At 38.0% G+C, this 144,179-nt stretch overlaps 1 protein-coding gene across 1 annotated transcript; it reads right to left on the bottom strand.

The window, feature by feature from the left end:
• Positions 1 to 42,476: 42,476 nt before the first annotated feature.
• Positions 42,477 to 140,366, bottom strand: EMCN (endomucin). Its single transcript, XM_012738392.3, has 12 exons — positions 140,104 to 140,366; positions 110,432 to 110,548; positions 104,695 to 104,769; positions 97,334 to 97,444; positions 79,541 to 79,579; positions 61,234 to 61,326; positions 60,946 to 60,999; positions 59,233 to 59,328; positions 55,873 to 55,897; positions 54,682 to 54,743; positions 49,040 to 49,113; positions 42,477 to 43,027 (listed from the first exon to the last, which is right to left on the bottom strand). The coding sequence occupies exons 1-11, from the start codon at positions 140,171 to 140,173 to the stop codon at positions 49,079 to 49,081; spliced, it is 777 nt and encodes a 258-aa protein (XP_012593846.1). The 5' UTR covers positions 140,174 to 140,366; the 3' UTR covers positions 42,477 to 43,027; positions 49,040 to 49,078.
• Positions 140,367 to 144,179: the final 3,813 nt, after the last annotated feature.

The following is a 144,179-nucleotide window of genomic DNA, read 5'->3' as shown; positions in this document are numbered from 1 at the left end:
GGCCCAGACGAGGGAATTAACAGTTTTCTAGGGGAAAGTAAGACAAAGAGGCAAAGGAATGGCTTTCTGCTGCAAGGAGAATAATATGTGCTAAGAAATAGCAGACAGAGTTCATCTGCCTCTTAAACTCTAGTTGGCGTACCTGGAGCCAGGAATCAGAGTCTTCTCAGAACATAGAACATTCTGTGGCTGGAGCTTTTGGCGTGTTCTACTCAACAGATGTGTGCTAACTTCTTTATTTATTACTGTGTATTTAGTACCTACTATGAAAAGTAGTGTCATAAAATGGAAAAATACAGGTTTTGGTGTCAGGCAAGACATTTGAATACGTATTCTGTCACTTACCAGTTCTGTGCTTTTGGCCAAATAACTGAACGTCAAGTATAAAATGTAGAACACAGTTCCTGTCTCACAGAGTTGCTGTACATATTATATTAAATAACGTCTACAAAGTGGCCGGCCCAGTAATTACTCAACAAACAGCTGCGGATATTATTAGCAATTTCTTCATCAGAATGTATTTGTCAAAACCAAGATGATGTCACCTCATGATCAGTTAATGTATATGTCGATATTTATTCTGTCTTTTCCCCATGTCACTTTAAATTGTTTGAAAAGCTAAGCATGTTAAAGCTTGCCACTTTTTACTTTTTAGACAAGTTGGGAAAAGGGGTTGTGACTTTTCTCTGGTTTTATTCACCATGTTTGGGGTCAAAATGTGGCATATACTTTGTCAGCCTGGCTCATGGACTGTATCAGAGGGGTCATAGGTCAGCTCAGCAGAGACTCAACAGTTTCTAGCTGCAGTTTGAATCTCTGGTCTCCGCGTGGGCAGGCCCCTATGTGTTTCAACAACTCAATGTTTCTATTGTGTTTTTAATGTCACTGTAGCTTGATCTCTAGACTTTCCCTCATTTTGCCACCAGTTAAAGTTACTGATGCAGAACTAGTTATTATTATTGTTGTTGTTGTTGTTGTTTTTACATTAGCAGATGAGAGAGGCACATTTAAGTGGTGTATTTGTTTCTCTGCTTTAGTGGGGTAACTATGAGCTATGGTATTCAGTTACACACGAGTACTAGTGGGTGGACATATGTGAATTATGGGAAAGTGTTTGTTCTCTAACTTTTATGAATGCTAATTTAAAAAATGATTACAGCAAATTATGTGTTCCTCTTGCTATCAGATGCCTCTGGATTGTTCCTTAGTTTGAAATTTGACCTATTGAAATGAGTCAATATTAGAACTTACAATTCAATATAAGGAAGTATTTCTTTTGACTTTTTTTAAACCAGAGAAAGTACGTGATGGCTGGTATTTGTGATTGTATTCATGTTGGAAATTTTCTATTTGCTTTTTGCTATTTTTAATCTAGAGCCAGGTATCTTGTTTGTATTTTCTTCTAGGTTACCTATTGTGTTAACTCCTTTGTGATTTTCCTAGTTGCCTTAACATGTGTATAAAAGGAAACCAAAAATAAAAAAAAAGGAACATAGCTCTGCAATGCAGAAGTATCTTACTAAAGTTATATATATATATTTTAAAAAAATTAAGAATGGCATCATAAAACCCAAATATTTTTTGGTTTTAATTAGTAACTGTATATCTTTGTTTAAAATCTCTGTGATAGACATTTTCATGTTGCAAAGAACAGAGGCATCCTCAGGGTACCAAGGTCATGGTGTTTACGGGGAGGGTATGTTGGAGAATGGTCACATCTGATGGGCAAACCGGTGTCTCCAACATAGGGCACTATGAGGAGAAACGGAGCAGCCTGTTTACCTCGTTACTGGTCAGACCTCCAGAGCTGGGACCTGCAAATGTCCTGCCACTCCAGGGTCTTCGATGCTCTATCTCTGTTTCTATTGCTTCTATGTCTCCCACCATTAGAGACTGAGCAAACGTGAGAATCAAACTGTCCATTGAAATCTCCAGAGGGAGATAGCTGAGGACAGAGACCAAGGCACAGAATCTGAGAGAAGAAATTTGGGCAGATGGTCTTTGGGAACATCCTTGTTTTTCTGTTTGTTTTGTTTTGTCTTGCACCAGAGCCCTTCATTGCTGGTCAACCTGTGGTGCAGGTGCTATTCTTTGGTCTAAAAAGCTGGGTCCCCAGAATAAAGCGTAAGGCCACATGCCTAGGGGCCATCTAGTACAAATTATGTGTCTTTATGCCTGTGACCCTTTTCTTAGCAGGGACACGGTCACTGCAAACTCAAAGTGAGATAAGCTCTGTGGTATATGTCATAATTCAGAATACAGAATCTCGAAACTTACGAGAACTTGTAGCACACACCACCCACTCGACAGCCATCAGATGACGCTACCATGAAATAAAAAATAACAGGTTTAGGGTGGACGTGGAACAGTTGGAATCCTTGTGCTTGGTGGATGGGAACATAAAATGTTGTAGTTAGTATGGAAACAGAATGATGGTTCCTCAAAAAATTAAAAATACAATTATCATATGAGCCAGCAAGTCTACACCTGGGTCTATACCCAGAAGAACTGAAGGCAAGATCTCAAAGAGCTATTTGTACGCCCATGTTCATAGCAGCATTATTCATAATAGTCAAAAGGTGGAAGCAACACAAGCTTCCACAGATGGCTGAATGGACAAACTATGGTTTATATATACCATGTAGTATTTCTCAGCCTTAAAAAAGAAGGACATCCTATCACATGATGCAATATGGATGAATCTTGAGGTCATATGATAAGTGAAATAAGCCAGTTACAAAAAGACAAGTACTGCATGGTTTCAGTTATATGATGTGTCTAAAGTAGTCAAGTTCATTGAGAGAGAAAGAGTAAAATGATTGTTGCCACAGGCTGGGGGAAGGGGGTGAAGGACATTATTGTTTAATGGGTATAGAGTTTTAGTTTTGCAAGACGAAAAGCATTCTGGAGATAAAGAATGGTGATGGTTGCGTGACAATGTGAATGTAATTAATGCCACTGAACTGTACACTTAAGAATGGTGAAGATGGTAAATTTTAAGAAAAGTTATTTAAAAAAAACTTTTTAAACTCACATATCCAAACACACCATGTGCACATAATGCACGCATGCAGTATCACTTACATGGTGGAGTTGGCGTGGAATAGTGGCGGGGTGTGCGGCTTCTGGCACCGGACTTCTGAGGCTCAAACTCTGCCTCTATTCATAGGATCTCACAGCTGTGTGACCTTGGACAGCTTAATCCCTCTGGACTTCAGTGTCCTCCTGTGTAAATAAAGACACTAATACCATGCACCTCATAGGCTGCTGTGAGGATTAAATGAGTTCATACAACACTTAAAACAAAGCCTGCAGAATTCTAAATGCTCATGGAATAGTAGCTGTTCTTAATGTTTGAAAATGCATAAAGTATGATATTATTGATGAATTGAGTACATCAGAGATCAATGACTTTGGCAAGTGTATCCTCTTTTAGAATCTGAAATATGGAATTTCTAATAGAAAGTCCTAATATTTGAAATGTCAAAAAAAAGTTTGCTTTGGAGACATAATGGGTTGATTTCTTTAATTCAGAGACATCCACATATAAACCCATGCATGATATTTTCTATTCCATTAAGTTAGCAGTGTCTGGTGCTTGTAATTATTTTCAATTTCGTCATTCATTTAAATAAAATGTATTTCTACATTTGGATGTGATGCTTTCCCAGGCTCAGCCATTAGCTTTTGCTAACTTTCCTCTATCAGTTATTCTTAGTGTGTATTCATTGTGGAATGATTTAATGAGCTTCTAAAACCTGGCTGGGCATATCCAATTTTGCAACCCAGACTAAGCTAGACAAAGAAGGATCATATTTGCATAATGGCCACAGAGCAGCTAAACTTAAAGCATTTTCCTGGCCATAACAATGACCTTTAAATTATTATGCTGCTCTGAATATAACAGTAAACTAACCCAGTTTGGTGTCCCAGTTTAATATAACACAGTGTGGTCCTTTTCTCCCTGAACCTACCTAATGAAGCTCCTAGTTATCTAATTTCTTCATGTTCCAATCCATGTAGGGCATCTTAAATGATCATGTGTGTGTGAGCTTATTTGTGTGGGTGAAATTCTTAAAACAAAAGAGTCTATTTTCTTCATTGGCTTTTACTCCTATTGAGATTTTTTCCTCAATCTGTATTCTTATTGATGTAATTTAAGTTATTTTGAAAAGCTTAGTAAATATGCATGAACAGAAACCAACAGCAATTTCTATACTATGATTTTAGAATAAATGTCACGATTTCAAAACTGTCTTTTTAATTAGACATATTGAAAATACAGGAGTTGTCCCGACTACGGCGATGTCATGCTTTACAATGGAAGTTGAAAAACTAAAGGTGTAGGTTTTTGTCCTGTTCTCTTTTTTCCTCGGATAATAGTTACGAACATGACATTTAGCGTCACAGAGGCCGAGGTGCCTGCTTTGCATTTACTAGTTGTGTAAATGGGAAAACTACTTAGCCTCTCTAATCCTAAGTTTTCAGATCAGTAGAGTATTAATACTGTCTCATAGGATGATAAATGGCAAAACGTCTTTCCTATCATTGGCACCATATTTGCTGTTTCTAATGCCTTTAATTTCTTTGTGTCAATCCAATTTTCCATCAGGCATCATTTTCCTTGTGCCCCAAGAACTTTAATTTTATCAGATTGTGTAGTGAATTTCTTATGGAGCATAATTCTCAGTTTTTGTCTGTAAAAATCTTTATTTCACTTTCATTATTGAAGTACACTTTTGCTGGATATATGCTATGGTTGGAATACTGGTGTTCACCCCAAATTTCTATGTTGAAACTCAATCCCCAATGTGATAGTATTAAGAAGTGAGGCTTTAGGAGGTGACATGGTCACGAGGGCAGAGCCCTCACTAATGGGATTAGTGTCCCTATAAAAGAGGCTTGAATGAGCCTGCCTGCCCCACAAGCTCTCCCAGACGCCAAATTTGCTGGTGACTTGATCCCGGACTGCTTACCTTCCAGAACTGTGATCAATTACATTTCTGTCGTTTATCAGTTACCCAGTCTGAGCTATTCTGTTATGGCAGCATGAACTACAAAAAACATATTATTCCAGTTTGACAGAATTTTTTGTTTTCAGTAGTCCACTCTCTTTTGGTATACCTCATTTTGATGATAAATTTGCTACCATTCTTATGTTTGTGTCTGTATATGTAACATGTCTTTTTTTTCCTCTGACTGCTTTTAAGATTTAGTCTTTTTCATCATTTTTATTAATCTGATTGTTATGTGCGTTGATGTGGTTTCCTTTCTGCTCATTCTGTTTGAGTTCATAAAGCATCTTGGATCTGTAAGATAATATTTTACACCAAATATAGAAAAAATTTGTCCATTATTTTGTCAAATATTTTTCTGCTCTTCCTTTCTCTACTAGCCTCCTTGGACTCAAATTTCAGGTATATTTTACTCCTTGATAATGTCCCACCACTAAAGTATTGACCAGTACATTACTGGTGGGACACTTTCAAGAAGTATATATTAGAGAACTTTTTCACTTCATTGGCTATGTCTTCAAGTTTGCTAATCTTTTCTTTTGTGATATCTTATCTACTGTTATTCTCACTCAGAGTATTTTTTAATTGAAGGTATTATATCTCTAGAAGTTCCATTCAAAATTTCAAAACTATCTTTTCTTTGTCAAATCAATGTGTTCATGATTTCTTCTACTTTCTTGAACATTAGGATGATTATAATAGCTGTACTAGCATTCCCGTCTGCTAATTCTATCATCTGTCATTTCTAGGTGCATTTTTATGGACTGTGTTTTTCCTTAGTTACAGTTTGTATTTTCCTGCTTCTTTGTTCCCTAATAATTTTGGATTGATTGCTGAATAGTGTAAATATTTTGTGTTGCTGAGTACTGGATTATGTTATTAATATATTTTTTAAGGATTATGCAATTTTTTTGCATTCAATTAATTACTTAAGGTATTTTTATAAAAAAATATCTTGCTTTTAGACTCTGTTGAAGTGGGTCCATAACAGCCTTTTATCTAGAGCTTACTCAGCCCTGATACAATTATGATGCCCTTTTAAAGAATCTGCAATATCCTCTGTATTGTTAGGCTCTCCAGCATGGCTGGTAAGAATAAGAATTATTCCCAGCCAGGTCTGAGTTTTCAGAACTGTTTTACCTTCTGATTTCAGGTGCTTCATCTCCCTGCCTCAGGTAATTGCTTGTTAGCATAAATCAGTTATCAGCTAAAGATTTACAGATACCCCTCTGCACATCACTGTGTAGCAGCCTTTTCTTTGATATTTTGCCCAACATCATAGTAGCCATCTCAGATTTCCTCCTCTTCAATCTCAATATTCTCAATATGGCCTGGTTGCTGGACCATTTGCATTCCTCTGGCCTGAAAAATGACTCTGGTCAGTAAATCTGGAACAATTATAGAGCTTCTACCTTATTTATTTCCCTCCTCTCAGGAATAAAATTCCTGCATTACCCATTGTCTAAAATTGCAAAAAAGTTATTTCATATATTTGTCTAGATTTATAAATTGTTAATGGTAATAGGGAAACTCCTATGTTAGTTAATACCCTGTGATAACATACATAAGTTCTTAAGCCTATTCTTAGAGCAGGAGTTTGGGTTGGTCCAACCACAAGAATTAAGAGTGACAAAAGATGAACCTCAACAGAAAGTAAAGTTAATGAAACCTCAACAGAAAGTAAAGTTAGTTTTCCTTTGAGATACTAAAAGTAGAGAGTATAGATCTTGGATAGACAAAACAGCAACATTGTTTACGATAATGTTATTATAGAATTGGATGTTCTGCTAACTCCAAATTATTTCTTTACTTAATTTATGATGCTGAAAGTACCACAAAACTAAGTCCATTCCTTTGGGTTAAAGCTTTATTTTTTATTTAAATCAATAGAAATTTCCCCTAGTATAGCTGTAATTTATCTAGAACAAAGAAAGGTGCAGTAGTCCCCCCTTATCCAAAGTTTCACTTTCCCCAGTTTTAGTTACCTGTGGTTAAAAATGTTAAATAGAGAATTCCAGAAATAAACAATACCTAAGTCTTAAATTGTGTGCCATTCTGAGTAGCGTGAAAAAATCTGTCACTGTCCTACTCTGTCTTGCCCACGATCTGAATCATCCCTTTGTCCATCATATTCACGCTGCATATGCTGCCTGCCCGATAGTCCCTTAAGCTTCTTGGTTATCAGATTACCTGCCATGGTATTGCAGTACCTGTGTTCAAGTAACTCTCTTTATCTTAAAAATGGCTCCAAAGGGCAGATGCTGGCAATTTGGATATGCCAAAGCAAAGCTGAAGTGAAAAGGTGAAAGTTCTCAACTTAATAAGGGAAAAACAATCATATGCTGAGGTTGTTATGATCTAAGGCAAGAACGAATCTTCTATCCATGAAATTGTGAAGAAGGAAAAAGAAATATGAGCTGGTTTTGCTGTCACAGCTCAAACTGTAAAAGTTATGGCCGCAGTGCATGAAAAGTGCTGGCGCTTATGGAAAAGGCATTGCATTTGTGGGTGGAAGACATGAACAGAAGCATGTGCCAATTGACAGGACTTGAGTTCAGTATTATCCATGGTTTCAGACATCCACTTGGGTTCTTGGGACATATCCCCCTGTAGATAAGGGGTGACTACTGTATCAGATCATCATGAAAAAGTAATTTTTGATAGTGAAGAGATAGATGGAAAGAGAAAAGACAGTAGCTATGGAAGTTGGGTGAGAAATTCCAAGAACAAGGGATGTTCAGAAAATGGAGCCTGTTTAATAGTACTCACTATTTAAATATTATACTTTTTCATCTAAAAGCAAACTCTAACTGCAGTTTAAAATTAATAAATTAGGCCTGTATCAATTTAAGATCAGAATAGTTTATATCATTTGTAAAACATCACCTTTAAAAAATAGTTCCTGACAAGGTGCTGGTCCCTTTAAATCTGGCGTGACTGGAGGACACAGGGTTTGGTTTCCTGGGTCAAGAGTGGCTTTTTTTCCTCTAACAGAATTATTGAGGTATAATTGGTATACTGTAAAATGAATACATTTAAAGTGTACAATTTGATACATTTTGACATAGGAATATATTTATGGAACCATAACCATAATTAAGACAATAAACTTCAAATGTTTCCTTCTACCATGCTTTGCTCCATTCTAAGGCAACCAATCATGTACTTTCTGTCACTATAGATTGACTTCTGTTTTCTAGAATGTTGTATCAATAGAATAGTAGGTATTCTTTCTTTGTCTGGGTTTTTATTCACTCAGTATAATGCCTTTGAAACTCATCAAGTTTTTCAGTATGTCAATTTTCCTCACCTCAGGGAAGTAACTCCTGCATTGTCTATCTCAGACTCTAATCATGGATTTATCTATTTTTCCTTGTGGGTCCATCAGTTTTTGCTTTCATTTTATTTAAATTCTGTAGTTAGGTGCATAAATGTTTAGAGTCTCTATGTTCTCTTGAATAACTGACCCGATTATCATTATAAAATAATCCTCTTTATCCCTGGTAATATTTTTTACTCTGAAATCTACTTCGTCAGATATAATAGAGCCCTTCCAGCTTTCTTTTGATGAGTGTTAGAATGGTGCATCTAATTATATCTTTTTACATTTAACTGTTTGTAAATGAGTTTCTTGTAGGAAGCATAGAGTTGGGTTTGTTTATATACAATCTTACCATCTCAGCCTTTTAATTGGTATGTATGTATCATTTATATTTATATTTAGCCCGATTTTTTCACTCTTCTTGGCAGTGTGTCACCTGTCATATTTTGAAGACAGCAACTGTTAAAACTTCACATTATAATTATTTCTCCTTATTCTTTTTCCAGGCTAAAGAAGCAAATTTATAATTATAACTTGGCATCCCAAATGGTTTTGTTTCAGGGCCACAATGCATTTACAACTGATAACAACCACTATAGTCTGTTAAAAGTTATATTTCTCCTTATAAACCTATTCACTAATATTCTTGGTATAAACCTAATGGAAGAGCTGAGGCAAAATTAATATACAGAGTCTACGTGGGCCGAGGTTGAGCAGTTTGGGAGCCTGCTGACTGCCAGAGATGTGAGGGAGGGAGACACAAACCACCCATCTACCCTTTTCACTGGACTGTAAGCCACTTGGGGGTTGTCCTCTGCCTGTATATTGCTCCTTGCTGTTCTGCTCCACAACTTTTTCCCATGGAATCTCTTGTAGGTTCTGGCACTTTTCCTTCAGAATTACACTGATCTATGATTGTTTGTTTTTCCTTTTTCAACTAAAACTTTTCCTTCTTTCTGAGACGATCTGGCAGCTGGTATCTCTGGTCAGCCATCTCGTCTCTCCCCACAAACAAATTGTAAAAAGGCAAAAATAAACCAGCAAAAATAAATTTCAAAATGTTGAAATTAAAAATAAATAAAAATGGAAGTTCTAATATTTTATGCCTGCACTCTAATGGGTTGTATTTCTATCCCCCCATTTTGTAGACCCCTATTCTAAACTTTGGAGGACCCTTGGAAGGATGAGGTCTATTTTCAATAATCTCATAAAAAAAAACCAAACAATGTTGCAACTGAATTGTCAGAGGATTGATTCTCAACCATGATGAGGTCAAGGCTACACCCCAGTCCAATAAATATGAATCTGGGATAGGACTCAGGCATTGACACTTTTAAAGGTTTCCAATGTGATACTAATGTACAAAAAAGTTGAAAACTTCTCTATTAGAACAATGCTTCTTAAACTTAGCATATGTGAGAATCACCTGGAGACCTCGTGCAAAGATTCTTGGGCTCTACTTGCAGTTAGGTCTAAGTGGGGCTGAAACTTTGTATTTTTAACAAGCTATCAGGGAAAGCTGATTTTACTGGGGTATGCTGTACTCACTAGCACTGTTTTGCAGCAATGGTGTAGTCTCTCATGCTCTCAGAGAGGCTTTCATCACTCATAATATCACACAGCTTTTAGTAATTAAAAGCATAGTCAGCCTATGTCTACAATGATGAATTATTCTTTAAAATGAAACTATTATTTCAAATGGTTTAATTAGAATTCTTTCTTAAATACCTGAGAAAGCCCAAATACCACTCATTGTACACTGGATGATGCTGACCATAAATTCTTTGGCCTAAATTCACATCTCAGCCATGTGATTCTGACCATATGATGACCAAGACCTACCCACAAATTTGTTGACCTACAGTTTTCCTGAAATTTTTGTTTAATATTATATATTTTTGGTATGAGATGGCCTAATTCCTATGATTGAAGTTTCTTCTTATTTCAGGTTTATATATTCTCAGACTTCTTGGTACCAGTGCTCCAATCTTGCAAGCTCAGAGGACGCAGAAGTGAAGAGACGCAGGTCTGGCCTGACTTGGCCATCGGTTCTCAGTGTAAGTCTAAAAAAGGCATTTTAAAATTTCTGAGTGTCTTTTTCCATTTATATAAAATGAATTTGACAAAAATGAATGTTTTTAAGTTCCTTTCCAGTTCTGAAATTATCTTCTCTATCATTTCACAAAGTACCAGACGTAGAGCAAACAAGTTTATTATGTGAAAGAGTTTGTGATGGTTCAGTAATTTAGTACATTATAAAAAATTAGTTCAAATGCCTCACTCTCTGGAGTTTTAGCTTTTCAGCTTTCAGGGAAGAGCAAATAACTCAAATGGGTAGAGTTCCATGATGGCTTTGTTTCACCCAGCTGTGGCTAGTATCTACTTGAAACAATTAAAACCTTCAGTTTCAATCTTTCTTTGGCAAAACAAAGGGGCTCTGTTCTGCTGGCGGAAATTATATTCTTCTATATAAAAGCCGTGAGCCAAATAAAGAAATTTGTGAAGTCATTGTCAGATTCAAAAAGGTAAGATTCATGATTTTTTAATAGGTGTACAAGTTGGAACTTCTAATCTGTTACTGCCATGTAGAGCTGCTGGGCAATTGCCAGTGGCCTATTGTGAGGAAGAATTTAAAAGGCAGGATGTGTGTGGTGGTTCTTACCTGTAATGCCAGTGCTTTTGGAGGCTGAGGTGGGAGGATGGCTTGAGGCCAGTAGTTCAAGACCAGCCTGGGCAACACAGTGAAACCCCATCCAAAAATATATAAATAAATAAATTATCCAAGTGTAGTGGTGCACACCTGTAGTCCCGACTACTCGGGAGGCTGAGGCAGGAGGATCACTGAGTTCAGGAGTTCGGGGCTACAGTGAGCTATGATTATGCCACTGCACTCTTTCCCAGGCAACAAAACAAGATCCTTTTTCAAAAAAAACCCATGGTATTTAGCTAATTACTGATTTTAAAGACTAGCAATCTAGGAACCCACAATGCTTAAACAAAATGAGAAACATTTTAGGTGTCTTAAAGAAGAAAAAAATAGTTATGAAAGCATGGAATTACTGAGAAATTATGAGTGAGGTTATAAAACTCACTCTTTCTTAAGGATATATTTTCTAAGAAAATAATTAGAAACCTGGTAAAAGTCATGTCATGCTTATGCTGAGAGCACATTTATATACACACATAAGAGTAATATATTGGATGCAGTCTAATTTCTAATAATATTTAATAAAATATCTCATAAAAGCAGTTAAATGAATCATTCAATCTCTAAAATTAAATAATATGCAGCCATTAAGCTGAATTATAAATATAATACAACAACATGGAAAACTGGTTATAATATATTAACTGACAAACTCTAGGTACAGAACATGTACTGTAAATATTACTCAACACTTAGTGTATAGGAAGAAACTATACAATAGTCAATGATTATAGTAAAATAGATTATGGGTGATTTTTTCCTTTACTTCCCTAAGTTTTCATAATGTTACTTTATATCTTAGTGCAATATGCCATGAAGCACATATTTCATACTTGGAACAAAAGATCAAAGCACAAATTCTTCAGGGATACTGCCTATGTTCAAAACTGGCACCCCCACATACCCTGGGTGAATTAGGGTAAGTTATTAGTTTCTCCTCAGTTTCCTCATTTATGAAATGGGAGTAATTTTAGCAACTACCTTAGAGGTTGTGAAGATTTAATGAATTAAGGTATATAAAAATCACTTAGATCAGCGGATATGAGATATAGTGAGCATTATATGTGTTTGGTAATTATTGTTTAAAATAATCTTCTTTCATCTAAAATATCTTTCCTGTTGATAGAAGCACTATAACTATTTTTCATTAGATAAAGATAATATAGAAGTTCTTTCCATATCACTTGGCATCTCTGATACATTACATCAATTCTTCACGATTCAGGAAAAATAATGGGTAGGCTTACATATTTTATACATAATTCCACATTCCATGTTTGATATTGCATTTCTTGGAAAGTTTCTTACAGTGACTTAGATACACCAGTCGACTTCCAGGTGTTCACTTGAATATGAGGCTTCAGTGATTATCATTGGGTTACTTAAAATAAAACACCTCACTTTTGGTTTTGCCTGAGTCTCTGAAGTCATCGGAGACTTCTTTGGCTACCTTTGACACACGCTATGATCCTGGTCAGCAGGAAAACTTATTTTTTAAACAACAATCTATGACAAGCAATTTTATTTACCAAAATGCTGGAAGCCAGAATCTAACTTTACCTTTTCTGAAACTCCCTGGAACAAAATCTGTTTCCATAGTTTTGAGGCAATACGGAAGGACCAAAACTCAAACACATTGAAAATCAAATCTGGAAAAACTTTTACGCAAACTTTTTAAATAAGAAAATGGAATCTTTGGAAGTAGATGAGATATGGGTGCTGATCCACACTAGTAGTGACATGCAGATATTTCTAGACATTTAGTTAAAATCTTGAATTTGGAAGGAATTTGGAGAGAAACCCTAGCCTCACTGCTCCTGTCTCCAGAACATACCTCAGATGCAATGGCTTTTATTGCTTCTGTTTTCAATTGTTATTATTATTACTTCCATGTCTTTAAATAATGTGCTTCTACTACTATTTCTCAATTTATCAGTATTTTTTAATCTGGCAAACTTGCCAAGCTAATGCATTTATATGCACAATGATTACTGGTAAACTTGGAGTCATTTTTACAATCTTATTTTGTAGGATACTTTCCTCCATTTAATACTTTCCTCTTCCTTCCCCCACCCTCTTTTGTCCTCTCGGATTTATCAAGATTTAAAAAAAGAAAATTGTGCCTATTTTGTAATCACTTAGTTGCTTTTAATAGTTTAGAAGTTATAATTTTTATATCTGCTGGTTACTTGACTTGCAAAACTTACACTAATTGGTTTTCAAATGTTAAACCAAATTTATAAAGAACATATAAATCCAACTTGGTCATGATATAGTATTATTTTCATATATTGCTGCTTCTGAGATTCTAATATTTTGTTTAGGATACTAATGCCTATGTTCATGGATGAAATTAGCCTATAACTTTCTTTTCTTTTACTGCCATTGCTGGGATTTGCTATCCAGGCAATGTTAATCCTTAAAATCAGTTGAATTAGTTGAGAATTGAAACAATTTTTCAATTCTCTGGAAGAGTTTGTATACAATTAGAATTATTCTTCCTTAAATGTTTGGTAGAACTCAGCAGTAAAACAATCTAGACCTGGGTTTTTTGATAGAAAGTTTTAAATTACCAACTTAATTTAATATTAAAACCTATTCAGGTGTTTTATTTTTTACTGTGTTTGTCGTGATGAGATATTTTAAGAATATATTTATCTCTATAAATTTAAAATTTTTTGTCTTTAGAAACTGTAATGATTTCTGTTGTTTCATGACTAAAACTAAATTTCTCTCTCTCTGTTTCCATTGAGTATACTCTCTGCTGTGTATTTGTTTTCTATTTTGTTGATATCTTTCCTCCAGCTTTTTCCCAGGATCATAGTGTGTCTACTGTGTGCCCCAACTATTACATTTTGTCACTGGTTGCAGTAGCTGTTCATTTACTTTTCAATGTTTTCAAAAATGATCTCTGTGTAGCCAGTTTTCTGTTTTGAGAAAGTTCTGTATTAAGAGAAAGAAAGGCAAGATCCTGTGTCTTTCCTTCAGAAAGTCCCCCGACAGGTCCAAACAGATAAACACAATTGCTTTAGAACAATTGTTCCTCTGGAACTGGGGCCACTCCAGAAACATGGGCTGCTGTCTTCAGTTGGGCATGGGTAAGTTAAAATGCCACAAAACTCTTCTACTGTGTATAAGTGACCTTTCTCATGATTATGCATTCATTTGATTACTGGACACCTTTGATTATTTTCCAACAAATGTTTCAACAAATTTAATTGTGACAGTTTTTGGCCATATTTGTGGCCCATGTTTCTGTGAAATTATTTATCTTCTAACTTCTTTTTTCTTTCTTTTTGAGACAGAGTCTCATTCTGTTGCCTGGGTAAGTGCCGTAGCATCAGCCTCGCTCACATCAACCTCCAACACCTGGGCTCAAGCGATCCTCCTGCCTCAGCCTCCCGAGTAGCTGGGACTACAGGCATGTGCCACTATACCAGGCTAATTTTTTTATATATATTTTTAGTTGTCCATATAGTTTCTTTCTATTTTTAGTAGAGATGGGGTCTTGCTCTTACTCAGGCTGAGCTCAAAGGACCCACCTGCGTTGGCCTCCCAGAGTGCTAGGATTATAGGCATGGATTCCTAAATCATTTATGTAAAGCTATACATTTCCTGTACTAGTATTTTGATTGCACCTATAAATTTTGATGAGGTATTTTCAGTTTACACCCAGAAGCAGATCTGAGTGCAGCAAAAAGGGTGAGCTGTGGTGGATGCTGAGATGTGCTCTCTAGACTCTCCTTCTAGAAGACAGGATCTATTCCCTCAGCTGCTGAGAGTCCTCCTGGCAGAAAGCCAGGTCCCATTCAGGCACTGCCTTGGGTGCAGACAGCTGCCTCCCTCATGGTGACGCTTCCTTCCTTGGGCACTTTCTGTGCCACACTTCACTGACATGGGATAGAAATTCCTGACCTTCTCTCCCCACCTTGGGCCAATGCTTAAGGGTCAGCTTCAAAACTCCCCATAGGTTTCTGTTCAAATTTCATCACGGCTAGACTTCTCCTTCTGCTCAATCTCTTATTCCTTTTCCTTCTACAGATATTGATCCTAAAAGTACTCTCTAAAAAATTGCAACTTTCTGTCAGTCGTCTTCTCAGGGATTAAATTATGAGAGACGGCTTTCTGGAGGAATGGATATCCAACCTGAGAACTAAAGTAAGTGTATACAGTACACTTACACAGTAAGTACCCACGGTTGACGTTGTTGGAGGGCAGAAGGTGTGTGCATGTATTAGAGTGGAGGCATGTGGGGACACATAGCAGTAAGAGAGACCTAGGGAAGCAAACTTTGGCTAGATCACAAAAGGTCTCATATCAACTTTGAGAAGTTTTGGGCTTTAGATCCTGCTAGTAAAACTGTAGCTATAGATACTGGGGGTTGTACTTTGATCAGAAGAGCTAGCTAGAACACTTTGCCAGATAGAATTCAAGAATGAAAGGGGGGGCCATATTTCATTCAAATAGTAAAGCTACTATCATGTCTTGAAGAGTGATGGTACTTACCAAGAACAAATGTTTGCAGATAGAAAAGATCACTAAGTGATTACAGAGCTTCTAACTACCCAGCTCCTCATCAGGAGTCCATTTCACTCTTGACTTACCCAGCAGGATTCTGGAAAATGTTTTCACTCTACTGGGACCATGCAGCCTCCCACTCTTATGGCTTTCAGGCAAATGGCACCCATCGGGAAAATTCTGCACATTGTGTTTTTTCAGATACACAACCAGATCACGGCTGTGCTTTATTAAAGGCATAAATCTGAACTTGTGCTGAATATCTACAAAGGAAATTTGATTTGTACCTCTCTGTAACATAAAAGAGCTACTCCAGGTTCCAAAGGCAGCCTACTTACTGTCTCATTAAATGATCAACACCACAGTATTAGTTTCCAATAGGTGATATCAGTGACAGCTCTGAGTTTTCTATGTTTTAAATGCAGTAGGTAATACATACAATGCAATGAAATCCAAGCTGATACCAATTTCTTCAATTGTCAATAATTCATCAGATAGGGAAAAATGCTAATTTCATTATTACAAAATCTCCAGTTAAAAATTCAGCTCTTTGGTTGGAAAAGAAGTCTCTGTAAGTATTAAAAGAATCAAAGAGTGTAGGTGGCAAAAGAAGAATGAGTGGGAGGAAGAGGGGAAAGTGAAGGAATATAGCTACCTGCACTTGATTTAAGAGAAAAACATTGTTTTTCTAACAACGTGAGCAAGCACTTCCAAGCTCTGCCACCAACAGAAATGTCAGCAGAGTCACCTTGATAATGCATTCTGCTGTAGCAAATCCTGCTGGGTCACACAACACTGCTAAGCAGTATCGTAACTCCTGAGTGACACAGTTAACTTTGACAGTTCAGTGTATCCAGGAGTGAAACAAACAACAAACCAAGAAAAAAATAAAAACCTTGATATGGAGTTTCATGAAAAGAATCGGTAGGCATAATAATATTTTGTGGTCTATACTGGGCTCAGAGTAGCTGCTGCTACAATGAAAACCCCACACCACCATTTAACAGCTCAACATAAGGGAAGTCATTTCTCACTGATGGGGTAATCCAATAAGGACTGGTCCTGTGTTCCCACCTACCAGTAAGGGAAGTTAGGGACATAATCTATGTCTGTGATGATGAGCAAGCCTTTGTTTGCTCTCTTTGGAAAATTGCAAAAGACCTCCTCTTTGATTTACTTTCTGATAATTTCTGCATTAGGAAAGCCACCTCTGAATCTATAGCAAATCTTCTGCATCTAGAAATAAAAAACATTGTGTTTAGTTCAATTTTACACAAAAAATATTATTGAGGATCCAATAATGTTGAGGTGCTATGCTGGATTCCGTGAATAATGATAGTGAGATATTGGTAGGATCCTTAGGGAATTCACAGAGATATATCCTAGTGAAACCCAATTTCGATACAACGTAGTAAGTGCTTGTCTCTTTGAAGAGTGCTGGAAGTTTGCTTTCTCTATTTTTTTCTTTTACCTTTTTTTTTTTAAAATTTCAGCATATTCTGGGCGTACAAATTTTAAAGTTTTGAATAATGCCCTTGCCCCCCCCCAAGCCTGAGCTTCAAGTTTGACCATCCCCTAGCATTTGAGTTTGTGACAATTCATCTTCTAATGGATGGATGATGCCTTATTCAAATAGAGAAAGCATAGAGAAAGCAGGTGTCTACAAATTTCTAAAATGTAACTATATAGAGAAATTGACAACATTGTCTGATTTTAAAGGAAATTCTTTTCAACTCTTTCTGAGTTGGAAGAATAGCATCAGGCAGTCAGACAAGGCAATGTCATTTTTATTCCATACCACAACACACCCATTCTTTTATTAACCAACTAATCATTGATACTTTGTTTTAATGAACTTCATTATACATCATTATTGATACTTTGTTTTAAGTAGTTCAAGAAATTTTGGCGGGGTGCGGTGGTTCACACTTCTAGCATTCTGGGAGGCCAAGACCAGAGGATTGCCTGAGCTCAGGAGTTTGAGACCAGCCTGAGCAAGAGTGACCCTGTCTCTACTAAAATTAGAAAAATGAGCTGTGAATGGTGGCGCATGCCTGTAGTCCCAGCTACTCGGGAGGCTGAGGCAGGAGGATCGCTTGAGCCCAGGAGTTTGAGGTTGCTGTGAGCAAGGCTGACACCACAGCCCTCTAGCCCGGTCAACAGACTGAGAGTCTGTCTCAAAAAAAAGACATTTTGCTGGGCACTTAGGAGTCTGACATGTCAAATAGCATCACAACTATAGACATGTAATAAACAGTTCATCTCGCCTATCTCATTACTGTCTACGTTCTTCAGTGGCCTCTGCAGCCGAGATGAACTGCTACTAACTCTACTCTCACACTTTTTGAACAAGGATCAGATGCATTTTAGATCTTCATCTGGAACTAGATATTGTAATGCAAAGGAACTAGACTCAAAGGGCCTGGGACTGCCATGTGTGACCTGAAATCTGCATTCAACCATTCAGTGACTCAGTTGCCTCATGTGTGCATTCAGAATTTCAGACTAATGAAGTTTCAAGGTCTTATGTATCCTGTTTGGTGCGTCTATCGTTCTAATGCATTTCTGTATAATTCTGTTGTCTGTGCACCGAGTTCCAAAGTAAAGAAGGTCCAGTGGAGATAGGGTACTTCAACAATAGTCCTTTTGCATTTAGATGTAAACTTGAGTACATGAGAATAATACACTATTTGGAAATTAGTTTTGTTTATATAAAACTTCTGCTTGTTCTTCTGTGCTGTATCTTGCTTCTTATTCCCATAAATGCAACTTATCAGTGACCTGAAATTCATTCCATGAGCTACATGGTTAAAAATTTGCACAGTTCTCATGTTTAGCAAGAGTCTACTGAGAAAGATAATGTATTAAAAATAAATAGGCTTGGTTTTAGGAATGCTTCCAATTTTGGATCCTTGGCAGGGTTGGACTTCTACTGGAAAATAAAATTAGCCAAAGCTCCAGCTCAAAATCTTTTGAAAGATAAAGCTATGGGGCTTTCTCTAATGTATTCAAGGTGTCCATGTACTTTGAGTACAGTTAATAATAGGCTCCTTGGAAAATATGATGAAGACTTTGGCAGATTATCAAAGTTCAACAAAAATCAGTACATCCAAGACTACCATTTCCAAAATAAATTAGAGGATTTCAGGTCTACCATTTCATTTGGAATGCTAACTTTGGGAGTGTGGGAGGCCTTTTCATAATCACAGAGAAGGGGACAATAAGCTGGCCTCCCACGCTGTGTGTGTGGCTGCATGCTGCCTCTCTCGGCATCTGAAATTCAAAGGCGCTTTCTCCAAAGCAAGCGGCCACCCAGAAGGCTGAAAGGGAAGGAAGATGTGGAGGAATTTGTGGTGAAATTTTGTCACAGTCCCTGAAAGCCCCCTTTCCTGTATGTTTTAAAATGCTGGGTATGTTCTCCCCGCCAGACTCAACCTTCGAGAGTTCTAGAGAAGCACTGTGTCCTCCTCCGAGTGACCGGGCTTCCACAGTGCCTGAGGAGATCTCATTGCTGTTCCAAAATACAGAAAAACCAATGCAAATATTTCAGATCACGAAAATTTCCGTCGTCATCCTGCTAGTCCTGAAGTTCATGGAAAACAGTCGAATTTTCCTAACTGAATACATAAACTTCCTTTCTGTTCAGGAATTGTATAACTTCCATCAGTTGTTTTTAACTAAGAACGTGAAGTGAAGGTTATTTTAGAATCACTTGTGACACTTTTTCAAACCACACATTCTCTGCTCTCAACAGGCCCTGCTTTCTCCCCAGGATTCTAGCACATTCCTGCCTGGGGGGACTGCAAGGACAGCATGTTCCAACCTGCCACGGTGATCAATAGCTACTTATAAGAGTGGGTGGAATCTCCCGGATATTGGGGAGGCAAAAAGGTTGAGAAATGCAACTCTGCTGTCTTCAAGCAATGTCTCAGCAGCGTCTCTGGGTCTTAGGGGATCCGTGAAGTTAGTGATGGAGACCTGCGGGCAATGCTCATTACTATTTTAAAGCAGCCATGTGGAACTTGTGTTTCTACTGACAGCGAAGGCGCTCCAGCTGCTGGCTAAAACCTTGTTTCTTGTCTTCAGGCTAAAATCGTATCAACTCTTGGTGATATGTGAACTACTGCGAGCCATTTGGAAGCTCTGATGAGCAGTTACATGCTCCTTAATGAATAGAAATGGAAAAATAAATTTCTATTCAGTTAAGTCTGGTCATTTGGCAGGTGAAACATTTCAAAACATGAGAAAGAAGAAAAATAATTAAAAGTTCATTTGGCAGCTAAAAGTTTGGAAACCACTGGCCTAAAATGAGGTAGAGCTTAGCATAAGGGGAAATATTTATTGATATCTCTTTAATCAATAACTTCTTTATTAAATGTAACACATGGATGTATATAAGTGCACAGATATGTACCTTGTTCTAAAATAGATACAACTGAAGAAAGATCAAATTTATTAAGGAGTTCTATGTGTATTAGCAGCTGTAATCATTTATTAATTTTTATTATAAGCTTTTAAAATTATTCATGTTTTATTTACCTGCAGTAAATTTGAATTCCACACCTTGCACTTCCCGGGATGGGTGCTGTGGGTGGTGAGATTGTGGGAGGCTCCACTTCAGAACGCATTTTTACAAAATTCATTTCATCAGCAAGTTCTGGGTCTTATATAAGATATGAATGCTTGTCCTTAAAGATATATCTGCAAATACAATGCTCATTAATATAGTTCTTACTACTTTTTTTGTATAATGGATTATAAATTAAATTCTCGACTCTGGGTCTCTCTATTTCTATTATAGAATTAGCAAAGATTTCCACCAACAATCAATTTTATTAGGAAAGTTGTTGCTAAGGCAAGAAAATTATAGAGCAGAGGGAGGAAGATTTGGAAGCTACTGGCTTTTAACTTTTGGGGAGCAGAATGTTATTTGCCCTTTTCTGTCTTCCTCCTCATTCCAGTTAGAATGGGAGGAGAAGACAAAAGATGAAGAGCTTTCCTAAATGGCAGTAAGGGACACAGGCACGAGAAGGTGACATGTGGTCAGGATGAATGAGGATCTGAGTCTGTTGGTTTGATCTCCAAGGTATCAGCAGAAATCAATCAAAGAAAAAAAAAAAGAAATCAATCAAAGAAGCTGATTTGCTGACATTCCTTCATGGAAGAGGGGTGCCTTCTAATTCTGAAACTACAGTGTATTCTAGAAGAATCCTGCTTGTTGAAACAATTGCCAACAGGCCCTTGTCTTCCTTTTAAGTGGCTTGAACAGAGAGCAAGCATACATGATCAATACCCACCGCCACTGACACTCTGGGCGGCACTGAACTGCATGGCTTCCGCTAGTTAGTTAGTAGCCGTAGTGGCCCCTTAAGCAAATTTTAACAAAAGGAGGTTGGGCAGAGAAAGAGAGAAAAGAAAAGAAGAATACCAAGCATTTGCGTTGTGAAATAACATTATATGGATTCATCTTTTTGAAATTGCTTCCTTCTTTCTGCCTGTTTCCATCGTAAAGCAGGAGTAATAATTGGACACTCGGGGACAGTTGGCACGTGTATAACACTATTACTCTCGTCATTATGTATTTTGTCCAGACAGCAGAGGAGAGAGGACATCCCAGGGACAGTGACCTGAGGACCAACATGATACAGATCCTCTACCCCGTGTCTGTTTTGTCAGAAGGCACATGACAAAGTCGGGAAGAGGCTTCCAGGCTTGCGCATGCTCGGACAATCTGACTCACAGCCCCTGGCCTAGCAAGCAGTGGTAGACAAAAATCGGAGGTCATTGTCCCTCTGTCCACAATTCCAAGGCTATATTCCCCCTGCTTTGCACTTAGTGATTTTGTTTGTCCCTTATCTCCTTCCTCCCCATCACAATAATTAGCACAGTGCTCTGTGCACACCACGGGCGCTCAGTCGTTGAGAGCAGATGGAGATAGGGCAAATTTGAAATCTTCTCATGGGGGAAAGGAGAGGCCATGACAGTGTACCACTTGCCCCCCTGGGTGTGGGGGGTAGTGGACAGAGGGTCCCCTCTGCCTTCTGAAGCCACCACGGTGTCCGCAGGGCCCTGTAGGGGTGAGGCCGCCCACGCCTGTGCGCGGGACTCCGTGGGCGACCTGGGCTGGCACGACCTGGGCTGGCACGACCTGGGCTGGCACGACCTGGGCTGGCACGACCTGGGCAGCCGGAGCGCTAGGGCCGCGCTGCAGTGCGCCACCCCCGGTCCCCTGCCGCCTTTCCGCTTAGCCCTCTCCCCTCGGGGCAGACCTGCCCGGCACTCTGGAGGCCTCCCAGCCTCCCCAGCCGCCTCCTGTCACCTCTCGGAGCGCTGTCTCCGGTGAGCCCCTCGCAGGCCTGGCCTGTCTTGGCGTCTGCTCCTGGCAGGGCCTGAGCTAACACAAGAGGAAAATAGATCTCCCTGGGCTTAGAGCTCCACATCTGAACGCAAACAGCTCCTAAGGGGAAACCAAGGGCTCAGAGGCTGATATCCACATGATAGTCCGCACTGTGCTTGGCCGTCCTCTTCTTTTTCTCAAAGTCTCTTCTTCTACCCAGCTCTGAGCAGGGGTTGGCTAACGTTTTCCCTAAAGGGCAAGATACCAAATGTTTTACATTTTAAGGCCAATAGTCTCTTTGCCACAACCAATCAACTCTGCTGTTGCAGTGCAAAAGCACCCGTAGGCCATGCATGAGTAAATGGACCCGGCTGTGTTCCAGTAAAACTGTATTTGAAACGCAGGTGGCAGGTATATTTGGCCCCCAGGCCATAGTTTGCAAACCCATGGTCTTTAAAGCCCACGCTGGCGATTTCTTTTCGAGGACATTCATTTATTTAGGCTCCTGGAAACTGAGTCGACCGTTTAAGCTAAAAAGAACAGGAGGGTTTGTGTTCCACACTGGCATCTGCTGTTCAGACACGCCTCCCTCTGCGGGCTGCATCCGAGCCAGCCGCCCCAGGCCTTGAGAGCGTCCACAGCGCCCACTGCCCACCCCTCTCTCGTTTCACTTACAAATTGCCAAGCACCCCTCTTTCCGGCCTAAAAAATGAAGCTTCATTTTTCTTGTTGCTGGAAATTTTAAAAACTGAAATATAACAAGAGGATCCCTGCATCTTACAAAGCTTCTAGCAACTACAATAGGAGTCGCCATGGCAACTCACATTTCTTTTTTTTTTTTTTTTTTTTGGATTTAAGCATTTTGGAGTGGGAACTGATGAGAAAAAAAATGTTGCATGCAGCCAACTGAGGCTTTGACTGTAGCTAGAAAAATACTCTGAAGTTTCCCCAGAGGCACAAGGGCTGAGGAAAAGGAAGCTGAGCTGATAAGGGCCTTGTGACCCAAAACAAACCCAGGGGCAGGAGGTGGGTTAGTCAAGAACCAAGTACTCTGCAGCTACAGGTGAAATGGGACGGCTTTAGTTCATGATCATAGTTAATTGGTGGTGAACAAGGACATTTTGTAATTGGTGTTTTATATACTATACTGTTGCTTCTTTTGTGTCCTTCCTTGTCTGTCACACTGGGATTGTACCGTTCAAGAGAAGATTTAGAAAGGGGCACCGGGCCTGTTGGGACTGCTCTGGGGACTTGCTGCTCCACACTCAGAGTGGAAGAGAAGTGTTTCCACTCTTGGGCAACACCACGGGAGGTGGCAATGGCAAGCTTGGCCCTGCCTCTTGAAAGAGCTCCGCCCCTCAGAGCAGCTTTCTGAGGCTCCACTTGTCTGTCAGCACTGTCCCGGATCCCTTTGTCCTTCCCGCTTTGTTCTCACTCAGGACTGAGGCGGAGCCGAGTCTGCACAATGAGCAATGGGCGATGGGGTAAGGATGTAAATTGAGCAGAGCCCCTTAAAAACAGTGACGATGCAATACCATCAACCAAGCACCATGTTGTGAGGGTTAATCATCAAATTAATGGCAGCACAGCATATGGGAACGTACTTCATTAATGGTGATAATAACAGGAAGTGGCACATTAAGAATGATCCCAATAATTACTAAAATATTTAATAACATCATCTCATTTGAGTATCACAATATCCTATGTAGTTGGCATTATAGATGAGCAAATTTAGGCTCAGAGTTTAATTCTGATTAAATGATTCTTTTTTTTTTTTTTTTGAGACATAGTCTCACTCTTTTACCTGGGCTAGAGTGCCATAGTGTCAGCAACCTCACACTCCTGGGCTCAAGCAATCCTCCTGCCTCAGCCTCCCGAGTAGCTGGGACTACAGGCATGCGCCACCATGCCCGGCTAATTTTTTCTACTTTTAGTAAAGATGGGGTCTCACTCTTGCTGGTCTCGAACTCCTGAGCTCAAGCAATCCTCCTGCCTCGGCCTCCCAGAGTGCTAGGATTACAGGCCTGAGCCACCGTGTCCGGCCCTGATAAAATGATTCTATCAAGGTCTTAAAGCTGATAATTTATAAAGTTAAAGTTGCTGGCTGGTCTTCTGGGCTCTAAAATCTTGGACACGGGGATTAGGCACGAGGGTTCTAGAACCAGGTGATCTAGGTTTGAGATTTGATTCTGCCTCTTGTGGGGTAAGTGGCCAAACCTCTGTGTGCGTCTGCCCCACAGCCATTGGGAGGATTTAATGAGCAGGATTTGGAAAATGTTTAGAACCACACTTGACATAAGTATGACATTAGTGTTTGTAAATGAAATATATTGCATTGCTTGTAAGTAGTTGAATAAATTAGCTGACCCTGGGAAATCTACCTGGTCTCTCTAAGCTTTGTTTTCTGTTCATCTGCAAAATGGAGACGATAATAGCATCCTCCTCCTACCTGCTTACAAGGCTCACCTGGAGTGAATGTAAAGACTCTAATGCTGGACCTGGGATTTATTAAGGGCTCCATTTCCATTAGCTATTGTGGTTGCTTTTATTGTTACTATGTTATGTGGAATGAAAATATGTGCAAATCAGACCAATGTTGAAACATAAACGTGTGTGAATGGCTAATATGGGTAATATACATGATGTTTTAAAGTTCTTAGGAGAATGCACATGCTATTTAAATATTAAACTGGTTGGCTGAAAGATAATTTCAACGACACTTTGAGGACATTTCTTCTCATAGAGATAAAACTTGTTCAGGCACTAAACAACTTAATAGGAAGTTGATTGAAAAGACACTAGACTCAAAGGAGACCACCATATAAAATATTAAAGCCTTCCTGGTGTGTTGGAACTTCGATGCATCAATAGGACAGCAGGTTTTCAAAGCAACACAAAGCACTTCTGCCTGTGAGGGGCCTTGTGAACATCCTGGCGGGCTCACTAAAGAAGACCAGAGGAAATTCCTACAGTGCACAAGCAAAGCTGCAAGTGCTGTCCTCAAGCTGCCACTATGAACACATCAAGCCACAACCATCTTAACCTGGGAAGGCAGAGGGCTCAGGCCAGGATCCTCCCTTGCCTGCCTCTCCTTCCCCTTTGTCTCCTTCACTCATGCTGAACTTGTCTCTGTTAGCCATGTGCTTTGCATTGCTATAAAGAATGCCTAAGGGCCAAGCACCAAGCTCACGCCTGTAATCCTAGCATTCTGGGAGGCGGAGGCATGAGGATCACTCAAGGTCAGGAGTTCGCAACCAGCCTGAGCAAGAGTGAGACCCTATCTCTACTAAAAATAGAAAGAAATCAGCTGGACAACTACAAATATATAGAAAAAATTAGCCGGGCAACCACTGCCTCTGAACCAGCGCTGTGCTGCGTGTGCGGGTTTCTGTGTGGTGGGATCATACGCTGCAAGGCTGGTCCTGATTCTCATGGTAAATCGGGTTTAGACCTGCGCCCTTTCTGAGATCCTGCCCTGTTCGTCCTGTAGCTGTACTGCACAGGCTCTCTTTGACTAGCTTCGTGTTTGTTCTTCCTCCCAGGAAATAGGTCTACACCTGGTGTTTGCAAACAGACATGGCCTATGGATTGCCTTTGATCGCATCTGCCGTCTACTTGAATGTTCGTCCTATTTGTCCAATCTTCTCCTGGGCGTGGCAAGAGAGCAAATTATTGCACATTGTTTCTATTTCAGTTTCTAGAGTTTTCCAGGCTTTTACCTACAACCCTACTGAGGTTCACACATGACACCCCCTTCTCAGGCTCCGCCACCTCAACTGTCTTCTGTTACAATTTGCAATAGATGAAGAAGAATAATGCTCAGAATATCCTAGCCCGAGGACTATTTTTATGCATGCGCTTAAGAACTGTTGCTACTTTCTGACCAGTTGTTCTCTGAGCATGGCCCTCCCCGTGTGGATATAGAAAGGCAGGCAGGACACACTGGGGCACGTGGGGAGCGAATGTCACCTCGTTTGCCTCAAAAAGTAGAATCTATTCAGCAGCAAAATTCATGTGAAATGTTTTGGTTGGTTCATATCCTCTCTCTGAGTGGGACAAGCAGGGAGAAAAGAAAATATTTTCCTTTCTATTATCTTGCATTTGCAGAACAACAGGTTTGTTCACTTTTTGGAAGCAGAGTATGTGTGGGACAATGATTGTGTTTTGCAGTCCTGTTCTATCATTTTAATTCTAGTTTTAGGCAATTGTATGAATTTTCCCCTTTTTCTATTGAGCAGTAACTATGCTTGTGTTGCCATTTTACTTGTGACACAGTCTTGGTGCTAGGAATAGTCTAGATCCTAAATAAATAAATAATTTAATAAATATATAAATACCACAATTTCTACATTAGTGAAACATTAGGAAAAACTGAATCGAGAACGGTTTTCTGGCAAAATTTTTGAGTAGGTTTCCCTGTTATGGTTGGTTTCATTAAATATTAGTGCCAATTTCCTGTCTCCTAGTAATATCTCTATTATGAAGGCTAATGACTTGATTTAGAAATTTTGATGTGTGGAAAGTTGTATTAAGATCAATCATTCATTCCACAAACATACACTGAGTGCCTATTTATGGCTGGCCTTGTGCCACGGTAGAATTCTTTCCAGCCCCATGGGGGTAGAGGTTTGGGGTGGCTATTCCTTAAAAACTAATTGCAAGGTATCATGAGATATCAGAGAGTTATGCACAATGTGGAACGAGATGCAGAAAGTGACACTTGAGTCCTGTTACGAGCCTTTAGAGAAGATCATTAAGACAAAGTTATAGAGGATGGGGCTATAAGGGCAGGAGTGTTTCCAGGGAAGGTAGTAATACCCAGAATTTGGAGTAGTCAGGGGATTGCATGGAGTTAATTGTGACTGGAAAAGAGGGTGGAAGGTCACTGGAAGGGCTTTGAAAATGCAGCTACATGTGGTTTGCTGAGAACAAGTTCCACCCAGCATGAGTGGAAGGCGCTGGATTCAGAGGCGAGGTTGACCAGAAGCCAGAGTGCTGATGACTGGGGAAGGTGGCGAGAAGAAGGTGTGGACCAGGGTTGTATAACTGGATAAAGCTCCTTCGAGAAAATGGATTTAAAACTGCATTTGGGTGGTTAAGAAGAGAAAGTGCTGAGAGAACTGTGGTGCTCGTATGGGAAGAGGGGCGTGTGTGTGTGTGTGTGTCTGTGTGTGTGTGTGTGTGTGTGTGTGTGTGCGTGTGTGTGTATGTGTGTGATCATGAACATGCATGAGTCAGAGTCGAGCTGTGTCGCTGCTTCAATCAGTCAGCATTTGTCTCGTGCCCCTTGGAGTCGTGGCTTAAAACAGGGGCTCAAATCCAAGAGAGGAAAAGAACAGAAGAAATTAAAGTATAAGCTAAGAATGTTCAGAGATTGGAACAAAGTGAACTGCCAGTGGAGTTGTGGGGACAACACCGTCACAGATTCTCAAGGATTCCGAGCTGATGTCAGGGGCGCGATGCGCTGGGGGTGGGTGGGTGCACCTGAGCAGGGGCTGCAGAGCGGAAACCCGCTATTCCGTAAGGGCTTAGAGGAAGGGCAGGTCGGGGCGGCGGGCTGCGAGGATTCTGGTGTTAATGACTCTCTTTGAAAATCGTGAGGGACCCTCACTCTTATTAAAAATGCAGGCTCATCTCTTGTGCATACCTCATCATGATTGTGCCAGACCTGACACTTGATTCATGATCAAATTCTACCCCATCCATGTCGGATTTATTTCTTTAAACATCTACTGTGCACTTTGGCATAATCTAGGTTTTCTAAACTTTTATTTCTTTAGGCTCTCGTGTAGAAGTGACATTTTCATGGCCTCTACAATAATTTTTTTTTTTTTTTTTTGAGACAGAGTCTCACTTTGTTGCCCAGGCTAGAGTGAGTGCCATGGCGTCAGCCTAGCTCACAGCAACCTCAATCTCCTGGGCTCAGCGATCCTACTGCCTCAGCCTCCCGAGTAGCTGGGACTACAGGCATGCGCCACCATGCCTGGCTAATTTTTTGTATATATATTTTTAGTTGGTCAATTAATTTCTTTCTATTTTTGGTAGAGACGGGGTCTCGCTCAGGTTGGTTTCGAACTCCTGACCTTGAGCGATCTGCCCGCCTCGGCCTCCCAAAGTGCTAGGATTACAGGCGTGAGCCACCGCGCCCGGCCTTGCCTCTACAATAATTTAAATGGTGATTATATATATATATATATATATCCATCCTCAGATTTTTTTATATATGTATACACACACACACACACATATCTTCATCCTCAGGTAATTTAAAATAACTTCTGTATAAATTGAGAAGCTATAATACACCCAAGAAGATTCCTGAGATTTTATTTATATAGGTGTTCAGGTGTCCCGTGGGTGGGAATATACAACATTTTGCTATGTTACCATATCTTCCAAACTACTGCCTAACCCAAAGCAGGTATTTATAGTGCTGAGATAATGCCGAGACATGTCTCTCAAGGACGATAAGAACAGATCATTATTTCAATTCATGGTGTTAAAAGAAAAACTTAGACAAATTAAATTTAATAGAGTTTAATTGAACACAGAATGATTTGTGAACGAGGCAGTTCCCAAAAGCAGAAGAGGTTTAGGATGAGTCTAGGGCTGCTGCCTGTTCAGAGAAAACTCATGGGAAGAAAAAAGAAAGTGATGGGCAGAAGATGGAAGTAAGGTATAGAAACACCTGAATTGAATACAGCTTGGTGTTTGTCTTATTTGAACACAGTTTAAATGGTTGGTGGCCTTCGAGTGGCCAAAACTCAGTGACTGGTGCAAGAATAGGTTCCAGTCCATTTACACACTGAGTTAGGTTACAGTTCACTATGGAGAAACCTTTAGGCTGCTTAAAATATGTAAGGAGGCAGCTGTGGCTTAAGTTAGCAGTAGGTATCTGCCACTGGGCATGGGAAAAAGGATCAAGGTATGCTTAAGAGTGTGACACGGTGATGATACTCACATTGTTTCCTTCATGTCATTTTATCTCCCGTCTTCCTTCCACAAAGACACCCACAGCATTACAGCAACCACTGGCAGGCCACTGCTGAAAGGTACCCTAGACTTTTGTGGGGGTGGGGGGTGAGCCATTATACTTCTTTCTAATAAGTATTTAAGTTTGTTTTAAAAATTAAGCACAATTAAAAAGGAAACAAATAAAAAATAATAATGAGGTAAATGCCCTGTTACTTTTTGTTATCAGGCATATTAATTTAATGAATTTATATACTGATTTAATTCTGAGTGTTCTAATAACTTTGGCAAAATGGGACTCTATACTGTTTGATAACAGAAATCATACAAGCTCATCTGCAGAGACAAACTTTAGCAGCACAAATTCAAAGAGGCACCCACTGTGTGAGTCTTTATATACAAGAGAGGGTAACATATCTTGCAATGTTTTTAATTAGGGTTTTGCAGAGGGCACATCTATTTTGTTCAAAATGGAGTTTTATGTATCTGATGTTTATAAAAGTTACAGAGATAACATTAAAGTATCACTCGGAGAAGAAATTCCTGCAGGGAAATGAGATGGGTTCAGGAATATTACTCCTGATAATCTTTCTCGATGGAGGGATTAACTTTAGAGATTCCAGGGGAATGGCTAATTAAAGTGCCCGTTGCAGTATTTCTCTGATATATGAGTTGCTTAAAATGATCCATTGATAAGAGATCAGAGTTGACTTTTATTTATCTGGTGAGAACCTAGATCCAAAATACATATTAATGAGTTTTTTGAATAGGTGTGAGCTCATTCAGATGCATTTTATTTCAACTATGAGGAGGTTAAACCTGAAACCCATGCCAATATTCAGAGAGATGCTCATTCACTATCATCTCCATTCCATAGGATTTTGCTTTGTTGTTTTTGGTTGTAATTAATTTCTTATAGAAACTAGGTAACCTTAGTTTTCCTCAGCCAAGAACAACTGAAAACCTATATGCATTTATCTTTCTTGCCCAAATCTACAGGACATGAAATGTTGGCCAAAATGTTTCTTCACAGGAAAATGTCAGTCTACAGAACCTGCAGTTCTTTTCTAGCTATCCTTGAATGCTTGTTGTTTTCCCCAAGTTGTTGACAGTGCATCTATATACCAATAAATATTGATTTAATATAGATATTCTCTCTCCTTGGTGTTTAAAACACTGCAAGAATTTTTCATTTTAATGAATTCAGGATGCAGATTTGAAAAACACAGGATAAGTTCAAGTCTTATGCACTTCAAGTCCAATATACAATGGAATCACACCTGGGTTAGAGGCACTCTTGAAAGAATATGATTTATTGGTGGAAATTGGACTCACTATCAGTTTCACTATCAGGAATAGAGAATTCAATTGAAAAAGCTCTCACCTTCATCAGTTTTCTCTCTTGGTTTTTCTCCACCCCTATTATCATTCAACTTTGATTTTTTTTCTGTTCATCCTTAAGTGATGGTTCTTTTTTCTTCTTCTTCCTTTTATTTCATCATATTATGGGGATACAAATATTGTTAGGGTTACAAATATTGCCCCTGCCACATGCCAGAGATTCAAGCGTGTCCAATCCCCTGGTGGTGTGCATCACACATGTTATATAAGTATGCACCCTTCTCCTCCTCCCCCTCCTGCCTGCCCACCACCCGATAAAAAGTTGTTTTGTTTGTGTTTGTTTGTTTGTTTGTTTTTGACATTTTGGTTACATTGTATATCTTTGCCTCTCCCTAAGAAGGGTTAGAGTTATGCTCTTCCCCTCCAAAATGCTCACCACATCCCTAAGATTGGGTCTCTCCCCCCTCCCCCCGAATCCCTGGTGATTACTACCATTTGAGCACCATAGTTTTAATCAGTCAGTACCAATTTGATGGCGAGTAGATGTGGGGCCCATTTTCCATGTCTTGTGTCGCCTCACTTTGGATAACGGGCTTAAGTGTAATCCAGAATAGCATAAATGGTGCTAGCTCACTGTCATTTCTTAGAATTGAGTAATATTCCATTGTGAAAATATACCACATTTTAGTTATCCACTCATGAATTGACGGGCACTTGGGTTGTTTCCATGACTGTGCAATAGTGAATTGTGCTGCTATAAACATTCGGGTGCAGATGTCTTTACAATAGAATGTCTTATGCTCTTTTGGGTAACAATGCTATTGCTGGGTCGAATGGTATTTCTATTTCTAGCTGTTTGAGGTATCTCCAAATTCTTTTCCACAATGGTTGCACTAATTTGCAGTCCCACCAGCAGTGTAAGAGTGTTCCTGTCTCTCCGCATACTCGCCAGCATTTGTTGTTTTGGGATTTCTTAATATAGGCCATTCTCACTGGGGCTAGGTGGTGTCTCATTGTGGTTTTGATTTGCATTTATCTGATGATTACAGATGTTGAGCATTAGTCATAACAACCCAACTTATCCCAGAGTTACTATGGCAAATGGAATCATAATTTCATAGTTGTAACTCATAACTGTCAGAGTATTTAATCAGTTTTTGTAAAGCCTTATGTATATAAAGTGATCGATTTTATTACCTTTCAATCAATATGCAGACAATAAAATTGCATATATGTTTGTTTTATTATGTTTTTCAAAAGGAAAGATACATATGCAGGGATTATATAGCAGAGGTCTTGCCAAGCCTAAATAAACTGAGGTTTACTTTAGCACTCTGCTCCTAAATACTAGCCAGAGATAGCAACATTAACCACCCCTGTTTTCAGTTCTTCCTGGACTCATCACTATAATTCTAAATAATAAACGTGAACCTTTTTCTGTAACAGCTTTAGACAGTGGCTAATAACCCTCTGCTACAAATGAAAAAGAATTTAGCTCACTAATATTACTCCACCTTTTCCCTCCTCTTGCCTCCCAAGCTGTATAACCTATATTACTATTTAATGCTTGTATTGCTTATGTTTTTAATTTTAAATAATATAATTAAACCTATCTTTCTCCTTTTCATTAACTTAGGCAGTATCTGTGGTTTCCCTTTCTGCAAAACAAAGGCATCTGTGTCCCTACTGTGTCTCACGCCTCCCTCCTTCCCTCTAGCTCATCACTTCTTTGGACAAGACCATTATTTTATATCCTCAAGGTTTATAATACTTTACATTCGACTTTAAATTTTGTCCACAGGTTTTTCCAAAATTAAGAAACTGTAAACACTTCTTGCATTATTATGACGAGATTAAAAAGTATTCATCGTAGATCCTAGCAGCGAGATTCACTGTTTCATCGGGGGGCATGGGACAATTCTCATGGGACTTCCGGCTTGAGGCCTGGACAGATCACACCATGGTTAGCCAGGGTCACACTGTTCTCTGCCAGCGCACACTTTGTGACAGAGAGGATAATGACAGTGCAAGGTGCACCTAAGTTATCACAGCTTGTGCTTGCAGGAGAGTTGTTGCTTACATGAAGCTTAGTCATATCTTTTAGAGAAGAGTGGAAAGCTACCTTCAATGCCAGAAAAGTACAAATTGTAATTGGTTTGGTTTTTACTGTTGTCCATCATCTTAGGATTAAAAAAAGACTGGGCAGGTTACCTCAAGGGACAGATGCAGTCATCTGTCAACTTTGACCATGGATGAATTCATCTTTTTAATCTATCCCTCTTAAGATGGAGGCAGAGTGGGTGAGTCACAGAAAATCTCAGACCTTTGAAACAGTTAAAGGAGAGAGACCAGGCTGACTGAAGTTTGAGAATCCAGTGTAAGTAATAGTTGATTATTAAGTAATATTGAGTAGCAAATAAAGAGATTTTTCATATATACGTATATATATATATATAAATATATATTTGTTTCAAAATATTAAGGGAGCTAAATGATGGGCACACATAGAAATCTTTAAACCATAGTTTGTATATTAAGGGTGTGAACCTTTTACTTCCTCAGTAAAATATTAATATTTTATTAATTAAGTGGGCTCGGCAAGGGCAATGGAGTTTTCCCTGATCTTTGGCTAAAAACTATCTACTAAAATAGACCTAGAGAAGGAAATATTAACATAATCCCATGTTTTTAAATCATGCCACTTAAGGATGCTATTTTAAGTGTCAATATTGCATGTTTTCTTTTGGAAATGTTCTTGATGGCATGTTTTTTTTCCTCCTTTATGCATAAAAATAAAAAAAAGATCTGTTGCATTTTTCTTCTGTTTCTTGGTTCCATAAGGTGCTACCAAGCTGAAATAACATTTAGAGTTTTTTCAATGCCTATAGGAAAAGAGCCCAAACTTTTCCAAGACATGACTTTCATTTATGCTCCAATCTTACATACCTAATTACTAGTCTGTGTTAGCTCTCTGGCACATTTAATTTTCTTTTTGTTTTGAAGTTATCATTTTTCATGCTTGGTTTATATGCTAGCCATGCGCTAAATGATTTGTATGCATTATTTTGCTTGATCTTCTCAAAACTTTAATATTGTCATTTGAGAGTCGAGAGGGTGACTGACAGGACCTAGACATGAGCTCATGTCTAACTGACTCAGAGGTCATCCCTTGTCCCACTGCTATGCAATATGCTGTGTGCAGACTGAAGCATAAGCAATGCCATGTAACTTTCAGTTTGCCATTTAATCATTTCACTTGCTCATATTAGCAGTAAGTCAAAAAAAAATCCTCCTCTTTAAGCTATATGAATTGTCTTCTATTCTAGACAATAAGCTTTTGGAAGGAATGATCAATTATGATGTCTTTTTGTAACTCTTGTGCATAAAACAATGGCTTGGACTAGTAGGAGGTAATAAAACTTTATTGATGATGATGGGGAGGGATGATGTGATGATGGAAGTAATAACTATTAGCATTTGGTATTAATAGATGATTTCAATTTCTATTTCCTTCCCACGCACATTTTTAAAAATCTCAACCTTTCAGATCTTCCCACACTTCTCTATCCAGGTAGGTTGACTTCAATTCCATTCTTCAAACTCTGAGCCTCCACAGAGTGGGAAGCTGAGCTATCAGAACTTTCGTGTCACTGTTCTTCTTTTCAAATAAAAATTCATGTCAATCTTAAGGAGTAGGCCATGTCAGAGTAACAGGACAGAGCTGAGACTGAGCACATATTTCTAAGATGCCAAAGTGAAGTTCAATACCTTTCTGATCCATACTTCTTAGACAATGGAGGTATTAATTAAAAGCTGCCTCTTGCAGTGTGCACACCACAAACCGTGGTGCTGGATTCAGCAGACCAGTGGGATTTATTGCAAAGCCTGAGAAAACCTCACTGGTGCCTCCTCCCAATCTGTCAGATTGTTTAAGTTGTTCCAGGTAATTACAGGACATTGCAACAGGAGCAGCAATGCAGTGGTTGACAGTTTTTGTTTTAAGTGTTCTCATTTGCTTTCATTTTAGTTCCAAGCAAAATGCTGTAAATTCTGCACAGTGCTTACATGTATAATTTAAATGCACAGAGCATTGTCAGCAGAAGTTTCCTGCTAATATAGTGCCAGCTCACCAAAGAAGCTCTGTCTTTTTTATGCACACACACACACACACACACACACACACACACACACACACACGGACACACAGAATCTTGATCTATATTTGTGAGCAAGGGAGTGTGAGGATATCCACACACACCTGATACTAGAGAAGACAAATCAAGACCTGACCCCTAAATTTGGATACATAGGTGAGGCTTTATACTTAAAGACACCACAAACCTTATCTTGGATTAAGTGTGCTTTTATTAAAGTGACTCAGGCTGAGATTTGGCCAGCAAAATGAAGGTATCCTAGAAATCAAATCCATAATTAAAAAAAAAATGGTTTTCTCAAATTACCCATCCTTCTTGTTTGCCTTCTTGGTATCAAAATGTGCCCTTAAACACCAGTGATATTCAAAGTATCTAATCACAGGTGTGGCATTGACTTATCAGAACAGGTGCCATCGCTTTTGTAGGCTGGATCTTGGAGAACAGGGAGGGGCCAGGAGAGCATGGGGGAAGGGAGTGGGCAAGGACGGCCACTCAGTCATGTGTCAGTAACTGTGGATACATCTCTGCATCATTCTCTACTAAAGTATTGCAAGATTTCAGTGGTTTATCAGACAAATGTCAATCTTGCAAAAAGCTCATTTGTATGAATAGGTGGTACTAGAATCATGATGCTTAGGAATTTAGACGGTTCTAATCTAGTGATAGAATAAAAAGGATTAGAAATTTTCCCAGCTATTGGAAAGAAGTCTCAGGCTTGCTAATTAACCTTGCATATAAGCATGAATATTTCTAGCCCTGCTAGTCACTGGCAAAACCACACAGAGAAAATGTTAATATTTTATGTGTCCCCAGTACTTTATAATCTCATTTAGTTATCGCGATAACCTTGTAAGGAAGTGAACTAGTTTGCTGGGGCTGCCATTAAGAAAGTACCACAGACTGAGCAGCTTAAAAAGTGGAAATTTGTTTCCTCAAAATCCAAGATCAAGGTGTCAGCAGGGTTGGTTTTTTTTTTTTTTTTTTTTTTTTTTGAGACAGAGTCTCACTTTGTTGCCCAGGCTAGAGTGAGTGCCGTGGCGGTCAGCCTGGCTCACAGCAACCTCAATCTCCGGGGCTCAGCGATCCTCCTGCCTCAGCCTCCCGAGTAGCTGGGACTACAGGCATGCGCCACCATGCCCGGCTAATTTTTTGTATATATATTTTTAGTTGGTCAATTAATTTATTTCTATTTTTGGTAGAGACGGGGTCTCGCTCAGGCTGGTTTCGAACTCCTGACCTTGAGCAATCCGCCCGCCTCGGCCTCCCAAAGTGCTAGGATTACAGGCGTGAGCCACCACGCCGGGCCAGCAGGGTTGGTTTTATTTTGAGGTTTTTCTGCTTGAATTGTAGATGGCCAGTTTCTATCTATGCTTTTACATGGTCTTCTGTGCGTGTGTGTGTGTGTGTGTGTGTGTTCTATTATCCTCTTCTTATTACACAAAGCTACCAGTCATATTGGTTTAGGACTCAATCTAATGCCTCCACTTACCCTTAATTATCTCTTTAAAAATCCTGTCTCTAAATATAGTCATATTCTGAGGCACTGGGAGTCAGGACTCCAACACATGAATTTTAGGAACATACAGTTTAGCCCAGAACGGAAAAGTTAGTAATATGCTCCCCTGCCTTTTAAGTTTCTAAAAATATTTTTAAAGTGAATTTTATTAAGGTATATTTTATATGCAATGATACACCCACTTTATGTGTATAGCTTGAGTTTTGGTAAATATATCCACCCCTATAATCAACACCTTCTGTAATTGAACTACAGAACATTTTATCATACCAAATAGTTCCCCTGTGCTCCTTTCCTGGCAACCACCCTTGGCTCCAGGCAGCGTGATCTGATTTCTAGTATTTCATATGATGGAGTCATGAAGTATGCACTCCATTGTATCTGCTTTCTCTTTTGCAGCATAATGCATGACGTTTCTGAGATGTGTCCATTTTATTGGGTGTTCCAGCAGTTTTATTGCACCACTGTGCAATATAGAATACGTTCTATATAGTCTAGAATATAGAATATATTCTATTGCATGACTAAACCACAATTTGTTTATCTGCTATTTACAGCTTTGCTATTATGACTAGAGCTACAATGAACATTTGGTTAAAGGTCTTTGTATAGCCAGGACACATATTTTCATTTCTCTTAGGTAAATATATAAAAGTAGAAATGCTGCATCATAGGTGAAATACATGTTTAACTTTTAAAGAAACTGCTAAATTGTTTTCCAAATGGTTGTATGAGTTTACATTCCCATTAGCAATGTATGGGAATTCTAGTTCTTCCATGTCCCCACCAACACGGGTGTTACTGGCCTTTATAATTTTAGTCACATTTGTGGATATGTAGTGGTATCTCACTGTGGTTTTAAATTTGTATTTTTTTGATGATTAAATGATATTGAGTGTATGTGCTTATTGGTAAGTCGTATATCTTCTTTTGTAAATTGTCAGTTCAAATATTTTCGCTGTTTTTTAGTGGATTGATTTCACATTTTTAAGTTTTGTAAGTTCCTTACATATTCTAAATACATGATATTTGTCAGACATATATGATGTAGATAATTTCTTCTATTTTTTAGTTTGCATTTTCAGTTTATTAATGCTTGTTTGAAGTGCAGAAGTTTTTAGTTCTGATAAAATTCAATTTATCATTTTGTCTTTTGTTTTGGTCTTTTTGTGTCTAATCTGAGTAATATTTGTTGATTCTAAAGAAGGTGAATGTTATAGATATGGATTCAGTGTTTAGGTTTACAACACATTTTGACTTACTTTTGTGTGTGGTGTAAGTGCTGAGTTTCATTTTTTCTGCATGTAGGTGTCCTATTGCACAAGATCCATTTGTTGAAAAGAATGTTTTTCCCCTTGAAATACTGTGGCATCCTTGTCAAAAATCAATTGATCATAAATGTATGTGTGTATGTGAGGAAAAGTATATACTTACTTATTTCCGAAATTTCTATTTTGTTCCATTAATTAAATTCTATTCTTAAGTCAATACTACACTGCCATGATTATTGTAGCTTTATATTGTCTATAAATCTAGTAGTGAGAGTTTTCCAACTTTATGCTTTAAATAATGTTTTAGCTATTCTAAGTATATTGCATTTCCATATAAACTTTAGAACCATCTTATCATTTTCTACAAAAAGAAAAACTGGATTTGGATTGGAATTGTGATGAAACTATAGATCAACTTAAGTACAAGTGACATCTTAATAATATTGAGTCTTTTAATCTTTGATCTATAGTTTTTTAATTTCTCTCAGAAGTTCCACAGTTTTAAGTGTACAATAAGTGCACATATTTTGTAAAATTTATTCCTAAATATTTTATATTTGTTGATATTAGGCAGTATGTTTTTATTTTCAATTTCTTCTTTTTTTCTTTTTTTGTTACTAGCAAAAGATGCCAGTGGATTTTGTGTATTGATCTTGTATCCTGGAACTATAATACACTTATTAGTTCTAGTAGCTTTAAATAGATGTAACAGGATTTATGCATGATCCTTTCATCTTCCTTTCCAATCTATATATTTTTTCTTGCATTATTGCATTGGCTAGAACCCTCCCCCTTCCCCCAGAACAATGTTGAATAGAAGAGATAAGAGTAAATGTGCTTACTTTTATTCTAAATTTAGGGGAAAGTATTTAGACTTTTATCATTTATGTAAGAGTTACCTATAGGTTTTTCATAACTGTGCCTAATCATACTAAGGAAGTTCCCTTTTAATCTTAGTTTGATGAGAGATTGTATCATAAATATTGAATTTCATCAAATCAAATGATTTTTCTACATTTATATAGGTAAGCATATGGTGTTTCTCCTTTATTCTGTTAATATGTTGAATCACAATGACTGATTTTCAAATATTAGACAACTTTTGATTCCTGGAGTAAATCTCACATATTATTTTTTAATGAGCTGGATTTAATTTGCTAATATTTAGTTTATAGTTTTAGTGTTTTTGTTCATGAGGGCTGTTAGCCTATAGGTTTTCTTTTTTGTAATGTCTTTAGCTGTTTTATTTTTTTAATCAAGATAATAATAGCAAACTCATGGAATTAGTTGTCCATGGGACAACTAATTAGTCCATTAGTGTCCATCCTTTTTATCATTTCTGATTGGGTTTATTGTTATTGACTAATTTTTCTCATGGTTACGGTTCATTATTTACTTATGTGTGGGCATGTAAATAATTTTATAAAATTGGATAATGGATATTTAGAATTTTATGTTGTTGAGTTGTTATTATGCTGTATTTTGATATATTTATAAAAGATTGTTAGACTTTGCTCTGGAAGTCTATTAAATATTTTGTGGATTAGCTTACTTCTTTCCAGGCTACTCTTAAGCCGTGTTAGCCCCAGTCTAGAGTCATCTTCACACTGTAAGTGTTGTAGCACTGCGGCGAAGCTGTAACCATTCTGGGGTCATTAAACAAGGCGAGCAATGGGGGTTTTGGGATATGGTCAACCAGGGAATGCTTCTCTGCTCTGTATGAGATCTAGACATTTTCAGCACACAGCTATCCAGTTGTGTCTTCCAGTTCTTTGCCTGGTCTCACGGAGTTTCATCCTGAGTGTGCTCACAGCTTCCTGTCCAATCATCAACAGACACGAAGCTACCTATCAAATTGTTTTGAGGTCTTTCGCTGGGTGGCTCCTTTCTCTCTGGTTCTGTGCTCCGTTAACTACAGCCACTTAGTCTCTGGCTCCAATCCGTGTCTCCTCACTCAGTGCAACTCTCAGGCTCTACTTAGGGATCCTCTGCCGGGCTGCTGGTCTGGAATGTGCCCCAGGGCAGAGGGCTCACCATTTTTATTTCTCTGCTCATCAATCCCAGTCCAGCTCTTCCTATTGTCCACCGTCTGAAATACTTGTTCATTTTTAAATTGTTTATAGTAAGATAAGTCTGGTCCTTGCTTTTAATTACGACCAGGCGCATAATGCTCTCGTCCTCTTTTATAGATAAGCAAGCTGAGGCTTAGAAATACTACGCAATATAGTGATGAAGGACAGAGATTTGGATGTAGCTTGGAAATCAAATGTTTTCTCTTTACTAGTTGTACAACCTTTGGCAAGTTATTTAACTTTCTATCTTGATCTCCACATCTTTAAAATGGAGATGTTGCCGCTGCCACCAATACATTATGAATTTTAGAAGTTGTCTCTTATTATTATTTTTGTTATACTATTTTTTTTTTAGATAGTGTCTCACTCTGTCACCCTAGCTAGAATGCAATGGGGTCATCAGAGTTCACTGCAACCTCAAACTCTCGGCCTTAAGTGATCCTCTTGCCTCAGCCTCCCGAGTGGCTGGGACCTACTCCCAGCACAGACCACCACCCCTGCTAATTTTTTCTATTTTTTTTGCAGAAACAGGGTCTCACTCTTGCTCAGGCTGGTCTTGAACTGCTAACCTCAAGTGATCCTCCGTCCTCGGCCTTCCAAGGTGCTGGGATTACAGGCCCAAGCCACTGAGCCCGTCCTTATTGTGATGATGAACTGAAGTGCTGGCTGTGAAGTTTTCTGCTCAGTGCCTGGCACAGAGTGAGTGTCGGGTAAAGTGTTAGCTAGCTAATGATATTGCCCGTGGTCACTTTGGCAGATTTTCTTTTCTTTTCTTTTTTTAAAGAAAACATGATTTTAAATATTCATATTTTCTTATTTATTTCTAAATGTCAGAATTCTTGATCAGACTTGAAAACGCTTTTAAGAAAGTCTTTGGAACCTTTCAGATTAGTCTTGGTGACCTTGACTTTGCCTAAATTTCTGACTTCGAGTTCAGAAATATGATATTGATGGCAAGATGAAGGCTTTTCCATTATTCATCAAAATAGTTTTTTCTTTAAAAAAGTGTCCACAACAGAAAACAGGTACATTCAAGCCCAAAGGACAAATCCTCTGGGAATAGGGACAAGGTATACTCATTTAGTGGAACCTGAAGTTTTGTTTGTGTTTGTGGGGAAATTTTAAGGAAAATGTCTGTGGATAATCCACCACAAATTCTCATTTCAGTGTAGGTTTAATGAGCTACAATGATGGATATCTTCAATAGTGGGCAGTAATCAGCAGTTTCAGAGTCTTGGCCACTCAAAATACAAGCTTTAAAGGTCATACCCAGTTTTCCTTTCAGAACCCCATAAAATCTTAAATGACTACAAGTAGAGCTCAACAGAGGGAAAAATCAGGCAAAATCAGTCATGTTCATTGTTGAAGTTTCGACTGTGTCCTAGGTTGGTTGATCCTCATAAATTTAAATGCGGCAGGTAGACAAGAAACACAGAGTTGCCAACCATATGTGATAGAACATTCCAGCACAGCAAGGAGAATTCAGACGTCTCTCTGTGCGGGCTGATCACAGCCTGTGTCGGCAGCAGCGTCCGTGTATTCTCGGGTGACAACAGTGCCAGCTAATTAGCTCTTGTTTATGTTTCCACTACTGATAGACCTAAATTATATTCTCATTGCCACGCAGAAAACACATAGGGAGTCTTGACTTTGATCTAAATACAAGCTTTCCTTTGTCGCAGTGACATTTGAACTGTATGCCGGAATAAAAAGCTTATAATAAGCCAGGCATAAAAAGTAGATCATCCAAATCAGATAATTAAAACAAAATCTGATTAATGATCATTTTGACTTGAAAACAAAATATCCTATCTCAACAGAAGTTTAAGTGGGTTTATGAAAATGCATCCATTACCTTTGATATGGGTGCTACAACACGCCATGGATTGCTCTGTACATTTCTCAATTGTCTTATCACTTTGGCCTTTCTAGAGATTTAATGCTATAGTTGTTAGATGAGTGCATATTCTTTGTGTGCAATTCTTGAACTAGAACAAATTTTGTTCTTTTATGACTGTTAAAAAGCTTTTCCTCTTTTTGATTCTTATAAATTCTCTTCTGACAATGCTCATGAAAGAAAGAGAAAATGGTTTTCCTGGGATTCAGAATGACATGTCACTTGTAGTCATTTTAATTGCAGAAGAGCTTGTTTCTTTGCAATATGTTCTGTGTAACTGGCTTTGCTGAGGAGCTCAGGAAAGCATTCTAGGGACGTGGGGACAGGGTCCTTCTGAAGACAAGCGCTTCCTGCTTGGCATGTTCCCCTCACTGTGAAGACTCCCATTTGAAGACTCCCAGACTGGAACTGAACGTGAACACTGCATCCCTAACGGGAAGGCTTATGTAGTGGACACTCCCGCCTTTTCTCTCTGCTCTTCCTTTTCCTTCCTTTTTTCCTCTTCCCCATCTTTCTCGAAGAGACACCAGTCAGAAATTTAGATTTGCTTCTGCTTGCTTGATGTCCTTGATTATAAATAGCCCAAACATCAGGAAGCTCAAATCAAGATGATTATATAACCCCTGAAGTTGGAAATTGTCAAGCACATTACAACGAAAGAAATTTTAAAAGGCAGTTTAAATATACCACTCCCTCTCTGCCATACTGCCCTTGGATGGCTATGATAATTTAGCACTGAAATCAGCTTAGAAAATAATAAAAGTTAAAGAGCTGCCACGGGCAACCGGTTAGCTCCAAAGCTTTCCACAAGCAACTTGACATTTGATCCCGTGTGTCAAGGAAGTGGTCAAGGTGGCTCCGTCAGCTCTCGACAGAATTTGCTCCTGATGGAGTGGCAGCTATAATCATAGGGTATTTTTAGGAGAGTGATACACTGAAGAATAATATTGTAATTATGTATTTATGAAGTGTTAGTTTTCTACAAACCAGAGATTTGGCAGTGATTGCTGGAAAAGAAACTTAAAAAAATACACCGAGATAGTATCAACCAAATGGATTAATGAAAAATCTTGATCCTATTATCTTAACGAATGTAGTACAAAGTGTCGCAAATGCCCTTCCAACCTTGTCACACACTGCAGATGACAAATAGAAAGAACCAAAAAAAAAAAAAAAATGGCAAATTGCCATCCTCCTAACAGGCTCTGATATGTGAATTTTTTATCCCTTTCTCATTTATTACAGATGCCTTTTGTTAGTGAGTTCCTATATTCTAATAATCAATTCAAAAAATATTCACAATTGTGGAAAGACAATACCATTTCCATTTTCACAGTCATGTCATGATATCTTTAGTGCTGAGAACAGTAATTATTTATTAAAAGTAACACATGAACATAGGACTAAAATACCTATATATACAAAGTGGCATGGTCAGATTTCAACCTAATGTTTAATAACATACTTGCAAATTTTCCCTGCATTAACATAGTGGAAAACAATAAATACAGACACTAGTTATATAAGAACACCCAGAAAGTAGGAAAATCTTCATGGATAAAAATTGGCAGCCCCGGGAACTTTAAACTCCAGGGCAGGGCGTGCCTCTAGTGAGTCCACCTGCATGGGCTGTCGGGTTCCCGGCTTCCAAATGCCCCCCCCCCCCGTAAAAATCGCTTTCCTAGGAATGTCTCTATAAAATGAAGAAATGTGCATTTTAAGTCTCAAAAGACTAGAGAGGCCCAGGATTCTTTTTGGTTCTGCCGAAGGATGGCACGTCCGCTGGACATCACGTTATTGGGACAGTGACTGGTGCAGACTGGCGGCGGGACTGGCAGTCAGGGAGGATCCCAGGAGCTTTCCCCCTTTCCAGCCTTGGGACAGAGAAGCTGAAGATGAAGCCTGTGAACAACAACAACAAAGTTCAGACTCCAAGAAGGTGAAGAGGAAACAGAGATGCTGGGGATTCCAAATGTAAGTGACTAGTTGAATATTTTCCACCCAGCACTTCGAACTCAACAGTCTGGAGGGAGAACCGCTCTGTTGTGTCCCAACCTGCTCCCCGCCCTCCCCAGCCCCATCCTGCCGTCTCCTCTGCGGCCTGTCGGGGCACCAGGCTGGAAGCGTGGGTGTCGCCTGCAGTTCTGCCCTTCCTCATTCCCCACGGCCCGAGTGCAACCGATCACCGCTTCTTCTTGAGACTTTTATCTTGCAGACATTTCTCTATTGGGCTCAGCCTCCTCTCCTCCATCTGTACTGCAGCTGCAGACCTGGTCTAAGCCCTTGCCACTCTGCATGGACTATCGCGATAGACCCCGACTTCTCTGCCTCCAGCCTTGCATTTTTCGAGTTAGTCTTCCACGTGCAACCCATGTGGTGTATATCAAGCACGAATCTCATCGTACTCCTCTTCTGATTAAAGTCCTTAACTGTCCCCCATCACTAATAGGATATAGTTCAAGATCTTTAAGATCTGTCGCTGGAGGTGACAATGTGAGTCGTTAAGAAATATATGGGCAACTTGCAAGCTTTGTTGCCATGTACTCATCAGGTAGAAGAGTGGTAGGCAACTTGTCACTTCCTCACGGGAAGGATAGCCAGGCTTTTGGTTTAGCATTTTGGGTTTTCTTGCTTGCAGTACAGAGACAACTTTCTGTGTTGGCACAAAAAAGGACTCTGTGCTACACGTGGCAAGGGCGTCAGCCCTACCTGGGGGGCGGGGCGGGGGGGTTAGGAGGTGGTGTGCTGTCGATGGCAGTGCCAGTGGTCCGCAGAGCCCGGGAAGAGGATGGCATGGGGGGTGGCGGGGGACGTGGTACTAGTGGTGGAAGCCTGTACCCCGCCCTTTCACGGGAGAGTTGCTAGAGGCAGGTGCTTTGATGGGATGGCCATATTGTCGCCTTACACAGGGGAAAGTTGGACGCTGCTGCCCCGGCCTGGGGATGGCGGCCCAGAGTCCCTGCCGCGCCTTAGCTACGGACAGGACTGCAGCGCGGGGCAGCTCTGACTTCTTGGCCGAGCGTGTGTGGCTGGCAGACGGTCCGGCACGCGCCACAGCAGAAGGAGCACCGAATTATCGGGTGATTGCAGACCAGGCCTCGCCTGCAAATATCGGACCAGTTCTTGGGTGTGTTTTGTATCCAAGGTCAGGGGTGGTCCCTCAAAATGATAAATGGCTTCCTAATGACAGTCATGAAAGAGCAGAGTTAGAGATTCACTCTGGCCTCGTGAAGCCCTTATGGTTTGTTCCGGGAAACCAGGCTCCCATGACCTAGTGCCCTGCGTCTCTCTTCTCTCCAGAGTGCTCCTCCAGCTGTCTGTACTGAAGGCCCAGGGTGGTGTCTATAAATATCTGATCAGCTGCACACTGATAGGGCTCTTAGAAAAATATAGTGACATTAATGGAATGTTGTAGCAATATCAGCTTGGTATAACAATTTTTAAAGTTTTTTATACTTTCTTTCATATACCATATGGTTTCAAAATCCTTTGCTTTTGCATGAGCTACTCCTTGCACCTAGAAAATCTTTCCTCTCTTCACTTGGGCCACTTTTTTCCTTGTTCTGTAAGTCTCAGCTCAAATACAACCTCTAAGAAATTTGCCATTCGTCTTCAGGGGACCCTGTCTGTCTGTCTGTACATACTACTATCTTATTTATCACATCCCTCTGTAACCTGGCCCTATCTTCGGCAAAGAGGAAGGTCTCAGTCACTTTTTGTTCAACTGAATGATACTCCTCAGTAGGTGAGTTTCCAAGTGGAGTCAAAAGTTTGCAGCATAGTCCAATTAGGTAAACATATGCATTTGTGTGAATAGGACAATGCTCATGGTTAATATCGTTTTAATCATTTTCTCAAAGAGAAGCAACCTATGCAGGAACAAACTGGAAATTCATCAGCATGCAGTTCACATTGACGATAGTCTCAAGAAATGGATCTTGCTTCATTAATGCTTTTTTTTCATTAGTTGACAATCTCTGTCTGTCTGTATCGATATTAGTCTTTACTTTCTTTCACACCAAATAATCCCTCTAAGGTTCAGTGTGTTGGCTTCAACAATGATGATGCAGGACCTAATGGCCAACACATCCTTCGCAATCTAAAATTTTGTAAATTTGGGATTCTTATAATGAATAAATGATTATTTTATGACAAAATTTCATAATAGGTTTCTTTAACAATACTGACAGCACTTTTTAGACAATCATCATGGCCTTAGGAGAAAAGATCATTTTGTTCTGGCTTTATGGATGTGGAACCCAGTGCAAAGCATTATTAAGAAATCCATTCAGGGCCATAGAGTGGGATCAGAAAATGCGATCATCCCTCTGTATCCACGGGTTAAGCGTCTGCAGATTCAGCCAACTGTGAATTGAAAATATTCCAGAAAAAAATAATAAAAACTAAATATACAACACTAAAAAGTAATGCAAATAAAAATATAGTGTAACAACAGAATATTATTCAATTCTAAGAAATGACAGTGAACTAGCACCACTTACATTATCCTGGATTGAGCTTAAGCCCATTATCTGAAGTGAGGTGACACAAGATGGGAAGAATGGGCTCCACATGTACTCGCCATCAAATTGGTACTGGCTGATTAACACTATGGTGCCCAAATGGTGGTGGTGTTCACCAGGGATTGGGGGTTGGGGGGATAGACTCACATCTGAGGGATGGGGTGAGCATTGTGGAGGGGAGGGGCATACCTCTAACCTTAGGGAGAAGCAAAGATATAAAATGCAACCAAAATGTTTATACTCTCATATTTTCTTGAAAAAAAAATACAAAAATATAGCATAACACCTATTCATGTAGAATTTACATTGAATTAGACAGTTTAAGTAATCTAGAGAATATTTAAGTCCATGGGAGGATGAGTGCAGGTCACATGCAAACCCTACACTGTTTTATGTAAGGGCCTGAGCATCCACCGAGTTTGGTATCTGTGAAGGTTCTGGAACCTCCCCCACCAACTGGTGCAGATACCAAAGGACAACCATAAATCTCGACTCATGATGTTTTCCTTTTCGCCCCTGTCGTTCCATTTTAAAGCAAAAGAAAAATAATTGAAAAACATGTTAAGCTCCTCTGGAAGTTCACAAAGATGCTCGTAGGTTATCAGAGTAGCATTCAGAGAAGCAGACACCAGGGAACGGTACCTGGGAGAGAAATAGAAATGTCTCCCGTTCCACCTTGCTGAGGGGCTGCAGGATGTGATTTCAGAGAAGCAGACACCAGGGAACGGTACCTGGGAGAGAAATAGAAATGTCTCCCGTTCCACCTTGCTGAGGGGCTGCAGGATGTGATTTCAGACAAGCTTCTGGACTTCCAGCTCTTTGGTGCTTCATGGCTCTGAAACTCCCTTCGGTTCTCAGCCTGCCAGGCGTCTTGCCACAGAAGGAGGTGAGGCAGCAGCTCTCTCCTCCACAACAGTCCAGATTGGACTCAAACAGTAGAGTTGCTATCTGTTCCATTCCAAAATTGACTTTTTTCCCTTTTAATTTTATGTCTTGGACATGTTTGCACGTTATTAAAAATATTCTGAGAATTACTTTTACTAGTTGCATAATGTCATTGGACAGAGCATAATTTATTTTATAATTTCCATAGCATTGGACATTTCAGCTGTTTCTAAATGTTTGTTACCATTCTTGTACACGATTTCATGCTCCTACCAGATAAAGCTTTGTGGAGAGCAGGAATCCTAACTTGTAAGTATTTTGAAATTCCTATCTGCCCTGCCAATTTACATTAAATATAATACTTTGCACAAAATATATGATAAACATATGAAGCAGAAACATTAAATATATCTAGAATCTTATTTTGAGATGGACATTTTTAACATAGGTGATTATTTCTATATTACTGTTCACCATTGCATACATACTCAAAGACTTCTTTCCTCAAACTTCTAGGTCTGATAAATGGATTCCTATTTATCCTGAATCTCTAAGTTGATATCTAACTTCTAGTTGACAACCCAGAAAGTAATTACGGACTGGTTTTTAAATTCAAAGTACAGTGATAGAAATATGTTAAAGAAAAAAGTAAGACAAATAGTAGAATTGACAGATGTCAAATTTGTTTTTTCCCATTACTTTCTGATTTTTACTTTTCAGAACATGGCTATGTAGTTCCAGAATTACACAGAAGAGCAACAAAAGTTATTTACCTCTGAAAATCAAAAGACATGAAATCAGAGGCTAAGAATATTATTTAAAGTACAGAAATGGAAAGGAATGGGAGTTGGAGGATACTTTCTTCTATTAAGCTGGTTTGGGTCAGCACTATGCCTTGTCTCCTACACACCTTTTCTTTCCTTCTGTTTTCTCCAACTGAACAGAAGACTGTCCATCTCTAAGTTGGACAATTAGTTCCTAATGTTTGAGCATTTTGGTAATCTAGAAAATGACCATTTCCTGGCCACTGGGTTGCAAAGCAAACACAGCTAGTGTGGAAGGAAGCTGTCCATATGCCAGCTAGGGCTGGACTGCATCTCCATGCTCATCTTCCCAGACTTTGCACCTGAAATGTCCATTGCAAAGGCATGGACAGGACACCAGATTCCTTTCGTTTTAATCCACCCCCAATTGTGGCTAGAAAGGGATGAAATTCTCTTCCTGATGTGTAGGTCAGGATAATGCTCCTCTATTTCTGTCTTCTGCTACTGGCCAGAGAAGCACAAAAGGCACCTTTGACTTAACAAGCAATTGCTGAGTGTCTGTGACAGCGCTGGATTAGCAGCTGGGCAGTGAACATAGGCCCAGTGAACTGACATGGCAATGACCTTCTCACCTGGACACTATACCCAGAGTGACCACCATAGTGGTCAGGCCAATTCTGGGCATGTGTGTATTTATTAAATTGTTTTGCTTTTTTATTGTCAGTTGTCAAAGGGTAGATTCTTCTGCAGGTTCATTAATGCATCGGACACCAGTTGTGAGAGCACTGAATCAGTGCTTCTTACAAAAATTAAATTAAAGTCAGAAGAACATTTCCTCACTCGGTTCCAGGAAATCACAAGGTAATCCTGTGTTGAGCTGGGAGGGTTCATTCCAGAGCAGTCCTGATGTTGGCGTGAGCTGTTTCACTATAATAAGAAATGAACCTGAATTGCACTGACTCCTGGTTAAGACATGGAATGTACTTTTGAAAAGTTTCCATTTTTTTATTGATTAACAATTATTGTAAGTGAGATCGATCATTTGTATCTGGTCACAATGAGACCCTCGGAGGGCTCTGTCCCTGCTGATTGTACAGCAAGGATACACCTGTGTGATCGATCAGCCGAGTATAGGAAAGTCTGGCCGAGACTGCATCTTAGGTCACCTTGTTGGAGGTGCTCTGTCCACGGGTCCGTGGTTCCTGGACCCAGAAAGAAAATGCATCCTGGTGTGGCCCTTACAGAGGGAGGGCAAGTGGACCTCCCACCTCGCTTCCCTGCACCCCTTTCCTTGTGCTGGCCTTTGGCTGTGATACTCATCCTTAATGCAGCTTCTGTATTGTATCCTTTTCCTACAATCAATTGCAAAATTTGCAAGTATTGTCACTTGCATCCTGTGAGTCTTTGTTAGTGTATGTATGCCTTAGTTAGTGTGTGTTTACTGACCCAGAAAAAAGCAGATTGCATTTATAAGGAACTATTTATCAACAGGTAGAAGCAGTGATTTGTGTCATTCCTTAGATAGGCAAGGCAGTTGGACAAATCTACAACCACCAAGAGATTCATTTTTCTGGCAACTCTTTCTAGAGTTTGTTTTTAGACAAATAGACAATGCCGGTTTCACTGACACACAAGCCATTAACTTTTTAGCTTGTAAAAGGCTTTAAAAATAATCTAAGCTGCAGCAATCGAACAAGACAGATATTAATGAGTATCTCCGTGAGTGAAATAAGGAAACTTACATATTCATTGCCGAGGTGTGGGGAGGATTCACCGAGCTGTCAGTTCTTGGTTTTGCCGTGTGCAGAGTGCTCACCTGAGAACAGAAGATATGTTTTGATCTACAAGCTCAGAGTGTGACTAAGGATGAAAATAAAGTTTCCTGGCTTGTTTTCTGTTTTTCAAAAGTTCAATTCTCCTGCAAGAATGTCCTTAGAGCCACAGTCTGCCTCTTGGTATTGCCTGGAAATTATTCACCAAGATTTATGGGCTTTTTCCAGCCATTGCCTGTTTTCACCCTAAAGGAGCGGGAGGGAGCTGGAGATGACAATAACAGAGAAACCCTGGGGAATGAGTTATCGATTTTTGCTTGTTCCATGAGCTGGCTTTACTAAGCAAACCCATATCATATATTTAAAGTGCCATTTTATCAGGAAGACATTTTAGGGTCCTTCTGTTTAAATAATTCAATGAGAGTTTTGTGAAAATGAATTTAGAGGTCAACGTGAACACCTTGGTGACATGCCCAGCAGCACAGGTAATATTACTCAAAATTACAGCGCTATTCCACCACTTCATGTAAAGATAAATATTAACCTAGGATGATGGCAAGCTGGGAGGCCCCAGGCATTTTTTATAAGCCACTGGATTCGTGACCAACATAGTTCACATGACTTGTGTCCCGCGGGTAGAATCGAGTATCCACACCAGTCACACTGTGTAAAAGCAACGGAGGTCAAAATCTCCAGCTTTTAGAATAAATGTCATCGTTCTGCTCCAGCTTTTACCTGGCAGTGGTTAGGAACCCTGTCCTCTGGGGACTCTGGATGTCACCTGCTACTTGCACAATCCCGGAATAATCGATAGTGCCAGGGACCTGTAGGGAGGTGAACTCAGAACTCCCCATGGTGGGGGGGGCTCTTAGTCCTGTGCTCTGAGAAACGCAGGCCCAGTGTGGCAGCCCCCACGGCCCCGCCCACAGCCACCTTGGTGCCATATTGTTTCTCGAGGAAAAGGCACAGCACCTGCCTGGACCCCACGGCTATGAAGCACAGGAATGAGGAGTAAACAAATAAACATTTATTGAACCCCTGCTATCCGCATGGATAAAGGCATGTTAAGCAAATCACGTGAAAACCTTTAAAATTCTTAATATCCCTTTTCAAAGTCTATCTCATTGAAAATAGAAAATGTGAGAAATCCTTAATAATAATGTGATTTTAATAACAGTTATCATAATGATACCTATGGCAAAAGCAAACAAAACACACACCTGAGGAAGAAACATCTGGAAGGAGATGTACCAAATGCCAGTAGTGATTGTTTTTCATGAGTAGTTTTAAATCATTTTCTATTCTCTATTGTTTTCTATTTTTCATTGCACACATGGGTTGTTAAAATGGTTGTCTAAGCCATGGAGAAATATTACATGGCAGAGACATACGATAACTTGCCAAATTGACCATATGTTAAGATGAAGGAGAGACCATTTATAGCTGGACAGTCGAGGGAGGGAACACAGAGAATGGCCCAAGGGTGTCTAAGGGTCGAGGAGATGGAAGGTGAATCTGGGTCGGGTTTTACATATCTGGGAATGCTTTGCTCATTTTTACCCTTTTGTTCATTGTTTTGTTAATGAACTTTTATGTGTAAAAATAAATAAGCAAGAAAAGTGACTATGCACTTAATGAGTAATCACCATAATATACTAATTAGCATTAGTATGCTAATCATATATGAATAATGTGCGATTCCCATAGGACAGGGAGTGGGAGTTACAAAGGAAAGAAGGGACTGTCTCCTCCAAAAGAGCTGCTTGAGCTCATCGAGGGAGACAGGGGACGGTACGAATGGAGTCTGAGAAGACTGGCTCACCAGGGAAGGCCTCGCAGACAGGCTGAGGGGGATCGACTTAACCTCCATGGGAGTTTTCTAAGCAAAGGCATATTGTAATGAACTCAGATCTGCTTTTACTTCCTCTAAATGGTTCAAAATCAATTAATGCTTTGAAACTAAGCTCTATGACAGAATGATTTCCTTCTGCTGTGGAGTTATGTGTTCTTTAACCAATTTAAAAAGTATTTTTTGTAATAATTATAACCTTATACCATATTAAAAGTGAAATAATGTATATTAGCTTTCTGATATGTGATATAAGTGGGAATCACATTTAAAATGAATCAGGTTACACATATATTTTTCAGTCAATCATAGTGATGTTTAATTTGACAAGACTTCTTATTGAAGCTGAGCTTTGTATGTTCTTATAAGGAACTCCTGGATCTGCCACATTTCTTTCCATTCTGAAATCATCTTCTTATACTCTAGTGGGCCTTTTATTTTACATTAAAGCTCCAAAGTGTGTCTGAGCTACATTTTCAGCAGAAGACCTTGCCTGAGGGAGAGCACATGTAAAGGAAGCAGAGAGTGTGGATGGGACGAACACCCTCCACACTAGGCACCTAACCAGAGGAGGTTGGGGACAAGGAACTGTCTTCTCAGGAGAAAATGGCCAGAACTCCAACCGTGGCTCATCAAGGCTCTAGAAACTCAGGAAATTTGGCATCCGCTGCCATTTCCCCTGAAGGTATGTTGCCGCAGAGGTCTGTTTCCTTGGAAATATTATTTATTGGCTTCTACAATTACACAATTTATTTTGTGTTAAAAGCCCAGAGTTTCTATATTGAAGTAATGACAACTTCAAAGAATTTTTATGGCCATATTTCATTGTGTTACCCACTTATGCACATTAACTAATGCTATTATTTCTTAGGCCTTGAAACAAATGAGATATTAATAAATTATCACGGCCGGGCGCGGTGGCTCACGCCTGTAATCCCAGCACTCTGGGAGGCCGAGGCGGGCGGATTGCTCAAGGTCAGGAGTTCAAAACCAGCCTGAGCGAGACCCCGTCTCTACCATAAAAATAGAAAGAAATTAATTGGCCAACTAATATATAAAATATAAAAATCAGCCGGGCATGGTGGTGCATGCCTGTAGTCCCAGCTACTCGGGAGGCTGAGGCAGGAGGATCGCTTGAGCCCAGGAGTTTGAGGTTGCTGTGAGCTAGGCTGACGCCACGGCACTCACTCTAGCCTGGGCAAGAAAGCGAGACTCTGTCTCAAAAAAAAATAAAAAATAAAAAAAAATAAATAAATTATCACAATTATTAATTTTGACTAATGGATAGTCTGATATCTGTTCTATCAAACTCTTTTCTGTATTTTTAACATTTCTAAAAATTTTTAATAGGTGATAGTAGAAACATTGGGCTAAACTTGTTAACTTATATTAAACTTCATCATTTCAGGCTTTGTTCTAGTTATATATTAGGAAAGATATCAGTATTGGGCAAATATAAGTAAAAATTAGTTGAATAATATAACTTCTCTGGAGTGGGGTAAGCACAGTTTTGTAAAGGAAACATATTTGAATAAGTTTAGAAAGGCGGTGGGAAGATTTTTGTTGGCCACTGTTTTAGGAGCCATCGACTCCTATAATGATAGACTTTAATAAACCTGTGGTAGTGAGGGGGCACTTGGAGATCGTTATGTTCTAGAGTATAAATTCTGGGTATTGAAATCTACTCTGAATCACCAATTTCAGTCTTGCTCTGTCACCAAATGTTTTCCAGGCTAATCATCTGGGTTGACCTTAGAGAAGTTATTTTGTTAAAAACAATATGATTCCTAAATTGAAGTTGGTAGAAATAAAAGTACCGGAGAATACATCTTGTTATTTCCAAGATAATAGATAATATCTCCTTCCTAGACCATGGACTGACAAGTTACTTATGAAGAGACGGAAGCTTGGGAGGTTACGGGTCTACTTGACCACCCCTCCGTGGTCTGTCCCACTTCCCACTGTGGTCAGCGTGAGAGTGGAAGAGGGCCTGTGTAGAATTTTCTCTGGGCCTTAAAGAAGGGTCTGCTATTAAATTTGCAACCAGAAAACCAAAATATTTTCCAGAGCTTTTCCCTCCCAGAGGCCGTGGTCCTGGTGTCAGCTGTCGCTGCCCTGGCAGGAACAGGGGCAGAACTGCAGGTGTCCTGACGCCAGCACCCTCCTCACTGGGGCGCCAGGACCCCATGCAGTGCTGGCTGCCACCAGCCCACAGCCCGCAGAGCCCAGGGGCTGCAGAGCGCTCCGTTGAGTCCTGAGGGAGTGAGGGAGGACGCGTGGGATTACTGTGACGCCTGTTTGAAGTCACAGGCAGAGACTGAAAACCTTTCTTGATAAATGGTGCAAGCCACGCTCAGGGCTCTCATGAGCTTACTGGAGACCAGCTCACATCTAGCCTGCGTGGCCGATTTCCCGCCCTTTTCTCTGACCCGGTGAAATAGGCGTGGTTACTTAGTCAGTGCCGGTGAAAAGCCAGGAGGGACCTGTGGGTGGCTTCTTGACTGTTCTATGAATGAATTTTGCTCCTTCAGATGGTTGGTTACTGGTTACTGGTTACTGGTTACTGGTTACTGGTTACTGGTTACCATCCTTCAGATGGTTTGCTCATTTCCGATGGTTACTCCTGAGAGAAAGACTGGTGTGGGAATAGAGGAAATGCGTGCAGCAAGAAGTGGAAGAGGCATGGAATGAAGGATCTCTCTCTAGGAGAAGAGACTCACACGAGGGGTCTGGGCACATCTGTGCAGGCTTGGGGTCCCCTGACTCTTCGCCTCTTCTGTTTGCCTGTTGTAGTTTGTTTTAGTTTGAATTTCAGACATGAAATTGGAGCCACATTAAACTTTTAATATCTTACTCTTGATTTGAGCCAATATTTATAGCTTTCTGTTTTACAAAATTGTTTTTAGCTACCAGAAATACTTAAAATGCAGTTTATAATTCTGCAGCTCTCACTTTATATAACACATGTATTCTTGGACTATTTTGCATAAATAAAAGTTAGAGGATTGAATATTGTGAATGTATTACTGTAACTTGATATTTAAATTAGAGCCACATACATTATTTTGTAAAACTAATACTTTTAATTTATCTGTTTTGTGATATCAGTCTTTTAAATATCTAGTCTACTCAAAACAACAAAATATCTGTGGTTTTGTATTTTTAAAATCTACTTAGCATCTCATGTTTCATTGTTCTTGATACAAATACAGCTCATACAAATCATACGTATGTTTTGAAAGACTTTAACATGTCAAATCAAATGAATATACCCTAAGAAACTGGATAAAGAAATACAAATTTTACCAATAGGATATTGTTGGGAAGCTCAAAGTTATGTGCGATGATATAAAACATGATTTACATTTTGACTGATAAATATATCCTGGTTCCAGCTGACTATACACAGCCATTACCCAAACTGAAACAAATTAACTGCAATAATAATGATAATAAACCCATTAACAAACTTAGTGCTTCTTCTGCCACTCTTGCAGAATAGGAAATGTCCCCAGCCACCACCCGCTCATTAGAACACGACTACACATCTGTAGAAAAACCACCTCTAAAGGCTAGATGGTACAATAATCTTATCAAAAATGGTATTTCTGGGGCTCATAAGAAAATTTTGCATTTATTGAGAGTTACTAATTGACGATCTCTAAAGAAGTTATGCCTTTTGGTTACGTGTCACATGAACAAATCCAAGGCTACAGTTAGATTCTGAAATAAGCACTTCTCAGCCAACCACCCAGGAACTTACCAGACTCATGAGAAATTGTCTTAACAGTGAGAAGCTTCACACTCTCCTTATCGGACTGAGGTCTATTTGAAACAGAAAACAGTAAGTTAGCACTGCAGAATTGAGCAGTGTATGTCTGTGAACGAAAGTACATGTGACACAAACAGAATGAAGAAGGTACACACACATATGTATTTTTATGTGTTTCTATGGTAAAACCTTTGTCTCTTCACATACAAATACACATGCACGTTTTAGCATTTTCCATTTTTTCTGGAATCAAGCCAATAAATCCCTGTCAGTCTGTTATAGTGGTGATCACCAGATAACTAAAAAATTAATATGTGTCATGTGAAGCACTTGTTACAAGGTCCACATTGCACATGTTTCCAATCAGATTTATGAAGGGGAGGATACAGAAATATTTCCAAACCTTTTGGGCTGATGCTGAGTTCTAGAGATTCTCTTTTTCATGAAGTCCCGAGATACTGCAGTACAGTGACTAACGTGACTATTTTAACCGAGAGTCCCCACCCATGCCAAACAGTTACAAACCCTAACTCTTTACCTTAGAGATCTTAAAAGCCTCCACTTCTAATTCAGATGGTTAGGTAATCTAAGGATATTATTTCTAATGTTTACAACCTGATAAGACACAAAAACCCTACAAATTCAGGAAAACTTAGCCACGGATTTATTTTTGGCATGGAAACAATTCATCATGTCCCTTTGTCGCACCCTGGGTGTGACAGTTGTCTGGTTACTAGCAATTTCTGTGTTTTAATCAAGTCAAAGTGGCATAACCACAACAGCACACTGTTAGGTCAAAGTACTCAGACCCAGCTCAAGGTATGGGCATAAATTTTTCCCTGTGATAAACATACCAAAAATTCCACTGGGAAAACTATTTTAAAACTCTAGGTATGTTTTCTATGATATTTTCTCTCATGGTTATACCCATTCTTCTACTTTTCCATTCAATCTTTGTATTTCCCATTTTACCACTTTATTTTAGCTTAGGCAGTCATTTTTAGTTGTTGAGATTTCTCTGTTAAATAGCGAGAGCTTTGAAAAACAGTTAGCCAAAGCCAATATGTAGTACATTCTACATAAATCTCTTTGGAAAAAAAGAAAAATGGTATGAGTAGAGGATCAATAATTTTCCCTATGTAATCAGAGCTTCTAGAAAAAAAATGCTGTGGCCTTACTTACTGATCATTTCCATTTTCCGGCGTGCCTAGAAGAGAGAGTGGTTATTAGGGTTGTAAGGAGCTTGGCTGCCGAAAACCTGAGATCCCTTCTGTTCTCTGTGCAGAGATGTTTCTAAAGCCAATTTTAAATTGTTTTATTCCCCATCCCCCCGACCGTTTCCTCCGCTGTGGCTAACACTCATCCTGACATTCATGGGACAGTCCTAATTACATCAGCTCCACTGAACTTGGTTTAGACTAAGTTTGATCTTACAGTTTCATATCACTGTGTGAAACTGCTGTCATTGCTCACCCCACAGATATCAGAGAATGTCTCAGTTCATTTCAAGATCTCTGGAAAAAATCCTCTTCAAAGTATTGAATTCCATTTTTTATACCAAAGAACTGAGTTTTCTAGTTGCCTTTATACAGTGCTCTTTCTTGGGACAGAAAATCACTATTTGTGGCGAGGTGCAGTGCAGACACTGTTTCTAATGGCACCTGCCGCTCACTGACGCAGCCTCCCAAAGGAGCCCTGCACATGTCGCTCGGCCACGTGCTGTCACTGGTCTTCTGGGCTCTGTGACGCTGCCTTGCAGATGTCTGGTAGGAGACACCTCGGATTTAGAGCTCGAACTCAGAGTCACTCGTTCTGCACGAGGGTGTGGCCTCTCCAGAGGGGATGTCGGTGGTCAGACCTGGCATTAGTCTGTGGCCGACAGGACAACTGGTTAATGTGATCGTTTAAGGCCCCCTTGTTTTGCTCTGGTTTTATTCCATTGCTGCTCAGCTCCTGTTGTTCAGATTTCCTTTTGTGTCTCATTGAGTTCTTGCCATTGAACACGGCTTTTGGATATAATTCTCCTGGCTTTGATCATCCTTGTTTTATAAAGACCTGGACTTCCACTAATATTTTGCCAGCTTCTATTTCTGTCACCTTGGCTAAGGTGTCACATCATAACTTTTGATCCCTAGGATTTAATCCATGGCACCATCGGCTGCTCACCAATGAGATTGAACCTCCTTTTCTCTCCATCAGTGGGATTTTAACAGCATTTTTTAATTCCTATAAGTGTCAGGTATAGCATCACCCATGATGCTCATAGCCCTGTTTCAGAATGAATTAATATTGTTGTATGCCTGTTTTAATATGTTGTCCTCATGATGGGTACATTAGCAGATAGATGCATGCCAGCAGACTACTTTCTGAATACATACGCTTCTTATTTGCTTAAAGCTAAGCCTGTTTGTTGTTGACCTTGCCCAGATAAGTCTAATTTCATACTAAAAGCTTTGACTTGAGTTGTCTTCCAGCAAGCACAGAGAATTTACTAATTTTCTGAACATTATGAAGTCTCATCCACATACTTGAAGAACGATTAACTGCGGGTGTTTAATAGTGCTAATTTAATGATAACAATATTGTAAATTCCATTAACAAATTCTGCAAATTCAAGTTAACAGTAACCAGATAGATTTGGTTAATTGTACACTTGCCAAACTTGGTTTCAAAGTACTATATAATCTTCAGGATAACTCTCAAGAGTGGTAGGAATTTTATACATCCGAGAGTCTTCTTTAATGGAAAATGTCAACTTTTCAATTAATGTATTTTCAAATCTTTCCTATGCAAAGCAACGTTTCAGTGCAGGATATTTTTACAAACTATTCGGTGCACTAATTTTTACCTCTCCTATATATGCAACACCCACAGGCCTCAACTTGGGTGGCTAATTTCCCATAAAAGACAGGATTTTTTTTTGGTAGTTTAGAAACTTGGGGAAATTAAACTGATTTATAAAAATGCTATTTCCCCTCTGAAAACTGGTAAGGAAGCATATTTTAGACATTATTAAGAAGTTTATTCACTCACTCCCAAAGGAAAAGACATTGATTTGTTTTCTTCTTATTTTCCACCAAGCGCTAAAATAAACACTGCCGTTTGGGTCTCCTGACTTTCCCTAGCGCTGCCTGATCATGTGTCAAACTGTCCCTGCCGTCCTCGGGGAGCGGCTGGCTGCGGGACGCATTCTTTAGTGTCCTGGGGCACACGTCCACGGGGAACACAGAATACCGCGGCTTATACGCCTCATGAAAATAATAGCTTTTTACCTTTTACTAGTTTATGAAACTTAGGTAGAATTTTGTTAGTGAACTACTTAGAATCACAGTGGGGAAAGGGAAGACACTGTTTTACTCAACATTAAAAAAATGAACTCAACCAGCATGTGATAAAGGTCTGCTACCTATGGGCACAATGCAATGTGAGCAGTGCGCGGTTTGTGGCTTAGAGGCCCTGCACAACTTTCAGGCAAGGAGACGCATAAAGAAATGACCATACTACAGTGTGGTCAGTGGTATCATCAAATTCTGCAGAATTAAAATTAAAGGAAGTATCCGTTGTGTTTGAAGAAGTGATCTATTATAAAAACATGTAGTCAATTGCTGTTTGAGCTGGATCTTAATGGATAAGTTGGAGATTAGGTACCTTGTAAAGGCTCAGAGGGGGGCTGGACATGCAGGAGAAGGAATAGTGTGGGTGAGGGCGTGGAGATAGGACACTACACGACCCCACCATGCTGGGGGCTGCCCTGGAAAGAGAGACTGGAGTTAAGATGACATAGGAGCAGCTGGGCCAGGGAAGCTAAAGGGGGATTCAGGCACAGCGCTGAGTAAAAAGAGTCCAAAGTTTCTGGAGTAGAAAAAAGACTGAAAGAAATATGAATACAGTAGGGGAATTAGTTAATAATGATTTATCAATATTGGCTCATTTATTGTGACAAATATACCATACTAACTTAAGATATTAAGAGTAAGGGAAAACTAGATGTGGCATTTATGGGAACTCCCTGCACCATCTTTGCAACTTTTCTGTAAATCGAAATCTATTTTAAAATAGAAAGCTTATTTCAAAAAAGAATAAAAATATACCGCAGTCACGGAAGACACCTCCACTGGTAGGAAGCCGTGCCTCCCAGGAGGGAAGCGGGTCACAGAACATCTCCTGAAATTATGGGCCCCTGAACTGAACTCTTAGCAAGCCCCCCATTACTCTGTTGTATGGATACGAGATAAATCTTCACTAAGATGAGGCATGCCGTTTTATACTACCACATTTCCCCACCCACCCACAACACTTGGGCTATTTTATTAAAAACGATGTGCCCATATTTGATAATATCTACTAATAGTGGTTCACCCCTACTCCTTGCATTCAGCTGTATTCAGTGGATTACTCTGCTCCTCTGTTTCTGTGATCAGGAAATACAGCATTTTATTTTTCTCTGTAACTCTGCTCTCGGTTAAGAGCTTAAAGTCAAGTTTAAACTGAGCATATGTTCATTTTCCTTTCAGGAAAACAAAACAAAACACTGTTACCTACCTGGGTCTGTCTTCCAGCACATCCGATACAAACCCACCAGAGCAAATACTGAAAGTGTTATTACAATCAGAGCAATAACAACCGGCAAAATAATACCTGAAAAAGTATTGGAGACGTTGTCAATGACGGTGGCTGTTGAGTTTCACATAGATAGTTTACTAAGTGAGCAAAGCATGCATGCTTTCTTTCGTCTTTAAACATCATTCTATTAAAAACATTGTATTTTAGGCAGAGGTTTATCTGACTCATGGGTTTTGCTCTAGTTGTCATTTCTGGTGTCATCCACTTGATGTCAGTCTTGTAACCTTTCTGAAACAAAATTCCAAACCTGAGAGAGTTCCTCCATCTTCCTGGAGACTAGAGGAGTGAGGAGGTTGGAAGACTGGAGGGCCAGAAGGTGTCCTCTAGATTATAATTAAACCTGCATTCACACTTTATATGCCTTAGGACTTTATAATGAAGTTACTGGAAAAAAATATATAGCCCATTTGGGACTGCTCTAGTCTCAATGCTAGCTTTCTAAAAAACTCACAAATATCTCTCTATGATAATATCTTAAAACTGGGAAAGGCATAAAAGATGTGGATCTTGCAGTGGTTATGATTCTTAAAAACGAAAAACATGGTTCAGGCGAGGGGTGTGTGTGTGTGTTTGGGGAGTGATGTTGCCGTACTAACTTAGCATGCTTTTATTAAGAGGAGGGTTTTTGCTGGTTTTTCTAGCATCTGCCTTCTGTTCTAACGGTCATTTCCCAGGTTAAAACCCTAGTGATGAAAGCAAGCAGGCTGCCCTGAGGGCCCAGCTAGAGTTAAAGTTACTATTTAGTTACATAGTCTCATCTGCTTGCTTAGATACATACTCCTCATATATTCACAGGGTTGGAGGGTGGGAGTAAGTCTCTAATTTATTTGTAGGGTGGTTTATACTTCTACTGTCAGGGTTAAATATTTGTTTTTAAAAAGTTCTGCTGATTTCATAATAGATCTTGAGTGAGGTCATTATTATCTCCCAAAATGAATATGCCATGATTCAGCAGGTCAATAATTTCTATGCTGACTTATTTAACAGAGTGGCTTTACATAAACCAAAGGTAGTCCTTTATGATTCCTGCTCCATATATATTCATCCTATTCTTAATTTCTAAGGAAATTATTGAAAATTCTGTGTTCATTCTTAGCATACATATGTTATATGACATGTATATGTTTTATCTAAATGGAACATTTCTTAAAGACTATTTTTTAATGTTAAGATAAAATTGTGTAAAGGCAAAAATCATTTTTTAGTATCATTTACTTTATTTGTTGATTATTTTTTATTAAAAATATTTAATTGACAAATAGAGATGGAACATATTCAAGGTATACAGCATGATGATTTGGGAGAAATTCATTTTTATAAGGATCTCGGCCTGCGCACTCTGGCTTATCTGAAACCTGTGCTATCCAGTCATACTTGGCCCTTGGCGGTAATCGCTAAGCACTAAGATAAGAAAAAAATCACCAAGGTTTGCTTTTTATCTGTGGTCATTAAGACCAGACTTACTTGTAGAACATTCTCAAAGCAGGCAGCAGTTAAATAGGATTATAATGGGGTTGCAAATTCAGTAAAGTGCAGAAAACGCTGCCCATAATCTACTCCCTTCCCTTCACTGGTCACGTTCAAACATCCTGCATGTCTACTGCCACGTATGAAGACATGTCTGTTACTTACTGGAATAAGAGGGGCTGGTTGATGCAGAGCTTGCGTTTTTTCCACCCTCAGTGCCTATTATTTTAAGAAAGAAAAAAAAAGTCACCTTAATGTGTGCCAATCTTCACAATCTTCCCTCCACCCTTATTTAAGGAAGCACCTATGATTTCTAGGTATGATACTGCAAGTACAAAAAAGTCTATCTCATTGTGAGAGAGCTTTGTTTTGTGAATCAAAACTGGTGGAGCTTTTCTTGGTGAGGAAGGGGCAAGTGGAACAAGTTCCCACTTAGGCCCATGGAAATCGTACCTTGAGACTGCAAGATGCTCTCTGTACTTATAGTTGATATTGAGGGGAGTGTGCTGGCTCTAGAAGGCGATGTATCTGGTTGTGGAGTGTTACCTAGAGGAAATTCATAAATCCAGGGTCAGATGATGGTATTAGCTATTCATATTATTAATAGATTTCTTTGCAGATTCAAGCAGTTTGCATTTCTGAAGATCTGTGGAAACTATTTATTGTTGAAAAGTAGGATACATGCAATTGTAACACTAAACTGTAAGTTCATCTATTCCTTCTGGAAAGATGATTAAATTTCATTTCATCAAATTTTATCTGTTGAATTTAATCAAAACCTAAGTATTAGTATTACATCCTCAAGAACTGGCCAAGAAAACTTGAGTACGTCTTTTAGCCTATGCTATAGCCTGTATAACTTACCACATGATATTCTTGGGGGATGCAGTCTAACCAAAAGCATTATTTAAATTTTGGATATTATAGCTTTTGATGATAGTGATTTTTTCCATCACACATTGTTAAAATAAACAGGACTGAAGACAACTTCAGATTTTATAATATTTCTCAGCGATTGAAGAGAAAAGATTGCAACTGAGGCTTTGCTTAAGGGATTGGGAAAAATCAAAGAACACTCCTTCATTTTCATCCCTAAACCCCAGCAGCTGTTTGTACTGTGTGCCTTATCTGGAATAACTACCTCCCGGTTACATTTCTACTACTGTCCATGCTTTTGTCTTCCAAGGAAAACGTTAATGAGAAATGAACTGTTATTGTCTGTTAGTCTTGTTTGGTTCACATTCTCCATCTTCAAGCAGGACTGAAACAAAAATTATAAATAAAAATTTATTATCCCAAACCCACATATCTCAATAAGCTTAAAGGAAACATACATAATAAAACATTTTATAAGTTTATAGCATTTATTCTTGTGAATCTAGGATAAAATATAAGATAAAATATAATTTGCACCTAGAAAATATTTTGAAAAGTAATTCCCTTTATCTTATACTCTGAAGTGCTCTATTTTTATCACACCTATTTGCCTCATTGCTCCCCTGAATTGCGAGTTCCTGGGGTGTAAAGGCTGTACTTCCCACCGCAATCACGCCGAGCGCTGGCCACAGGGCGTGCTGTCACTGGCCCTATGGCTGAACCAGGAGGTGTCTTGTGATTATGGCCCCTTTGCAGTCCCAAGGCCACGTATGATTGCACCAGAGAAACTGGTATTTCTATGACTGCCTCGGCTCTTTCCTTCCCCGCCACCCACACGCCAGCACACGCTGCATGCTCATGCATTTTGACATCTGTGGGTGAAGAATAATGTTTAGAGTGTGTACCGTTCTTGCCATGCAAGAGATCTGTGGGAGGAAGCTAGATATATGCCCATAAGAACAAAGAAAAATGTCAGGCTAGCGCACTAAGCAGGCAGGAAAAGGAATATTAAATGAAAGAGTGGGAACTAGCTGAGAGCTTGGCGCTTTTAGCTGCTTTCTCCAGTGCCAAGTGATGCAGTGAGGATGAATGTCTTTCAGGGGTCTTGCTGGAGAGCAAGATGGCTAATGAAGTCACCTACAGTATTAATCCTGGGATTTCCCAAGGGTTCATGTTCAAGACTCCACGTCCTACCATATTACCTTCTTATAGACAGGCTAAGTGGCAGCCTCAGGACTGAGTATAATCTGTCTGGCTCAGATGAAACTCCAAGCTTCCCTACTTAAAACACGCTGAGAGTTCAGTGCCGGCGGTTATTGCTAATGACCCATAGGCAGCGAGAGACTTAACTCTTCTTAATGGAAGGATTTCGTAGCTCCTTGAACAGGCACTTCCAAATTTTGGTTTTGTTTTTCTTTAAACTGCAACCCTCAGTTAAATCATTTCTGAATCCAGCACAAACACAAACACACACACACACACACACACACACAATTTACCTTACTACGTGTAATATCTTTTGGTGTTTCTTTTCTATTCTCTTTCATTTCATTTTTTAAAATACTGGTCTAAATCCACAGTCTGGGAAACTCTTTCCTTTAGCAAGATCATATTGTTGAAATGATTTAACTTGTCTGAATCCACAAATTGTGAGCCTGCTGTTATTCTTTCCGTTACTAAGATGGAGCAATCCATGATTTCTCCATGAGAAACGGAGTGCAGAGTTGGTGATCTCCATGGGTTGGGATCAGAGTTGATGATCTCCATGGGTTTTGTCAAAACTGTGTTATCCTAAATGACTAGCAAGGTAGCATTGGCGGGGGGGGGGGCAGGAGCAGTCCATTAGAGTAGTTAAGAGCAGGATTCTGAAGACAGGTTTGCTCTCGGCCCCTGACTTTGGTGATTGTTTCAGTCCAGTTTGCAAAGTTCAGGCCAGAACTTGGAGCAAGCTGTTTGAGGCAGAGACCCTGAACCCGAGCCCAGTCTGTTGAAATCATGCGTATTCAGATTTTCCTCACTGGTGTCTGACATGGGTACCTATTTGGCCCGTGCTTTAAACCAATTGCTTAACAAATCTTGGGCAGTTTTAAAGGCAGAGATGTCATTGACATCGGGGCACCTGCGGTTGCCATGGTAATTCACGTCACAGAGCTGCAGCCACAGACAGCGAGAGTGGCCAAGCTGCCGCCTGCCCCCCTGCAGCGCTGCAGCCACGCCTGCCCAGGCCGCTCCCGGCCCGCGAGTGGGGTGGCAGGAATGCTCAGGCTGGCCCGTTCCTGGGAGACATGAGCTTTTCTGAGGTCTGTGGACCGAAGGATTCCTTGATGGCCTTCCAAACCTTCCTTAGAGTGCGTGGCAGTCTAGATGCTTCCACCACGTTCCTGCCCTCTCTCGGTCTCTGCACGGCAGACTCACGGCGCAGCCCGGTTGTTCTCCCAGGGCTCTCACCATTTTCTCTCCCAGCCATTTTCCCCAATAAAATCTTTGTACCTTTCATTGCATCTTGAACTCAGCTTCTCTGAAGATCCAGACAAATGCAGCCTCCCCATTGGCATCTATTTAAAAGATCATTTCCTCCCAGGGGCAGAAATGAAGGCTCAGGAATTTTAAACTGGAATCAGAAGGCTCAGGCACTGGGGCTGAATGGAAGCACTTTCGCCTTTTAAAACCTTTTATTTTTCCCTTCGGTGGGGAACCTAACTCTCCCTGTGGGAACCAACCTTCCCCACTTCATGTGGTCACAGAAGACCTTCTTAATCCTCAGGCTCACGATGTGACCAAAGTTCTCCCCTAAGAACCTGAGAGCAGTGATCCTGAGTTATTCCCGGAGCGGATTTCTGAAGGTATTATTGATGAGTATGCCAAGTGTCTCTCTCTCTCTCTCTTTATATATGTGTGTGAGAGTGTGTGCGTGCTTGTGTATCTTTATTTGACTTAATTTAATCAGAACAAAATTCTGATGTTTGCAACCAAATAATCTTGAATATTTTATTTAATTATAATTTTTTTCTTTTGGTTAATGGGGCATGGCATTTTGGGGTACAAGCCCTTTTCCACAAGGATATGGAGTCATATTTGGTCAAGAATGTGGCCATGCATTCAGACAGAATAAAACTTGAGCTCTATATCTGCAGATTACTTATATATTTTTATATACATATATATTTTACTTATAAATGTGGGTGTATATGTGTACATATATGTGTATATGTTTGTATATATGTGTATATATCATATATATTTCTTAACCTCTATAAATTTTGGTTTATTCCCATAACTAAAATAAGAATTAAAAAAGTACATGCCTCAAAAAATCATTGTAAAATTCAAGATAATACATGCAACATACTCATGTAAGCTCTCAGATTTAGTTATATATTTATTTATTTAATGATTCTACTAATATTTTATGAGCTAGATCTTGTACTAGATGTTAGAAGTTGAGTTATTAGTAAGTGCACTTTTTGTTCTGGGAAAAAATGCTTACCTAACCAAAGAATCACTACCAGATTCACAGTTGAAGCAGTACGATCGTTGGGTATTGATAGAATGGCAGATCACTTTCATTTTGAGTGCCAACATTGACGTATTGGCTGTGCCTGCATGGAATGCTGTGTTTGGAAGCATACGAAGCCATATCTGAGAAAAATGTGACCTGGTCAGTGTGCAGAGGCTGCGATGGGGACAGGGTGGCGGAGGCTCAGTGTCACGGCACGCGTTTGCCATCCCTGACTTGTCCAAATATTTTTGTTATGCATGTGACAAAACTGAGGCTCAGAGAGGCTTATGAGGCTCTTTCAAGATCTTGCAGCAATTTAGCGACTGAGCCATAAACTAACACCCGAATCTCCCAGTGACTGTTCCAGTGGTTTTCCATTCTCCACATTTCTTCTCTATGCTGTGAAAAAGCATAAGGATTGTTCCTTGCAAGTCATTTGCAAAACCTTTGGCCGCCTGCACAGTACAACTTAATATGTTATGTGCATAGCTCCGCCAGGTCACCCAACGCTCCAGAACGTCCTCCGCTGACCTTGGGAGGCCAGGCCTCCGCTCCCACCCACCCTGAGGGGATTCTCGCTGTGCCATTTGTAGTTTGGACTACACAGCACAGTCAGGGGCACTCTCTCTAAGAAAATCTCTCCATAGTCTCGACCAAGATTTTCCAGAACACTATTGATTTTAATTTTTTCTGTCAACATATGTCCGATCTATATCCAAGTTGTTTTGAGAAAATATAGCTGTGATTCCCAGAAAGGTGCCATGTTAGCTCAGTGTTGTCACGTAACCCACGGCTGAGCCCACCACAGCAGATAATTATAATTTGAAAATAAGAAAAAGAGGAATTAAGAGGAAAACATATGAGATACACAGATATTCATGGGAAATAAGTGTGGGAAGCACTAGAGGATAAAACATTCTAGTGTGAGAAAGAAAATAAAACTGTGTATTTTGTTTTTATTTCCCTCATGTTACCTATACTTCTTTTTGGCATGTAGGCATATGTTAATAATATTTACGTGCCTGAGGAGCTAAACCTTATTGAATTGAACAATTATTGTTTTACATGTTCCATACATAATTGGAATTGGTCTTGAATTGCAATTTGATGGATTCATGTCCCATTTTAAAAAGGAAATGTTCAGCCTTTGATACAATCATTCACTCCTTAACATGTTTCCTTCATGCGGATTCCAACAGAGCACACCCCGTTGACTTCTCTATGGCTTATTCTCCTTGATCTCCTTGGTTGGTTTCCTCTCTTCTCTCTGAATTGCAACCTTGGAGTGCCCCAAGGCTTAGTTCTTGGTCCTCATCTCTAGCCACATTCATTTCATTGGTGATTTTATTCAATTTCAAGGGTTGCATACATCAATGTCAACGACTGTACTTCCATCCCAGAGCTCTTTCCTAACTTCCAGATTCATAAATCCAGAGGCCTACTTAGCAAATAATAGACATTTCGAACTCCACGTGTCTACGCTGGGACTTCCTCCTTACCCTAGTCTTGCCATCCTAGCTGGGGCACCCATTCCTTCCAACTACTCAGGCCAAAAACCTACTTTTGACTCATCGCTTTCTCCTCTACACCACAGGCAATCATCAGCATATATACTGGATCCACTTCCAAAAGAGATCCAGAATTTGGAGATTTCGTGCCACCGACTCTGATCACCCTGGTCCCAGCCACCATCATCTCTCTCGTGGATAGTTTGCGAAAGGTGCCCTTGCTTCAGCGTCAGTCTCGCCTCAGCTCTCAGAGTTGGAAAACATGAGGCAGACCATGTTATCCCTCTGCCAAAATCCCTAGTGATTCCACATCTCGCAGAGAAAAACCGAAAGTGCTTGCAATAGTCCACACAGACCTAAATAATCTCCCTGGAAAACCCTCTGCCCCAACTGTGTGTGTGTGCACTAACTTAGTGCTGTCCTTAAACGCTGCAGGTGTCTCTTCGGGTTCTAACTCTGTGGGGATGCTTTTCCATCTACATTGGGTGACTCACTTCCTTCCTGTATTTACTCAAATCTTCTTAGGGAGACTGACCTTGACCACTTTTTTTCAGTCTTCAAACTCTTTCCCACCTCTCCAGAGCGTGTAATCACTTCCTCCCATACCGCTCTGCATTTTGTCTTTCTCAGAGAGCTTATCTATCTTCCAACTTACTACCAAACTTAGTTCATTATTTTTATTGATTAGAGTTTGTCTTCCCTAGTAGAAGATAAGATTCTCAAAGGCAAGGATCTGTATTTTGCCCACTGATGTCTCCCAAGTGTTACAACATTGTCCGGAAGTGGGTCCATCAGTATCTGATGAGTGGATAAACAGACTTTTTGGCATCAGAAGTAACTATTGTTAGATGAAGTGAATTTATGAGATCACCTTTTAAATCTTAACATTAGGATTGGTAATATTTAAAATCATTATGTCCTTTTTTATTCACTCATTTGACAACAAAAACATAGAGACCCACTATGATGCTGAAGGAAATACAACAGAATATGAGAGTAGCTATTGCATTTAAGGCGCTTGCATTTTAGCAGAGGAGGTAATAAGCACACCCAGAAATTGATAGAGGTGAAACAAGAGACAAAGAACAAGCAAAACAGTATGCTGAGGACCAAAATAGGAGATAATATATTATCATTTATTGAATTGTACTTATAACTCTTAACAAGAGGAACTTTAGGGGTTCAGCAATCATATGCATTATAAGATGAACAAAATTGAAATAAGAAATCATAGCAGGCTGGGTGCGGTGGCTCACGCCTGTAATCCTAGCACTCTGGGAGGCTGAGGTGGGAGGATCGCTTGAGCTCAGGGGTTGGAGACCAGCCTGGGCAAGAGCAAGACCCCGTCTCTACTAAAAAAATAGAAAGAAATTAGCTGGACAACTAAAAATATATAGAAAAAATTAGTCGGGCATGGTGGTGCATGCCTGTCCCAGCTACTTGGGAGGCTGAGGCAGGAGGATCACTTGAGCCCAGGAGTTTGAGGTTGCTGTGAGCTAGGCTGATGCCACGGCACTCTAGCCTGGGCAGCAGGGTAAGACTCTGTCTGAAAAAAAAAACAAAGAAAAGAAAAGAAAAATCCAAAAAAAGAAAAGTAAAATCCAAAAAAAAAAAAGAAAAGAAAAATCCAAAAAAAGAAAAGAAAAGAAAAGAAATCAGAGCAAGCACACATGTAAGAAGTAAACAGGCCCCTTCCAAGAGTTGATGCCAAGCATTAACATGATTGCTGGTGTCACCATTAGAACAGACTCTGCATGTCTTGCCACTCAGGGAAAGAATCGCTGTCCCTCCTAGGTTTTCTTTATTTGAGAGGAAAATGGTCTATTATATTTGCCTTTCAAATATAATACATAAGTGGCACAAGCAATAAATACTATGAGTGTGGTTGGGAAAGGTCTGGGTTTTTTGGAGGGTAATATGCTGATACAATCCCTGAAATCTTTCCTAGCTCTAAGATTTTAGAATCTTGTCGATCCACGATCTCTTCATACTGAAGGCACCTTCACTCACCGTGGCACCCCCTGCCTACTTAATAAGCCAAATACCAAATATCAAAGGGCGAGTGTTCTGCCTTCTCATCATGAACATTAATTCCTGCTTTCTTCAGACGTTTCCGTTCCGGCCTAGTCGTACTCTTACAGCGATGCAAAAAACCGTTTTATCTCTAATTTCCTTCACTTTGCTTTGGGCCAACGATGTGGCTAATCTGAGATAATAACCCAGTAATAACTGTGAATGGAGATTTATTTCCTTTTTGTAACTCTGTAGAAATATATGTTGAAGAAAGAGGATGTATTTTTCTTTTTTGATTTGAATAGTTATTAATTTCCAGAAAATTATATACAATATACAAAGAATGAATGAGACACTGTGCTAAATACTTCCATATGTGCTGACTCATTTTATTCTCTCTCTTTTTTTTTTTGAAACAGAGTCTCACTTTTGTTGCCCTGGCTAGAGTGAGTGCCGTGGCGTCAGCCTCACTCACAGCAACCTCCAACTTCTGGGCTCAAGCAATCCTCCTGCCTCAGCCTCCCGAGTAGCTGGGACTACAGGCATGCGCCACCATGCCCGGCTAATTTTTTGTATATATATTTTTAGTTGGTCAATTAATTTCTTTCTATTTTTAGTAGAGACGGCGTCTCGCTCAGGATGGTTTCGAACTCCCAACCTCGAGCAATCCGCCGGCCTCAGCCTCCCAGAGTGCTAGGATTATAGGTGTGAGCCACCGCGCACGGCCTCATTTTATTCTTAAACAAACATTTTTAATCCTGTGTTTTAAAGATGAGAGCTACCGTGGCTCAGAGACAAAGCAGCACGTCTGACAGTAAGAGGAAGGCTACAGCACAAGCCAAGTGTGACTCAAACGTGCTCTATTCCTTATCCTTTATGTCACGCAATGAACAGACTTTAAGTAAGTTTATCTTACTTGCTTATGGCACCATTATTGTTGAGATCAGTGAAATTTGTTCTTAGCATTCTGAAAGCTTTGGAATGTTCTCACCCTCCCCCAACATGAATATGGACATGAAAATATTAAAAAGATTTTGTTTTCCGACCCTATGGGACATTATGTGCCAGGTGCTTTTCTAATTGACTTATAAATGCTAACTCACTCAACTATTGTATTACTAATATTTGCATTTTACAAAATGGAAACTGGAGCCCAGAGAGATTAAGTAATTTTCCCAGGGCCACACAGCAAATAAGTGGCAGAGACAGGGTTTGAATGCAGGTTCTAGAGTCTGTGCTGTCAACCCCGACTGATGCTGCCTAAGCTGCTGCCTTGCAGTAGGAACGAATTGTAAGGACATGACTCTTATTTTTGTTACATAAAATGTAATCTCTTTTCAACTGAGGCCCCAATCAAGAAGGTATTCTTCTCATCCAAACACACTGAACACTTCCTTCCTTCAACAGGTCAAAGCAGACCATGCAGTCAGATACAAGGAGACGAGAGAATTATCCCTAACGTATGGAATAAAGCACGGTGTGGGGTTCATTGGAGGACCACACCTCCCTAGGACTAAATAACACCATTGACACGTGTCGGTTTCTACAGTGATTGCTGGGCAGCACAGTAGTTAAGACTGTGAGGTTTTTCGACCTTCCAGCATAGACTAGAGTGAGACAAGAACCGTGCAGAGCATTTACCTGAGACTCAGCAGATCCCTGAACTAGACAAGAAATCGCTCAGCCATACCCCACATCTGTACAATTTCATAAGTGGAAGTTGATGCCAGCCCCCAGCACAAACACATTGATAGAGTTCTCATTTCATAAGTGAGTTCTTTTATTCTCTTATTTTGCATGAAAGGGAATTTATTTACTTATTTTTTTTTATAACAAAGATAGCCTTTATTCCAATTTCCAATACGATATTCCTCATTTCCTAAAGACAGTTTAGGCAGAAATCTGTATATTTTCTTTCTAAAATGTTTATTTATTTATTTAAATTTCAAAAGATTAAGGGGGTACAAACACTTTGGTTACATATATTGCGTTTGCACCACCAGAGGCAGAGCTACAAGCGTGCCCCTCCCCAGACCGTGCTCACCGCAGCCTTTGGGTCCAAATATACCCGTCCCCTCCTCCCCCTCACACCTGCCCGACACCTGACGGATGTTACTAGTATATGTGCACATAACTGTTGGTCAATTAGTGCCAGTTTAATGGTGAGTACATGTGGTGCTTATTTTTCCATTCTCTGATACTTCATTTCAAAGAATAGGCTCCAGCTCTATCCAGGATAACACAAGAGGTGCTAGTTCACCATTGTTTTTTGTGGCTGAGTAGAACTCCATGGTATATAAATACCACATTTTATTAACTCACTCATGTATTGATGGGCACTTGGGTTGATTCCACATCTTTGCAATTGTGAATTGTGTTACTATAAACATTTGCGTGCAGATGTCTTTGTTTTAGAATGTCTTTTTTTCCTTTGGGTAAATACCCAGTAGTGGGATTGCTGGATCAAATGGTAGTTCTACCTTTAGTTCTTTGAGGAATCTCCATATTACTTTCTGTAGAGGTTGTACTAGATTGCAGTCCCACCAGTAGTGTATGAGTGTTCCTATCTTTCCACATCCATACCAACATTTGCTGTTTTGGGACTTTTTGATGAAAGCCATTCTCACTGGAGTTAAGTGATATCTCATTGTGGTTTTGATTTGCATTTCCTTGATGATTAGAGATGTTGAGGATTTTTTCATGTATTTTTTTGGCCATTAGTTCATCTTCTTTTGAGAAGTTTCTATTCATGTCCTTTTTTCACTTTTTAATGGGGTTGTTCGTTTTTTTCTTGCTAATTTTCCTGAGTTCTATAAAGATTCTAGTTATCAGCCTTTTATCGGGTATGTTGCATGCAAATATTTTCTCCCATTCTGTTAAACATCATAAAATTACAAGTTAAAAATGAAACTCTAGATATTATTTTGCTGTATATTTCTAGCTTGAATGGATTCTAACTGAACAAGAGTGTCAAGATTGTATTATTCAGTTAGACAACTCAGATAAGTAACCCTGTGTATAGGACGATTCATGCTTTACTGCATATGAGTTTCCCAGAGATCAGCTGCCAGTACCCAGAAATAGAGTGCTGAGCACAGTAAATATGCTCAGACAGGATGGAACATTCTATTTTCCAAAGCCCAGTGGGCAAGTCTGCTGGGACTTGTAAGGTTTGCCCTGGCTTTTGCCTTTCTACCAGATTTGATATCCACTGAGGCTCTAAAGCACAGTTAAGTAAAGTGAAGAAGACAGGTACAATAAGATCTTTCACAAGTTGTACTAATCACTATAGGAATGTTATTGTGATGATTAATTTTATGTGTCAACTTGACTGGGCTACAGGGTACCCAGATATTTGGTCAAGCATTAATCTGAATGTGTCTGTGAAGCTGTTTTTGGACGAGGTCAACACTTGAGTGGGTAGACTGAGCAAAGCAGATTGCCATCCCTAACGGGTTGTCTCTCATCCAGCCAGTAGAAGGCCTGGACAGAACAAAGAGGTAACTTCTGCACGATCACCCTTGAACTGGACATTGGTCTTCCCCTGCCTTAAGGACTCCAACTGAAACATTGGCTCATCTCGGGCCTTGAGCCTGCCAACTTCTGGGCTGGAACTTGTGACTTCAGTCATCCTGGGTTTCAGGTCTTTGAACTCAGGCTGGAACTACACCATCAGCTCACCTGAGTCTCTAGTTTGTGCACACACATACACACACACACACACACACACACACACACACACACACACACACACACACACACTGGTTCTGTTTATCTGGAGAACCTGAACTAATACAGTTGTTTTCTCTGGCAAATTAAGGACAAATGCTTTTTTTTTTTTTTTTTTTTTTTTACCAATACACTGAGGCATATTGGTCCATTTTTGCTCAGGTCTGCGGTCTCTTATCAGAGAAATCAAAGGTTCATTTTCAAGGACAAGTTATTAGCTCTGCCTGTCTGCAGGCAAATGATAAGGCTAAGAAAAGTGAATTCCATCGTGGTTTAAAATTGTTGTAATGGCTATGCAATATGTGCATTGGGAGTAAACAGCCCTTTATCACTTTTTCATGGGTCTTTTCATCTCTTCATTTGCTCCGAACTCAGAGCTAGAGAAACGAGTGGGCAGAATAACCTGGTAGCCAGAGGTCACTCCTCTCATGAAACCTTTCTGCGACTTCCCTAAACTGCTGTTCTTCACCCAGGGACACCACAACCACAACCAAACGAAAGAAACAAAGATCTCGCCCTCCTCTGATCTTATGTAAGGTGTCTGAAGCTCACCTATGACATAAGACTTTATACCTACGTGATACTAGAGTTATTACAGTTATTTGTAATATTGACGAGTCTCCCTCAGGAACTCCTTACTGGCAGGCTCCATGCATCACTCATAACTCCCAGCTCGAATTACATGTAATGGGAACAAAATTAATATTTCTTGAATACCTCAGCTAGTGGTAATTGATTGAATACACCATTCTGTATATTTAGCAGGGGATCACAATATTTGAGGCCTTACCAGGTGTGCTACCGTGGACATTTAAAGTTTGATTTTCCTATATGCTTTACATAGTGAACATAAATTTCTCATGTTAACCATCATTAAATACAGCTATACACATACTAGCTTTGTTCTACTGAATGGACATGTATTCAGACCTTGATTGATCATTTCTACATAATTATAATTATCTTTTATTTTTAAAATTAAATTAATTTATATTTTCTAAAAATAAATTTTATTATACATTTAAGGTACACAACATGATGTTATGGGACAGATATAGATAGTGGAAACTTTATTATAGTGAAGAAAATTAACATATTGATCATCTTGCATAGTTTTCTGTTTTTATTGTTTTTGTGGCAAGAGCGGTAAACTCTAACTCATTTAGCATGAATCCTGGATACAGTACATTTTTGTTACCAATGTCCTCATGTTGTAAATCAGATCCTTATCCTACGTATCTGCTACATTGTATCCTCCAATCTCCATTTCCCCATCTCCTCTGTCCTTAGTAACAGCTGTTTTATTCTCCATCACTATCTCCGATCTTTTCTGTCTTTTGTGGTACTTCACCAGGTATAAATATAGCCACCTGGCTCTCATTCAGTTATCATTTGTATGGAATATATGTCCTTCACTTTCAGCCTCTGTGTGTCCTTAAAGCTTAAGTGGGTCTCTTATAAGCAGAGCATAGTGCATATAGTTGCATGTTTCTTTGTTTAACCCATTTAGCCACTCTATGTTTTTTAACTGGAGAAGTTAATCCATTGACGTTCAAGGTTAATATTGATAGGTAAGGACTTACTACTGCCATTTTGTTTTCTCCCAGTACTAACCAGGCCTGACCCTGCTTAGCTTCCAAGATCAGATGAGATTGGGAATGTTCAGAGTGGTATGGCCATAGACTGTTAGGTATTTTCTGATTGTGTTGTAGCTCCTTTGTTTTTTTTTCACTCTTGCTGTCTACCTTTGTAATTTGGTAATTTTCTGTAGTGTTAAGCTTTGATTCCTTCCTCTATCATTTGTATATCTGCTGTAATAATTTATTTTGTAGTTACTGTGAGGCTTCCATAAAATATAGTTATCATAAACTATTTCAAGCTTATAACAACTTCTGTCACATACAAAAACTCTGGACTTTTACCTATCCTCCCCCAATTTATGTTTTTGATATCACAATTCACATATTTTATATTGTGTATTCTTTAATAACTTATTGTAGGTTTAATTATTCTTGACAGTCTTGACCTTTAACCCTCATACTAGAGATATGTGTGATTTACACACTACCGTTACATTATTGGAGTAATCTTGATTTGACTGTGTATTTACCTCTACTAGTGAGTTTTATACTTTCATATGTATTCATGCTAGTAATTATTATCCTTTCATTTCCACTTGAAGAACACCCTTAAGCATTTCTTTTAAGGCAGCTCTAGTAGTGATAAATTCCTTCAGGTTTTGCTTATCTGGAAAATATTTTATTTCTTTCTCCTTCATTTCTGAAGAGTAGCTTGGTTGAGCATAGTGTTGTTTCTTTGTTGGAATTTTTTTTTTTTCCTTTTAGCACTTCAAATATATCATCTCATTCTCTCCTGGCCTGCAAGTTGAAAAATCCACTCAGAGTCTAATGGACAGTCCCTTATATGTGACTTGACACTTTTCCTTTGCTGCTTTTAAAATTCTTTCTTTCTTTTTGACTTTTGATAGTCTGATTGTAATGTGCCTTAGAGAAGACCTTTTGGGGCTGTATCTTTTGGGGAAGTTTTGAGCTTCATGAATCTAGATGTCTATATCTCATCCAAGACAGAGAGTTTTCAGCAATTATTTCATTAAATACACTTTCTCTTCCTCTTTTTTCCTTTTGTAAACCCAATAATGCAAATAATTAATCCCTTAATGGTGTCTCATAAATCCCATAGGCTGTCTTCACTATTTTCTTTTGTTGTTGTTGTTGTTCTTCTTCTTCTTCAATGAGAATAACAGGGTTTTTATTTCAGCATATTACGGGGGGACAAATGTTTAGGTTACAGATTTTGCCCTTGCCCCATTCTTTTTCTTTTTTCCTCTGACCGAGTCATTTCAAAAGACCTATGTTTAGTTTATAGATTCTTTCTTCTGCTTGATCTAGTCTGCTGCTGGAGCTCTATACTGTATTTTTTATTTCATTAATTGAATTCTTCATGCCCAAAATTTGTGTTTGGTTCTTTTTAATGATATATACCTTTTTGTTGAATTTCTCAATCAGATTATTGTTTTCCTGATTTCATTAAAGTCTCTGTATTTTCTTGTATTCCACCAAGTTTCCTTAACATTATTATTTTGAATGCTTTTCAGGCAACTTGTAGTTTTCTGTTTCTTTGGGGTCAGTTACTGGAGCATTACTGTATGCCTTATGGTGTCATGTTTTCTTGCTTTTTCATGTTTCTTATGTCCCTGCATTGATATCTGCAGATCTGGTGGGACAGTTATTTCTCCCAGACTCTACAGAGTGGCTCCTGTATGGGAAGACTTTCTGCTGCGGATGGGCCTGAGGCTGCCTGTTGGGCAGGGTACAGTGGTTCCCTGTGGGCACAGTGGTGCAGTCTCTGCCCAGCTCCTTCCATTGTGGTCACTGTCAGCAATAACTGCGGGTGCCTCAGTGGTCCAGGCTGTAGGAGTTCGTAGTAGCGATGGCGGCTGCTTAGGTTATTAGGGCAAAGGCTTTAGCAATGCTCCTGCTCTTGTCTTTCCCACTGTGAGGAGTCTTAGCTTCAGGGATCTCTCTTGGTGTTGTGTCTGACACAGCCCACGGGCAGCTGCAGCAATACTGGGATTCAGGGCATGCATAGTCCTTAAAGAAGCTGTGGATGTAGGTTGCTGGGCCCAGGTCCTTGTGAAACTACTGTAGCTCCTGGGACTTGGGCATAGTTTCATTTTTTAGGACACAGGTGGACACAGTTCTCCCACTAAGCCAGGGTCTGTTGCTCTGTGGCACAGCCCAGCAGCTGTAGCCCAAGGTGCTGGGATGTAGCTGTGGTCCTGACCCTGGGGGGAGGGGAAGGGCAGAACACTGGCACAGTTTAGGGGAAGAAGGGGTACTCATAAGTCATGGGCCCCAGAGAACAGAGCAGAGCTGCAGTTTGGGACCCAGAATTAACATGGCTCAGCAGGTGAAGTACCACACAGTGGTGACTCTGGACGCCGGAATGGTCCGGAGGTCCCAAGTGTAGCCCAGGCCCCGTGAGGCTGGGTACAGCAGCAGCAGTGACCCAGGAATGGCAAAATGCTGCTGTGCCTGAGACCCTGTGGGAGGGGACAGCACAGTAGTGGCTCCAGTCCCTGGAGAGGTGGGTGTCTCGGCAGTTCAGACTGCAGGGGACTAGTCCCAGTTCGGTTCTAGGGAGGTGGGGCCTGGATCTGTTTGGGCTGGAGGGCAGGCTGCCACAGCTCAAACAACAAATGCGCTGACTCTTTGGGCTGCACAGTGTCGCAGCTGCTCAGCCTCAGACAGCGTGGCTGTGTGGGTCAGTGGAGCCTCCGGATCCTGGGGACAGGGTGCTGCGTCAGCTGTGGCACTGGGGGAGGGTGCAGCTGCCCTGGTCTGCCAGAAGCTCAATGCCCCAGGGGCTGGCTGTTGCCTTACCTACAGAGCCAGGGTGGGGAATGGCCTGCTCCAGTGTGCCCAAGGCCTGTGGTCCCAGGGCTCAGAGGTGTGCTTCATCTGTGCCATTAGGGTGTGACTGCTCTGGTGCGTAGGAGGCCTGAGGTCCCGGGGTGGGGGCACCACTTCAGCCCAGCCTTAGGGGAGGGTGCACTAACCGCTGAAGTGGGGGTGCTACAGCAGCTTCGCAGAAGCCAGGCCCTAGGGAGTGGGGGTTACAAAGCTTGGCTGGGAGATGATGTGCTACAGTCGTTGCAGGGCTAGCAAAACCTCGGAAAGAGAGGCTGCCATGGCTGCTTGCCCCTGGGCCAGGGTGCACTTCAGCACTGACTCAGGTTCCATGACTGGGCAGCGCAGCAGCAGCAGAAGCCACCGGAGGTTGGGGCGAAGAGGAGCACAGCATCGGCTCTGGGTGACTCAGCGCGTGGTCCTTGGGGAGCTCCTCAGCTGGCCTTGGAGCCTGTGAGGGCCGCAGGAGTCTCTGGTGGCCAGGACTGCACGAGTCTGCAGCAGCGACACGGGCTGCGTGGTCCCCTTGCTTACCTTTCCCTGCAGGAAGAGGCCCTGCCGGGTCTGAGCTGGTCCCACCCGGGGATGGAGTGGTGGAGGCGAGGTGTCTCCCACCCTCCCGCCCCACGTCCTCCCTTTTGTGTTCTGCAGGATTCCGCTGCTTTGAGCCTGCTCTCCAGAGCTCTCCTTTAGTTATTGTGGTCGAAATGTAAATTGTTTATGCATTGCTTTGAGATTTTGTGTGTGGGGAGGAGAGTACACGAGCAGCTTCCAGTTGCTTATATTGCTGATGTCACTCAACAGGAATCTATTTTTATTTTATAATGGTAAAATATCATATCTACGTTTAATTGCTCATAATTCACATTTTATATGGCATTGCCTTACTTATGCCTCATCCCTGAAACAGGTCCTCCATAAAATAATCATCAATTATTTAGTAATAGTTTTTCAAGTATTAATAGTTGTAAAAATATAAATTTTCAAGGAAATTAAAGCTAGGTGCATAATATGAAAGAAAATATCAAATGTAAGAACTATGATATATTCAAAGATTAAATACATATTTGCTCATATTTATAGAAAGGAAACAGTACTAGTAATTCTGTGGGATATAATTCTGTGTCAAGTTGTATCTAAAACAGAAATACTAATTATTTTTAATAATATGCCTATCCTTGATCCTATGAATAAATATTTCACAAATTTGGTATTTTAACATCTTTGAAGACAATATATGTGACTAAAAAAGTCTTTAATCTGAAAAATCAAATTATTAGGGCTGTCAAAAGAAGTATAAAAAGTACCCTGCTAATAAATTTGTTAATTCATCTTTTGGGGGATGGGGAATCTGGGTTTAGTCTTTAGCCACAATATTCATCTGAAGTTTGAATGTAAAGAAATTAAATTGACTTTTCTTGCAGTTTATAGGACAAGCCTCATCTTTTTAGTCCACTATTCAAATAAATTGTCTATAATCTGTTTTACAAAAGCTAGTTTATATAATTCAAAAAAATAAAATGGCCTAAATGAGCTTCTTATTACATTAAAATCAATTACAGTTATAGCTGGCATTTTGTAAGCACGATTTCTTTAAACAAAATGAAAGCTACTTCAGTCCCTCCTTCAGGGGAACTGACAATTTGGCAGCTCCCCAATTCTCCTCCACCTTTGACTTCTCCTTGATAGTCAATCCACGAAGCAGAGGGGAAGGGCTCCTCCCAGAACGGCGTCAGCCCTCTCTGCCTGGATGTACCATTTTTATGTTTTGTTTTGCTTTGTTTTTCCTAGTGCATGCCCATTTCTAGGCTTTGCAGATATAAATAATAAAAATATAGTGATGAGGTGTAATAAATGGAATTAATATAAAATAACTTCTTTATCAATGAGATATATTATGTAAAAGACAATTAAAATTTAAAGGCATAATAATTTGTTTCAGCACCCTTAAACACAGGAGGTAGAAGGTAGAATAAGATGATTATTTGGGACATTCACTGTGAAAATGGTATTAGAGACACTCATAATTTTTATTTTTTTTTCCAATTTTTTTAAAGTTACATGATCCTCTAGGTTTATTTCACATTTTATATATATAAAAGGTGACGGGGATGGAAAACCTATGAGATTTGTCATTTGCATATGTACCAGGTAAGATATAGGAAGATAAAAATCCCCTACATAATTATAATTTCAAGACAACATTACCGTTTTCCCCTGCCCAGTGATCTTCAATTCCTGTTGCTCCATCACCCCAAATTCATTCCGTTTACAACTAAGCGATGGTCAAACACGAGCACTTCTTAGAATGATAACATTTTAGATTGTTAACTATGATTTATAACATCATCTTTGTGGATGCCAGGACCAGACTTTGTCAGAAACTACAGAGAAGACACTGTGTTCCTCTGGGAGAGGGCAACAGCAAACCAAGAACAGTGAGTTCTGGGCAGAGCAGGATTTCACAGCTTTGTACATTCGGTGGAGCTGGCTCTGCTCACTGTGACCACAAAGGCATCCAGGCTTATCCTTGTATGTTCTCCTGGGCTGTGTTGTTTTTAGACCCAAGGTCTCCTAAACATTTTAGTTGCCATGTAATATTTTCCCTTGTACTCTTTCACTCTGCCCTCAAACTGATTGGTCTCCTTTGTTTGATTCTTGGTATTTTGCCCATGAGGATAGAGAGAAAAAAAAAAATAACTTACCTGTTATTTTTGTTGTTTTGATTGAACTCTGATTCTCAGCTTTAGAGGAAAGAAAAGAAAAAAAAATGACAAAAATTAAAGGTTGACTAAAATGTTTGTACTCTCATATTTTCTTGAAATAAAAAAATTAAAAAATAAATTTCTGCTGGAGTGCAAGTCTGAGTGTAGACTGCTCGTCCGGCTCAGCACCGAGACTCCAGCGGCTACAACACCATGAGGCGGACCAGGCTGCAGTGGAAATACATAGCATGGATGCATGAGAATAGAAAATAATGACAATAACAAATAAGACTAATTCTACCTACCTTAATTCAATTTTTTATGGAAAAATGGATACTTTTTAAATAATTGTTAGTTGGATAATAATCGCTACCAATTTTAAAGCAATTCTTATGATTAGTTTCTCATATTATTGGTGGATGTCCATAAGGGAGATATTATTGTTCTCATTTTGCAAATCTGCAAACATTAGCTGAGAGAAATAAAATTGCTTCCTTGAGTGTAGAACCAGGATGATAATTAAGTTCTGTTGGTTTTATATTCCATCTTCTTTCACTAAAATGGATGGCTTTTCCTTCTGCTAAATTGCTCCAAATCAAAAGCTCATGTAAGTAATTCCTACTTTTGAGAACTAGTTAAAATATTTTTGAACAAGGCATAAAGCTGCATTTGGAAGATGCAGTTAAAATATTTATTAGCTGCTGGAGGATTAGGGTACAAGGGAAATCAAGTCCTTTGTTCCTCTTACTATTAGGTTGTAAACTTTCTTGTTGATAGAATAGATTGAGTGAAAAATTTTAAACTTGTATCATATAAATTTTAGGACTATCCTTTAATTGAATTTTTTTTCAGCATTCAAAAATGTATAATAATTTTAGAGGAACATAATGTGTAAAAGAAATATAACTATGCATTAAGACCTTAAAAAACCTTAACCTTAAAAAACATAACATATATCCATTTAAAATCCTTATATTAAGTGTCCTAAGAAGTCTGACTTTTATGTATATGAATGAATAAATTGTTATTCTGAGCACAAAATTCTGCAAATCTCAAATATTTAATTAAGACTGGAATATATATATTATATTTATACACATATATTTTATATATACTTATATATTACATATACTTATATATATTTTATATGTATATATGTTTATATATAAAATTTTCCACCTGAAATCAGAATTATATTTTGAAGATGATAAAGTATTTTCATATGAATAACTTTCATGTTTAGACTCAGTTCTGTGGATATAAAAGTTTAATAGAGATGAATGCTATGGAATATGGCTAAAGTTGTAAGAATTAATGGTAAGTAAAGACATTTGCAATTATTCCTGGTTTTTATTTACAGCTTTCAGGAAACACATGTGTTTTGAGAAAAGGCCACGCTCTGTTTATAGGGAAATGAGGAAAGTCAAATAGCAAATGAGCATAGTGTGCTTCTTTTAACCATTCTCAAATTTGGACGTTCAGTAAACCGTAGTCAGGATGGCTGGCAACTCTGTTGCTTTTGATTCTGTAATATGAAAACGAAGTCTTATGAAATGTAAATGAACTTTGAAACGTTGATCACATTAATACAAAGCTAAACTTTACCTGAACATTTAGCTTCTAAATCAGAAAGCTCAAACAGCAACACAATAAATAACTTTGGTAAATATTCTTATCTTACAAAGAACATTGTGTTTCTAACTAATAAATTACACATAATGGTATGACTAACAGGCACCGGAGAAAGCACATATATGGCTATTCCCTTATATAATTCCCTACTGATTTGCTGTAGAATAATTTGTGATCAATTCACGTTTTCCTTACCATTTTTCCATATGATGTTGCCTGAGTGATTGGACATGAGATTATTTCTGGATTGGCTAACCCATGACTTGTGACTGAGACTTTACTGTCCTGAGGATTCCTCATGTATCTGCCTATATGTGATGATATAAACTAGTTAAAAGTATTAATATATAAGCAAAGTTATGATAAAGTCTCCAAATAAGTATAATAGACAGTGCAATTCACAAAAGTAATATTAAGACAAACAGTGCAATTCACAAAAGTAATATTGGGGGGAATTAAATGAGAGATTCTAGAAGTTAGTAGTAGATAATGACATTAAATAAGATTGAAACATTCAATGAGAAAGTTATTTCTTTTTCAGCTTTCTTGCAGTTTACTTAGTTACTTCAATGAGAAACTTTTAAAATTTCAATTTGATGCACATGTCATTAATATGTAGCATGTGCTTATCTTTATTTATTTTTTAAATGGGAAAGAACATATCTTAAACTCAGCCTTTGGCAAGCAACAAAACTAGCTAGAATTTTGTTTTGTTTATAGTATAGTGATTTTTATAGCTACTGTTGTTTATTTATTCCAAGCAAAACTAGTTTTTCATTTATGGTAGTTTTCTTTGCAAACAACTTTAAGAATATAAAGTGAATAAATTTTTAAAAAATACTAAATAAATGATAGTACCGGTAATATACCTCTCTGGTAACACTCATGAAATTGTCAGAAATAGTGAGGAAAAATCCTGTGGAGGTCCTTGATGGATGTGTAGAATTTAAATCAGCAATTGGAAGAAGGAAGTGGGGGAAGAAGGCATAAAGATTATACCAATGATGGGGCAGGATAAAAAAACACACAATCAAGAATAAATTTGGCATGGTGGGCAATAGCAAGAGGACCTCCCTGGTTAGAATCACGGGGTTATTTATATTCACTGAGTCAATATCTTGTCTTATATTTATTGAACAACTGATGCATCCAATTGAAAGCTAGTTTTCTAATTCCTTAAGATGCTTTATGTAAAACTGTCACAAGAACAATATAGAATAGTGAAGAGTTTATGGGGTTTGGGCAGGAAAAGCAGAGTTTAAATTTCATCTTTTTAATTCAACCTTGGCAAGTCATTTGATCTCTCTGAGCCTGTTTCCTTATTTCTTAAACTGTTATCATAAATATCAGCTTTGCCTGGCTTTTGTAAGGATTAATATTAGTAAAATAAGAGCTACAATGTATTGTTTATTTGCCAGATACTGTTTTAAGCTTTATAGGTTTTATTCCTTTTCATCTCCACAATGATCCTGTGAGATTGTAATCTTATTATAATTATTTTACAGAATAAGAAACTGAGGCACAGGGAAGTTAAGTTGCTGATCAAAACACACAGAAGAAATAAATGATTGTGCTATTTTTTTTGACCCTAAGCAATCTGCCTTCAGAATCACTATTCATAAGCAATAAGCTAATTACCTCTCAGCGGGACTGGAGTGACCAATTTTTATTTTATGACGGGTGTGGTGCCTTGGAGAACAAAAGCCTGGGTATAAGCCATCCTCATGTTCAGCCAGCGGCATATGTAAAATGTCTATTTGGTTATTGTAAAATTATCTATGCTTTCTCTATAAAAATAAACTCCATATTAAACAAGGATAAATTATGCAAAAAGGAAATATATTCGATCATCTATTTTTCATATATAAACACTAACTCCTGCTTAATGACCTCCTGGTTGCTTATAAATGTTATTTATTTCTACTTAACACAAGCCAGATTTTCTCTTCAGATTTCAAGCCTGACTATGGTATATTCTGCTATGGGAGCAGTGGTTCTGGCTTGGCAAATCTCTTAGTGGCGTTTCTACCCAAGTACTTGCTGAGTAGAGTTCTGCATTGGAGTTATGCCCACCTTAATTTACCAACTATCTGCAATCTCCTTCCACTTTCTTTCCTCAGCCAAGTCAGAATTCACTAAAGGGAGGAAGAGCAATCGTCCCTCCTTCCCGGCTAATTCCTTCCAGCATGCAGGATGACAGCTTTCCAATGTGGTTAGGGGCCAGAATGACTAGATTACCAGCAAGAAATGCATCTGCTTTGCTTGCTCTCCTCTATCTCTTCCTTTTTCCTTTCTCTTCCTTCCTCAGAAACCAACAGGATATGCATGGGAAATGAAACAAGAAGAGTCAAAGAGGATGCTGTGATTTCAAGTCATTAGCAAAAAATAGGAATCAGGAAGAGGAGATTTGTAGTTTCACGAGGCAGTCTTACACCCTGTCCCTCTGCAGTTTAGCTGTTGGAGAGCAGGGGCTCCGATGCTTTCTTTGAATCGCGCCCCAGTGCCCATCGAGGTAGCCCTGCATAGAGACGGTGGTAAATGCGCAGATGATGAAACCCAGGTGTAGCAGGGGCTAGTACAGGGACCTGGGCTATGGTGAGTTAAACGGTGACATGCCCTCCCACCCCCCAAAAGATATGTGGACCTGGAACCTGGGATTTTATTTGGTAAAAGAGTCTTTGCACATGTGATTAAGCTAAGGATCTTGAGATGAGATCATTCTAGATCAGCGGAGGCTCTAAATCCAGTGGTGAATGTCCTTATGCAGGGAGAAATCCAGGAGTGGTGGTTTATGCCTGTCATCCTAGCACTCTGAAAGGTTGAGGTGGGAGGACTGCTTGAGCTCAGGAGTTTGAGACCAGCCTGAGCAAGAGTGAGACCCCATCTCTAGTAAAAATAGAAAAAACATTGGTGGGCATGATGGTATGCACCTGTAGTCCTAGCTACTTAGGATGCTGAGGCAAGAGGATGGCTTTGAGCCCACAAGTTTAAGGTTGTAGTGAGCTATGATCATGCCACTGCACTCTTGGGGGTAGGGGGCAATATTGAGACTGTCTCAAAAAAAAAAAAAGAAGAGGAGAAGACACAGAGGAGAAGGCCATATGAAAATATGAAGACACAGAGGGAAAAATTTAGCATGAAGATGGGGATGGAGGTTAGAGAGATGCATCTACCAAGGAAGAAATGCCAAGAATTACCCCAGTCACTGGAGTGAGGGGAGAGGCATGGCATGGATTCTCTCTCAGAGCCTCCAGAATCAACCCCGCCCACACCTTGGTTTCAGCCTACTGCCCTCCACAACTGCAAGAAAATAAATTCTGTTGTTTAAGCCTCCCAGTTGGTGCTACTTCATGACAGCAGCCCTAGGGAGCTATTAGGTCATTAAATATGAAATGTCTGATTTTAAATCAAAAATTCAGTTTATTATATCTCAAACAAGAAGCAATTCCATTAAGCAAAGTATGTGGCTAAACTGTCCACACAGCTCTCTGCTTCTTTTTTTATTGCTTTTTTTTGAGATTGAGTATTTTTTGAGATACTATTTCAACTTCATTATTGATTTTACAACAGTATACTTGGAACCTTTCTCCCATCCTGGCATTTCTGCCATTGGTGTTACATATTTTACTTCTACATATATTTTAAACACTCAATACACTTTTGTTAATTTTTTCAACAATTATCTTCTGAAGAGACTAAACATGAGATAAAAGTCTTTTGCATTTACTCATGTATTTACTATTTCTGATGCTTGTCATGCCTTTATTTAGATTCAGATTTCCATCTGCGTCGTGTTTTTCTCTTCCTGAATGTCTCTACTGGTAATGGATTTTCTTAGCTTTTACACGTCTGGAAAATATTTATAGAATTCAAGGGTGACAGTTTCCCCTTCCTGCACTAAAGGAGTCACCTGCTTGTTTCCTGGCGTTCATTGTTCCTGGTGAGATTCTCCTGCCTTTTCTGTCTCTGCTCTTCTCGACTTAGTGAGTCATTTCTTTTTCAACAGCGTCTTTCTAGATTTTCCCTTTATTTCTGGTTTTCCATAATTTGATTATGATGTATTTTCTTCCTGTTTCTTCATCTCGGTGCTCGTTGAGTTTCCTAATTCTATCACATTTGGAAAATATTTCTTTAGATATTTTTCTGTCCATGCTCACTTCTTCTTCTACAACCTCAATTATATGTTTGTTAGGCCCTTGGATACTGTCCCACAGCTTACTGACGTTTCATTCTTACTCTTTCAGCCTTTCTTGATTTCTTCTTTTTCTAGTTACTATTGGTATGTCTTCATGTTCAAAAACAAAATTTTAATTTTGTTGATCTAGTCTATGTTTGCTTTCTAATTCACTAAGATCTACTTGTATTTTTACTTTTTTATTCCTTCTACATTTTGGGGGTTTATTATTCTTTTATTTTTCTGGCTTCTTGAGATGTTTGCTCAGATAATTAAGTTTGAACCATTCTTTTTCTTCCCTAACATATACATTTTCGAGCTATAAATTTGATTGTAAGACTGGCTTTAACTACATTGTACAAGTTTTGATATGTCATATTTTCATTATCATTCAATTCAAACTATTTGCTTATTGTCATTGAGGTCACTTCTTTGACTCATAGATTTTAAAAGTTATAAGCATATGATAATCTTTTAGTAGTTATTTTTTTATTTTTTGATGTCTAGATTAATTCCTCTGTGATCAGGAGACATACTATGCATTATTGAAATCATTTAAAATGTGTTGACAGTGGCTTATGACACAGCCTACAATCTATTACAGAATCCTTATTTATTTGAAAATAATTTGCTTTCTTCAGTTGAGGTGCAGTGTTCCATACAGGTTCATTAAATTAAGTGTGTTAATTGTGTTGATTTACTCTAAATCAATTCTGATCTTTTGTCAGCTACTGAGAGAGGTATACTATTAAAATGTTCACTAGAGTTGTGGATTTGTCTTTTTCATTACATTTTTGCTTTACACATTTTCAGGCTACGTTATCACATATGTAAACATTTTAACTTGTTTTATTTTCAACTAAATTAAATATTTTAGTACTAAGAAATGTCCTTACGTATCCCGATTTAATTTTTTGCCTTAAATTCTAATTCAATTCTGATATTGGTGTATGTTTACCATTTTTATTTAATTAAAGTTTTCAGGGTGTATCTTTTTTTCATCCTTTTAAATTTAACTATTGCATGTCTTTTATAAGCAGCATATAGTTGGATTGTTGCTCTGTGTGTTTGTGTTTCATTCTGACAATTATTTTTTTTATTTGAAACATCTAGAACATTGATGTTTAATTCATTATAGTTACTTATATATGGCTGGGTTTTATTTACCATTTCATTGCTTCTCTGCCTTTCAGCTAAAATCAAATATAGTATTTATCATCTTCTTCCTTGTTTTCTATTTGTCTGCTGTATGTTACTGTTTAAATAACTTTTTTTAGCTTTATTCTGAATTGATTAAACATTTTTTAAATGATTCACTATTTGTATTTATTCTCGATATTTCTTTCTGATCTATTTCTGGCACACTGATTCTCTTTCACCTGTCTCTAAGCTATTATTAAGTATACCCATTGAGTTCTTAAATTTTACTTATTAAGTTTTAACTCTAAAATGTTCATTGTGTTCTCTTTCTGTCGTTTTCTCTCCTCTAGTGAGATTATCAATCTCCTCTTTTATTTCCTTTGAACACATTATGAATATCTAATAAATTATATGTATATATATCTTTTGTATATTTGTTTCTATTATCTATTGTCCTTTTTCCTTTTGGTTTTCAATCAAATGATCTTGTTACCCATACTATCTGGTTAAGTTTTATCTAGTGCAAACTATGGTACTTACCAATATAGTAGAAATAATTTGAGGGCTGGGATGATGTTTTCTTGTAACTAAGAGTTATGTTTTTCTGGGTGCCCTAGGCCCACCATCTATTCTAACTCGTCATAACCCAGGAGTCCAGGAATTGAAACGATTTATACTTGAGCTGCAGTGTCTGAGGGCACTGAAGTTTATTTCTGGTTCACTTTTACTTAGCTCTTTGAGATTCCCAGCCATTAAAGAGAGGTTTCTAAGAGCCCCTCTCCTTCATAAGTCCTGAATTCCATATTTTCAGTCTTTCCAACCTTGAGAGGAGGTCAGTCAAAATCTCCCTTCAATTTCCAGCTTCTTATCAGCCTATTTGGGAATCAGCAGATTACTCTAGAGGAATAGCTGCCTCTAATGCCAAGCCAAGCTCTATCTGTGAATTTCTTTCTTCTCCCAGGAACTTGGTTTCATAATCTATATTATCTTATTAAATCTTAGTGCTTTCAACATTTGTGTGTGTATATATATATATATATATATATATATATATATATATATATATATTTTTTTTTTTAAATATCAGCTAAGAAAAAGTGACCAGGGCATTACAAATGTACACATTCTCTTTTTTTAATTTAATTTTTCTCAAATTCTGTGGGTACAAATATTATTAGGGTTACATATCTTGCCCCTGCCCCCACTCCCCACCCCTCTCTGCCAGAGCTTCAAGCGTGTCCAGTCTTCAAGTGGTGCACCCTGCACCCACCACGAAAGTGTGTACCCTTCCCCTTCTCCCCCTTCCACCTGTGTGTATGTGTATATATATATATACATATATATATACATACATACATATAGTTTTGCCCAACTTTTAAAAATATTCTGAATAGGAGGAGGTATAACATTACTGGAAGTAGACTCGGAATTGATTTTCTAAAATTCACTACCTGGCTCTATTTTAAAAATTGTGGTTGAAAACAGAAAACACAAAATTTACCATCTTAACAATTTTTCAGTGCCCAGTACAGTAGTGTTAATTATATGCACATTATTGAACATTTTCATCTTGCAAAACTGAAGCTTTATATTCATTGAACAATTCCCTGTTTCTCCCTCCATCCAGACTGTGGCAACCGTCCTTCTGTTTCCTGTTTCTAAGAGTTTAGATAGCCCAGAGAAGTGGAATCATGCAGTATTTGTGTTTTCTAGTAACTGGCTTATTTCACTTAGCATAATGTCCTCAAGCTTCACCCATGCTATAGCACATGACAGGATTTTTTTTTTTAAAGAATGAATAATATTTCACTGTGTGTTTATACTACATTTTAAAAATCCACTTATCTGTTTATGGAAATTTAGGTTGTTTCCTCCTCTTGGCTATTGTGGATAATACTGAAATTAACATGGGTGTACAAATATCTCTTAAACCTCCTGTTTTCAATTCTTTTATATATACCCATAAGTGTGACTGCTGGATCATAATTTCAATTTTAATTTTTTATGGAATCTCCATAAAAACATTTTCCATGGGGGCTGCAAAATTTACATTCCTGCCAACAAGACACATGGGTTCCCATTTCTTCATATCCTACCTAACAGTTTTTATTTATTTGCTTATTTTTGATAGTAGCCATCCTAATGGGTGTGAGGTTGTATATTATTATGGTTTTGATTTGCATTTCTCTGATGATTAGTGATGTTAAGCACCTTTTCTTATGTTTGTTATCCATTTATATACCTTCTTCAGAAAAATGTCTATACAAGCCCTTTGCCCAACTTTTAACCAGGTTGTTTTTCTGTTGTTGAGTTATAGGCATTCTTTATATATTCCTGACATTAACCAAGGGGTGGATACATGGTTTGCAAATATTTCCTTCATTCTGTAGGTTGTCTTTCCATTTTTTGATTGTTTCCTTTGCTGCACAGAAGTTTTTAAGTTGTGTATTTTCACTTGTCTATTTTTCCTTTTATCGCCTGTGGTTTTGGTGCATATTCAAGAAATTGTTGCCAAATATAATGTCATGAAGCTTTTCTCCTACCTTTTCTTCAAGGGGTTTTACAGTTTCAAGTCTTATATTTAGGTCTTTAATCCATTTTGTTTAACGTTTGTGTATAGTATAAAGTAAAGGCCTCAATTTATTCTTTTGAATGTGGATATCCAGTTTTCTCAACACAATTTTTTTTTACATTTTTTATTTCAGAATATTATGGGGGCACAAGCACTTTGCTTACATAAATTGTCTTTGCACCACCTGACAAGCGCGCCCATCCTCTAGACAGCATGCACCTCATTGTTTATCCTCTCCTCATTGTGTAGCCTTGCAACTCTGTTGAAGTTTATTTGATTAGACATTGAGGTTTATTTTGGGGTTCTCTATTCTAGTCTTTTGGCCCATATATCTATCTTTATGCCAATATGATATTGGTTTTAATTAAAGAAAATATTGCAGAATAAGGTACCATATTGTTTTGATCATTGTTGCTTTGTAATAGATTTTTAAATTAGGAAGTATGTTTTTCATGTTCAAGATTATTTGGCTATCTGGTTTCCTTTGAGATTCCATGTAAACATTAGGATTTTTTTTCTATTTTTGCAAAAAAAATTCCATTAGGATTTTGGTAAGGGTGGCATTAAATCTGCAAATTGTTTTAAGTAGTATGAACATTTAACAACATAATAAGTCTTCCAATTTGTGAACATGGAGCGTCTCTCCATTTACTTGTTTCTTCTTTAATTTTTTCAGCAATATTTTGTAGTTTTTAGTGTACAAATCTTTAATCTTCTTGTTTAAATTTATTTCTAAATATTTTATTCTTTTTGATGCTATTGTAAATAGCCTCGTTTTTAAAATTTCTTTTAAGGATTGTTTATTGCTAGCGTATAGAGACAGAGCTGATTTTTTCTTGTTTATTTTGTACCCTCTATCTTTGCTGAATTCATTTATTAATACTTGAGCAGGGTTTCTCTCTCTCTCTCTCTCTCTCTCTCTCTGTGTGTGTGTGTGTGTGTGTGTAATCTTTATAGGGTTTTCTACGTATGAAAGCATATTATCTGAAAAGAGAGATCATTTCACTAAATCTTTTCCTGTTTGGCTGTCTTATACTTCTTCTTCTTGCCTGATTACTCTGAGTAGAACTTTCAGTACCATGTTGAATAGAAGTGGTAAGAGTGGGCATCCTTGCTTTTTTCCTGATCTTAGAGGGAAATCTTTCAGTTTTACACTGTTGAGTATAATGTTAGCTGTGGGCTTTTCATATATTATCTTTACTATGTTGAGGCAATTTTTCTTCTATTTCTGGTTTTTTGAGTGTTTTTTTTATCATGAAAGAGTATTGAATTTTGTCAAATGCTTTTTCTGCACCAATTGAGATGATCATGTGGCTGTTAGCCTTCATTCTGTTAACGCAATACATTACCTTGATTGATTTTTGTATGTCAAACCGTCCTTGCATTCCACAAAAAAATTCCACTTGCATCATGATGTATAATCCCCTTAATGTGCTGTTGGATTTAGTTTGCTATAATAGTATTTTGTTGAGGATTTTTGCATCAGTATTCATCAAGGATGTTAGTCTGTAGTGTTTTTTTCTTGCAGTTTCTGTGTCTGATTTTGGCATCTGGGTAATGTTAACTTCATAAAATGAGTTTGGAAGTATACCTTCCTCTTCAATTTTTTTGTAAGAGTTTGAGAAGGACTGATATTAGAACTTCTCTAAGTTTTTGGTGGGATGTTCCAATAAAGCTATCTGGTCCTGAGACTTTCCTTGTTGGGAGATTTATTTTATTTTTAGAGACCTTTTCTCTAGTAGGCTCCATAGTAACAGTATTTGGGATCTATAAGCTTTTCAAGGGCCTTGGGAAATCTTTGATGTCTCAAAAATTATTATTGCAATATAAGAAAAAAAAGCAGCAAAATATAAATTAATAAATGTTTCAATTGATATATCTACAAAATGAATACAGGTTGAACATCACAAATCCAAACATCTGAAATCTGAAATGCTCCAAAATTCAAAACTTTTTCAGCACTGACATTACCCTCAAAGGACATGCTCATTGGAGCATTTCCGATTTGGGGCCACCTTACTTCATATAGTACTGTTCTTTTTCTGAGAATATTTAAAATGTACTTAGTAATTTTCAAGTATACAATACATTATTACTAACTGTAGATACCACGCTGTAAAATAGATCTCCAGGACATATTTCTCCTGTCTAACTGAAATTTCATACCCTTTGACCAACATCTTCTCATTCCCTCTCTGCTTTCCAACCCTCCCTCTCTATTCCCTCATAGTCACTGGTCTACTCTCTGCTTTTATGAGTTCAACTTTTTTTAGGTTCCACATATAAGTGCAATCATGCAGTGTTTTGTTTTTGTGCCAGGCTTATTTCACTGAGCATAAGGATTTCCAGGTTTATCATACAATGACAGATTTCCTTCTATTTACAGGCTAAATAATATTAATATTTCATTGTGTATATACACTATATTTTCTTTATCCATTCATCTGTCAATTGACACTTCGGTTGATCCCATAACTAAGCTATTTTGAATATTGCTGCAATGAACATAGAAATCAGATATCACTTTAACATACTTATTTTATTTCCTTGGATATACACCCTGCAATGGGATTGCTGGATCATTTAGTAGCTCTATTTTAAGTTTTGGGAAACCTCTATACAGTTTTATATAATGACCGTACTTAAATTCCCATCAACAGTGTACAAGTGTTCCCTTTTCCCCACATCCTCACCAACACTTGTTATCCTTTGTTTTTGTGATAACAGCCATTCTAACAGATGTAAGGTTGTATCTCATTGTGATTTTAATTTCCATTTTCTTGGTGATTAGTGATACTGAGAAGTTTTTCATATGCCTGATGATCATTTATATGTCTTATGAAAAATGTCTATTTAGGTCTTTTTGCACCTTTTTAAATTGGGTTATTTGTGTTCTTGCCAATAAGTTGTTTGAGTTCCTTACGTATTTATATGTTACCCTTTATCAGATGTATGGCTTGCAAATATTTTCTCCCATTCTGTAGGTTGTCCGTTCACTTTGTTGATTTTTTTCCTTTTCTGTGCAGAAACATTTCAGTTTGATGCAATTTCATTAGTCTATTTTGGTTTTTGTTGCCTTTACTTTTGGGGTCATATCCAAAAACATCATTGCCTAGACTAATGATCAAGAAGCTTTCCCCCTGTGTTTTATCCTACTAGTTTTACAGTTTCAGGTCTTTTGGAAATGTAAATAAGATCTTATCATTGTGCTACTCTCAACCTTCCATCACACTATCTATTCCATTAGGATAAAATTCACTGTTCTTGCCATGGTCTACCAACCCTGCATGGACTGGCCCCTGCTTCCCATCCTGATGGCATCCACTACCTATTCTTCCCTTCATTCCTCTCACTCCAATCATAGATGCCTCTTTATTATTCAAACAACTTGAATCCATCCAAGTATCAGTGCCTGCCCACTTTTTATTTTCTCTTCTCTGAATTCTCTTCCTCAGATATCTGTATGCTTACTCTTTTGCTTTATCTAGTTCTCTTCCCAATGTCACTTGTTCAGAAAGGCTTCCTTGAGCACCATGTGAAAACTGGCACCAGCACCATCACTTGCTTTTTCTTTCCTCTGTTTTATTATTGTTTAGACTATGTCTGACTATTTGATATTGAATGATCAATATTTAACTTATTTATTGTCTTTGTTTATCCATTGATGGTAAATTCCATTATGGCACTGTCTGTCTAATATACAAATATTTCTCACAAGCTAGAATAATGCCAGGTATACAGGTGATCCTCTAAAAGATTTTTAGTGAATAAATTAATTTCTTAATTAATCCAAGGGCCCACATTTTTTAACAATAAAATTGAGCACTGAATTAATGAGGATTTCTATCTTAAAAATTCTAGGATTTTTAGGAATTTATATCCTGTAAAACAGTAGAAATACACATAATTCTAAGACAATGGGAAAAAATTAGAAATGTTTTGATAATGTGCTTCTTTTCTGATCTGCATTTCACCTTTCTGGGGAATAAAGCAATAAGCCTCACTAACATTTCTACTCTAAATCAAACCTGTACTTGTTCCAGTCTTGAGATGAAATGTCCGTAATGTCTTTGTCTGACATTCCCTATCCAAGGAGCCATTGCCCATATGTTTAAGAGAGAGATGAATCTTCAGCTGTTCAACTTTCTCCTAACAGTAGCTCATTTTGTTTTCTATCTCTTTGTCCTGACTTGTTTATTCTGAACGTGTGTGTATGTGTCAAGAGTGGAGAGGGAGTGATGCTATAGTAAATGGGAATCTGGAAGAAGTCCTGGTTTTATCACTTGCCAAATGGAAATGGGTGCAAACTCATTCCATCAAGTGGAATCCATGCTGGGCAGCGAGCCTCTTGAAGACAGAGAGATATCTGGGGAATAATGGCTGCCTAAGGACTGTGTTTTAAAACTAGTATCTAAAAGACTTAGTATAGAGCTGGTTAATCGAAGCTGCCCTCAAATACAGAGGGCAGAAGTAAATACCCTTATTTCATTATCTTGCTTTCCAGGGTATTTCATTTTATAAGAAGTGGCTTTGATGTATTTTTTAACTACTTGGAAGAAATCCATTTCAAACTGTGTTTAGAAGCTAAATAAATAAAACAATCCCTAGAACTGAGATGCAGAGGGCATTTTACTTCATGAATTAAAGTGAAATTAAGAGTCTTAAGTGACTCATGGTGCTGACCACATACTTCTGTGTGAGTACTAATTTTAATAAATCACAGTTCCTGAATGACATTTTCCTCCTCATCAGTCACTGAGTGGGTATTTAATGCAAAGTACAAATTATTTGAGTTTAATCTTCTGAAAACTGCTGTACACTTTGCAGGTACATATATGGTTTTATTCTTGTTTGTATTAGGGGCCATCATATGAGGTAGATAAGTTTTGATTTGCTAGATGTGCCTTTCAGATATGTATTGCCTGTGAAATAGGTTCTACTTATTAGATGCCAAAACCCTACTATGAGAAAATATTCTGCATATGAAAAAGAGTTGGTCCTGCTCTTAAAATTCCTCTGTGGGGTGACTGTCCCATGAAAAAAAGTTTTTAGTTTATAATTATGGTGTGAAATTGGACTTCCTCTGGGCAAACTTCCTTCTGTTGTGCTTGAGAGTATTCCAGTAAAAAGGAGAAACATGGTGTTCCCAGTGTTTCTAGTCAAGAGTAGGCCTTGGACAACCGTAGTTCCCACTTGCCATCTCTCTCTACTCTAGAAGTCTCCCAGAAAGAGACATAGAGACTTTAAGTCATCTATCACTGCTTCTTATTAAGGATGATGGGTATGCTAACAGTACATTCATTATTTATAATAAGTGATATCCGATAAGGCTACCTGGCAGATTCCTAGTTTTTCTCAGCAGAATATTTGACTATGTGAACAGATCATATCACAGAGGTTAGAATGTGGAAAGTGCTTGTTGGGAGGAAACTGGACTGGGAAGCTTCCAAGAATCAACGGGGTCTGGGGTCTGCTTTTCTCTCTACCCCTCAAGAACGATTTGAATTTGCTCATAGGATCTGTCGTCTCCCCACATACACTCCCTTCTTCTCTACCAATTCTACTTATTTGGAAGATCTGCTTCTCTTTGTCACAGAAATGCACATGAATCACCTTGACTGTCTCAGAGTTACTGTACTAAAACTTTGTAGTTTCTGCTCCTTTGGCTAACTCACTCTTTGTTTGTTTGTTTGGGTTTTCTAGTTCAGATCACTCAGAAAGAAAATTTGATTGGCTGAGCCAAACATTTTCTTTCCTTTTGTTTTTCAACAAAGCTTTATAAATATATTATTTACATAACATTAGATTCACTCATTTTAAGCATACAAGTAATAATTTTTGGTAAATTTTGAGTTGTGCAGCCCCCACCATAATCCAATTTCATAGCATTTTCACCAACACAGGACACTCCCTCGAGCCCATTTGCAGCCAATCCCCATTCCCACCTCCAGCTGCAGCTGCTTTCTGTCCTATAAAAGTGTCTTTTCTGTATATTTAATATAAAAACAATTATACTATATGTCATTGAGCATAATGTTTTTGAAGTTTACCCTTGATTACTACAGCTTTAGAGTAAGCTTTGAAATTGGGTTGTGTAAGTCCTTCAATTTTTTTCTCTTTTCCAAAAGTGTTTTAGCTATTCTAGGTCCATATTGTTTTATCATTTCTGTATAAATTTTAGGATCAGCTCATCAATTTGTAAAAAAAAAAAACAAAACAGAAAACATGGTGAGATCCTGATAAGAACTGCATTGAATGTATTAGTCAATTATTGACCAACTTGGAGAGAATTTTCATTAATATATGGAATTTTCCAATCCATGAACATGTAATGTCTCTTTATTTAATTTCTCACTGAGATATTTTATAGTTTAATATATAAATCTTGCACTTCTATTGTTAAATTTATTTCTAAATATTTTATACTTTTTTAAGGTGTTGTTAATGGAATTTTTCTTAATTTTATTTGGACTGCCATTGCTAACATGCAGAAATATGATTTATTGTTGCATATATATTTTTTTGAGACAGAATCTCACTCTATTGCTGGGGCTACAGTGCCATGGCATCAGCCTCACTCACAGCAACCTCCAACTCCTGGGCTCAAGCGATCCTTCTGCCTCAGCCTCCCGAGTAGCTGGGACTACAGTCATGCACCACCATATTTTTAGTTGTCCAGCTAATTTCTATCTATTTTTTTAGTAGAGACAGGGTCTCACTCTTGCTCGGGCTGGTGTTGAACTCCTGACCTCAAACAGTCTGCCCGCCTTGGCCTCCCAGAGTGCCAGGGTTACAGGCGTGAGCCACCGTGCCCGGCCTATTGTTGTACATCTTGTATCCTGTGATACAAACTACTCTTTATTGCTTTAGTGGTTTTATTGTGAGTTGCTATTAAAAACTGTTATATTTGTTCCTTTCCAGTCTAGATGGAGCTATCTATTATCCATTGCCAAATGTACTGTCTGGAACCTCTGGCTACAATGCTGACTAGAAGTGATGAGAATGGAAATCATTGCTGTGTTTCAGATCGTAAGGGGAAAATATTACCTTTTATTATTAGGTGTGATGTTAGCCTTAGGGTTTTGTAGATGTCCTTAATCAGGTTAAGGAAGTTTCATTTTATTGCTGGTTCATTGAGAGTTTTTCATGAGCGGATGTAAGATTTTGTCAAATGCTGTTTATGAATGTACTTATTCTACTATTATGGTGTATTATGTTATTTGATTTTTATGTGTTAAACCAACCTTGCATTTGGGGAACAAACTCACTTGTTCATATTTTATTCTTTTTTATGTGCTACTGAATTTTTTTGATAATATGTTATTAAGGACATTGCATCTATGTTAACGAGGGATATTGATCTGTAGTTTTCCTTACTTGCTTTTTCTCTTCATTCCTTTCTAGCTTTGGCATCTGGGTATTACTACCCCAGAGAATCACTGTGCAGTGTTCCCTCCACTTCTACTTTATGAAAGAGTTTGGGAAGAATTGGCATTGTTTCTTTTTTTTTTTTTTTGAGACAGAGTCTCACTTTGTTGCCCAGGCTAGAGTGAGTGCCATGGCGTCAGCCTAGCTCACAACAACCTCAATCTCCTGGGCTCAAGCAATCCTGCTGCCTCAACCTCCCAAGTAACTGGGACTACAGGCATGCTCCAGCATGCCCAGCTAATTTCTTTCTGTATATATTAGTTGGCCAATTAATTTCTTTCTATTTGTAGTAGAGACGGTGTCTCGCTCTTACTCAGGTTGGTTTCGAACTCCTGAGCTCAAATGATCCACCCGCCTCGGCCTCCCAGAGAGCTAGGATTATAGGCGTGAGCCACCACGCCTGGCCTGGCATTGTTTCTTTTGAAAATATTTTGTAGAATTCACAATTAAAATGGCTTGGAATTTTCTTCATACAATATTCAAATTTTTATTTCAATTTTTCTAATTATTATAGATCTTTTCAGACTTCTATATTTTCATGAGTCAAATTTGCAATGTATTTCTTTCTAAAAATTTTCCTATTTCATCAAAGGTGTCTAATTTGTTGGTTGAGCTGCCCTTTTTGTGCCAAGTAATAACATAGATTACTGCCCAGCCTTGGTGGCCGTAGTGGGACAGAGTATAACTGTAAAAAACAAGGTTGCCAAAGGGTTGTCCTATTTGGTACAGACGGAGAGAGAAAATAAGTGGGGCATGATTCGTTGGCAATCGTGAGCTGAAAAGCCTTCTGAGGTTAGTCCTAGCCAACACACTAGTGTGACACATCAGCACAAGTCCCCATACTTACTCTCGTGTTGGAAACTTTGTGACGTTGAGGCAGCAGTAGCGTGTGGAGGATTTGGCACTGCTGTATTTGTGGTGGTGGGCTCATTCTTCAAGACACCATTGGCTGTGGCCCCTAGTTCGGTAAGGAGAACAAGCAGCCATCAGGGTACAACAAATCACCAGTCTCATTAATATTCATATTAACATCCAATTACAACTTGAAGATTAATTGCTGAAAGTCTTCTGACCAAGATTTAGAAAGCTAGCATTTTAATATTTGCCTTTTGGTGATACAGTTAATTACTATAAAGAAACTGGAGGTATGTTAGACTGTCCTAGGTACCTGCTATAGGCAATCTCATTTGATCATTACAACAATCTTATGAATTAAGTCATCATTATGACCATAACTCTATGTGGACTCAGAGAAATAATTTCCCATCAGTCATATAAATTGTAATAGGAGAGAGCCATGACCTAAATCCAAGCCTTCCTGAGGCAAAAGCTAATCACTCAGTTACTCTGGGACGAGGAGGGCAGAGCAGTGGCAGTAGTTAATACGGCACCATGGTTCTCATGCTGCCCGGGACGGAGGGGATTTTCAGGCAGGTGGAATAGCCAGGGGAGAAGGGATAACAGGAAGAAAATAGAATTCACTTTGAATTATGCTTAGTTAATTTTTTTGAAGAAAGAAAAAGAAAAATTAACAGCAAAGAAAACATAAGCTGAGCATTTCAAAAATAAGATTGATATAAGATGACTTGAAATAATCTATATTTGCACAAATATTATACAAGCAAAATGAAAAGCTCTTCAGACTTTTCAAAGTCCAGCATGGGGAACTAGCAAAGGAAAGGCAGCCACGCCATTTGGTTCTTGCTTGGTGTTAGCTAGACACGATGTTAGCCGGAGATGGGGGGAGGCGGCTTAGTAGATTCCTATCACAGAGCAGGATAGAGCAAGAATTGCTGGAACCTTCCTGAAGTGCCAGTCAGCTTCCACTCTATGGCAACAAGCATCTACTCTGTAATGCAAATTCTTGGTGCAGTTGAGGGGTTCATGCTGGAGACACTGATAGTTTGCAAAATATCTCATAGACAGCAAGCAGATAACTATGTCTTCCTTCAGGTAAAAACTCTTTAGGAATTGGGATGCAAATAGAAGGGAAATAAATTTAAATATAGACTACAGTGCTAACCTTGCTTATGAAAAATAATGAGTGGAAATAGCTACAAACTTGAGACATCTTGAAGTATTAAATTGAAAGGGAAACACTTGAGCAAGTAGAGGCATGTCTTATTGTAGCAGAAAAGCAGAATTGGTGTCCATGACAGCATGAAAGTGGGAAAGGTCACCCAAGGTGCAGAAACTCAACTCAATCCTACAGAGAAGAGACCTTGACTCCAAACTTCCCCTTCAATGAAAACCATTGCCTAACACTAGGAGAACGTGAAGGAGAGGGGCTGATTCATAATTATCTTGGAATTGTTAATGTGAGTGAGATTCATCTTGTATATTTTGGGGAATTACATTTATTGGGAGAAACAATAAATGGGGGCAGTAAATAGGAATTTAATGTATGGTTATAAAACTTGAAAAGGAGGGTTTATGGATTGTAATTGTAAGGGAAGTGGATGTGGCTTAGCAGCTTTATTCCTTTAGAATTACATAATTTGGATTACAGTATTGTTTTATCTGATGCCCATATTAAAAATGTCAGAGCATTTTGTCTTAAAAAATAGAATAAGGGGTAAGTGACTTTTAGACAAAGTTAGCATTTACTAAAATATATGCTATAGAATATTGGTACTGTGGTATGATATTTAGCTTTCTGTGAAAAATGTTTTAAAATAGTTAGGAATAGATTTAATTAAAGGGGTGAAAGATCTATACATTAAAAACTAAAACACACTGATGAAAGAAATTAAAGAAGGCACAAATAAATGAAAACATATCCTGTGCTCCTGGATTAGAAGAACTAATGTTGTTAAAGTGGCCCTACTTCCCAAAGCAATGAGTGCAATCTCTATTAAAATACCAATGGCATTTTTCACAGAAATTGAAAAAACAATCCTAAAATTCTTCTGGAACCACACAAGGCCACAAATAACCAAACCAATCCTAAGAAAGAAAACCAAAGTTGGAGACATCATACTTCCTGATTTAAAATTATACTACAGTGCTATAGTCATCAAAACAGTATGGTACAGGCATAAAAACAGATACACAGACCAATGGAATAAAATAGAGATCCCAGAAATAAATCTGAACATACATAGTGAACTAATTTTTGACAAGGGTACCAAGAAATCACAGTTAAGAAAGCATTATCTCTTTGGTAAATGATGCTGGCTTTTCCACATGCAAAAGAATAAAATTGGACCCTTATCTGACACTACCTACAAAAGATAACTCAATATGGATAGAAGTTCTAAACATAAGACCTGAAACCATAGAACTCCTAGAAGAGAAGATACGGGAAAAACTCTTTTATACCGGTATTGGCAATGATTTTTTGGATATCAGATCAAAAGCTCAGGCTACAAAAGCAAAAATAAATAAATGGGACTATATCACACTAAAACACTTCTGCACAGTGAAGAAAACAATCAGCAAAATGAAATGGCAGCCTATGAATTGAGAAAAAATATTTGCAGAAACCATATATTTGACAAGGGCTTAGTATCTAAAATTCATAAGAAGCTTATAACTCAATAGTAGAAAAACAACCTGATTTACAAAAAAGAAGCATAAAAGAGCTGAATAAACATGTCTCCAAAGAAGTCATAAAAATTGCCAATAGGCATATGGAAAGATGCTCAGCAGCAGTAATCATCAGGGAAATGCAAATCAAGACCACTATTGAGATCTCATCTCACACCAGTTAGGATACCATTATTAAAAAGCTAAGTCATAACAAATGTTAACAAGGGTGTGAAGAAAAGGGAACTCTTGCCTACTGTTGGTGGGAATGAAGATTTGTACAACCATTATGGAAAACACTATGGAAGTTCCTAAAGAAACTAAAGAAATTAAAAATAGAACTAACATAGAACCCAACAATCCCACTTATGGATATATACCCGAAGGGAATAAAATACCATTCTCAGGTTCATTGCAGCATTATTCACAATAGCTGAGACACAAAAACAAACAAAGTGTCCTCTGAAACTCAGTCTTTTCATCTTTAGATAATAATATGTAAATAACAATTTTTAAATGATCTTTCCAAAATGATAACACATCCTTTAAAATGAGTGCCAAATGCAGTCATATATAAATATTAATAGTGCTTTGAAAAAATTGCAAAGCACTTGCAAGTCATGTTTATTATGTTCTCTCTAATGTTGCAAGGATATGTAATATACTTAAAATAGTATCCATACCATTTTTAAAAATGTAATTTAATTGAATGCTAAAACAGGGCATTTATGATGTGCTCCTACCAGTGTTGAGCCCCCCCCCAAACACTGTGGCTCAGGTGTTAGCATTTTGTCTTCCCCCAACATGGTTTGTCTTGGCAATCTTGGTGTTCTTCTGGCAGATCTGATGGGGTCCTTTCCCACAATGGGCCCTCCTCAGTGTTGGGGGCCTGCTCCGTGCTGGAGCACTGTTGGGACCCTGGTATTAAAGGCAGTGGAGGGTTCTGTGTAATGAAGAGAGCGTGTTGAGTCTACTGAGAAATGCCCCAGACCCTAAGAGGGCAAGCAGACCACGTCTGGTGACAGTCTCTTTAGATGGGAAGTTCGGAGTCTTCATCCTGGCCAGCGTTTCTCAGCCTGGGTCTGCAGACCCACAGGCCCTCATGCAGGCCTCTGGTAGGCTCAGATTTTTAAAGGCTGAAATGGCGTCTGTTTTGATTTAAGGAAATGTATTATTTCTAATGACTTTTTAACCAAAAAATATAAGCACATTCTCCTTGACTCTGTTCTTTTCTTAGATAAGCGAATTTCCTAAATGACAAACAAGTAGATAAATTCATTTAATTTCAGATAGAAGTAAAAGTTCTATGAAGAAAATAAAGTGGAGCTATTTCTCTAATAATGAAAAAAATGGATGTGTAACGGAAGTAACCTCTGATAGGCAATAAATACATTGAAGTGGAAAAAATATTTTTTTAAAAACATGGTGGGAAAAATTTATCAATATGTGGAAATAGAATCCTATACTCTTAAATAAGTCAAGGAATAAATGAGTCAAGGAATAAATCACAAGAAATACTAGAAAATACTTTGAGACAAATGAATATGGAAACATAACACACTAAAATTTATGGGATGCAGAGAAAACAATGCTAAGAGGGAAATTTATGGGTATTAACAACTATATTTTAAAAGAAGAAAGATCTCAGATCAAAATCCTAGCCTTTCAACTTAAGAAACTAGGAAAAGAAGAGCAAACTGAACCGAAAGCAAGCAGAAGGAAAGAAGTTATAAGGATTAGGGAAGAAAGAAAGAAAGGAAATACAGAATTGAAAGAAAATAGAGAAAACAATAAAGACAAAAGTGGGTTCTTTGAAAATATCAATGAAATTGACAAACTTTTAGTTATACTGACAAAGAAAGAAAGAGAGAGGATGCAAATGACCAAAATCACGAATGAAGGAGGATTCATTACCACCATCCTCACAGAAACAAGGAGGGTTATAAGGTAATGCTATGAACAACTGAATGCCAACAAACTAAATAACCTAGTCCTAGACAAATGGACAAAGTTCTAAGAAATCACTAACTAACAAATTGAGGTAAGAATAAATAGCAAATCTGATAGATCTATAACAAGTAAAGAGATTAAGTGAGTACTACTACTACTAATAATTTTCTGCAAAGAAAAGCCAACATCTGGTGGCTTCACAGATAAATTCTACCAAATAGTTAAACAATCACAACTAATCCTGACAAATTCTTTCAAAAAACTAGTAGGAAGGGACACCTCTCCCAATTTATTTTATGAGGCCAGTATTACCCTGATACCAAAACCAAAGACATGACATGAAGAGAAAATTGCAAACCTATATCTCTTATAAATACACATACAAAAATCCTGAGCAAAATAATACAAATCAAATCTAACACTATATAAGAAGGATTATACACCACAACTAAGTTGGATTTATCCCAGAAATGCAAGTTGGCTCAACATACCAAAATCAATGTCATATGCCATATTTAATAAACCAAAGTATAAAAATCACATGATCATCTCAATATAAGGAGAAAAGGCATTTGAAAAAATCCAATACCCTTGAGATAAAAACACTAAACAAACTAATAATAGAAAAGAATTTTTTAATCCTGACAAAGGACTTCTATTAAAAACCCAAAACTAACATCGTACTTAATGGTGAAAGACTGACAGCTTTCCCATATAATTCAAAGCAAAAAAAGGATGTTCCTCTCACCACTTCTATTCAGCATTGTAGTGGATGTTCTGGCAATTTAGGCAATAAAGTAAAATAAAATACATCCAAATTGGAAAGGAACAAGCAAAACCATCTCTATTTGCAGATGATGTAATCTTGTATATAGGAAATCCTAAGGAATACACACACACACACACATCCACGCACATAATTTAGAACCAATAAATGTGTTCAGAAAAGTGGTAGGATACAATATCAATATATGAAAATAAATTGTACTTCTATGCAGTTGCAATGAAAAATCAGAAATTGAAATTAAGAAATTATTTTATTTCTAAAAAATCCATTTAAAAAGAATAAAATATTAGGAATAAATTGAACAAAACAAATGCAAGTCTTGTTAACTGAAAACTATAAACATCATCAAAAGAAATTAAAGAAGACTTAGATAAATAGAGAAGCACACTATGTTCATGAATTGGAAGACTTAAGATTGTTAAAATGGCAATACTCCTCAAATTGATGTACAGATTCAATACAATCTCTATTACAAGCTAGCTGGCTTTTTGCAGAAGTTGGAAAATTGATTGTAAAATTAATATTGAAATTCAAGTGACCCAGAGTAGCCAAGACTAGAAGAAAAAATTGGAGAACTCACATTTCTGCTTAATAAATAGCTATAGTAATCCAGGGTATGTGATTCTGACATAATGAGAGACATATAGATAGATGGAGTAGATTTGAGAGTCCAGAAAAAAACATACATTTATGATCAATTGATTTTCATTGAGGGTGCCAAGATGATTCAAATGGGGAAAGAAAAGTCTTTCTGACAAATAGTGCCAGGAGCATGGCTATCTCCGTGCAGCTGGGTGTTTGCCTCACACATACCCAAGCAAAGACCTAACTGCAAGAGCTAAAGCTATAAAACTCTTAGAAGAATATATTGGTGTAAATTTTGTGACCTTGAATTGGACAATGATTTCTTGGGCTTAATCCCTAATGCACAAGTGACAAAAGAAAATATAGATAAATGGTAGAAATTTCAAAATTAGAGATTTTTATGCATCAAAAGATATCATCAGGGAAATAAAAAGAAAATTTATAGAATGGGAGAAAATATTTGCAAATTGTCTATCTTATAAAGGTCTAGTCTCCGATATATAAAAAACTTTTAAAATTCAACAATAAAAAGACAAATAGCTGAGTTTTTAAAAAGTGGGCTAAGGATTTCAATAGACGTTTCTCTAAAAAAGATAGTCAAATGGCTAACAAGCACTTGAAAAATATTCAACATCATTAGTCACTAAGGAAATGTAAATCAAAACTACAATGAGATGCCACTTAACATCCCCTGGCATGAATATAATGAAAAAGACAGACAACAACAAGTATTGGCTAGAATATGAGCATATTGAAACTCTCATACATTGCTGGTGGGAATGTATTTTAATATAGTATAGCTGCTTTGGAAATCAGTTCCTCAAATTGTTAAACACAGCTGATATGATTTAGCAACTTCATTTCAAGTTATATATTTAAGAGAAATGACAAACATGGACATACAAAAACTTGTACACAAATGTTCATCAAGGAATACATACATTAATCAAATATATTCATACAGAGAAATATTGTTCAGTCATGAAAAAGGATGAACTACAGATACAGGCTACAGCATGGATGAACTTGAGAACTAAGTGAAAGAAGCCAGATACAAAAGCTCACATATTATATGATTCCATTTATATGAAATGAACAGAATAGACAAAAATATGAAGACCGAAAGTAGGTCAGTGGTTACAAGAGGCTGGGGAAAGGGTGACTGGAGAGTGATTGGTAATGGATTCGGGGTTTGCTTTTGGGGAGATGAAAATATTCCGAAATGAGATAAGGGTGATGGTTGCACAGTCTTGTGAATATACTAAAAACCACTAAATTGTACACTTTAAAAAGGTGACAAGTATAGGATGTGAATTATACATATTTAAAAGATGGTGGCAAAATGAATCATTACTCACCTTCACTTTTAACCGTTATGAATGAAGAAACTGTTGACATCAGAGATGAATTTGATAATCCACTGCTGGTTGCTCCTAGTTTGATAAGATAGATGACATTAGTATTAATTACAATCTCATCTCACCTGTTAAGGACTAAATAAAAGTAAGTCAAATCTGGAGGTGGGCTGCAACCCCTCTGCAGAGGTGCTGGGTAAGACTTTGTTTTTCTTTAATTTTTCCACTTTCCAGCTTCTTTTCTCCAAAGAGGAATATAAGTATTGAATGCCTGAGTGGCCTGATTTTAAAAAACAAAGGAAAAAACAACACCTGTTTTAGTATAACAGGCCTCAAAAGCAAATTTACACTGCAGATTGATACCTGGTATCTTTAAACATGCACAAAAAAGTATTGCAAAAACTCTAAACTCTAATGATTTAAAGTCATTTTATTTTTCCCTTTGGGAAAAATGACTTGGTCATTAGGATCTAGGAGTATCATGCCTCTTTTTTATTTTTATTTTTTTCAAAATTACATTTCATTTTGTTGATTTAGTTATGGCATTGAAACTTTCAAACAAACAAACAAAGGGTCATAAAGAAACTTGAAAACTTCTATAATTAATTTGTTCATTCATGAAACAGTCTTTAAGTTCTCAGGCCCCATCCCAGACTCTTGAGGGCAATATCCAACTCTTAATCGTCTTTTTAATGAGTAGTATCAAGAATAATTCCTGGAATACTGTAAGCAGTTAGTAAGTGTTTCAAATAAGGGGTTACTCACACAGGAAATAAGGATCAACACAGGGAAAAAAGTCTGCCTTAAGTAGTCAACATCACTCTTCAGTTTGATAGCTACTCTCTATAAAAGCATTCCTGTTTTTCTTAAAACACTTTAGAATGCCCTTTCATGATTAGGACACAGGTCCCATATTTACTATGTGACATATATAAAATCTTGGATCTCATAAGCAAGCATACTGTATTTGGGGAGGAACTATTGGCATTGCAAAATTAATCTAATGCTTTAAAACTCTAGTCCAGAGGAGAGTTTTAAAGGGTAAGTTTTTTTGAGGGAGGTGAATTCTTACTCTGTCACTCAGGCTGGTACACAACTTGGAGTTTTCAAAGTACTTGACCATTTTTTTTATTTCAAAATATTAAGGAGGTACAAATGTTTTTGATATATGGCTTGAGCCTTGATCATTTTCTTTCTTTCTTTTTTTTTTTTTTTTTGAGACAGAATCTCACTCTGTTTCCTGGGCTAGAGTGCCGTGGTGTCGGCCTTGCTCACAGCAACCTCAAACTCCTGGGCTCAAGTGATCCTCCTGCTTCAGCCTCCCCAGTAGCTGTGACTATAGGCATGCACTACCATGCCTGGCTAATTTTTTCTGTATATTTTTAGTTTTCCAGCTAATTTCTTTCTATTTGTAGTAGAGATGGGGTCTTGTTCTTGCTCTGGTTGGTCTCGAACTACTGACCTTGAGTGATCCTCCCACCTCGACCTCCCAGAGTGCTAGGATTGCAGCCGTGAGCCACCATGTCCCACCGACCATTTTCTTTTATATCAATTCTGATTTCATGTTTGATAAAAGGAAGAGATATAATACAATTGAGCTTAGGACTCAGTATTCAGCCAGAATTTTTCAGCCAGTCTTTGCAAAACTGAAGAAGTAAATGGTTATACATTTTTAGTGTTCCTAAACTTTTATGTGAATTGTGATCTTATAATTGTTAATGATCAGTATATATAATCATTGTAATAATATCTATAACATAAATGGGACATGTTATTTTTATTTTTTGTTTATTTTATTTTGTTTTTTATCCAGCTTTAGTGAGGTACAGTTGACAATTAAAATTGTATATATTTAATACATTGCCACACTAGAAAAAAAATTGTCCCTAGTGCCATGGTGTTTTATTAAAACAAAATGATTCTTTCTAATTTGTTGTTTTCTGTGCATGAGCTATATGCAATGCAATCCATGCTTTTAAATTGTCGATATTGATTGTAACAATAAGAACATTAACAAGATTTTCAGAACCCAATGGTGGGGTTTTACTTCACGCAGCCCCAGGCTCAAAACTAGCCTGAGTTAAATACAACTCACATGGCAGTCAATGTGTTTAAGTGTACAAGGTGGTGTTTTGATGGACACATACTTTGTGAAATTATCACCACAATAAAGCTAATTAACATATCCATCACCTCACAGAGTTAGCAATTTTATCTTGAGAACAAAGACACTATTTTAGATTGTTAATATATGAATATTCACTTTCAAATATGAGTAAGCTTTCTACATAAAACTTATAGTGAAATTTTCTTTATGTGTTAGATATGTTGAAATTCTGAAGTATAAGTGCATATTTATTATTGCAAGAGTAAAAAGTTTCAGTAACTAATGATAACTGATTTATGTAAATTTTATGTGCAAAACCAATGATTATATACTTTTAAGTAATTATAGAAATAGAGTGAAGTTAATATATTAAGATAATGTTACAGCTATTTATCTATAAGGATATTATATCATTTTGAGCCAACAAATATTTATAAAAGATTAAATAATCATTAGAATATCATAATTCTACTCTCTTTAAAGTTGTTTAGTAAACTAGCCTTCATGCAATTTTCCAAAATAACCTTTTAGAACTGTGTTAAATTCTATTTAGGCCACAAGTGTTCCACAAAAATGTCTAATTTGTAAACATTTCATATTTTATTAGGATAAACTGAAAGCAAAATATCAACTTTACTACTATGTCCCAGGTATTTCATTTCCGATTCAAACTTAACAAGGAAGAGAAAGACAATGGATAAAAGGAGAAAGGTTACGGAGGAAAATGAGGGACTCAAACACTTTTTTTTCCTGACTAATCACACAAGAAAATTTCCAAGAATGCTTTTAAAATATCTATATGTTATCGTTTTATCTGGTTAGTTTCTACATAGAGGATGTGCAACTTAAACATCACTGTATCTCAAACGCTATTAGAGACAGATGGCCAAAAACATCTGGCTCCTCTGTTGATCTCAGGTGAAACTAAATGTCTATTTAGTACTAGAAATGTTTAGTATCAGAACTGAGAAATTTTTATTTCTGTATTATAATTCAACTCATTAAAAAATTGACTATTAAATGCTTTTAAAATCAAGCTGAATAATAATCACATTTTTAAAATAAAATTTTAGGTTCACTTTTGTATACTAGAAATTCATTTTATATTTGATAATGGCCAAATGTGGATTTTTAACTCTGGCCATTTGGCCTTTGCACAAAATGTGCAGTGCATTTGTTGTCTGTCTAGGAAAAGATCAAGTCCCATCTCTCTAATTGGGTAAACCTCTGAACATGAGCCCTGCTCCTGGCAAAGTTTCATCAATTACTTCTGCCACTTTGGTGGCTATCTTGCTGCAAGAAGAATTCTCATCTCAGTTGCACATTTTCCACTTTTCTGATGATAGAATTTCTGCCATTGGCAAGAGAAAGAAAATTCATGTGATTTAGCTGGACATAAGCACTTTCAAACCAACCGTTTTTGACCTATAAACAAAGAAAATCCGATTGGGAAGCCTTAAAATGAAAATAAAGAAGCTTCACCATGTCATATTTGTTTCAGTAAATACTTTCTTTGTGGCCAAGAGAAACATGTTAGCCATGAGGAAGAGGGATAGCAAACTCCTTCCCTATAGACATTTTTTAATTTTTTTGGTATTATTGTGTAACTTAAAAATGGTTATTCCAGTATATGGAACAATGTCTAAAACTCCCCCAAATTTAAACCCCTCAGACCTGAATATAGGAAGTAAAATACACTGATAATCCTGCTTAGAACTCGAGACAAACTTTCCATTGTCTTCATTACTGTGTATCAATTGTATCTCCTTTAGGAGAGTGGGCAATATCCAGTATACATAGTCCAACCACCTACACCCTTAGTACACTTATGGTGATCAAGTCATCAGGAAATACAAAGGCTTATTGCCTCCGCTTAGCCCGGACACCATGCTGGACTTTCTGTTTCTCAAACTGGATGCAAGCAGTGTAACAGTCTCCTGCCTGCCAGATGCATCTCCCGCCCACCGCAGCCTCGGCAGGTCTCTTTGGAGCCCCAAGAATGGACTTCCTTCCTTCCCTCACTTCCCTTCCCACTGACAGATCCATGGTTACTAGATTTTTAACCCTGAAAAGGCATCTAGATAAATAATACATGATGCTAGGTATTATTGATTTGGAGGGTTTTATAATGGCATTGTAGCTTTGTAATAAATTGTCTATATTTTTTGATAGGCATGTTGAACATGTAGAGATAAAATGGCATGAGTCTGGATTCCCTTCAAAATACTTTGACAGCCAAACAAAAAGAGAGAGAGAAGAGGAAAAGAAAGAAATTAGGAAGGAGAAAGAAAAAGAAAAATGTAACAAATGTGGTAAGATGTAGATAAATATTCATTTAGAGAAATGGATATATGGAGATTAATTACAGTATTCTCCACTTTGGGGTACATTTGAACATTTTTATAATAACAATTAATAAAAAGTAAACCTCTCTTGGCCTATTACAGTTTTTACAATTGAATGTGAATAATTTAAAACTCATCTGGAGAACTTCTGAAGAGTACAGATCAGAGTTTAATTTCTATTAATTGAGCAATATAAACCAGTGAAATGTCCAGAACCAGAATGTGTGTGTGTGTGTGTGTGTGTGTGTGTGTGTGTGCATATAAGCTCAAGCATTCTATTTACTTGCTTCAGAGAAGGGTGCTTCAGTGTCCTACCACAAGAGCCACTGGTAGTAGGTTGCTAGAAGTGGTTTGGTTTCATCTTAGAATCAAACACTGCAGAAATAAGGGAAAATGATCAGATACCCTTTATCTCTGAGAATCATTGCCCCATTCAAGCCCTCACCGGTCCTCTGCATGTGTTTGAGTTTGGTCTTAGAATGAAAATTAAGGAAATAATAGAGAGGTGAGAAAGATAGCAGTAGGAAGTTCAGTCACCTATTCATCAGGGTGTATGATTTTCTGGTCTTTCTATGAACTTAGCATTCTAACCAGAGTTTCTGCTCAGAGGTGATCAACCAACAATTCTGTTTTTCTCCCCCATCGATTACTGTGCCTGAATAATAGCCTCATTTTGTGTTTGTTGCAGAATGGGCAATGCAGTATGGATTGCACAGGCAACGACCTCTCAGATTTCTCACAGAAAGATTCTAATGGCTTTTTAAATCTTTATGGATAGTAATCCTTTTTAATATCTAGCCAGAAAACGTAACACGGTTGTTGTCACTCAATCCAGTAACAATAATGATGGCATCGCTACTGAAACCTATGAATTAAATCTATCGTCGGCACAATTCAACCAACAAAATCAGTCTGTCATTAATACTGTTTCACCTTGTCGGCTGTGCTGCTTAGGTGGAGAACTGCAATATTTAGAAAGACAGTTTTATGACTTGGAACATGGTGATTTTTTTATTCTCTAAAAATAAACTTTGTTTATGGAACAGTCACAATAGCATCATTCTCCAACAGGAAATGATCAAGAAGAATACCATTAAAGAAGCCCGCTGAGATCTCGGGGTTTTGCGTGCAACCCAAAATAACACATGAATTTCAAAATAGTGAATAGTATCGACCTTTATAATAACCACATATAAGATTCCAAATTATTTTCCTGTATTAAATTATGTAAACACTACTAATTTTGTTTGCTAAAATTAAACCATATTCTACTAAGGGCTAATCTTACCTTTAGGCGATGTTGATGTGGTAACAGTATTTGGTGATGGTACTGTGCTTAGCATTGTTGCAGATGCTATTGTTGAAGAAACCACTGATGGTAACATAGGAGGAGTAGCTCTAACATCTGAAAAAAAGCAAATTATGTTGAAATAATTGCATTAACATTTACATTTATTTTCCCAGTCAATAGACTGGTATATATAAACAAAGCATTCTGTCTACCTACCTACCTGTCTACCTACCTGCCTAACCAGCTATCTTTCTAGCTATAGTTCTGCTAACGCAGTCAGTAGAGCATAGATTTGGAACTCATTCTCCATTTGTCATGAATTCATCCAGAGCCCTGTATTCTTTCGCTGATTCCACCTGCTTCCCATCAACGTCATGAATTTTCAAGATGGCTAGCAAAAGCATTTTATAGTTCTAAAACTATATAATTTCTGAGAAAATGAATGAGAAATTAATGTGTAAATTTGAAATTTAATAATATTTTTAAGTCAACTAAACTAACTTTGTCAGATGAAATAATTAAATCAGTATTCTCTGGGCAGTGGATGTTTTACTAAATATTTTTATAGCACATTAAAGTTATAAAGTAGTAAAATGTCAATATTAGTATATATCTTCTTAACATAAGGCACTCTCTATATGTATACTATATATAAAGTATGAAATATAAAAATATTACACATATAGATATAAGTTCCAAAGAAAGAAAATAAACTTTAAGAAATTCAACAATTGCAGCACATTTAAATTTTTGTCAATGGAGCTAACATAAATCCACATTATCGAGTTGTTTATGTTCTCTAAATTGTAACAGTATTTGGGCAACAAAAGGCACACAAATAAAGATAATATATTGTGATCCATATTATATATTTCTCTTTAATAAGAATTTTTAAAACTTCCATTTAAATATATTAGGGAATAGGTCTTCTTTAATAGTCAAAGTTGGCGAAATCATCACTTCATTGTTATTTTTCAAAGTGAAGTATGTAGAACTTAACTCTTGGTGTTTTATGAAAATATTTACTTCACATACAATTATTGTAATTTATTAGCATTTATATATTCTTTTTAATCCTGTATTTTGTTGGTCTCATCTCTGGACACTCACTGTTATGTTAAGAATAAAAATACAGAAAGCATCTACCAAAGATCTGGAGAAAGGATTCACATCTATGGAAAGCATTGCTTTTTCTGTTGTTACTTGGTCAGTATAGAGTATATATAGTATAGAATGTTAGTTAAGAGGATGGACTTTGAAAAACAAAGACGTATGTGCAAATCCCAGTTAACTTCGTATGTCATTATAGTAAATGTATGTCATTAGTGTGACTTCTCAGATTTAAATTACACTCAAAATTTTCCTCTTGAATCTGAGAAAAACCAATAATCTGGCATGTCAGTGAAATGCAATATCTCACATGTCATGAAATAGAGTATATTTGCTGTTTAATTTTATAGCCTTGAGGTGTTTGGAAGGGTTAGTCCTTAGCATTGACTTTGTTAATAGGACACAGAAATTGATTGATGTATTCAGCATGTACAGGTGTCTGGCACACACCAAAATGACAGAAGCACATTTTCACAGGCTTTATGGAAATCAGGTCAGAAGCTTTTTTCACTTCTGGAGGCAGAGTTCACACCCTTGGTTTTACCCCTCCCCCACCCCCAACATTCAGCAGGGAACAGGCACACAGCCTGTAGAAGGTTATCTTTTTTCTACTAGTCTTTTTGTTTTAACTTTCTTTTGGTTCTAGATTCTATGATGTAACACTAATTTCTAATCATGAAGGTGAAGAAATTATTCAAAGTATATCACTTAGACTTGAAAAATTTACCTGTAAATAGCTTGAATGATCCTCATCTGTTGACTTCCTAAACAATAACAGTGACTATTTAATAACAGTCACAAATTCTGAGCATAATCAACATCTCCAAGAGGTATTTTCCTCCCTCCCTCCCTACCTCCCTCCCTCCCTTCCTTCCTTCCTTCCTTCCCTTCTCAATATTTGTTGAGCAACGATGTATATAAAAATCATGATTAGATGGACTGAATCTCATGCTTCCAAAAGTGTTTGCAAATATCAAACATTGTTATGCAAGAAATTATAAAATGAATATTTATACCATTGTGGTTTAAGCTGTACTGAACTAAATCTGTGGAATGCATTGTGAACTGTAAAAGCGAAGTATCAATAAAGCTTATAGACTTAAAAAAAAAATCATGATTAGATACAGAAAAGACTCTATGATGTACCACATGATATCACCCTCGAGTAACTTTGTATCTGGCAGGGAACATGCACTATAAATATGCACAATAAACAAAAAGGATGTTCTGTATGGGTTGTATGGACCCATGTTTTTCAAACTGCAGGTTGTGATACAATTAAAGGTCAATTAAATCTCTTTAGTAGACTGCAGTCAGAGCTTTTACCAATTATAAAAGAAGAGATAATATTAGAGTGGTATTGCAAATAATAGGGTAAGTTTTGTTTTATGAAGCTTTGGTATGGGGGTGTGGCACATGTATAAGTCTGCATGAAATGTGTGCCAATGCAAAATATATTTCTTATTGTGATTCCAGTTAAAAATTTGAAAGCTGCTGGGCAAACAATGAACTGAACAAGAGTTTATATGATAAAAGACAACCACCTTGCTGGCATGAGCAAGGAATATTTCAGGAGAGAGTTGACATAGGAAGTAGAGAGTAAGCAGCGTCGAAAGGGCATGAGAAAAAGCTCTGGATTGGGGAAATGAGAAGTATCAGAGGGCTGAAAACAGCTCTATTTAGATGGATTGCAATGAGCTATGAAAGGACACAGTAGATGTTGTCTGGAAAAATACTGGAGGCCATATTGTAGATGGCCATGAACACCAAGCCCTGGACTTTGGATTTTATTGAATTCACTGGAAAGTCATTCAAGGTGATCAAATAGGACTTCCGCTGCAGGAAAAGCAATGAGAAATTGGTGAGGCAGGGAATGAGAAGATGACAGTTGGACAGAGCTGCAAAAGCTGCCATTTTCATATTAATGTCCTCTGCCCTCTTGAAGTCGTCCTGTGATATTAGTGAGTTCACATCTATGAAATGAGCGGACACAAACTACAAGTAGGCAGACTTCTATCCCTAGTGTGGCAAGACTGATAAGGCTGTGAGGCCATCCCTCTGTGCTGAACTTAAACATATTTGACTACTGATTTCTCCTGAGTAAAACTTCAATCCATTAGTACTCAATAATATCTCCATTATTAGTTCTTTGGGATGTTTAATAAACAGCGTGTTCTCTTTTGGCAAGGGCTGACAGTTCCTAAGAGTATTGAGTGTACCAAGTGCCAGGTTCAATGTAATCGCTTTCTGTGGGTTATCTAATTTAATCTCGACAAAGACACTAAGAGGCCTGTACTCTGATGATCACCAATTTATGGATGGAAACACTGACGCTCACAAAGGATAAATAGCTTGCCCACATTATACACAGTAAGTGGTATAGTTGTAATTTTAACTCAGACAGCCTCGACTGAAGAGAATATGTTCTTAACCATCACACATCTGGCCCCAAGAAGGTGGTGCTATGCAAAGCTACACACCCCGCTGCACCTGCCCTGCACCTGTGGCAAGGTATGCCATAAAGGGAGGAAGCGACAGACACACAAATGTTTCACCCTTATGTGCCTATAATGAGGAAATAGACAAAATAGCTCACTTTTTTCCTTAAAAAATAACAAACATTTAATGTGTCACATATACATACAGGTTTATGTATACACACACACATAAATGTTTTCATATTAGACCTAAAGCTTTCAAGGAAATTTCTCATTGACTAGAACAATTTAGATTTGAAAAATAAACATAGAGTTTTATTCAGATTGAAAACTTCTGCAACTGGTAACTTTCTCTTATGATGTGGTGGAAAAGAATTATTCCCTCTGACGACCATGGTGGAAGGTTCTATTGACCATGGTGCAGGTAACCTCCAGATATGCTTTTACTGGATTAGCTGTAGATTCCTTCCAGGTTTGATTTGATTTCCTAATAAACTATTGAGAGAAATGCCTTATACTGAAGTATTTTCTCTTCCCAGGACATGATGAGATACTATTTTTTCTTCTCTGTATGTCCAAAGTGATTAAAGATATATTTGACAAGGCAACCTGAGCCTCATGACTCTGTTTGTGCCAAATCAAATAGTGCTTGTCCCTATCTTCCATCCCTGTGCATGAGGACTCAGAGAGCTCAAGGTGCTGTGATTTACCAGTTTCCTGTACTATGAAAGGTTGAAGCATTATCTGAATATTAATAAAATAACTACTCTGATTATAAAAATTCTATGATGGATTTGTGCTAAAGTATTTCCATAGATCCTGAAATAGTTCTGCATTCTCTGAAGTTTAAAATAGAAAATCCCCAACTGTTCACATATAATACCATACAGGAGCATTCATGTGAACTTGCTTTTCTTGTCTTTGAGAATTTAGCTCATGGCTGAAAACCAAATATATTTTCTCCTGTTTTCAAATGATCAAGTTATCTACTCTTTGCAATTACAAAACATGTTTAAAAATATCACACATACTTTGTAATTACATTTTTAGGTAACTCACAAATAGTTAAGTGTACAATGAATATAGATCTACCTCTTAAGTTTGCATATAATGGCAATGCATAAATTGGCTTCTTACAAATGGTGGCAGGATCCCTTTTCATAGTAATTTGTCAGTATTTGCTAGCATTATAATTTTTATTGTTCAACTGATAAATATGATATACTTACTTTGTTAGTAAATGACCACTAGTGCAGTCTAAGTTAAAAATTTCAATTTCTCTCACATATTAAACAGAAATTTAAAAATATGTTTATATTTAAATATATATTTATGTATAAATATAATAAAATATATAGAATGAATAAATGCAAATAAAATAGGGTACTAATTTCCAAATTCTCATCAAAACAATCTTCATTAAAGATATGGCACCAACTTTTTTTGCTTTTCAATTTCATAACAACACATTTTTGCACTAATGTTGATCCTTCTCTTTTGATAGAGAAGAGATCACTTTGGTTCACTGCCAACCAAATCAAAGACAGCTATTTATTTTTTAATTAAAAGAAAAACATTATTATGAGGTGATGCTGCCTTCATTATTTCTTCTATTTGCATTGATCCAAAATTTTATAATATCCTATAGGAAATGTATAAGTAACTCACTAGTCAATAAGTTATTTGCCTTGATAAATATTTATTAAGCATGTATTTCAGGAGGTGCTAAGAAAAATTTAAAATATGTCTTTTTCCTAGAGGAATTTAGAGGTTTTTTTTTTTTTTTAAAAAAACTCAAGCTATGTGTATGATGTATTCATATATATATGAAATGACTACAAGATTATGCTTATAGTTGTGTTGTATAAAAATGATCTTTTATAATTAATGCTATGCACGTCTGATTCTACACAATGTTAAATGAAACAAAAGTAAATTCATTTCTACCCGTGTGTCTGGGATAATCAGAAATAATTTCTTTGAAGAGATTGCAAGATAAATCAGGTAATCGAACACACGAGGGAAAAAATTCATAATCAAACAGAAGAGGGAAATCAATACCTCCAAATAAAACAGAGGCCATATAATATAGTTGTGAAAAGCAAAATTGATGATGTTACACATTTATAAGCATCATATTCTGGGGGAGGAAAACAGGAATGAAAATATCAGATTTGGTGGCAACTCCTGAAAGAGGTTTTAAATGTAAAGTGCATTTTCAATTCAAGCTAAAAAGTGTTGTAGCAAGCACAAAAGTTTTGGCAATGAATTTCCTGTGTGGAATGACTTTGGGAGATCTGTACCAAGAAAACCTCATGTCTCATGGAGAGAGAAGTATTCAGACAGGCGGGAGAGGCCGCACCTGGCGCAGGAACCTGCTCAGGTTGCCGCCATCTGTGAGGTGGGTGGCAGTGCCAGGCCCAGCAGGCTCCAGCGCGGACAGGTGTCCCGGCCACCTGGCCCCTCTGCGGAGGAAGGAAGGCAACATTCCATTGGTGAGTTTGCTAAACAGAAAACAGCAATATCTGCAAAACGGACCCAAGAATCTGCCTTCTGGCTGACGAATGGAGGGGGGCGTATGGGGCAAATCGCCCCCATTCCCAGGGGGTCACTTCAGAAATTATGGGGCCACGCAATTATTTTCCCTTCACAAACTGATGATTCCTTAAAGCTCATATTCCATACTAAGGAGATATATTCAGATTGCGGACTTTATTAAAGGGAGACTTTTTATATATTGTAGCTGGTTTGATTGGGGAATTTCAACTCTTTGAGGCAAAAAAACCCCAAAGGTTCTATTTTACATTTGTGAAGTTGGCAGTGGGAGGGAAAAGGAAGAATCCGGCCATACTCATAGGCCCTCAGACAATTGTCCCAAGAGCCCGTCCCTCATGCAGTTCTCTGACTCCAGAGAAGAACTGTAGCCGTGCAGCTCAAAAGATATTAATGTCAAGGTGCTGGGCCCAGCACTCCCTTGTCGCACCCACAAACTGTGCAAGCAAGTCTCTTGGGCCCGTGTCGTGACTCAGAAAGGGACCAGTTTGGGTGTGTTCTCTGTCCTGGGGCAGCAGCACTGAGCCCCACATGGGGGAGGCCATCGTCGGGGACAGAGCACTTCCTATTCTCTGTCCAAATGACACCCTGGGCTTTCCTCTGAACTTGGAATGTAGCCACTTTAAATCTTGAGTCTTAAACTTCAGGCCCTCCTGAGCATTTCTGCAGAAACATGGATTGTCCGTCCCACCAGACCTTTTTTTACTAGCAGATCACGTTAATTTAGAACAGTGACTTGTGCATGGGAATAAAAACAGGGAGGAAAGTGGAAGAAAACTACAGACCTGGTGACTCTGACTTGCGCTAGCCAGTTCACCTCTCTGGACCTCAGTTTCTTCTTCTATAAAAGGGGACTGTTGGACCACGTCTCTTCAACTATGAAACTATTGCCTCTAAGATTAAGTTCCAATGTAAATATCCATTATGGCAAATTGTAAAGGATAAGTTGCATTTATACATACCAACAGGAGCTTTGTACTTCAGCAGTGACATTTCATTGCTTTATGGAGTTACTATCTTGTTACCTGGGAAAAATATGTGCCCCCAAAAAGAAATGTGCATTTTAAGGGTCAAAGCTAACTACATTCCTTTGCAATCCGATATGTTACTTAGACACTATATATATCCTTTTAGTGTATTGGTCTACTCAAAACCAGAGAAAATGTTAAAGTTTGAAACAGATATTTGGAATACCTTGTTTCGGAATTTTCTTTTCAACATAGAAGAGAAAGTGTAATAAATTGAAGTTTTTTATAGATAAATTAATTGCTACATGAATGAATAGCGCTGATATTCAATACAATAGTTAATTATCTCTCACAATGTAATGTGTGTATGTTCCTGTCTATATTTAATTAATAACAACTATCTAAAAATAGCCCAAAGTATTGCATTTGAAGTTAAAAAGTAGAGTTTGAGATGTCTTACTTCTCATATAATATGCTCCTATTTTTGTTTTCTCTAAATGTAAAGAAATACTATCCTACTGGTTTAAAATAGTCTTTAATTTATATCAGTTGAAATACCAATTTTAGTTATAAAGGGGTAAAACTTTTGAAAAGCATTTCTTAGAATGTATTTGAATTGTTAAACAGCACATTACTGTAAAAGGGTTCCCTTTTCTTCACATCCTTGCCAGCACTTATCTTTTTACTTTTTGATAATAGCCATTTAGTCAGGTGTGAGGTGGTATCTCATTGTGATGTTAATTTGTATTTTTTAATGGTTAATGATGTTGAACATTCTTTTATATGTCTGTTGGCCATTTGTATGTCTTCTTTTGAGAAATGTTTATTCAGGTCCCTCACTCATTTTTTTAAACCAGATTATTTATTTTTTTGCCATAGAGTTGTTTGAGTTTCTTACATATTTTGAATATTAACTTCTTATCATATCTATGACTTGCAAATATTTTCTCCCAATCAGTAGGTTGATTCCTTTGATATTGAGAATCTTTTTATTTTTATATAATCACATTTATATATTTTTGCTTTCATTGCTTGCATTTTTGGGGTCAAATTTAAAAAACCATTTCCTAAACTACTGTCACATAGTTTTCCCCTTATGTTTTCTTCTAGTAGTTTTATAGTTTTAGGTCTTATGTTTAAGTCCTTAATTCATTTTGGGTTGATTTTTGTATATGGTGTAAGATAAGTGTCGAATTTCATTCTTTCATATTTGGTTATCTAGTATCATTTATTGAAGATACCTTTTCCCAATGTGTATACTTGGCACTTTTGTTGAAAATCAATTGCTTTTGCATATGTGGGTTCATTTTTGGGCTCTTTATTATGTTCCATTGGTTGATGAGTCTAATTTTATACCTGTTCCCTGCTGTTATAATTACTATAACTTTGCCAAGGAGCTGGCTACACCACACGTTGGAGTTTAACAGTGCTCTGCATGACCTCAAAGCCCCTGTCCAAACAGTGCCCAGGGAGGGAGATAATCTCTGTGTCAAATTTCAACAAAGAGTGAGAGCTAAATGTGCCACAACTAGGAATTTAATTAGTGCTCAGCCCAGCCTTAAAGCCCACTCCAAGGCCCCACATAGACAGAGACATAAACCCCAGCTGTGCATTTCTACTGAGCAAAAAGCAGCTGGTGCTAGCCATCCCAATCAGCAACTCCACCTAACCTTGGTGCCCCTCTTGCAACACTGTTCAACTCTTAAACTTAATGGTGGTACCGCCTGGCCACAGAATACACCGTGTTGCCCAGCCCTATCTGCGGGATCGCAGTGCCTATCCAGCAGCTCAGCCTGACTGCAGAACCCAGCCAGCTGCCACACTGGAAATCAGAGCAAAGCAATAGCCCAGCCATCTAGAGAACCCAGAAGCAAACTCCATCTGACCAGAGTTATTACCAGCTGGCACATCTAAAATCACAAGCTAGACTAAATAGTAAAAGTCTATTCCTGCCAAAAATCCCTCGTAAAAACAAACAAACAAACAAAAAAAGGTGCTGTTTCCTCAAAAGCACAAACACCAATGCAAGGACACAGGATCACAAAGACTTAGAAAATTATGACACCTCTGAAAGAAACTAACAAAGCTCCAACAATGGGCCCTAAAGAAAGGGGATCTATGAAATGACCAAAAAAAAAAACCCAATTCAGAATAATTCTCTTCAAAAGTTCAGTGAACTGCAAGAATATACAAATTAAAAATATTAAATGAAATATGGACAATACTCATGTGGCTTAAATAAAATATGTGAACGAAATGAGAAGTATGACAAAGAAATAGAAGTAATTTTAAAAGCCAAATTGAAATTCTAGAGATGAAGAATACAATGATTGAACTGAAAAATGCAATACAAAGGTTTAGCAGCAAGCCCAATCAAGCTGAAGAAAAAAATCAGTGAGCTTGAAGACAGAACATTTGAAGTTATTCAATCAGAGGAGCAAAAAGAAATAAAATGAAAAATAATATTAAAAATCCCACAGGAATTATAGGACACTGTCAAAAGACCTGACATATGCATAATAGAAATTCAAGAGTGAGAAGAAAAAGAAAAGAGCCAGAAAACATATTTAAAGAAACAATGGCTGAAGACTTTCCTTATCTGAGGAAAAATGCCAATATCCAGATACAGGAAGTGCAGAGATCTCCAATTAAATTCAATCCAAATAGGAGTGCGCCAAGACTTAAAATAATCAAATTACTTAAAAATCAAAGACAAAAAATTCTGGGAGCAGCACAAGTTAAGACGCTGGTTTTACGTGTTGTAGTTCTGCAGCTGCTGTATTGATTGTTACCAGGGTGTACACACTGGACTGCTGGGATCTGCAGTTTTTACCAGGGATCCTTGAATCCATATTCACACTAGATATTGTTTGTATATTGGCAAAGTGAGTCACTCATGTTTGCTACTATTTTTAAAAATCTATAGCTTCTGTTGTGGTTAATAAGATATAAAATTTAAGAAATCAATAAATATTTAGTAGCATTTTATTTGTTTCCTCAATTGGTTCATGCAATCAATATTTTACTAAGAAGGGTAGTTTCACAATTCTTTCCACGTAAATGAGGTATTTATCTTCAGAAAGTTGGCAGACCACTCCGTGTGGATCTTCAATTAGTATATAAATACTAGTCAAGTTTAGTTAATTTTGCTCAAAGCTTCATATAGGACTGAACTAAAATTTGAAATCTTCTTTTACTCATTCCCTGCAAATAGTCAGGGACTGTCTTCAAACACCTGTGACTCATCCTTTTTAATTAAAAACAAACAAGCAAATACCTACAGAGCAGGGAATTTACAGCCCTTTGGTTTCAGTATATGCCAGTTCTAAGTGCTAGGACAAAAGCATGTATTTTTTTCTCTGAATCTGTTCCCCAACAGTTTCTCCACATTGGAAATGGAAACACTGCTCTGAACCACATGCTTAGCAGGAGCCCATCATGTATTTGTCCAAGAACAGAGAAGGATTCATGACTGTCTACTTTGTGATTTTAGAGACCAGCATTTATACGGTATATTTTGAACCATTTCATTAGTATGCCATCAAAGGAGGGTAAGGTTAATTAAATTTAACATATTTAAAAATAACTCTGCATGTTGTGGGACAGATGTAGCCTTTGGAAAAAGAAAGAGCCTACACCAAACAGAACCACAGATTTTTGTATTTAGTACTAAGCAACAGACACATTTCCAGAATATGCTCTCAAAGCTTGTTGGCAGTGGGAGAGATCAGGAGATTCATATTTAAAGAGGAGAGCAAAAAGTAAGCAGTATACTTTTGGTTTTCAATCAACTCAAAGGTGCCTCATTATTTAAAAGTAATACGCTGTTATATGATATTGTTCAATTTTAACAAGAAAAATGAAGCACTCCAAAATCCCTTCCCAAATGCCAAGACAAAAACTAGGATGGAAAAGGTACTTGCTGAGAACACACAGTCAGGTGTACTCTTGCAGGAGGTAATTTTGGAAATTTTAAAGGATGTCCAGAACTGAGTGTAAGAGCAAGGGCTGGAGAGAACTAAATTGCTCTGCTGGAGAAAATGAAACAATTTCTTATTTTTTTTACCCTGAGCGTGTGAAGGAAGAGAAGAGAGAAAAGGTTGAGAAAGAAGATGGAGCAACTAAAGGACTTTTAAAGGAAATCTAAAACTCCCCCTTTGCATCACTTTGATGTAAACCTTCCTTCCTTCACTAAAATCTGCAAATACCTATGCAGACAATTAGTTGTGAGTTATGTGGATTTTTCTGGGCATGCATGAAGGAAAGGGGAACTACATTCTGTTTGTTGCTAATGCAGAGCTCTTTAAAGTGTCATCAGAAACCAAAAGAAGTGCAAAATTTGATGGATGCTGGAAGTTGGAAGGAAAGGTGAGCATGAGAACTTAATCTTCCCTCTGCCACATGGGATATGCAGAAGTCTGGGCACTGGGCTTTTCCCTAGAGCGTAGAATCAGTCTCCAATCTGAACACGTTTGTATATTAAAGAGTGGCAATACCTACAGAATATTTAAGCTATATAAAACAGTTTTTTTATTTTAATAAATGTTGTTTACTAGACCTAGAATCAAATCTGCTGAGTCACAAAAATGAATTTGCCAAGCAAAGGATAATTGTAAATTTATTTTATAGCAAACTATTCCAAGCCATATTGGCTATAAATTGTTTGCTTTACAAATATGCCGGGATAGATAATCAGAACAAATAAGATTCTGGAGCTGTGGAATAAGCATTTCAAAGCAGCAGCAATAATTACTTAAATCCGAGATATCACCAGTATTGAGTAATAAAGTATTTTCTAAGTGTGGAGGCTACCATCAGATCCAAGCTAACATTTGTAAACTGATTTATTTCTGGTCTTGAACACAAATTCATGCCAGAACAATTTGCTTTCTTGACACAGAGAGATAAAAGTAGGAGAACACAAATAGATATAATCTCACATTATTATCCATATATAATTAATTTCTTTTATCCAGGTCTAAGAAATATGGTGCTCTGCACTTTAGAGTCATTATGTAAAATATATGAGAATAATTAATTTTCAAGCAATTTAATAGATAATATTAACATTTATCTGTGTATCTTCAGCTATTAGTGTAGTACTTGACATTAGGCCATTAATAAATGTTTTTAAAATGCTAACTATTTTCCTGAGTAGCCAGAGGCTTAAAAATATTGCAATTATTCTATAATTTTAAATAGAATTGCCACTTGCTAAAAATAGAAGAGTTAAAAAGTGTGTTTACTTTATATTAAACATATGATTTACTGTTGAAACTTCATGTTGAAATAAAATTTCTGGCTTTAAATTTGTTTACAAATCACTATTTCTTACATGTATTGACTATTTGTAAACACACCTTTGCACTTTTGTGAACTCAATTGAGTTGAATGCCAGATAAATTTAGACTTATGATGTTTTTTTTCCTGATAGAGGGTCATGTTAAAATATGGGAATAATTCATGGGGCATTTTTTGTGTTCTTAGCATTTTTCGTCTCTCTAGTGAGACTCCGTAACATTTGAAAACATTATTCTTTATTTCCTCCTGGGTGATAAAGGTTGAAGTAAAATGTTTTTGATAAGTTCAGAGGAGTAATTTACTAGCTATCAAAGTGTCCTCAAAACTCTTGTCCATTTTAGCATCCTCCTAGTGAGAAAAAAAAAAAAAAAAAACCTGGCAAAAAGAAATGTCAAATGTGGCTATAGCAGCTACCTAAGGTTTAATCTCCAGAAGTGCGTGTCCAAAACTTCATTTGCTCTTGTAGCACCATTATGAGTTTTTTCAGATCCTTTATTTACTATCATTTCCTTACTCTTTTTCTTTTAAAATCAACTCGCTTTTCAAAATTCAGTTCATTTTTAAAAGAAGTGTTATAACACTACCACAAAATAAAATAGGATTACTGGTTATTAATAGAAATAATCATAAAAATAAATACTACAAAAAATCCATTGCATTCTAGATGGATACCATTAACTGTGACAGTTTCATGCTTGAGCATGAAAGTGAAATCAGTGAGTGTTAAGGCACGATAAAAACATAAAAACACAAAGCATACATGTTCTCTCTAAGAAAACTAGAAGCATATTATGGATTTGAGTCAATGTTACTTAATTCCATGGCCATTTATGCCTAAAATTATCTCCAGTACCACCAAGTATACCCTATTACATGCATTGGAAATACCGTTCCAGGTAAAGCCTTTTAAAATCACCAAATCAGCCACAAAGGACATTGTAGGGCACCAAATTATAGTTTCTTCATGCGACAGAAAGTCAGTACCACTGCGTTTTTTTGTCCTTCCTTTTTTTCTCCTGTTAGCACGCCTATTCCCACTTCTGTTAAGAACCAAAGTCAAAGGCACCCAAAGCTCAGCATTGCTTTAGGGAATGATCATATAGACACAAAGTAAGACTGAGTAGGTGATTAGTAACAATTTAATGTCTGAAATACCTATATGAAGAAAATAGTACATATAAAAAAGGAGCTACAGGGCCTGCAATAATCTAGTTAGGCTCGAGTGAGGTTTTCGATTTTTGTCTCATTTGACGTTGCTATCAAAACTTAGGTTAAACTAGAAGCCGGTAAATGACAACCAATCTAAGAAAAGATTTTAGAACAGCATTTCAAACTTTTTAAACTTTTACAGTTTAAAAAACAACTTAAATGAAATTTTTAAAGGACAGTAAGCTGAACATTTTTAATGTCTTGGATAATATTAATAGTAAGGCAAGTGACAATATATAAATATTGAGAGACATTATTGCTCATTTATAGAATAAAGTTCAGAAGAAATAAATATAAAATGAAAAACAAAAAATATAAAAATTTTATAAAATAGTATAAGAATACATGAATTAAATGAGTCAGGAAATGATGTAAAGCCAAAGGAACCCCAAGTAGGTAATGAGTAATCAATATGATATTTTATTTTAAAATCTTTGATTTTTTTATTGCTAATTTGCTTGAGTTCTTTGTAGATTCTGGTTATTAGCCCTTTATCAGATGTATAGAATGTGAATATTTTCTCCCATTCTGTAGGTTGTATTTGCTCTGTTGATTGTTTCCTTGGTTTCCTTGGTTGTGCAGAAGCTTTTTAATTTAATCTAGTGTTTTTATCAACAATAAACTGAATTTTTAGAAGAGTTTTTCCTGCCTTCATTGAAATCATCATATATTTTTCTCCTTATTCTATCTGTAGTGAATTATGTTGATGGATTTTTTTTTAGTGTAAAACCAACTTCAATTTGCTAATATAAATCCTAATTGGATAATGAAGTACCTTTTTAAAATATTTTGCTGGATTTTTAAAAATCTTTTCTTCATAATGAGATTGTGCTACAGTATTCCTTTCTTTTTTTAATATTCTTATCAAGTTTTGGTTTCAACAATATGCTGACTTTATAACATAAGTTGGAAAGTAAAATCTCTATTTTTATTCTCCGAAAGAGCTTATGTAAACTAGATTTATTTATTATTTGAATGATTTGTATAGTTTTCTGGTGACACCAACTGAGCTGGGAATTTTATTTGTGGGAAGATTATTAATTGCTTAGTCTATTTCTTTAATGGTTAAAAGCCTACCAAAGTTTTACTTTTCTGCTTGAGTCAGTTTGATAGGCTACATTTTCTAGAAATTCATTCTTTTGTATGCATTTTTAAAAGTATTGACATGGGGGTTTTTATGATATCCACTTATTGAACTTAAATTTTAGCAGAATATCTAGTAATATTTCCTTTTTCATTCCTATTTATTTGTTTCTTTCTTTACTTTCTATTGATTAGTATTGGCAGAGACTTAGTAATATTATTATGTACTGATATTCTTAGCACTATATATTTCTTTTCCATTTAGTTAATTTTTGCTCTTTGATTATTTGCTTTAATCTACTTTATTTGGATTTATTTTGGTCCTCTCTTATTTCTGCTTTTCTGATGTGGACATTTAAGACTATTAATTTCTTTCTAATCACTGGTTTAACTGCATCATACACATTTTTTACAAAATGTTCTATTTAACTTTGTATTCAACATATTTTCTAATTTCATAATTATTTTATGTATAACCTATAGCTTATTTATAAATTAATGTCTCATTTTCTTTTTAAAAAATAAATTTTATTGTGTACATTTAAGGTATACAACATGATGTTATATGAGATATATATATATATAAATGGTTACTGTAATTGTGAAAGTAATCAATAGTAGTCAATAATAATCTTAATTTCTTAACATACAGAGATTTTATTGTTCTAATTATAATATTGATTATAGCATAATTACATTATGGCATACATAATTACATTAAAATCAGAGAAAATATACATTCATATCTTTAGTTGTTTTCAAAGGAGAGGGTGGGGTAAGATATTTAGCAGAGCACATGAACACCGGAGGTTTAATGAGGCATCTAGGGACACTAAATTACAAAAAGATGGGACAAATAACCATACGCAGATTTTCAAGCAAAATATCTAAAACCTATTTCTGTGGACCCCTGAGACCCTTTACCAACTGCTTAACATAAAACGATTCAAAGTATGTGTGTTGGGGAGTTGAGGGAGGGAGAGAGATTATCTGAGAAGAGGTTGTCTTTGCAGCATACTGTCTTTTGAGTCCCATTCCCACTTCTTCCATCCCCAGGGAGAAAGGCTCATCTTCCCCCTCAGTTCAAACCTGCTTTCATATGTGCTGCGTGCAGTTGGAAGGCGCAGCGGCCTAGGATCTGACTCACGCCTGGGAAATCAGAGAGGGGAAGGTTGCTGCCTGGCGGCTCCGTTACAGGACCCGGAGAGCTGCCCTGCCAGACTATTAGGGAAAGAGATATGCAACTGTTTCCTGTGGACTGAATGAAGGGGAGAGAGAGTGAGAGAGAGAGGGCATAGGGTTATCCTGACTTCTACTCCTAGTGCTGCCTGGAGAACAGGACATCAAGAAACCCCAGGTTCACAGAGGATGACCAGGGCTTTGGGAGGAATGACAGTCAACTCCAGGAATAGGGATCTAACCTCATGAGCCAAGGAACTGCAGGGGAGAGAGGTCCCCAAAACACCTTTGGGGAACCCATGAGAACATACTACTCAGCGTTTGGCTCTAACCACCCGCCAGGCTGTGGGCATGGCTCCCCATGCCAGGTCAACTAATACCTTTCATTCAGCCTCTTTCCCCACTTACTCTGCTCCTAGCATGGAGGGTCAGACAAAAGGAGCTACTCTGGCATGACCTATGGGAGAGAAGTTTTAATTATGATTTTGGCTTGTATGTTCTAATTTTGAATTGATAGACTCTGCGAATTTAGTTGTCCACAGAACTGTCCATTTCTTAAGGGTGAGCAAAAATATCATGGGCCTCCAGTACTTTCATCAAGGTTGAAAAGTTTATGTTCCTCAAATCAATATGAAAGAGATGGTGGGAAACAAAATACAATAGAATTTTAATCACATTGTATGATTTGTGGTTTCTATGTTCTTTAAATCATTTTCTAAGTTTTATGCTTTCTTAAGACTATGAAATGAGAGTAGTAATCAGTGCTAAGTTAATTATTTATAGCCATATTTTAATAAAAGCATTCTTCTTTATGGAAAATGGAAAAATTTGGTGACTGCAGAAGGTCTTTAAAATTCTGAAAAAAAAAAATATTCTGAGATTGAGTTGTCAAGCTTAGTCAATTGTGGGAAATGGCCCCACAACCCTGTTTTTCTTGTCCTTGTTGTTTTTCCATTGAGCCACCACAAAGAAGGTGACAGCTTTGCAAATTGCATGCATAATGCTTGGATGACACCCCACAGCTTCTGTGAAACAGGTGAAAGGATGAACCCAGATGCTCAGGCGCTGGGTAGAGGTAAAGGAGGGGATCAGGTACGGTACAAGTGCATATACGTTTGTAGGGAAAAGAGTATTTCTCAACTTAAAGGGGCACTTACCACTCAGGTCTACCCGAATGATGGCACGAGGGGACACGAGGCCCAAAGTTGCCAGAAAAACTGCAGGTAAGATTTCCTTTCACTGTTGTTATTGTTTTGTGAGTTCTTTTATTTTTGAATATTTGTCTGCCCTGAAACACACACCCAGTGTGTTATATGTTTGGTGTGGCCACACAACACACACAGCTGCAGGCTGTATGTCAATGGTTGCTAGTTTGTAAATTCTGGGAGAGAGGCTATTAAATTCATCCTATGCCTTATCCCAATTTATTAATATTGCCAGAGTATGAACCGGTTGACAAGCCTCAGTCTGTCATTTCCCAATGCTGGAAGTTCTCCTGCACATCTAGCCCAGGTTCATAACCTCACAGCGTCTCCATTTCTTCCCATGCTCACAAAGGCTGGCCATCGAATCCTCCAGACCTCCTCCAACAACCCTGGCTCTCAACAGTTGTCCGGGAACCAGGCATGTCTCTGTTTGTGTCATCAGCCACATCCTGACTCCAGTCAAATCCCGGAAGGGAATACTGCAGCTGTTGCCCTAATCAAACTGTTACTAAAGGTGGCCAATTTTCTTGAGTAACCTACAGGGTGAGGGGCCAGGGTCTCTCAGTGCTAACGGAAGCAGAGGGAGGTTACTGGCAGAATGGAAGCCGTGTGTGCTCTTGCGATGAGCAGGGGAGGGAGGGCGCCTCTTGGTGAGAAGATGGTCAAACAAAGCTGGAATTTAGGCCTGTGTGCCTGGGGAGATTTCAGCACTTCAGCTAACGTTTATCTTAGCCAGATCTTTCCTTGACCAAATTTACCCTAATTTAGTATAAGCAAACAATTTTTTTAAAATTTAGATGAACTGAACTCACACCAAAATTTTCCCTGAAAGTATCAGACTCCAACACTTTCCTCGAAAGGTAAATACGTCTGCTTCTCCTGTGGGACAAAGAGCCGGCAAGAGCTTTAGTGGCGAGAAGAGAGAACACCGCTGGGCACTGGCCTTGTAAGGTGGCCGCCGGCCTGCGGGTGGGCTGCTCTTCCCACATCCGTGGAGTGCCCGTGAGTCTCCAGTCCCCCGGCCCAGCCTCTAAGACGGGATCTCTCCTCCTCCCAGCCTCTGTCACCTTCTCAATCTCTTTGAACCACATGTTTATTCTGGATCTTTTTTGGATGTTAATGAATTTTTCTCCCTTCTCTCTCGCCAGGACTTTTTTTCTAACCCCACCCCCAATAAATATCTCCAATTTCCATACAAATGAGACCGCATGGAAAAATGGAAGACATGTATTTCTGGTGATATGTACCATAAATATGAGAAATGTCTCTCATGGCAGAGAACAGTCCTTTTACATGCAAAGCAGACATTTTCCAGCATCTCTGTCTGAAAATCTCTAAAGGAAATAAACATTAGGGTCTAGAATGTGGCCTCTTGCTCCAGAAGGAGTATACCTAGTGATAAAGGGATGAAAGTGAGGCATGACAACTTCAGACAAAATATAGGAATTATTACACCGAGATCATAGAATTCAGATCTGGATGAAAACTCCCGTGTCATTTAGTCAAACCACACTCATTTTATAGATGTGTTAAAGGCGGAATCCTCAGGGCCACGGGACAGAGAGACAGAGTCACCGAGGCTGTAATTATCAAAAGGAGTTTTATTGTGTAGCTCATGCTAGGGTCGGAGCCCAAGAGCACCGGCCCTATGGCCTCTTGTTTGGGCAGGGACAGCCCCAAGCCCCTCACGTGCGAGTGAGACTTTATACCTAAGTTGTTCACGCTCTGATCACGAGCCTCTGATAGGCTCCAACCTGTTCCGGGTCCTATCCCAGAGGCTCTGGTTTCAGCATTTTTTCTCTGCATCCCATAATGCACCCATAATGCACCCATAATGCCCTGCGGTTAGCAAGCAAGCAGTAAACAGAAGCTGGAAGGCGTCCATTATCCTAATAGCCCAGTATCTTACAGATGGGGAAATCGAAGCATTGAGAAGTTAAAAACTTAGCTCGCCTTAGTCACAGGGCAACCGAGTGGCCCCTGGTGACTCAGACCCTGAGCTCCGGGAGCAGATGTCAGCGCCCTGTCCTCCACCGCGCGTGCTGGCTTGGGACACCCGGCAGGGCTCACTGAGGAGAATACAAGAAAGGTGCTATGCTGCCAAATACAGTCTTCTCTTTTTAAACTAAAGTGTCCTTTTTTAATGTACTAGTCTGGAAAATAGTATATGTATTGTGGGGATTTTTTTTATCTTTATTTGACAAGGAACAAATGAATCTCACGTCAATTGCACAAAGGGCATTTTGATTATTTACAATCTATGAAATTTCAAAGACTTGGGAACGACTGAATTATCTGACGCCTTTGTGTCTGCACAGGATTAGAATGAAGCTGATAACTCAACATAGTGAAGTCAGACTGCAGAGTTGGAGAGGCAACTTTGTACTCAGTGTGTCTTTACAATTGAATTTCCATAATTTTACATTTGATTGTGTCAAGGATGGGACTAATGTGATTTAAATGTTTCTAAATCACCTGATGAATTATAGGACATTCACTCTTTCTCATGAGCAGGATATAGGAATGATTCCACACTTGCATTTAGATAATTACATCATTCTGGTATGGTGGGCAGTGGTTATAATTCAAAGGTGAGCATTTTCTGTTATTTATACAACAATAAGATGACAGGTCAAGTTCATAAAGCAAGTCAAATAAGTTAGCTAACCAAGAGAGTATCCCAAAATGACACAGCTTCCTCCCTACACAGGCCATGGGAAAAAAATATTATCTTCAAGTAACTGAAAACAAATTTAGAAGTGCCTTGGGTATTTTCAACTCTGCTGATTTTTGACGAAATGCTGTTCTCTACATTTTGAGAACTAGTTACAAAATATCACCTATGTGCCCAAAGATAGGTCCTGGGGAAAACACAAGATCAATTGGACATTATCTTTGCTTCCAAGAGATGTAGTTACAGTTGCTGATAACAGGTGCTTAAATGATTCTTTCTTCTACTTTGTAAATCTATAGGGTTTTAAACTTAATTGGTATAAAACTTGTACCTAACAAAGGAGGCTGTCAGAAAACAAAAAGAAGAAAAGAAAAATAATGAAAAGCTCAGTAATGCACATGATTTAATTATTCTAATTCCAATAATGTATTATAATTATTATTAATAAATCATTAGTTCTGTGCATTTAAAATGGGGAGTGTCACTGCTGACAACGCAGTTTGTAGGGAGAGGTCATTGGGAAGAAGTCTCCCGGCTGGACACGGAGTTCCCACGGTGGCGTTGAGTGAGGCCGCAGGAGTGGCCCCTGCGCCTGGGGAGAGCCCGAGAGCTCAGCATGCGTGTTCTCACACTTGCCAAACACCCAGGAGGGCGATTTTACAGTTCATACCACAAAAAAGCATTTCTTTTCCCACTTCAGCTAAAAATAAATTCAATGTGTGATACAAATGGTTTTCCGTGTTTTGTGTGTGTGATTTTTATAACTGAGCCATTATTTCAGCACACGGCCGATTAATGTGAGCTGCCTAGAAAATACGTGGGGCAACACGGCTGATGGGACGTGGCAGGATGGAGGCGCGGGAGAACTCGGAAACGTATGGACCACCTTCCTATTTGCTAATATCTGTTGATTCTGTGAGTTAATGTTAATTGACACAATTATAGCTAATTTTTTAATAGCAATTTATGACCTAGTATCTAAAATAAGACTTCTCATTGTTATGTGACACTTAAACTATGTCAGCATATATCTTCCTTTTCATTTTTTAAATGCAGAAATGGAGGTTAAGAAAGATTTAGTGTCTTGGCCAACTTGAGCATATTAAGGAGCTAGACCCAAACTTAGTGCCACATTAAGGCCAAGCTTCCTTACACTCACATTTTCAACCTCTCAGCCTAAGCAGTACTCAATACTTTAGGACAGGTAATAATATTTGAGACTGTTGACTATTCTCAGACTAAAATGTTAGAATTCCCATTAAAACAAACAAAAAAAATTTTATTTCTTAATTTGAATGATAAGTTCACAGAATAACTTAACTCACCAATCTGAAAGGCATTCTACAGAATACACCAACTTGCATGTATTGTATCAAATTGTGTGTGCATATATTGTGATTAAAAATGTTATCTGGCAATCATCTTTCTAGTATCGTATATATTCTATTATTTCATTTTGTGTGAAACAACACTATAATGATTTAAAAATTTGCTGATTTGGGGTTGGAATTAACTTGGAAATAAAATATCTTATCTAAGGTATGGGATATAATAAAATATAGGACTCTAAATTCGCAACCTCAGCAAAGCTTATGTAACATTTACCACATGCCGGACACTGCTTTAATTGTTTCATGCGCATTACCTCATGTGATCCTTCCAATATCCCTTCAAGGCAGGGACTACACTTATCTCCATTTTATAGCAGAGGAAGCTGAAAGTTGAGTGACTTGCCCAAGTTCATACAGCTCATAAGTGGCAGAGCTAGAATTTCAACCCAGACAATCTGTCACTGGAAGAATTGTATATGTGACACTAAGTGATTAATTCACTGAAGCTATTTTGTCTTTGCTTCTTTCTTTCTTCTCCTCCAAGTCCATCTTAGCTTCACTGATATTTAGAGCCAAGTACATGCTTTTTCCAAACAACATAACAACGGGTAGGCAGGCAAAGGCCTACAACTCCTTTCAACCCATCCCCTAAGAATTAATTGAATACAGGGTATTAAGAAACCATTATTGCTACAAGCACCACATGTACTCACCATTAAATTGGTACTAATTGATCAACACTTACATGCACACATGGAAGTACATTCATAGGGTATTGGGAAGATTGGAATGAATAAATTCACACCTAATGGTTTTGGTGTGCTTGTATCTCTGACTTGGGTGGTGCAAAAGCAATATATGCAATCAGAGCATTTGTACTCCCTTAATATTCTGAAATTTAAAGAAATTTTAAAAAATAAAAATAAATCATTATTGTTCATTAGAAATTCATTTACGGCATTATGGTCTTAGTTGTCCGTTTAGAGGGTTGAAGTTCTGTGAGAGGTAGCAGTGGCTTCTAAATTACTCAAGTGGCAAATCTTCATCCTTAATCTTTTTAGAATGCTCAGCTTACCGAAGCGTCACTACATTGAGTGGTAGCAAGCTAGAGGGGAAGCTTTTGAAGAGCAACAGCCCTTGGTTTGATTTTAAGCCACACACCATAACTTTATACTATTTCCAAGCTTTTGTTACTTAATCAGTAAGATGGGAGTGATAAAGCTGTTCTTGAACTGTGGCGATGGAAGCAATGTGTGTAAAGTGCCTGGCACAATAAGTGGTAGATGTTAGCAGATATCGTTACAATATGTCATTGGGTTAAAGGAGACTGTCCCCAATTGTGATCTCCATTTTCTGGTCTTTGACACAAATAACACAGGTTTCAGCTAGAAAATGACTGATTCAACAGATTAAAAAACAGTCCACATTTCAGATGAGGAGTACACCATGAATGAAATCAATGACATCGACATTTTTGACTACTAATCTCACGGTATAATTCACCACTGAGTCTATGCAAACAGGCAAATAATTGCCTTAGGACAGGACCTGTTTAGAATATTGTTAAGATGATTCAATAAAAAATTGATCAAAGCTCTTTCATTTTCTTTGCAGTGAAGAGGAATAAGGGTAGTAAATATTAATTAAGGTGTTAGAGAAACTGAAATTAATCTATACCTAGATACATACTATCATCCAAACCAAAATGTTCCAATCAAGAAAAATAATAAATCCTGGATTTTCCTGCAAAGCAGAGCCTGAGACAAGGGCTTGTGTGCAGACAGTTTATAAAGGGAATTGGTCTCAGGGAGAGGCAGTCAGGACTAAAACAGCAACACTGGAGCAGGAATGAAGAAGGAAAACATTTATGTATTCACTGGCTGCACTCCCGCTTTGCTCAATAGCTGTCTGATAGAATGCTGCTACTCCCGCACTTCTAGCTCAGGCATCTGGCCGTGCCAGGCTCTGAAACACACCGTAACGTCAGAACAGCACCAGACAGAAAGCAGGATATACGCAGTAAAGGGAGGCAAGGTGCTAGGAGGTTACACCTATGTTGCCACAGTGATGACTGCAGTAAACACAACCAGAGAAGATGTAGGGAAAGCCACAATGGGTATATAACACTCATATGGCAACTGCTTCTACTTAGAGACTAGTCATGATGATCCCTACAGATATATTGTTCTATAAGATGTGAAATCTCTATTAAATTTAGAAAACTATTTATCTTATGGTTGCCCCAAATTTGAGAACCATATGGCTTTCTAGACATAATTGACACCGTGACTGTTTCCCATGCTGATGCTGCTATTGTGTGCAGCCATAGGAAAGGATCTTGGCTGCTGAGAGAGCTTCTTCCAACACCAAGTATTATTGGCCTAGCCTGATAGAACTATAATGACCCATAGGAATTCAGTAGCAGGAGCAAGACACTACCCATGAGTTGCATGTCACTTAGAGTGAAGCCCTGCTTTTACATGCAGTATTTAGAAATGCACATTTCAAATTGTTCTTAAAGATAAAGAGGAAGTTGAAAAGTGATTACTAAGAAAAAAGAATATAAGCAATTTGGATTAGATAATTATTCACAAGTTAAAATATTTATATCCGAACCTTGAAATGTAACTTCACCAATGTAAAAGAAAGGATTGGTAATTGTCTAGAAAATTAAAAGCAAATCAGTAAAAAAAAATCAAACAACCCCATTAAAAAGTGGGCAAAAGGCATGAACAGAAACTTTTCAAAAGATGATAGATTGACGGCCAATCAACATGAAAAAATGCTCAACATCTCTAATCATCAGGGAAATGCAAATCAAAACCACAATGAGATATCACTTAACTCCTGTGAGAATGGCTTATATCCCCAGACAACAAATACTGGCATGGATGTGGAGAGATAGGAACACTCATACACTGCTGGTGGGATTGCAAACTTGTACAACCTCTGTGGAAAGCAATATGGAGATTCCTCAAAGAGCTAAAAGTAAAACTACCATTTGATCCAGCAATCCCATTACTGGGCATCTACCCAAAGGAACAAAAGACATTCTATAAAAAAGACACCTGCACTTGAATGTTTATAGCAGCACAATTCACAATTGCAAAGATATGGAATCAACCCAAGTGCTCATCAATCCGTGAGTGGATTAATAAAATGTGGTATATGTATACCATGGAGTACTGCTCAGCCACAAAAAAAACAATGGTGCACTAATACCTCTTATATTAACCTGGATGGAGCTGGACACCATTCTTCTAAGGGAAATATCACAAGAGTAGAAAAACAAACACCACATGTACTCACCATTAAATTGGAACTAATCAATCAACACGTATGTGCACATATGAAAGTAACATTCATTGGAAATTAAGCAGGTGGGAGGGGGAAGGAGGGGATGGGTAAAATTACACCTAACAGTTACAATGCACACTATCTGGTGATGGGTATGATACAAAAGCAAGTTATGTAACCAAAATGTTTCTACCCCCATAGTATTCTGAAATTTAAAAAAATGTTTTCTGAAACCCTCCAATGTTTACCATTTTTTCTCAATTTTATGATTAATTATAATCTGCAAAATAAAATTACCAGATAATTTTTTTCCTGACAACTGTTATGAATTTCCTGAAAATAGGAATTCTAGAATGATCAATTCTTCTAGGTGGGGATCATTAAAAATAAGCAGTGAAGGAAGAATGCTAAATACATGGTTTGGGGATTAAATACTTTTCTCTCTGGATTCATCCCACATGGATTCACTCTTCCTATGACATATCACCCGCGTCAGGTAAGAGGCATGGCTAGGGATTAAGCTAAGTAGAAACACGAGGTACAACAATCTGCTCTGAAGCAACTCTTGTTCCCTAAAATGACACAAAATGATGCGTGCTATTTATTTAACTTTCTCCTAACTTCTCTTTTTGTAAACTTTGCTTTTAAAAAAGCCATTTTGTATTTTTGAGAAGTTGGTTAGGAATAAGTGTGAATATTTCTAAGAAGGCATTATGTTAAGTATTTGATACCACAGCAGGAGGAGCCAATTCTATTTAGATATTCTTCCCTATGCCTGTAGTCACAGCACTTTCTCCTTATGGATTTGTTGGAAATTTCTGTTCCCTGACACTAGGTTGTCTGTCCATTCCATCATCTTTTCCCCTGCTGTGGTTTGAGAACTGCTTGACTTTTGAGAAGAAACCTTTTCCCTTATATTTAGTGCTCATGTGCAGAGCCTGGAATCAAAATAATCCACTTTTTTCTATGTCAGGTTCGGTAGTTCATACCTGTTCATAACTTTTACCTACGGACAAAGTAGTAAACCAATAAGTGATTGTCACAGAGATTAAAGATGACTAATAAGACTAATAACTAATAAGAAGGCAACTATTGAATTAATTTATGCATCATTCAGATCCTATGTCCTTGTTATGTGTTTGGGACAGCTGCTGGGCAGACACACTGCAACAAACGTGGTCCCCAGTTTCAAGGTGTTTGTAGTCTGGTAGAGGAGATCAGACCTTCCTACAAATAACCATGGTAGAATTGGAAAAGAAATACCTTAAGGGAGTTAGAAATGTGGACATCCAGAGGAGAAATATTAATAAATTGCTTCTCTATGTTATTAGTGTTACAGTTGGCAGGACTAAGAAATGTTGGAACTCAGGACTAACAAACACTCACCCCTCACAATCTCCTCTGGCTGCAGGGCCGTCCCACTACCCACTGGACAACTGTAATTTACCAGTGAACAGCTCTACCTGAATATCTGATCAGGATTTCACCACCATGTGCAAAATCACACATCATTTTTCTTCCCAAAGCATCTCCTCCTAGCCTTCCTTACCTTTGTCTAGGAGACATTTCCCTACTTCTAGTGCTCAGATAACCCTGTCTCGACATTTCGGTTACCTTCTCCCACATTGCCAGTGAATATATGTCAAATCACACACTTTCTACTTCCTTAAACCTCTTCTCAGACTCTTGTTTTTTTTCTTTCTTTTTTTTTTTTCATTTTATTGACAGACTCAGACTTGAAATGACATTTGAACTAGTTTCTTTAACTTTTCTCTCTCCTGACTAATCCTCTTTAGACTAACATAGTCTAATCTATATTCTGCTGACAGATTAATCTTCCCGATATATAGCCCCGATCATATAATTCCTGTACACAAACGCACTGATAGACTCAAACTAATTAAGTATCTGAGTCAATATTTCTCATCCTGGAATTCAACACCTCCTGAGGCTGTCGTTGTAGCCTTATTTCCCAGTACTTAGCTATGCCCAACCGGCGGCCCCTTTACATTCCTAGACTAGGATATACTGATGCTTCAATGTTCCTATTCAAGAAATTTCAGCCGTCTGGAACCTTCTGATTTTCAATTCTCAAAGCTTGTCATAATTTCCACTTTTCTATGAGGCCTTTTCTGAAGTCTTTAAACCCTAAACCGAGCTAGCTGTGAATTTTCCATGTTATTCTTTATTGACCTCTTAAGGCCAACAATGTGATCAAACTTATAGTTACTTGGCTCATCCTCTTCCCTTCCCCACTTCTAGAGTGAGGGCTGAGTTTTACTGATCTGTGGAAACTTACAGTATTAGCATGGTGTCTGCTAATTGTGTGTTCAATTTTTTTTTTCATGGAATTGAATGTTCAATCGCTAAGATGAATTGCTCCAACCATTTCAATCTTCCTTCAGATGCCAATAAAGAAAGTGGTGTTTTTTTTCAGCCTACACATGCCTACAACATTTAATCTTTTCTAAATTAATGTAAAGTTCAAAAAGCAAATGGCCCTTGAAGAGTAAGTACATATTATTCCCAGGGCCTCCTTCTTCTTGGAATCCCTCTTATTTAACTTTTCTCAGTCCTGACAGTCAAAAGCTCAAAAGCTCATCCATTGATCTAGACTTAAAAGCCAGAGGGGCTTAAAAGCCACAGTAGGGTTCTGTTCAGTTTCAAACACAATTTAGAAAACCTTAGGAAAGAATGACAGCTCCCTTTCAGGAAACTTCCATACATATTTCAATGGACCGCTTTCCAGACTGGAGATTGTAAAATATTATACCACCAACCAAGTAATAAAAAGTCACTCACTGACATGTAGAGAGATTCCCTTGATTTTCACAAAGAGCACAAAAGGCTATATTGTATTTATTTAAATCCGAGACTGACAAAAACATCAAGAAAGAAAGAGAAGTAGTCAATTTCTCTAAAAGATTATTATTTAGCAATAAATTACTATGCAGAAAAAGCCTGTCTGTTTGACAGCTTGTGAGTTTAAGGCAGATGAGATGTCTCCCGCCACCCCCTCCACAAACAACGCTATTGCTGACACGTGTTAGTCATCCTACATTTGGGGAACACGTAGAGCTCTGAAATCAATGTGTTTCTGGTACAGGGGGTTAACGAGAGAACTTCCTAAATCAGCTTAGGAAATGCTTCATTTCCTGTGCCCAATCTGCAAAGGAAAACAAAACAGCCAGAGCCAGGTGCAACAGAAATCATACCCAGAGATGGGAAAATCTCATCTCATTCCTTCCCTGCCTTACTCAGCCGGTCAATCTATGCTCCTAAGGTAGAGCTTCCTTTTACTAAGATAAATGGAGCAGATTTTTGGTTTTTGTTGTTTGTTTGTTTTGGTTTGGCTTTTTTTTTTTATTTCGGCATATTATGGGGGTACAGATTTTAAGGTTTCAATAAATGCCCATTCCCCACCCCCTGTTTTTTAAGATACTGGCCTTAAGTTAACAAGTTAGGTTTTTGTCAGAGGTTGGAGGAGATAGTGATTATGAACTATTATCCTTGCTCAAATGGGAAAGTATCCTACAGGGGATAAGAGTTCATTAAAAAGATGGCACTTAAAGGGTTGGGCTTATTACCAGTGAGCTAAAGGGGGTTGGCTTTTTCCCAAAACGACCACTGCAGAGAAACCTGCACGGCCATCTCTGGGTTGTCCTAGACCTTCATGTCTTCACTAGGGCCAGGTTTTGCAGGCTGCTCCTATTGACCCTATTCCACCTTACTTTCAGAAGGACATGCAATCCATTCAGAGTTGAACAGTCCAGCAAAGTAGCATACTCACTGATGCTTGTGGACCAGGAACAGAAAGAACCCTACCCCACTCTTGCAGACTTTATACTAACCTGGCATGTATTTGTGAGCAGTGATTTGTGTGGCACTGGGCTTCCTAGCAATCTTCCCCGTGCATACTGAAGAGTTACTTCTAAGCCAGTGCATGGATTTCTGTGGCACCTCATGAATATTGTTTGTTTTAAAAAACCAGATTCTAATAATGCTTCTAAGTTAAAATTTTGGCCTTGATACCAGCTGCAGCTCAACCCCAGAAAATCCAAAGGTGCATGGTAATCAAGTGTGTGTGATATTGAAGTATCTTGGAATTTGTCCTAAATGTACAAAGAAAGTTTGAGAAATGACTGATAAGATGTTGTTTAAGAAGGGGTGGACTAAGTTTTTCCCACATCATCACTGCAAATTAGAAATTTGTAGGCAGTAAAGTTTTGAAAAGAGAATGAGCAAAAGAAAATTGGAACTGGGTGGATTTTTCCCCCAAAAGTCCCTCAGCCGAATCAATCTTTCCCAAATGTGTTCTTTTATGACAGTTTGTACTTCAGCTTCACACTTATTAAATCTGTCTTGTATTAGAATCGCATGCTTATTTCTCCCAATAGTACATTTAGCACTGTGGGCAGGGACAACATCTTACTCATTTTTATACTCTTTGCACTGCCGGTACAGGGTAGAAGCGTAATAAATATTGAGCAAGTCTAAGTGCTTATTTTGAATCATTCAGGAAGGATTAAAAGTCAAATGTAAATCGTTTCTCAAAACTGGTCATTAACATAGAGCTTATACAGCTACATACGTGTTCTTTTTTTTTTTTTTTTTTTTTTAGTTTTTTTTTTTTTATAAGCAGATTCTGACTTGTATACATACGTGTTCTTTATCTGAGCTTCTTAACCTGCAGCCAGTGGGCAGGGTTTCCAGTTCCTGAAATGTTATGTAAAACTTATGTATACGTTTAGATGAGTGCATATTTCTACAGCAAAAGCCTATAAACTTTAAGCAAATTACCCTCCCTCCATTCACCGCACCCCTTCAAGATATCAAGATTCACTTCCCTAGGCAGTTTTACTCAACCTCTCCGTGCATCAGAGCTGAAAGTTCGGACAAATACAGACTAGCATCTGCAATGCAATATTTCCAATTACACCCTTCCTCCTATTCATGACAATCTTAGTTTTTCTGGGCTTACATCTGAAAAGATATTTTTGAAAGAGTGCTTTTGTAACCAGCATTCCAGCCCCAGATTTTCGTTCTCTAAAAAACCCATTGTGTATTCCCAGTGCTTTTGTGATTCCATCAAGCTTGCTTCAAGGCTGCTGCGCCCCCGAATGTTGTTTCCCTTCAGTGGCAGCAACCAGCTCTCCCTGGAGCCTTCCCCACGGCTGGAGCCAACATCCGAACATGCAACTCAGCCGAGGAACTGCTGCATCGGAGTTTCAGGGGAACGTCCCTGAAAGTAAACTGAGGCTAAGAGCTCCCTACTAGTGATTTCTCATCCATACCACCAGAAGAATAAGAGAAAATGGTACCTGTGTTGTTTTCACTGTTGCAGAGACTGGACAGAAGAAGGAAAAGAACGGTGACTTGCAGCAGCTCCATGGTGGCCTTGGGTCGTCGTCTCAGTGGCTTCTCTCTCCAGAGTCAAGCAGGGTCGACTCCCTCCCAGCTCGGCCAGGCTGTGCGAGCAAGGGGAAAAGGTACACTGAATGTGAACAGTCACTGCCCATTCCTACTTATTTTGGGGGCTCTGATAAAGAACGGGAGGAAATTCATACACTCCCTCTGGGAGTTCAGCAGAGAGGAGATTTATTGTTTCAGCCCCTTACAGGAACTCTTTTTTTTTTTTTTTTCCCTTCCTTTGGCAGCCACTTATGTTTTTGTTGCTACATTATTTTGTTCTTCTTTAACAGAAAGGTCAGGATGGGTTTTGAACAGAAACAGATCCTTCTTGAGAATGGATCATAGAGCCTTCTAGCTTTTGTTTTGAAAGTGAGTTTCAAAGTGACTATAAAGGGGCCTCATTAAACAGCTACTCGGTGCCCGAGGGTGACATTTGAGAGCAAAATTCAAAAGGAATCAACTTTTCTTCGCTCTTGCCAACTTGAAAGCCAGATCAGTGAAGACTACCTTCTGGATCTAAGTGCAAAATCTTATTCAGTAGATCATGCTCTGCTCTTGAGTAATTCTTAAGGGATGTCCAGAAAAGCTTTTCAGGATATTTCTAATAGAATGAAGCAAAGACAAATGAATGTCCATTCCTCATCCCTGGTTTTTATTGATGGACTTGGATGAAGAAGAAGGAAAAAATACTTATAATACCTCATGGGTGCTGTTCTCTAGAGTATAGATCAGAATGGCCTTTGGCAGGGATGCCAGATTAGAGAGGCTGGGAGAGATGGACTCTTTAGGATTGGAATGCCAACCAGGCAGGATAATCTATACCTCAGGAGTCACTTAGATGTCAGTGGTGATTGATTAAAACATGGTGATAACATTCCCACAACCCTGGATACAACCCTTGTATGCGCCAATAACTTGATACTTTTCCGCAGCCACATGCTTCACATCTAATTTGAGCCAACCGTCCTTTTATGTGTCTTTAGGAACGAGGCCTGCTAGACAACAGCATCGATGGACCAGTGTGGATTCATCTGCCCACCAAGAAAACTATTCAGAAATTACACCTTCGCCTGTTTGCTAGGAGGGCACACGTTTCATGGCTGCACCATGCTGAGAAAAACTCCCTACGAGAGGGGCTGGAGCAGGTTGACTGCTCTAGATACCTAAAAACACTAGCTAGTCTGACCCAAAGTTACACCGAGGGTCAGAAGTGCCAGGTTTCTGCTTTGTGCATAAGCAAGACTGAATCTCACCCGCTTCTAATTGACTTTCTAAAACAGATGGCCTTTGGGGCTGGGCTTTATTGGGCATATCCCGGAGCATATGAAGATTGCAATGCATGCGAATAGATGTCGCATGTGCTTTCCAGAAAGGAATCGGGGTATGGATGCGTGAGATCACAGGCAGCGGTCTTCGCTGTGCTCAGACTCCGGAGCTGGTGGCCGTGGGGTCACGGCATGTGCTGGTCACCTTCATTTCTAGGGGACTCAACGGCATTCGGATTTCTCAGCTCTGACTGCTGTGTGTCTGCGTGGAGTAGACTGGACACACGCTCCAAGAATGCTTGACAATAGAGCATTAAGGCGATGTAGAGTATTAAGGCAATGTATTAAGACAGAGGACCTGTAGATGAACAAAGAAAAAGACAGAAAAACAAAATCTAAGAAAAATGCATCTTCAAACACTCAAAAGAATAGAAATAAGGAAATAATGGGGGTCAGCTGTGCCTTTACTAAATCAGAAGGTGTTTTTAAGGTAAAGTAATTAATGAAAACAGTCAGAAAATATAGACAGATCGATGGCATAGAATTAACAGTACAGACACAGAAATTTATCTATCACTATCTACACATATATGTGTGCACATAAATATATTTGCATATACGTGTGCTTGTGTGTATACGTGTGTGTGTGTGTGTGTGGAGAGAGAGGTTAGATATAGGCAGGTTTAACATATACAAGACTTGATGAGTAGGGTGTACATACATAGGTTGAGATGGATTCGCTTCCACTACTGCTTTCAGATCATCATTATCCAGCTTGGTGTCAGGTTGCCCACATGGCTCATTTTCAAGATTAAAATCAGCAAAAAGGAACTTCTCAAGTCATGGAGATACTGTGCATTCATTAGCTACATCCCTCCCAAACACTGTGCTGATATTTTCAGCTGTCTGCGCTGCATTGGTTCTGAGATGAAACTCAAATTCAAAAATAATATGAATTTTTGACTTATCCAGTCGGGTGAAGAAGACATTTTATGCATGACAACACAAACAAAGCACATAAAAGAAAGACTTGATCCATTTGCTTACATAAAAACTGATTTTTGGCCCAACACAACATAAGATTAAAAGGCAAATAAAAATTTTGTACAAATTTTTAATGGACATATTTTATCTTGAAAATGTTGTCTGATCTAGAAAACTAACTCTACAACTAAAAAACAGGTAAAATAAAGAAAAAGGAAATGGAAGGCCAACAAAATACATAAAATATATTCATCTCACTGGAAATCAAAGAAATTAGGTAGTCAAATATTGAGACAATGTATTTTGTCTTTCAAATATAATTAGATATATTTTCTGACAATACCCATTGTTGATGAATGTTGAGAGCAAGTTACCATCTTATTCTTGTGTTATGACCTTTCTGGTGTGTGATTTGGCAACATACATCAAACTCTTACAGAACCATAAGCTTTGAACTTGCATTTATGTGTTTAGGAATTTATTCTAAAAGTGAAGATGTTCACTGAAGTTTGCATTATTACAAAAATTTATCAAAATATTAATTATTGAGGAATAAAATGGAATATTATTCTGTCCCAAAATACTATCAAGATAATTTTTTGTAGATATGGAAAGACATATTGTAGATGTGGAAAGATGATATTTTGTTGCATGTGTGATGTATTTATGTGAATATACATCTATAAATGTGTCCATAAACACACACATACACAGAGAGAGAGAAAGAAATAGAAAATGTTAGCAGTGCTTATCTCGTGATAGTGAAATATGGGTGGTTTTTACCTTTTATTTGTATATTTTCCTTAAAAAGGTTATCCAGGGTAAACACATATTGTTTCTGTCTTTTAACCAAAAAGAAAAAAGAAAAATTTTGTTTGACCTGATACCTTTTGTTTAACTTAATATTTGAATGTATATTTACACATGTGCTAATATTATTAAACAATTTCTATTCCAATCTTCTTGAATGCTTTCATTATTGGAAGTGTGTAATTTAAAAGCACTTTAATAAAAGAGAATATATGAAGAGAACTAAAGCACATGTCTTTGCTTTTGTGTTTTTTTTTTTTTCCCACAATTTGTCTTCTGAATTCCTCGCTTAAAGAAAAGATAAGCTGCCGTGAGGTCATGCAAGAGCAATTTCAGGATTCCTTCCAAGCATATGTCAAGGTTTGTCATTGACACTTTTGACATGGAAGAAACTGTACAATGAAAGGCTCCAAAGCAAACGGTTCATGTTGATTTGTGTGGCACTGAGATTTATTCAGGTGGCACCATGATTAAGCCCGCAGATTCAACTTCCTTTCCATACTTGCCTTATTCCTCTCTGTCAGCTCTTCGCTGTGAATACAATCATCTAAAATGATAGGAAAGCCAAGCAGTGATCTCATGACCTGGCACACAGCGTGTGGTCTGAATTCAAATCCTGACTCTTTCCCTTCGACTGTGAGACTTGACTGAGCTATTTTCCCTCTCTATGCCTCAGTTTCCCCATGGAAAAATGGGGTAACCACCCTGTCCACTTTGCAATGTTGTTTAGAGGATTAAGTAATATTTCAGAAAAATCTTCTAAAAGTGCATAGTAAACAAACTAACCTTCAACTTCTAGAATCTTTAGGCTAAAAAAGAATTGCCTTATTTTACTGGCGTGTTTTCAGGTTGTTAGGATTTTATACAAACAATCTTATTCCAGAATTATTAACAGTTTCTTAAGAAATAATAAGATGATGAGAGTC

Source organism: Microcebus murinus, chromosome 29, assembly GCF_040939455.1.
Source record: "Microcebus murinus isolate Inina chromosome 29, M.murinus_Inina_mat1.0, whole genome shotgun sequence".
Classification (NCBI taxonomy): domain Eukaryota; kingdom Metazoa; phylum Chordata; class Mammalia; order Primates; family Cheirogaleidae; genus Microcebus; species Microcebus murinus.
This window is presented reverse-complemented; position numbering and strand designations above follow the sequence as displayed.

Coding starts and splice junctions, on each gene's coding strand:
- EMCN (XM_012738392.3), bottom strand. CDS start 140,173: ATGGAGCTGCTGCAAGTCACCGTTCTTTTCCTTCTTCTGTCCAGTCTC. Junction 79,580..97,333: donor ACAAAGTTTCCAACACGAGA/GTAAGTATGGGG, acceptor TTTCCTCTAAAG/CTGAGAATCAGAGTTCAATC. Junction 49,114..54,681: donor GACAATTTCTCATGAGTCTG/GTAAGTTCCTGG, acceptor TTCTGTTCTCAG/GTGAGCACTCTGCACACGGC.